Genomic DNA, 131,850 nt, shown 5'->3' on the forward strand with positions numbered 1-131,850 from the left:
CTGTGAGGTCTGGTCTCAGTCTCTCCAAAACAGGCAAAGGTTGGGATAGTAAGTAAGAAGGTGCATGTGAAAATGGTGAAGTTTCATATAAATGCAAAAGCCAATGCCCTTAAAAAAAAAAAAAAAAAAAAAAAAAAGCAAATGCCTTTGTACTCTGTCCCACAGTATGTTAATGGACTTGGTAGCTGTTATTACAGGAAATGGAACAATGAGGTCTAGAGTTTAAAGATCAGAGTGGAGATTTGAATCTGTGCTTCCTGAATGGTCTTGGGCCAACTGTTTGGCCTTTCTGAGTCTACTATACCCATCTCTGAAAACCTGGGATGATGGAGACAATTTTAATCACTGTCCTGTGTCAAAAGATTATTGTGGAAGATGTCTGTCAGGATGGTCTGAAATCTGTAAAGTGCTTTATAAGGTTAATGTTCATTTAGGGCATGAGTGGTCCAAAATGCTGTAATATCTCTGAAGAGCTGGACGCGGGTGGGGACAGAAATAATTCAGGACTACCAACAGGCACTGCCACAAGAAACCTTGGGGTGTATGATGTTCAGGTTGACAAGGACAATTAAGTTCATTTGGTAGACAGCACAGAATAACGGGGGTCCAGGGGCAGACCGGTCTGAAGCCCTGCCAGGGAAAGATTAGGAGGGCAGGAACCACCCTTACAATGGGGATGAGAGTGAGAATCCTTGGTTTTCACCATAAATCTAAACATTCTGCGAAGCTATGTTAGAGTATATGGTGAGGAGCTCAGATGACTCCCCTATGCACTGTGAGCGAGGGGAAAACTGCCCCACGCCATAAAAGCGGGTGCTGCTCTGGGCCTCTCATTAGGGCCGCTGCGTCATCCCCAAGCACAATGCTGCCTGTGTGGGCTGCACCAAGGTCCTAGGCTGCAAACTGAGGAAGGAGCACATTTCCTCTTGAAATGCCCATCTGGGCCAGCTGGCATCCACATTAGTAGAAAGATTATCTTAACAGGGTGTCAGGGGCCAGGGGTTGGACAAGATAACTGGCTATCCTGCTGCTGGAGGTGTGGCAAGAAGACGAAACACTAGCTGTAGAGGAAATACTTTGTTTTTCTACCCTTTTTACTCTTTTCCCTGTAAAGCAAAGGACAAATCTTTCTGGGTTTGGGGTCAGTGACAATATGCACAGCAATGAACTCAGCCTCTCACACCAAGATTCCTTTGACAAAAGCGATCCACCCTTATGAGTGTGAAATTGACCCATTTATTTGACTAAATCACTGTCACCCAGATGCACTCAAAAGATTTTTTTTTCAAAAAACCAATTCATTGCTTTCTGCCTTAGGAATAACGAAAGCAAGAAATGTTGTCAAATCAGGATGCTGAGAGGTAGGCTAGACACTAAAATTGTAAAAATAACACAAATGCAAACTCCAGAGGTTCAATTCAGGCAATTTATTGTAAACAGGATTACCCTAGCACTCCACCATACTGGCTGTGTCACATGCTCTCTCTTCCACATCAACTAGTTGAAAAGAAGACTTTTTTTTTTTTTAAAGTCACAAGTAACTTAGTTTGTTTTCCACAAATCTCATTTGCTAAGCACTGAGAAAAACGCAGTATCCGGGGTAGTCTGTTACTGCTCATGGATTGCAGCCTGGACCCATTTCAGTGAATCCATTAGTATGCCTGAGTGATCCAACAGTAGCTCTAGATCCAATTTGGACACCAGACAATGCTGGAACACACTGAACCCCAATCACAGGTTCCTGGAAGACTACATGAGATTCTGTTCAGATCTCTTCATGTGACTTTCTCATAAAAATGACAGTTACATTTCACCCATTTTTTAAAAAAGAGCTAAAAATTACTCAATAGCACATAATTTCCCACAGAGAAGGTAGGTGGCTTATTTACTCTTACAGTGGTGGATTTAAACACTCAGGGCTAATTGTAGATCCCTCTTGTTTATTTTTGCAGTTTGATGAAAAGCTGCATAGTCTACAAATGCATAAAACCAGAAGGAAGCGATGACTCACGCACCTTCTGATGGACAAAGACAGGCTTCATCACAAGGAAGCTCCTGAAGGTAGGGATAAAAAGACAGTTACAGCACCACATTTATCTGACAGTAGAAATGGAGCCCTGCTTTTGAAAGCAGCCTCCACAGTTGTGATTATATCATTCTTGCCCCAAATGTAGATTATTTGGAAAATGGCAAAAGTGAAAACTTAAGATGTTGTAAGACATGACTCTACAGAAAAAAGTCCTGGCAAATCAACTCCTAGCGAGGTAAAATGTCATTTGAAAATGCCATTCTTTACTTTGCCTGAGTTAGTGAACAGGGCCACTTACGGGTACCAGTGCCTGTATGTGGAAGTATATTCACAATTTCTCTTGAAGCAACTTTTAACAACAGTAAATATTTCAAAACAGCTGTTAAATCTACAGTAACAATTTCATCTAAAATAGTATCTCATGAAAAAAATATTTTTTAAAAGTCCACTCCAGTCGTTATCTGTGTTTGTTATGTTTATATTTATATATTCAAAAAATAACTTAACACTTAAGGCAATATTAGACTGGTAGCAAAAAGGGATTTGAGAGTCTTCTGGAGATCACACTATTTAAGAATCAAGGCTTTATTTTTAATACCTTCAAAAAGGTGGCTTGGTACTTGTCTTTTAAATTCATAATGGGGCAAATATTTTGGTTCATATACTGATTGCAATATCACGGTAGTAAAAAGTTACAAGTGTTTAGAGTAGCTGATGTTGGAAAAGCATGTCACACACTCAGTGGGATCTGAAGTTGACCCTATGTATTAAATAAATACAACAAATGCTGTTGAGCGGAAAAGGTAAAACTGAGGGAACACTGCAAACCGACTATGAACAAGAATGTCAATATAATTCAATCAGAAAGAAACAAATCACAGTAATCCTGAGAAATTCCGTTTGGGACAAAACTGATGTAGGGTAAGTCTATTTCTAGCATTGTAAATAAGTAGGGCGTTCTAGGGTTTTCCAGCATTTTACTAGTTTGAATAAAAAACATGTTCAAATTTTATAAAAAGATTAAAACCATGCCTTATATAATCAGCAATTTCACTAATAAAAGAAAATCATTTTGCTTTTTTCATTATCTGCCAAATGTTAATGTTCTCCATTGATTTACATGAAACCACCAAGTAGAAAGCAAATTTGAGAATCAGTTTTTAAAAAGGTATTACCTTTCTAAAGGTTTTAAAGCCTTTTCTGTCAACCTAGGAGGCTTTTAGAAAAACACAACCAAAAACTAACATATTTTCTTCTGACAAGTGACTATTTTACAGAATATGGAAGGAAGATTCTATAGGAATATCATTCATCATTTTAAGTACTGTTATATAAGGGAAATTTCTCTCAGTAATGAAAAGAAAAATTTTAAAATATTTAAGAGGCATGTATTTAAAAAATATTCTACATCTATAAGATTCTGTAATTTAATTACTTTGGATTTTTAATATTCTACATAATGACATTTGACAACATCTTTTTTTTCTGTCTGTCTGTCTGATAGTGAACCAGAAACTATGAAAGTGGCCAAGGTTGTTTCCCTGGCCCCAGGAAGACCCAGGGATGCATCCACTTGCACTCTCCCACCCTTGGGGAATCTTCAGAGTTTTGCAGCCATGAAGTTAATATGTGGTTTCACAAGGGGAAACAGTGGCAAACCACGCTTGAACTCGGTCATGTTCTGAATCACTTCAGGCTGCAAAGAAGAAAAAGGTTTCTCTCAGTGTTTATGGCCTAAAAAAGCAGACGGAATAAGACATCAACTTTTTTTTTTTTTTTACATACACACTCGTTTCTACCCCACATATTATGATCTGATCTTCCTGGATCATCAGGGCCAGAGGGTCTATGCAAACCTATGGGGAGTGTCCCCAGTGGGACCCAGGACCAGAAAGAAGACCCCTGGCTCTTCTCTGGGCACACAAGGGCTGGGATGCCAGAGCTGGCACACACCAAGACCTCAGCAGAACGGCAGAGGCTGACGTGCCCACTCAGCAAGGGCCTGGTCACACTGCCAGTAAATGCCAACCTCTCCAGAGGATTAAAGACATGCAGGCATTGGGGAAAGGGCAAGGTACAGGCATGGCTGGAGAGGACTCGCTGCAGAGTAACATAACTGCTCAAACTAGAAGCAAAAGCAAACCAGGTCAGAGGCTGAGTCTTTCCGTAGATGACAAAGGCGTGACCCCCCCCCCCCCCTCCTCCCCTGGGAGCTGTCAGATGGCGACCTCACATTTAGGGAGGAATATAAAGTAGAGGCTCAAACACGTGGTGACCTGATACTTCTAGTCTTACGCGTCCTGCTGAACAAGCTCCTTCTATGTGGGAAGTCCTCTAACCATGCAATCTAAAATGACATTTGCATGTCTTACTTGTGGCAAGGCTGGTGCTTGTGACAAATTTATATCATTTTGACATGGGAACTCTCCAACGACAGGACCTATGAGAAAATGAAAGGTTTACTTCTTACCTAATAAACACTGGCATACAAGAGCAATTGAAAAAACAACAACAACAACAACAAACTGAAACCGGACTCAGCTCATTAAGAAACTGTACCAGGCCCATGTCTTCCCAGGCTGCCTGCTCCCCAAGACCTTGACTGCTGGCTCTACGTCTTATCCAGACTCTCCCCAACGATGGCTCATCACATTACCGTGGCTATGAAGTCTCGCCCACAGCAACTTTAGTGCCCACGTCTGCACTCACTGGTCTCTGAGGCTCTGACCACCAGGAAGGATCCAGTAAAACAACCCAGAAGGCCAGGTGAGATATGACTGTGGAGTAAATCTTGGCCATTCAGAGATAGAAGATGGAAAGACTGAGCGAATGAACTATTTGCTCTTCCTCCTCACATGCAGTGGTTCCACACAGCTTCTGTGAAGACGTCCTACCAGCAACTAGCTGTGTTTTCTTGTAAAGCCAGGGCCAGGATGGCATTGTGCCACCTAACGCTGGCTGTTTCCTTCACTGCCTCATTTCCCTTTTCCCCATATTTTTGCTTTGATAGAGTAGACCCTGTCTCCAGTTGGTCCCCTTCTCTACCTATTTACTTTCTGGTGCTCTTTAAGGGATGTGTCTATGGCAAGGGACAGCCATCGTGTGCCCAAAAACATACTTTACAAAAAGACCATATTCAATACTTACAGGAATCCATTTCCCTGGCAAGAACATGGACGGATACTTTATGTCTCCTTGGGGCATCTACTGCCAACATTTCCTAGGAAGAAAGAACAGCAAGGTCACCCTTCTGCCCCACTAAGGAACCTAAAATGAAGTACTCTTTTACCACTATGAAGAATCAGCTCTCACATAGCCAGAAACAGGAAAGATGTTTCCCCTCAGAGTATTTCATTTAAACTCTACGAAAATTAGGTTAGGTAGGCAAGAATTACTACTAGCCCCATTTTACAAATGATAAAATGGAGTCCAAGGATATTATGTGATGTATTCAAACTCCTACAGTTAAGAGGTAGCTGGGCTGGGATTAAAAACCTAGCCTAATACTCATTGGGGTGTGATGCAGGGCCACATCCAGTGATCGCTAATGACTACAGAGGCAAAGGCCTGAGCTCAGTCAAGGGACGAGCACAATGCCTGCTCCTCTAGAACCTTCTTAGATTCTTTTTTTTTTTTTATTAAAAAAATTTTTATTTTTTTTATATTTGAGAGACAGAGCGTACGTGCAAGCAGGAGAGGGGCAGAGAGATGGGAGTCAGAATCTGAAGCAGGCTCCAGGCTCTGAGCTGTGAATACAGAGCCCAATGAGGGGCTCAAACTCATGAGCAGTGAGATCATGACCTGAGCAGCAGTCGGATGCCTAACAGACTGAGCCACCGAGGTGTCCCACACCTTCTTAGATTCTGCACCAGGGCACTTCTATGGATCTTCATCTAACAGAAGAGAAAGGAAGCTAACATTTATTGAGTCCTGTCTTGTGTCAGGCACTCTCCTGCATTAGCTCACTTGACCCTCTATAAGCTAAGTGTTGTGAGGATCCTGTTTTAGAGATACGGAACTCTGAGACACAGGGAAGTATGACGACTTGCTCAAGTCACGTAGTTCACAGTGATGGCATCAGAAAGCAAGGCCTGCTTTCTCTCTCTGCTCCAGCAGGCTGCTCTGAAGGAGTTCCCAGGTCATACCATGAATATCAGGAGTGGTGAGTTGGCAGATCCCATGGAAATGTGTCTCTCGACCTTTTCCTTAATGCTAGACCATTATCTGTCTTTTCCAAAGGGAAAACACAAGGTGTGATGAAACTTCCCCTGGTCATACCCTCAGAGGGAGAGATCATTAGCAAAGCCAAATCAGGTCAATAATGGTTTATGGAATAGTTATTACAAGACTGGTCCTGTGCAGCCGTGATGGAAATCCTGATGAGGTTGGACAACAAACCTGACCATGGCTCCGTCCAGCTGGCAGGACAGCCCAGATTCTCCCACAGGCCTGCCCTGGCCTCTCCAGCCCCTTTCAGGAGCTCAGCACAGGTCCGCCTCCAGTAATATACAGCAGCTCATCTGAGATTGTCTGTCTTATTGAGTAAAAAGTTTGCTTCCAAAGGTCTATTCAGGATCCCTTTTCACCCAAGCCTTCATTGCCCTCTTATCAACCTTTATCAGTAGAAGAGTGTAACACCCTCTTCAGTTTCAGACTATTCTCAATTTCATGAACAATTCTGGACAATCTCCATCTTTCTAAACACAAACCAGCCAATAAGCAAACTGCATTTTTCTTGCAAGCTATATTCTAAGGAACACTGGAGTCCCAGGAAACACTTAATAGGTATTCTGGGGGGGAAAAACAAACAGGTCCATGATGAATCTCTTTAGGGAGTTTTGTTAATCAAAATTAAATGCTGGGCTAAAGAAATCTTTAGTATGGGGCTTCTTAGAACTTTTAAATGTTAACATGCTCTGTAATTCTCCAAAAACAGGAATAAAGAGTGTAGTCTTTCCCACACTTACATGGTCATGAAACCCTTTTTTGTATGTGTCCCTACTAATATCTTGTAGAAAACTAGTGTACCATGGAATACAGCAAGGGAAATGATGTTCTAGACTTAGTTTAAGCTTGGTAACAAAACTCTCATTTTTAAGACAAAACCGACTCAGTCTTATAACTATTCTTACAAATTCAATAATCAGGTACTACTTGTAATTCCAATGAATAACAGACGTTGTGGAGGGAAAGAAAAAATCTTCACTGCTTCTGGAAACCCTAGAGTAAGTTATATCAGGACATCACTCTTTTTAAACACCCACAACTAAGAATGCCTTAAAATGAATCTCTCAGAAACCAAAAAGAGCTAATATGATCACCCTTTCTTGCAAGCAACTGAGAACAGATACCTAACCTCACAAAGCAAATAGTCTTAAGCAATAAATAAACACAACTAAAACTTATAATATCAATGAGGAAACATTAAAGTATTCTGATTAAAACATGTAAAAACTGAAGCTGAGAATTACTAATGAAGAGACCACAGTAATGGAGACCATTTATTAAATTCTGCTAAGTGCCAATCACTTTATGCACCTCATTTCAATTAATACTCCTACTAATCTCTATTTTGTAAGTGAGGAAACTGAGACTTAGAAGCTTAAACCCCCTGGCTGAGGTCACAGGGCTATCTCGCCAGCGATGAGCCCTGGGTCTGCATTCAGAAGCCACACATGCTCCCACTGCTACCTCACATGCAAAAGAACCTTTGGAGAAGGTGACCTGACTAAGGCTGCAGCTCTAAGCAGGGCACTAAGTTCAAAGCAGTAACAAACCACACAGCATATATAATATTTGCTTATGAGTCAAAATCTAAACATACAAATTCAACTTACCTTGTAGAATTTGATGATATCTTCCTTGGTAAGTGTCTTTAAATATGCAACTTCTGTGTTATCTGAAAAAGCAATCAAACAATAATTTACTGGGGCGCCTGGGTGGCGCAGTCGGTTAAGCGTCCGACTTCAGCCAGGTCACGATCTTGCGGTCCGTGAGTTCGAGCCCCGCGTCAGGCTCTGGGCTGATGGCTCAGAGCCTGGAGCCTGTTTCTGATTCTGTGTCTCCCTCTCTCTGCCCTTCCCCCGTTCATCCTCTGTCTCTCTCTGTCCCAAAAATAAATAAACACTGAAAAAAAATTAAAAAAAAAAAAAAAAAAAAAAAAACAATAATTTACTAATATTTCCATCTTAAGTAGCCCAGAATACTACATTAAATGACAATACATTTCACTCCAATGTTCTTAGGTCTCTGTATTTTTAAGTGATCATCTGTTCCTGCAAGTAGTCAGGGAATAAATATCAAGTAAGGAGTAAGAAGATAGCCTGGCTCTCTACTTCTGAACTACTGGATCTTTAGGCTAGTTGTGTCAATTTTTCTGAGCCTCTATTTCCTCCTCCGGAAATTGGGGATAATAACTACTTAATGGGTCTGTAGTGAGAACTAAGGAAAATGATGAATGACAATAACACGATGCTGCACTTACAGCAAATGTTCAATAGATGGTCAGTACGATTACCATTAACAGTGACTCCAACTGCTAAAAAAATTACAGGTAAGAAAACCGAGGCCCTCAAAAAGGTGTCTTGGCCAAAGATCTTCAGGCTGTTGGTGTCAGAATGAGAACACGACCCAACCCCCCCCCCCCCTCCGAACCCCCAACTTCTGGTGCGGCTTAGCGCTCTGCATTGTTGATTTCTGCTCTAGAAGAAATGCCAATGAAGTCAGTAAGCAGGAGACTTCAGGAAGCACAGCTGTCCCCAGTGTAAAAGCCCCGACACATTTTTGGTAATCCCTACAGGCATCTGTTTGAAGCCCTGTGCCTCCAGGGCAGCACTTATCTCTGCAAATTTTCCTTTTTCTTTTTTCGGTGTTATGGGAAATAGATAACCGCATGCCTGTGCTCAGAGCCTCAGGGGCATACTGACTAAACACAAAAAGTGAAATTAGATTTATTCTTACTGTATTATTATGAGATACAGGAAGATCTAGCTCCAATTTTGGAGAAGAAAAAAAGATAAAGTTTCTAATAAAAACTGCTCTTATGTTAAAGCGATGGTTCTTTAGAAGTATGACACTCCACCAAATTAGTAACCGGAACATCACCTACAAAACAACCACCGTTTTGTAGAATAGCCTTGGTGACCTCAAATGTTGCACTTATATGCCATAAATGTTGGGGCCCTAATTGTGCCTTACCTCTGTCGAAATTGTATTGCTGGGAGATGATTTCCCCCCAATATTTAGCACACTCTGCGGACAGTTTCTTTGGTTTGTCTAGTCGACGAATTGCTAATGCTTGAATGTGTTTTTGAAAAGCCTCTTCTGTCATGTCCTCTATGGACTTCTCCATGGTGATTAAGAAAGCTTCCACTCGGCTTTCTAGGTAGTGAGGAGGCTTTTCTGACTGGATGATGAATCGTAAGCCCTGTATGCCGTTGGCTCGACGAGGCCCGCTGAAGACGATATAGCCTGAAACACAAACACCGGCCAGTCAGGACCCTGGCGTTTGAGACTCCGGTCACTTTTAATCCTTCAAAACTTATCTTGTCAGAGCAATAAAATCTACTTTTGGGTTCTATGTTATTCACCTCTGAAGAAACATAAACAATTAGGATATCATAAGTTCCTAAGGGTAGAGCAAAAGGGCTCTCTGAAGAATAGTTAGAAAGTTGGGAGAGAATTCTTTCTCTTGGGGGGGGGAAGGAAAAAATCTTATTCATCACTCAATCTCCCATCCCATAACTCCTCACTGTCTGCTGGTTAATCATCTTCTCTCTGTGTGAAAGTTATTCCCATCCCTAGTATATAATGAACTCATTTTCATCCTCTAACCATTGTTCCAGCTCTGTTTCCTTTCATATCCAAGTTCCTTATGTGAATTCATTCCTGGACCAACTGCATTCAGACTAAAAACTTCTGAAGACCAACAGAAGGTCACGTTTCCATTGTCATCTTGTGAGCTCACGCATTACCACCCTTTGACATCTTTCCTAAACTGAGCTCGTGGCTTGCCTCCTTCAGCTGCTCTGTCCTGAACCACATCCTCAGACCTGTGGAGCCTTGGGGTCCCACCCCACTTCTGAGGAAGTCACTATCTTCGGCATGACCTTTAGAATCTGAAGACTCTCAGTCAACATTTGCCACACTGCACTGTAACTATTCCTTTATAGGTCTGCCCTCCTGATTAGACTGTGAGCTCCTTGAAGGGAAGGACCATCTCTAACTTATCCATTTCCATGTCCAGCATCTACCATGGTGGTTACTTAAAAAATGAAAATACTGGGAAAGACTCACCCAAATCCTTTTTCATTGGTTCCTCCCAGTCATTGCTGGGGTTTCTTTATTTTCTCATTGATTAAACCTGCCAGGATCTCGAGGACTTTTAACAGTGCCTAAAACTGTGCCAGAAACACTTTCTCAACAAACACTTACTGAGTACCTTCTATGGGACCAGGCTTGGGATACAAAGATGATTAAGAGATAATACCTGCCCTCTGGGAACCCAAAGTTTCCCAAATCTAAGCTTCTCTGGATGGCTTGCTTCCCATCTTGCCAGACTAATAAATAGTCTGCCCTAAGCATCTTCCCTTACCCAAAATGTCTTCTTTATGACATGTACATTCTGTAAACACACTGTCTTCGCCTTAAGAACTGCTTTAATGTCCATGACATGTTAAGTGCTTATCTTTTAGGAGTGGATTCCCCACAAACAAGGTTTTCACAAGCCTCTGTCAATACAGCAAGCCTGCACCACCATGCAAGAGGACTATCCACGTGGAGCATATTTTCTGAGGACAACGGTTGTTCAAGGTCTATGGTACTGGGCCAGTCCCCACCTCCCTCTCACCCAGCTGCTCCTTGGTACGCAGGGTGTTGAAGCAAGGCTCAGAGATGATCTGACAGAAGAGCTCTAGAAACATATTCTCTGAGGTGCTCTGCATGTCTGTCTGATAGTATATCTCGATGCCACAGTTATTGTGAACTTCATTCCTCTGCTGATACACAAACCATCCTCCTAGGAAGTTTCAAAAAGAGAAAAAAACGTATTTAGGGTTTAACAAAGTCAATGTTTTATCTGGCTTTTTAAAGCTGTCCAATTTAGTTAGTGTTTTTCAGCAATTCCAAACTGCAATTAAATTATTAAGAATGCGAAATTCTGTTAACTTACCTAAGGGAATCCTAATGCAGCAATCTAAACTTGGCAGGCCCTCAATAAACATTCACTGAATTTAAAGGGCAAAGAACTTACAAAAGACCCATTTTATAGCTAAGTATTAATGCTAAGATCCACAGTTAATACAATGTACAAGTTACTGTATATACTACATCAGAACCAGCTAATACATATAAGAACCTTAATGGCACCACCACTTATGTTTCAATACCATACAAAACCGTTTTTTAAATTAGTAGTTGTGTCTTTATTATCTTGCATTTTCATTTAGCATTTTATTCTGAACACCGTTTACCAACACCTACACTAAAGGTCATTTCACAAATTTACACACATGTGTTCAACACTTAGAGGTAACTTAGTCTAACACCTCACTGTAGAGATGAAGAAGCTAAGCACCTGAGAAGGGGGTGACTTGTCTAAGGACACCAAATTGGAATGGTGAAGACCCAAGACTAAAACTCAGATGTGTTGATCAAATATCTCATCAGAGTTACGACCAGATGATCATGCTTTATGATTTGATAACTTCACTTCATGAGGAATAAATGTTAACCAAGCATATATTGTGTTTAGTATTTAGTGTAAGACTCACAAATAAGGGTTTCTCAGAATAGTAATGATGTGTTTGTTCACCCTCATAGATGATAATTTAGACATCAACTGCGAAGGGAGGTAGACAAGTCTGGAGTCGTATTTCACCTATATTATTTTTCTGAGGAGATAAATCTGACCAACAGTCAAACTTTCTAATCATATACTGGCAGCACTATGTTATTTCTTATCAGAAGAGGAAGGGGAATATGGTCTATAAAGCTACTGCAACCGCCCCCTCCCAACTTCTAGCTTTTTCATGTCTATCCCCAAATGTCTCCTTCACAATGCCTAAACATTGTCTTTTTAAACTGTAAATATTGTCTCATGGAGAGTTAAGTGAAGGACTGTGTGAGACATTCACATCTGGCTTAGAATGATTTCCTAACACCTAACATTTGGAGAATGGGATGTGAACGGAGGTTTTTTTTCTTTTTTTAATTTTTACTTAATTTATTTTTTAAAATTCACATCCAAGTTAGTTAGCATATAGTGCAACAATGATTTCAGGAGTAGATTCCTTAATGCCCCTTACCCATTTAGCCCGTCCCCCTTCCCACAACCCCTCCAGTAACCCTCTGTTTGTTTTCCATATTTAAAGAGTCTCTTATTGAACAGAGTTATTTTTGAGCACGGGACAATTTGTGAGGGCACTTGGAAGGCAAAAGAGGTAAGGCCCTAAGAGAGGAGAGAGGAAGCAGGAAGTGTAGTAAAAAGAGGTGTGAAAGGCGCCTGGGTGGCGCATCAGTTAAGCATCCTACTCCTGATTTTGGCTCAGGTCATGACCTCACAGTTGGTGAGTTCGAGCCCTGCAGAGGGCTCTGTACTGACAGTGCAGAGCCTGCCTGAGATTCTCATTCTCATTCTCTCTCTCTCTCTCTCTCTCTCTCTCTCTCTCTCTCTCTCCCTCCCTCCCTCCCTCCCTCCTTCTGTCCCTCCCCTGCTCATGCTCTCTCTCAAAATGAATTAAAAAAAACAAAAAAAAAAACTTAAAAAAAAAAAAAAGTAGGAAAGACAGATTTCACTTTGAAATTCTGTCTCTGGACTGGCCTCACTTTGCCCAATGCCCAAGTGCTATGGTTTCTGAATGGCAGATTCTGACTGTGCTTCTCTTCCATGCTGTGGTGAGAGAGGAACAAACTAGCATAAGTTTGAAATGAAACGTTACCAGGTCTGTGATGACTGGCTGTGAAGAAGAGAGCTGTGCTCAAGGTATGTTTGAGCATTCAACAACAATATTCTGAGGTAACACCATGCTCAAGCACCTTTAACAGCTTCTCAAAGGAACCAGACACAGCCCCAACCTTAACAAATGTACAGTCTAACAATGGAGATGGAGGGGGACAGACGTCCATAAGGGAGAGAGTGAAGGAAAGGGAGCACTATTTCAGGAGGATACATAGTGGTAGTGGGGGCACAGACCACACATGTGTGGGGAACAGCCAGCAATCAAGTTTAGCTACAAACAAAAACAAAAGAACACACACACAAAAATCAATGCTTTTCATCCCAAGTCTAATTTACTACCCACTACATAATTTTGAACAATAACTGAAAACAATGCTTAATCAAAAGAAACCATGGTTAATACAAAGGCAATCCAACACTGCAAACTCCAATATATTAATTATTATCCATTATTTTATGCTAATTCCTTATAAAATATGCATGTCACAAATACATGCTGTTATTTGCACCTGTGAGTTTCCTAAAACTATTTCTGCCAAAGACTCCTATGGACTTCCCATCAGTATTATGATTCTAGTTTCCAATTTTCATAAACGCATTTTATTTCATGCTTCAGAGTCAACATCTCTTTAGCTTTGTAATTTTTCTTACCTCCTAACTCTTCTATATCCAATTACCAGTCAATTCTAATGTCATTCTCATCAAAATAATCACCTACCTCCAATTTCACCTTTTTGACCTTCCTACAGAAAAATGTTTGGCAGAATTACCTACCTTTAACCATACTTATATAAACAGTAAAGGATCCCAGTAGATCTTTACTGTAAAATTGTGTTCTCATCCAGGTGACTTCAACCCATCTATAATCACCCGCGACATTATGTCAAAGTAGTCCATTACCAAAGTTACAACATTCCAACTTACTGTCAGGAAGCTGAACTTCTCTATACCGAACCAGCTGACTTGGAAGGAGAGGTTTCGTATGAGCATGTTCAATAAGGGTGTCTTCAACCATCTGCATGATTCCTAGTGCAGCCTGTGGAAAAGGACACGGAATAGCACCATACAAAATCACAAATGTATCTTGTTTGTGAAAATAAAAATAGCATATTGGATGGTGGCCAATGCAGTGTGGAAACAACACACTTGTGAAATAAGCTAGTTTATCATAAAGATGGATTCTTAAACCCTAAACACATTTGATCTTATTCAAATGGAAAAAACTGAATTCGTCAATTGGCAATAAACTCGGTATGGGAGAGGTGGAGAAAGAGAGACCAAGACCAGCATCAACAATGATCTTGATGCTGTGGGAAAAGGTACTGCCAAAGTTGGAGAGGCACTGGGGATGGAAAGTTGGTCCCAAGTAACTGACCCTGACCACAGATACTTGGGGTTGCAGCAAAGCAAAAGAACTGAGTATAGGCTTTTTAATAAATAAAACTGACTTTAGTGAAAAATCCTGTCTCTGCCAGTTACTAGCATCTGACCTTGGGCATACTGTTTTGGAGGCAGGATAGCAGAGTAGCAGAGAAGTGTGGGGTCTTGAGAGAGGCTGCCAGAGTTCCAGAATGGGAATTCTAGAGAGTCTTCTATGGGCTACACATTTGGCATGCACCATTTCATTTAATCTTTAAACTCTAATGTACAGATAAGGAAACTGAGTACTGAGAGGTTAACACCTTTTCAGAAGAATAAGCAGCTAGTTTGTGGCAGAGTCAGGATTTAAACCCAGGCTGATTCTACACCACGTGCTCTTATCCACTTCACAGTCCTGCTGTCCTGCACAGAGTAGGGATAATTATTTCCATTTCCTCCTGTGAGTGCACAAGGCAGGCGAGAGCAGAGCAGGCAATTATGAAAATAGGCCCATAGTTAACCACCATCATTCTCTTCCCTTATACCCTCTCCTGTTTTCCTCCACAGAGCTGAGAAGGTTGAGTCAACACTAATGTGCTTATAATCACACTGCGGTGGTGAATACTCTGAAGCCAGGGTAAAAAAAAAATCTCTTACACTGCTCCAGAAAAGACCACTAAACCCTCAACCACCCACCTGCTTTGTTATGTTTCCATGGAGAAGGGCTTCAATGTGCAGCCGTGACAGGAGCTGAGGTATGAAGGCCTTAAGGCGAGGAAGGGTGACATCTGTAGAGGTGTAAAAAATAGTGAGCTCTCCCTATGAGGCTAAAACAAACAACACTCTGAGCTAATTTAATACTTACAGAACAGTTAGAAAAACAGTACAGAGAGTTCCGATATACCTTTTTACCGTTTCCCTTAATGTTAGTATCTCTCATAACCACCATATAGTGATCAAAACTAAGAAATTAGCACTGCTTTAATACTATTAACTAATGCAGTCTTTATTTGATTTCAGTTTCTCCTAATACTCTTTTTCTGTTCCACGATATAATCCATGATTCCACCTTGCATTTAGTTGTGTCTTCAGTGCCTATGTTTCCTCTAGTCTGTGCCAGTTCCTGTCTTTCCTTATCTTTTAAGATCTTAAGATTTCAAAAACAACATTTTTAAATTTTTATTTATTTTTATTTTTGAGAGACAGAAAGAGAGGGAGCATGAGCAGAGGAGGTGCGGTGGTGGTGGTGGGGGGGGGGACAGAGGATCTGAAGCAGGCTCTGCACAGACAGCACAGAACCCATTGCAGGGCTTGAACTCACAAACCATGAGATCATGACCTGAGCTGAGTGCCCCTATAATCTTAAGATTTTTGAAGAATACTGTTCAATTACTTTACAGAGTGCCATTTGAGTTTTTCCAGTGTTTTTCCGTGATTAAACTGAGCTTAACTACCCAACTACTAGGAAGAATACCACAGAGGTAATGTGCCCTTATCAATGCATCACATCAGCAGTACATGATGTTGATATGCTGTCATACTAGTGAACACTAATCATGTGGTTAAGGTGGTCTGCCAGATGTGTTTACTGTAAAAGGACTATTTTCATCTTGCAGTTATAATAGAGTAACTCATGTATGTTCTACAAGCAATTAGGTAATGCCACTTGCCCATCAATGCCTATTTTCTCCACTGTAATGAATAAATATTTATTTTTAGGGAAATATACTTTGAGACTATACACATATCCTGTTTTCCCTTACTCATTAATTTTAGCATCCAACAGTGCATATTGCCTGTATCAATTATGGTATCACAATACTGATTTTCTATTCCCCTCATTCCTTTTACATGTATTGATTCAATTCTTTAATAAGAAAGAGCTGTTCCTTCTCCATTAGGACATCATACTAATAACTGCTGCAATGGCTGCTAAAAATAGAGACTGAAATTCAAAGAGAGACACAGGAAGGGAATTAACAAGTGGTTACTCTGGGTGTATCATTTCATACATGTTATCTTATAAAGTATGTACTACTTATCCCTGTTTTAAAGGTGAGAAAACTGAAGTGAAGAACATTGAAATTTCTTGCCCAAAGGCATCATGCTAGTACGTTGTACAGCTGCATTTGACCAGTGGTCTAATTCTAAAATGCATACTTGTTCTCCAGACCCCTTGACCACTCTCTGCAGACCTCAGCCACAACACTTACTCTCTCTGCCTACACTGAAATGAGCTGAACACATTTATGCTTTGCCACTAGACTGTAACTCCTTGATCCAAGAAACCCCATCTAATTGATCATTTTTTATCTCAAGCCCCTGAAGTCTAGGGCCTGGTGTGTAGCAGGCAGTCAGTAAAAGCTGCTGGACCCACTGAACTCTGAGGTTCCTGCTACTCTGGCACCTGGAGAGTTGATGGAGTGTCAACGAATGTCTCCACATTAAGCCACATTGGGGGTACTGAATCACCATAAGAGTATACATGTTCCAAAACAGAATGATGTCTTATTTGAGCAAAGACTGTCAACCAAAACAGTGCTTTCTCTTTATATAAAAAAAAATTTTAATGTCTTATTTTATCTTTGAGACAGAGAGAGACAGAGCATGAATGGGGGAGGGGCAGAGAGAGAGGGAGACACAGAATCCGAAGCAGGCTCCAGGCTCTGAGCTGTCAGCACAGAGCCCGACGCAGGGCTCGAACTCACAGACCATGAGATCATGACCTGAGCCGAAGTTGGATGCTTAACCGATTGAGCCACCCAGGGGTCCCAGTGCTTTCTCTTTATAAAACGTATCTTAGGTTTCACATCCCTAGGATATATTTTAGAGCTTATTCTGCTTACAATTTACCTACTATCTGACCCACAATCTGACAAAGGGGGGAAAAAACTAAGAACTTTTGCTTTTTGATTATGCTAAATGCAGGTTCAGGTTTTTGGGGTTTTTTTGTTTTTTTGTTTTTATTTTTTTTTAATTTTTTTAATTTTTTTTAATGTTTATTTTTGAGAGACAGAGAGAGAGACAGAGCATGAACGGGGGAGGGTCAGAGAGAGGGAGACACAGAATCTGAAACAGGCTCCAGGCTCTGAGCTGTCAGCACAGAGCTCGAACTCACGGACCGCAAGATCATGACCTGAGCCGAAGTCGGCCGCTTGACCAACTGAGCCACCCAGGCGCCCCGCAGGTTCAGGTTTTTTAAAACAGATTTTAAATCAATTATGTGGGCTTTTTTTTTTTTAAAGGTAAAATTCTCCCCATTAACTAGACATGACTCAAACATTTTGCAAAGAAAAGCATATTAACTGTCCAGATTAAAAATGCATCAGTTCTAGTTAATGAATTTTATAACCTATATGCGTATCCAATACCTGAGGCAACCAATAAAATAATGATTGTCAATACTTTGCTCTTGATTTGTCACTGAAGAAATCAAAAGTATTATACTTACATAGTAAGTATGAGTAAGAACTTGTCATAAAAGGTCATTAAAAATTCAACAGTATTCTTTTCTCTTATTGTTGAGTATTTGGGAAAAAAGATTAGTTGGAAAGTAATGCTGAGAAGTGAAAAAGATAAAACAATAAAGGGTACTATCAGTCTATATTCTTTCTAATAAAACAATCCTGAGGTAATTTCATTCCATTCAATAGGCATTCATTAGACACCTGTTGAGGACATAGTATTGCACTAGATATTAAATAAAGAGGATAAAAAGAAGGCATAACCATGCCTTCAAGGAATTTAGGGCATTGAAACAAAGCCTCTGAAAACTAGATTTACGATTTTAGAAAAAAGGCAACAAAGGATGATTCTTTAGGCTTCACATATTTTCCAGGTTTTTAAATTTTTTTTAATGTTTATTTTTGAGAGAGACAGAGCATGAGACGGGGAGAGGCAGAGAGAGAGGGAGACACAGAATCCCAAGCAGGCTCCAGGCTCTGAGCTGTCAGCACAGAGCCTGATGAGGGGCTTGAAGCCACAAACTGTCAGATCATGACCTGAGCCGAAGTCGGACACTTAACCCACTTAGCCACCCAGGCGCCCCACATTTTCCAGTTTTTAACTGAACAGATCTAAAGATGCCTGAGTACTCTTCCTGTGTGACAAGACTTTCAAGCTCAGCCCTTTTTTCTTCTTCTGAAAACTTCAATATTAACAAGGTAAGTGTTCTGGTCAAAACCTTCAGTCATCTGCAGAAATCTATGAACAGTAATAACTAACTGCTATGGGTCCAGGCTGAAAGCAGCAAATGTGGCTTAACAGCCTGAACACGAAAGCCACTTCAAAGGCCACCACTGTTTTCATTTCGATAAAAAGGATGCACAGCTGGCTTTAATAAAACTACAAGTTATTAGAAATATTAGAAAGCATAAACACTAGATATCGAGATAGATCAAAATGATTTTAGGAAAAAAACGTACAGGGTTATAAGTACAAAAATAGCCTCACCATCCAGGGCTTCTTTTAATTCATCTTTAGTCCAGGCCACTTCAGTCATCAGCAAGCGGAGGTAGTACATGGCATGCTGGTGAGGCTGCTCAGCTCGGAAATTGTTAAGAGATCGCATGTACTAGTAAAGAGAGACATGGGTCCATTCATTTTAGAAGTCCTTTTAAATCATTTAAAAAGATCAACTATAATCAAACTTCATTTTGCATAAATCATGTGTTACTGGGATGCACGAGTATCTGCTGCTTTCTCCTTTTGAAGTGAGGTAATTTATTTTTTATTTTTTAATATTTATTTTTGAAAGAGAGTGAGAGAGCAGGGGAGGGGCAGAGAGAGGGAGAGGATCCGAAGCAGGCTCCACGCTGACAGCACAGAGCCCCATGCGGAGCTCGAACCCATGACCTGCCAGATCACGACCTGAGCCGAAGACACCCAACCGACCGAGCAACCCAGGCTCCCCTTGAAGTGAGGTAATTTAGAATGGGGCTTACTCCTCTCTGATCCTTAAATTAAAGGGCATGTTTTCCTTTCTCCAGGCTGCTGCTTTATCCCAGCATCTGACTTGTGTCCTAAGTGTCTTCACTATGGGACATTTTTTCTCTCTCAGAGAGTCATCCCTAGTATTCAGGGCTTCCAGCTTTTGGTATCCTTTGATTCTGTACCATAAGGCCATTCCAAAAGTCTCCATAAGCAAGCAACATGTCCACTTACATACATAAAATATTGGATCTTCATCTGAAAACTACATTTGAAAACGTTAATTTTTTGGAGGATGTACAATTAAAGTCACAGTTTGGCTTTTAAAATAGCTATCCATCCCTTATTTCCATTATCAGGCTTACTGTGAGTTGAGTTTAAGTGGAAGACACATCAAGCCTAAACAGTCTGCCTTAATGTGACAAGGTTCTCATGGTAGGCAGATCTTAGCCAGCAGAACCATGTGTTCTTCTAAAGTAAAGGCTGGATGAAACTTTCAAGGGGTCCTTCACAGCCCTCAGGCTTCTCTCTGAAAGTCAGTGCTGCAACCTCTCCAGCTCTTGGGGGTCAGGTGTCCCTGAGTCTCCCAGGCTTTCTTTCTGGATAGAGCACAGGCTTTAACAAAGACAGGGTGAGAGGACTGGCACATGGTTAATAGGGCTTTTCCTCCTCTTTTGTGTTTTTTAGAGGAAGAGAGCACACTCAAGTAGGGGAGAGGGGCAGATGGGGGGGGAGGGGTAGGGAGGGAAAGAGGGGGAGAGAGAGAGAGAGGGAAAGAAAGAGAGACAGAGAGAATCTTAAGCAGGCTCCATGCTCAGTGCAGAGCTTGATGCGGGGCTTGATACCACAACCCTGGGATCATGACCTGAGTTGAAATCAAGAGTCTGACACTCAGCCTGCTAAACCACCCAGCCATCCCCTCATTTTTCTTAAAATGTTCATTATGTGGCAAAATTACAAAAATGAGTTCAGAACACTTACCGCCTCTTTGATAATTTCAAATCTTTTTTCATCAATCTCAAAGGTAGCCATTTTCTCAATAATCTTCTTTAGCAAAATCGGCTGCTTGTCATTGTAACCTTTCACCGAGAGCTACAAAAAGAGTTCGGGGGATTAGAAGTCTAAAAACATCACCAAAAAAACTTCCAAATAAACACCATAAGCTTGATTTATAAACATTCAGAAAACCCCAAAGCCCAGCATATTAAAATAAAAATGAAATAAAGTTGACTAATTGATCTTCTCAAATAGTTTAACACTTAGGAAGAGAACATTAACCATCTTTATTTACTAATAATCTAAAAGCCTAATTTTGCTGTTCCTAACCAAAGTCAACAGTAGGAAAACTCACCTGATGCCAAACTAACGCAGAACATATCACATCATTGACATTCAAGCTCCCATTAAATCAAAATTAATTACAGAATGTGTTTCAAGTTTAATCTTCAAAAATAATTTCTAAGGAATAGCAGGCTTAAGGTTTTTGTAGATGTGATAAGAAGGTTAAAAATCACAGGTAGTATTATCTAGCCAACTGTTAGGTATGTCCCCAAATTGTTTATATAAAAATATTTTAATATTTTAAAAATCATTTCTGGAGAAATCAGGCAGCCCTAATTTTGTGCATGTGTATACATTCTTGTGGCATTTTGCCATTTTTGTCATTCAATGTTGCCCAAACAGGATCCACACAGATGCTTGTTTGATGAATTCTGCTGATGTATCAAAAGCCAATGATGCACAGTGAGGACACACTGTACTATCAGGATTTTACCGTGGGACAATATACTCTAATGATCTCCAAAAGCACTGCATTCGAAAAGCAGGGGAGGCCTATTATTTTATTTCCACATGGTGGCATCCACAGCAATAGAGGGCGCACTGCATGTGGAAGGTCTATGAAAGCCTCTGCCTTATACAGAATGACAGGCAAGAACCTCAGCAGGAGAGAAGGTCATCGCGGCCATGGTGAGCACATCACGTACCATGGGAAATAGACTGACAACTAGTAGAAAGCTCATTTTGTCATAAATTAAAAATTATTTATTTTAATGGTAATATGCTACTAAAGGTCAAGAGCAAAAAATAAACAGATTATTACTTTTCTATTTGGAGTTTATTTTGATCTCTGAGCTTCAAATTTCCCTAGACTCTGAAAATGGTTACATACACTCTTATACGTTAAATAAAAGCCACCAGAAAATTTACTTGTGTAAAGAAAGAAAAGCACTGCAAAATACAATTTTAAAACCCTTTTGTATAAGAATTTATATTTAAAACCCTTTTGTATAAGAATTTATAAAGAGGAGTACACAGCACATGCTCTCACTGCAGTTGTTACTAAAACATACAGTATTTTTTCAAGAAAAGTGAAGATGAATGTGTGCCATACAAGGGATATTAATTTGAAAATGAGATAAAGGTTTGGAAACACATCAGAAATAGTTTCAGGAGCAAGGATCTAGTTATTTCTTGGGATGTTTTTAATAATGCTTATTTTAAAACACACTTAAAAGTAGTTAATGGTGCATGCTACAAAATAAACTAAATGAAAACATCAAATGTACTTGGACACAGGAGCTTTCTACTGCTGTCAGCAAAAATAAAGGAAGCTTATATTTGAGTAAAATTCAAGCACCACAACAATAACTACAGATATTTTTCACTTACAGATGTTAATACACTCAAGCACATGGAAAGGACAACATGCTTTCAGAATTAATAGGTTAAACATTTCAAGCAGAGGAACATGCAAATAAATGTAGCACACATACATGTTCACAAGTTGCACTAAACGCTAAGTCATTCATTAGTGAAAGCAATACTAATTTCAGTTCTTCAATCACTAAAAAGGTGCAAGGAAAAAACCATCAACCTTCTTGTTTAAAAATGCAGAAGTTAATAGTTTTCCCAAGCTCAACATAATGCTTAAATGGTGTGGTGCCTTTTCTTTGGTTTTCATTTTACTTACAAGTATTGCATTCATTCCTGATGCAATGCCATAGCTCAAACCTGAGAGGCGTGCTGCATATGTATACTCTTTTAAATCATCCTTCAATAACCTGATAAACAGGTATGTCATGTTGCAATGGAGAGGATCAGCATAAATGTAGCGACTAACAAAAAGAAAAACAAAAGAAATGCTTTGATACCTCAAGCAGTGGCATGGTAATGAAGAAACATGACCGAAGAGTATGGATATGCAGCCTCATGATCTGAATTTCTAGGGAAACAGAATAGGCCAACCTTATGTTTTAACAATGGCAGGAAGACTTCATTCTGTTGTCAAAGACCAAGATTTCACATAGAGAATGGATGAGATCTAAACCTAAGTCAGGGTCCAATTTTGTTTGAGGAGAAAAATGTGACAATCTGATGAAAGATGTTAAAAAAAAACAACAAAAAAAACCAGAACAGAAATCAAGGAGAATTTGCATAATGTGAATGTAATGCTGAATACTTAAAATAAGAGTGAACTTAAAAATTAAATGAGAAAATATGATTAGCCATAAATATTTTTAAAAAGAAATTAAACTCATACCCTCAATCAAAAACGCTTCCATCAAATCAATATAAAAAAATGTTGATGAGTGGAAGGCTCTAAGACGTGGGTACTTACATACATCCCATAGATGGTATTTTGGAGGTCATAGCTCAAGCCTGCTAGCTCTGCTGCATATGCATACTCGTTGAGGGAGTCTTTGAGGAGCTCAAGGTACAAATAGGCCATGTTACAGTGCAAGGGGTCCACATAAGCAAATGGGCTGGAAGAAAATGTTGACAGTAAAATAGCTGATTTATTACTTCCCAATGTGATGTGGCCTTTCGAGATGGATCAAGAAACTGAATTATCGGTTAATACAATTTCCTGAAGATATGGTTTGAATTCTTGAGTCTGTTCTTCTCAGGAGGGGGAAAAAAACAAGATGTCTGAAAAAGAAGCCTGAAATATGCCAAGTGTGCTGGTGGTGGTGAGGAGGGAGAAGCAACTGTTGACCCCAGATGGTGTGGCCAGACTGATGAGTCAGAAATGCAGGGCAGGTAAGGAGTGGGAACAGGCCACGAGGCATGCCTGTGTTGAGGCTCATAGAAGGAGGCATGGTGGGGCCCCTGGCTGGCTCAGCTGGTGGAACATGCAACTCATGATCATGGGGTTGTGAGGTCAAGCCTCACGCTGGCTGAAGAGGTTACTTAAAATGAATAAATAAAAATAAAAAGAAGGAAGGCATGGCCGGACAGAGCTCATCTGGCATTTTCATGTCCTCCTCCAAGAAAGCCATACCCTTGGCGGACAGGAGTATGAGACTGAGAAGTTTGTATGCTGTGAAGTTTCTGAACTTAAAAGAGAAAGTTTATGGACACCTGTGAAATGTTAGCTTATCTGAGTTTCTACCAAAACCAATAAAGCTAGAGCACTGTCAGTAAAATAATTGATAATTCCCACTATATAACTGCAGCCCGAGCTAGGAAAAAATATTAAAATTAAAAAAAACAAAAAACAAAAAAACCCAACTTAGGTGAAGAAGAACAACCAAAAAGAGGAAACAATAAGAGAGTGCAAGAGCTAAACAGGTCACAGAGATCCACCTAACTTAAATCATTTCCCAAATAAGAAACAGTTTTCCTTATGTTGTCACCTGGGCTGGTAGTGGCAGAATTAGGATTCAAATCCAAGTCAAGTGATCTACTCATTTGATTATAGGACACTGCTCACCTTTATGACAAGCAAGCAAGAGTCATTCACTCAACAAATATGTATCACACACTTACTATTATAATACATATAAGCACGTATAGATCAGAAGAGCCCAGTGCTAGGCTCTTCTCTAGGTACTGAGAATAAAGAAGAAACAAATCAGGCAAAGTCTCTGACCTCACAGAGTTTAACAGTCTAATTGGAGGAGAGAATAAATTTTAATATGTCAAGTGGGGATAGTGCTGTGAAGAAAAATTAAGCAGACTAAGAGGAATAGGAATGAAGGGTGATGATGGTAGGATAGGAAGATTGCTAATTTACATATGATAGTTAATCAATGCCTCTCTCATAAGGTGACATGTGGGCCTAGACCCGAAGAAAGCAAAGGAGCGAGCTCTGGGGACATCTGGGTGGGCAAGTTGAGAAAACAGCCAGTGTAAAGGACCCGAGGCCAGGTGCCTGCTTGGCTTGTTTGGCGGCAAATTAGTTTCACTCTATCTGTAGCACAGTAAATATAACCAATGTACTGCTAGCAAAGCCAATGATTTTATCAAGGCTGATAATGAAGCAAAAATAGGAGAAAGAGGCTTAGCCGCTTAGAAAATTAAAAACCAAAGAGATGGGTGCCTGGGTGGCTCAGTCAGTTAAGTGTCTGACTCGGCTCAGGACATGATCTCATAGTTCATGGGTTTGAGCCCTGCGTCCGGCTCTATGCTGACAGTTTGGAGCCTGGAGCCTGCTTCGGATTCCGTATCTCCCTCTCTCTGCCCCTCCTCCACTCACACTCTATCTCTCTCTCTCAAAAATAAATAACCACTAGAAAAAATTATTTTAAAAATCAAAGAGAAAACTCTGTAACTATATAAACTTTCTCCATCTGGGAAATCTAAATTGATGTCCTGTCACCGAACTTTTTTAAGTACTGTATTCTATATGATGACACACTTCCTTCTTTAGGCAAACAGCAGCTCAGAAACGCACAGCACAACTCTGAAAAGCAAAATTATCAAATAAAAGGGACTCTAGAAAGGGCTTAGGCCCACAGGCACCTATATGGCAATCTTAGGTAGAAGTGAAAAGCCAGAAAAAGCCAAATCTGGGAGCTCAAAGCCATATGGCTCAAGCTCTGAATGTAATTCCAAGACATATCCTAAAATGCTACGTGCGCAGCAGCTGTGCTGGTGAGGTGTAAAAGAGAACATGATTCAACTGCAACGTTTAAATTCTGGTTCATTTGTTCATTTAAAAAATATTGTTTTGGGGGCACCTGGGTGGCTCAGTCAGTTAAGCGTCCGACTTCAGCTCAGGTCATGATCTTACGGTTTGTGGGTTCGAGCCCTGTATCAAGCTCTGTGCTGACAGCTCAGAGCCTGGAGCCTGCTTCGAATTTTGTGTCTCCCTCTCTAACTGCCTCTCCCCCTCACACTCCATCAAAAATAAACAAACATTGGGGCGCCTGGGTGGCGCAGTCGGTTGAGCGTCCGACTTCAGCCAGGTCACGGTCTCGCGGTCCGTGAGTTCGAGCCCCGCGTCGGGCTCTGGGCTGATGGCTCAGAGCCTGGAGCCTGTTTCCGATTCTGTGTCCCCCTCTCTCTCTGCCCCTCCCCCGTTCATGCTCTGTCTCTCTCTGTCCCAAAAATAAATAAACGTTGAAAAAAAAAAATTTTTTTTAAAAAAAAAAATAAACAAACATTTAAAAAAATTTTAATAAATATTATATTGTATTCAGGTGCTATATGCTTAAATATGGATCAGAGTTTTTAAAACTGTAACTAAGTACGCATAACATAATCCAATTTCTGAAAAGATTAAAAAGTACACACACATAGAAAATGTCAAGAAACCTAGCAGTGTGACCTCTAGGAAGATCAGAACACAGAGAGAGGGTCTTTTGGGAAGCAGACATTTTTAATTCCAACAACAGTATGGGCCAGTTAGAGAATGCAAAAATATCAAATAGTTTCTCAAAATGTACCGTAAAGAAATTCATAATCACAGAAGTCAAATGGCACAGTGGCGACAAGCTGCTTGGGATGTTACAAACATCACTATGAGTATCAAAAAATAAACAAGCTTTACCAACAATAAGCCATAGCTGGACAATTCATGTTCAGTATAAAAAATAAACAATCTCAGTGCAGCTCCAGACAAGTCTACAAATCTCCAGCTTCTTCAATGTTTACATCCCTGCAATCTCAGCAGTTCATGCTGGCAAAATACCAACTTTCTATTCAGAGATTCTCGCCCCCTTTTCCAAAACATTTAAAACGCATTGCGTTTTAATTTCATGTCAAGTCTTCCAAATAAAATTTAGTGAACATTATTACATGATGATAGGTTTCAAAAATGAACTATTGGGACTTCATCAAAATAAAGAGCCTCTGCACGGCGAAGGAAACAATCAGCAAAACTAAAAGGCAACCGATGGAATGGGAGAAGATATTGGTAAACGACGTATCAGATAAAGGGTTAGTATCTAAAATCTATAAAGAACCTAACAAACTCAACACCCAAAAAACAAATAATCCAGTGAAGAAATGGACATGATGATAGGTTTATTTCATAAACACACACCACTGAATTTTAAATAAAAAATTATGAAGTGTAAACTCACAAAGTAAAATTTGAACTGGGTGATACACTTTACAAATAAATAAAAGGAGACAGAGATGAACTCCAGATTTATACTGAGAAATCATTCCAACAGTAGTATTCATAAATGTTACTAAACATTTTTTTAATGTTTAGTAAAAAACATTCCTTTTTAATTAAATTGTTTTTAAGTAACAAAGCCAGGAATAGAGAAAGCAGTATCTAAGGGCTTCTGACGTTTAAAGGGCTGGAAAAGACTCAAAGTCATTTAGGAACTACTACCTCTTCCTCTGGGGAAATTTCAGGAATACAAAACCAAAACTACAACAGAACACACCCAAATGTGAAATTTCTCAACGAAATTTCTGGGTGAGTCTACAGCCTCCCCAGGCTCCAAAGTCCTGAAAGTTAGGAAGGCCCTTCTAGTGGCTAGCATAAATCATGTCAGTTAAAGGGTGCGTTCATCAATGCAAAGGAAGAATTGACAACCTTGGCTTTCACGATATCCCTTACCAGCAGCAGCCTTCCCTGGCCCCAGCCACAGAACTCGTTTCTTTTACTTCTATACATGGGTCCGTTGACATGAAGAAAACTTTTAGGAATGCGACTGTTGATTTTTATAAGAAACTCTGTAGCTAGATTCATTTTACATACCTGAAAAATTCAAAGTTGAGACAAGCCTTTGGCAAGAAAAACTTATCATCTTGTTTGAACCAGAGTTTGCTCATAGCTGTATCCTGTGATGGAGAAACAATTTGGTTAGGGAAATACGGGCACATTCTGCAAAAAGCTCAATCAAATCATACTTCAAGAGGAGTAGGACAGAGGCACTGCTGAGAATTTTGTTCTGCAGAGGCTGCTGTCTTATGGCCTTGAAACAAACTCAGAGGGTCACCAGGTGGGAAGGTGAAAAGAGAAAACTGCTGATCCTGGTAGCAGAGAGAAATCACCCTTCTGTCTCCCTGGGTGCGGGGGCTGAGGGGATGGGGACACAGTAGAGGAAGGGATAGGCTGGAGAAGCCAATTCCAACTGTCCTGTCCCTGTATTTTTGAACATTGGGAGGCAGACGCAGGGGTCCTTAGGGGGGTATAGCAGCCAGCCTCCAAGGTGAGCTACAGCAATCCTTGCCTGCTGGCATTTACATCTTGTATAGTCCTCTCTCCCACAATGAACCAGGATTGGTCTACGTGACCAACAGACTATGACAGAAGTGATGGCAGGGTAGCTCTGAGATTAGATCCTAAAAGACATTGTAGTTTCCATCTTGATCACCCACTTTCTCTCTTGAATCACTCACTTTGGAGGAAGCCAGCTTCCAAGTCAAACAACTTTATGGAGAGGCCCATGTGAAGAACTAAGGCCTTCCAACAACCACACAACTGAATTTAGAAGAAAATCCTTCAGCCCTAATTGAGCCATCAGATGACTGAAGCCTCACTCAACAGCTGGACTATAACCTAATGAGAGACCCTGAGCCAGAACCACCCAACTGAGCCACTTCCAGATTTCTGATCCTCAGAAATTGCATGCAGATAAAAATAAATATTAAGTTGCTAAAATTTGGAGGAATTTATTATGATGCAGTAGTGGATAACTAACACAGTCAAGAATGAACAAATAACCCACTACCTTAACTCTCTACTTCACTCATACGGTATTAAAAACTCCTGAAACTCTGATGAGAGATGTAAAGGTTCTCCGTAGTTTACTCTGAGAAGACCTATTTAAAACAAAGCTCCTGGGTGGCTCAGCCGGTTAAGTGTCCAACTTCGGCTCAGGTCATGATCTCATAGTTCGTGAGTTGGAGCTCCACATCGGGCTCAAAGCCTGGAGCCTGCTTCAGATTCTGTGTCTCTGTCTCTCTCTGCCCCTCCCCCACTCATACTCTGTTTCTGTCTCTCAAAAAATAAGTGTTAAAAAAATTTTTTTAAGAAAAAATAAAACAACAAATAATAGGAGAGGTAAAAAAGCTTTCTCTTTGAATAACCCAACCTATAACTCATTCAAACGTCATTTTTAAAGAAAAATGGTGGTCTAGTTAATAATCTAGTTGCATGAGATAAATTAAATTTCAAGTTTCTAAACACTCTTGTCTCATTGAGTTCATCTAAATGTTAGGTCCTTTGAAGAAAATAAGAAGAAAGATGTGTGTCTACGGTGGTAAGTTTAGAAAGAGAATTTAGGAAAGAGGATGTGTATTAATAATTTGATCCATTTTTCCACACAATTTGCTCAAGGTGTGAAATAATGACACAAAAAGAACATTCTGAAAAAGGGGGGAAAAAAAGCGCCCCATTTCTCAATCACCCTTTTCAGTGGCTTATTAACTTCCTATATTCCTTGTTCTCATCAATTTCCTAGAGCCATTCTACCAAAATGAGAATTATTTTCAAGGGCAGGAAATCCAACAGCTACCCTTGGATATGCTCTACTCCAGGATTTAGAGATTTTCTTTATCTCTAACTTGCACGATGCAGTTCTCTAACTTCCACTTCCTACTGGGTCTTCAGTGACTATGGAAAGGAGGCCGATAACTTTCAGTAGATTTGTGGTTGTAGCCTAGATTTATCTTTTTTTTTCTGCAAAGAAAACAATACCCCTAGATTCTAAATTCTTTAGTAGTTTGTTTGCTTTAACATTTCTAGCCTTTTAATATTTCTTAACAGTTATTCTCTACAACTTTCCGTTAGCTCTTAGGATGTGAGCCCCCCAAAACAACCTAGTACCAGATGCAAGAAATCATCTCTCTATCCCTTCCGTGTAATAGGTGCATCTCCTAAATTTAAAAATCACTGATTCTAAGGGTGTTTGGGTGGCTTAGTCGATTAAGCATCCGACTCTTGGTTTCGGCTCAGATCATGATCTCACGGTTCATGAGTTTAAGCACTGGATTGGGCTCTGCAGTGACAGTGCAGAGCATGCTTGGGATTCTCTCTCTCTCTACCTCTCTCTGCCCCTCTCCTACACTCTCTTTCTATGACCCCTTCTCTCAAAATAAATAAGCATTAAAAAAAAAAAATCACCAGTTCTAACATGTTACCTTAATAAGAGAAGGGTATGGTGTTGCTTCTTTTTCTAATGATAAAATCTCAAAATTCGTAGGAATAAATTCATTCTTCGTTGGAAGTTTAAATTTTCCATTCAGGTCAGCATTTTGCCATTTCTGGATGAATAATGAAAAACACACACACACAAAAGCAATTAGAGCTGCACTGTAGAGTGTAAAATAGTCCCTTTGCTTAATGTCTAGGCACATATTAAGGGGATACGTCACACAGCTTTCCTTTTCCATTTCCAAATCCACTGATGGCTTTTTGTGAAACTTGAGTTGGTCTCTCTTTTACTAGTCAAGATTTTACACTTACCTGTCTTTCCTCTTTACATATTTCCAAAATGACTAGCTGAGATTAAGGGGCAATCTGAGACTTCAGAACACTGAGAGACTACCTGGTCCATATGAAGATCACGTTTGCTCTAGCTCCCTAAAGAATGGAGAATAATCTGGAAAAGGATATATTCTTGCAATTGATAGATAATAGGTCATTTATAAAAGAATTAAACTTTCAGCTGCACTAAGTTACTTGCATGTATGGCTTGAAAACTAGATTAAAGCGTTTCTTTCAGAGCCTAAATGTCCATCAACTGATGAATGGATAAAGAAATTGTGGTTTATATACAAAATGGAGTACTACGTGCAAATGAGAAAGAATGAAATATGGCCCTTTGTAGCAACGTGGATGGAACCGGAGAGTGTTATGCTAAGTGAAATAAGCCATACAGAGAAAGACAGATACCATATGGTTTCACTCTTATGTGGATCCTGAGAAACTTAACAGAAAACCATGGGGGGGTGGGGGGGGGGGGGAGGAAAAAAAAGAAAAAAAAAGAGGTTAGAGTGGGAGAGAGAGCCAAAGCATAAGAGACTCTTAAAAACTGAGAACTGAGGGTTGATGGGGGGTGGGAGGGAGGGGAGAGGAGGTGATGGGTATTAAAGAGGGCATCTTTTGGGATGAGCACTGGGTGTTGTATGGAAACTAATTTGACAATAAATTTCATATAATAAAAAATAAATGAATAAATAAATAAATAAATCTAATGAGCAAATATTAAAAAAAAAAAAGGGGGGGGGTTTCTTTCACTTTAGTACTGCTTCCTAAGGCCTGCTCCACCACTCTCCCAACGATCATGTGAACTTCTAAGTGAACCAGTAATTCACACACAAAGTTAAGGACAAAGTGGATACTTAAGTCTGGATTGTAGGACAGGGTTGATACAACATGTTGATTGTGCTCCATGGGCTAGTTCCAAAAGCTAAGTGGGACAGATCACAGGTCAATGATTGTTGGACTCTAATTTATAAGACTTCTCATTATGTTAAAAAAAAAAAAAAAAAGGGCCACCACTGCCAGTGATGCTGGGTTCAGCGATTTGGTCTTCAGATGATCCAGCACAGCCTTGCAGCTTCTGCAATTCTATTCTGTTTTGGTTTCTACATTTATGTTTTTTGGCACTGGAATGGTGGGAATGTTGGCCGCATTATGAGTAGCAAGTTTCCCGAATGGCTGAAGAGTAGGGGCTGGGAAACACATAGTAAATAATTTTGCTGCTAAACTCCCAGATAAATTTGGGTTGTTTTGGGTTTTGTTGTTGTTGTTTTTCCTTCTGTTTTTAATTAAGTAAGCTCTACACCCAAGGTGGGGCTTGAACTCACAACTCTGGGATCAAGAGTTGCATGCTCTACCAACTGAGCCAGCCAGATGTCTCCCAGATAAATTTACTTTAAAAAATTCCCATTTGGGGCAGGTTATGAACAGAGCTTGCTGAATAGGGGTTCTCTTTTGCTTTACAATTAATTCATGGGAGATCAGCATTCCTCAGTTTAGCTAGATGGATATTTTCATATACTAAGGGGCGCCAGTGATTTCCTTCTGTATTGTGAATAGGTCAGAGCGATGGTTTTCTTAAACTATCCTTTTTTTCTGTACTGTCATTATACAAGTACATTTAAGAAATGTCCATTATTCAAGTTTAACTAGAACCTAGTCAGAGCAAGGCTTTCTGGTGTTTTCCCACAAATAAAGGACAATATCAAAGCTATAATAACAATGAAAACTAAAAAGTACTAGACAAGTAGGTTAAGACTCATAAACAAAAGCTTCACCACTTATGAATGGGGTAACATACTACCTAAACACAGCTGTTTTGAAACAAATTCTAATTCCCTTACATTGACAAAAAGAGCAATGACACAATATGAGGCATACAATATGGCACTTCCTAAAGTGAAGACTGTGCGAATCCCAGAGACTATTCCCAGCTGTACACCCAGCACGACGGTGAGCCCTCTGGAGCCCTTGTATCTGTTTTTCATGCTACTTCCATCTCTTCTTGCCTGTTTTGGTGCCTTTGCTTCTCTGTGTACTTTGGACTTCAATGATCTTTGACTGCATGAGGCTGAGGGTCTGCTTTCAGCCCTGATGGTCTAACAGACACATGAGAAGGTGGCCATAGTGCCATTTCTTCACACAAAAACCTAAGCTCTAGCTCTCCATCTCCTTGTCCACACTGCTCAGGACAGCACAGACAGCTGTGGGCCGTCACTCTCCACACTGGCCCATGAGTTGATCTAGGGAGCTCATATTCTTGGGTGCCCCTCACAATGCCAAGTTTATTCCCAGATGACTGAACCCTACCTTAATGACTTCGTCTGGTACAGCTTCTTGCTTGTACTGGGTTCCATACCACTCTTCCGTGCGATCAGTTTTTCCTTCAAAAGACTTGGAAACTATCGCAACCCTAAAGATAAATGGAAAAAACAAATAAAAAAACCTTATAAACTCATGTTGTATATATGCATTTCTAGAGCCTGACTCCTGAAAATGTTTTTTTAAATTTTTATCTTAGAGAGAGAGAAACAGAGAGACAGAGAGAGCGCCTAAGTGGGAGAGAGGGGCACAGGGAGAGAGAGGATCTTAAGCAGGCTTCAAGCTCATTGTGGAACCTGACACAGGGCTTGATCCCACAACCCTGGGATCATGACCTGAGCCAAAATCAAGAGTCAGACACTCAACTGACTGAACCACCCAAGTGCCATGAAAATGTAAATAATATCCAAGAATATGGTGGGCCTCTAAGACCCAGTAAGTCCTATAATGTTTAGTCAAAACAAGGAATGAAGTATAGAGGTTTCTGGCCATAGTCTCTGTTATCCTTTGGTTAGAGCCCATCATTTTTAATGTGAAAAACTGTGTGCAGGAGTCTTGTGGGTATGCTACCTACTAAAATTTTAAAAGAAGAGTAGCTAGGGAAAAATACTGAACAAACTCAGTTGGAAAATAGTCTTAAAAAAAGCAAAACAAAGTATTCCTTCCCAGGAACAGCTGAGGCCCAGTGTTAACAAAAATGGCAAAAAACAAACAAACAAACAAAAAAAAACAAAAAAAAACCCCCACCAAACCAAACCAAACGCAAAAACCCACAAAAACAAACAAACAAAAAAAACCCCAAAACCCTTGTTGGCTCATCCAGATATCCAAAAAACCAAAAACACACTCATATTATTATTTGCTAAGTTTGTGCTCTATGTTTTTTCCCTACCACATACTACCATCATATGCATTTAACACATATACATTGCCCTTCCTATTGCTAGAGGTGAAGGAAACAAGACCAAGAAACACCTCTCTATCTTCTGGTTTGTTAAAAGCTTTCATTGATGGGAAAATAGAAACAGCCCAGAAGTCAGAAGGGAAAAAAAAAAAAGTTCAGGGAAAAAAGGTAGAGCTAAGTCAGTCCTGTTACTGGTCCCACTTCTCCTTTACGTCCCAATTTCAATAACAAGGTCTAGGTATGCTCCTACTTGTTCTCACCCATCCTCTCAGAGGTCTGGTTCCAGCCTCTGAATGTCTGCCTCACAGCTGAAAGCCCAGTACTTGCAATGAAAACTCCTCTCTACTGAATACCCAACCATCTTCCAAATCTGTGTGTTCCTGTCCCTCATCACACCTTCCCAACTTCAATGCCTGACTGTCTGAATTACTGTCAACTTCTTATTTATTCTAGATGAAATACTCTACCTGGCTACCTAGACTTGGTCTTTATCACCTGCTTTAGGGTAGATATCATAAGCAATCCGGCTAACCTGTTAGCATGACTGACTAATCTACCAGCTGAAGGTATTCAAGCTGCCATTGACCACTGCCAGTTCTAGAAAACATGCTAAATAAGAATATATTCCACAGAAACAAGTGAGAAATCATAGGGTTTAATGGATGAAAGAGTTCTGTTATCATGTCCAGAAGAAATGATCCATGCTTGGCAGTTTGAGAATTCCTCTTGCAGGGTATATGTAGAGTGTATATAGAACTCACAAGGCCACAATTAGCAACTACGTGGATGGAACTAGAAGGTATCTGAGTGAAATTAGAAGAAATTAGAAACTAGAAGGTATCTAAGCAAAATTAGCCTGTAAGAGAAAGACAAATACCATATGACTTCACTCATATGAGGAATTTAAGATACAAAACAGATGAACTGAAGGGAAGGGAAGCAAAAATAATATAAAAACAGGGAGGGGGACAAAACATAAGAGACTCTTAAATACAGAGAACAAACAGGGTTGCTGGAGGGGTTATGGGTGGGGGGATGGTCTAAATGGGTAAGGGACATTAAGGAGGACAATTGTTGGGGTGTCATACATAGGGGGTGAATCACTGGAATCTACTCCTGAAATCATTAGAGCACTATATGCTACCTAATTGGGATGTAAATTTAAAAATAAATTTAAAAAAAGGAAAAAAATGCAGGCAGAAACCATTAAAAGAAGAAGAAGAAGAAGAAGAAGAAGAAGAAGAGGAGGAGGAGGAGGAGGAGGAGGAGGAGGAGGAAGAAGAAGAAGAAGAAGAAGAAGAACAACAACAACAACAACAACAACAACAACAACAACAACTCCTCCTCCTCCTCCTCTTCCTCCTCCTCCTCACAGGGCCACATTAAGGGTATGTAATGTTTCTTAAGGACATTCATTCAATACATGACAGGGTCTGCTAAGACTCAGTCCTAGAAAATGCTTCCACTCTTGCTCACTTCCTAGAGAATGAATGGACCGATTCTAAAGGAGACTTCTGAAAATTGTGTTAGGAAGTTAAATAACCTGGTAGTGAGGTGGTGTTACCATCTTCTCTTCCATGAGATGCTTGATTTTGGAAAAGCTTGTTACATAGATGGCTTTGGTTTCCCTGAATGACAGCCCATGCATCAGAATAATGAAGTAACTGATTATAACTTGTGAACACTGAAGCATTCATTTGGTAGTGGACATGCCCCCTGAAACAAGAAAACTGTAAACTCTGTTCTGAGGGAGAAAGTGAAAAGGTTCAGGTAAAGCTGCCATATGCTTTGGAGGATGACTATGTGACATAGAGAGAGGCAGAGGCTGGACACTGCTTAGCAACAGGCAAGTTAAAAGAGGGAGAAGAAGGGAGATCGGTCAGCTGCAATCCTAAGGGACTGAGACAGCTGCATACCCAGGTAAAGCGTATGGGTAACATTTCAAATGTTACAAGGAAGCAAATATGAAATAGATAAACAAAGTTCCCCAAACAAGGCAAACTTCAAATACTGGCCTGATAGAGATACCTTTGCAAAACAAGAATTGGTGTGCCACTGAGGAATTTAAAACTGAAATATACAGTGAAAGGCTATGTATCTAAAAATAAATTATAAGAGGTAGGCAAGGGGAATGATAGCAGAGACAGAGTACATACACATCAAATCTACTTAGAAATGCAGAGTGTTGAAGCACAAGAACACTTGAGTTATGGGAAAAAGAGAGAAGTTACAATAATCTAAGAATGCCACGGACAGCTGCAATATATTTAACTGCAGACAATTCAGAAAAACTAGCACAGATACTATAGCATCCTTAGACTATCTGCTGGAAATCTAATTATACTAAAAAATAGTCTTGAGTTTTTTAAGTGTGTGTCTGTGGTGGTGGGAGCAATGCTATTCTTTAACTCTATCCACCGAGAGCTGGTTGTTGATACGGTACTGACATGGTCCTTAGAAATAAGAGAGAGGGGGGGGCCTGGGTGGCTCAGTTAGGTAAGTGTCTGACCCTTGATTTCAGCTCAGGTCATGATTTCACAGTTCGTGAGTTCAAGCCTGGCATCAAGCTCTGTGCTGACAGATTCTGTCCGGCTCTGCTTGGGATTCTGTCTCCTCTCTCTGCCCCTCCCCCATCTGCTCTTGGTATCTTTCTCAAAAATATTTATCTTTCTCAAAAACAAATAAAAATAAAACTTAAAAAAAGCCCCAAAAGAATAGCGACAGGAAGGCCAAAGTGCTGAAGAAATTGAGGTTCATGAAAAATGCTAAAAGACACTTTTTAAAAGGGTTTCTTAAGAAAGAAGGAATCAAAGAAAGTTTAGGCTAAATGCTTAGAGAATTCAACCTTTATTGAGCCCTGACAGCCTGAATCCGAGAAAAACAGGTTTTTTAAAAAAATGTTTATTTATTTTTTAGACAGAGAGAGAGAGAGAGAGAGAGAGAGAGAGAGAGAGTCCACGCGTGTGTGCTACCAGGAGAGGGGCAAAGAGACACAGAGTACGAAGCAGGCTCCAGGCTGAGCTGTTAGCACGGAGCCTGACACAGGGCTGGAACTCATGAACCCCGAGACTATGACCTGAGCTGAAGTTGGATGCTTACCCGACTGAGCCACCCAGGCACTCCAAGAAAAACACAGTTTTTACCTGGGAAGAACTCATAAAGCAAAATGACCTAAAGCAAAATGCGATACACTGGTCTCAGGATAGCAGATGACAAGACTACTGAATTAGAATTTGAATACTGATTTAGAATTTATGGGTCTTTAAACTGCAAAGGTGGACCAATCCCCTGGCTGAAACCCAGGCCAGGGTTAGTGAGTGAATCAGCCAAAGTGGCTCAAATGAATTCACATCTCCAATGCAGATCATACTCTCTGATGCTTAGGCAACTAATAAATCCCAGTAGGATCAATGCCCAACACCCTTTAGAAATACTGGAAGACAGGAGAAAAGGCAGCAAAGATGGAGATGGATAAATGCTCTGACTTTCAGAAAGGGAAAGGAGTGGAGCCTAAAAAAAGCCTAGGCCAGCGGTTTAGATTCTAGTCAGCTGTCAGTCTACCAAACATTTATACAAGACAGTTATCACTAGGACCTGCATACATTCAGAAAGAACAACTCCTCCCAAAGACTTCTTTATGACTTAAGCAAGGCATGTGGCAAAGACTATAGCTTTATTTGTAGGTTTAATATGGCAAAGTGGAAATCCCATCTCACACTACCACATAGATGAACCTTAGGCATTATGCTAAGTGAAATAAAGATATGTTGTATGATTCCAGTTATTCTAGGTATGTTAGCAGTCAAATTCATTGAAACAGAAAGTGGAACGGGGGTTACCAGGGGATGGTAGGAGGGAGAAAAGAGGAGTTGTTTAATGGGTACAGTTTCAGTTTTACAAGGTAAAAAAGTGCTGGAGATCTCTTTTACCACAATATGAATATACTACTGAATTGGACACTTAAAAATGGTTAAGACTATAAATTTTATGTTATGTGTTTTTTACCATAATAAAAATGATGTCCACTGAACATATATGTGTGGTTCTATTTCTGGACTCTGTTTTATTCTAATGATTTCTCTTGGATCTTTAGGCCAATGCACAATGTCTTAACTAACGTAGCTTTAGTTAGTCTTCAAATCTGGTAGTTCAAGTCCTCCAACTTTTGTTTTTATGTTCAAGAGTATTATAGCTAATCTAGGTCCTTTGTATACCCATATGTATTTTGAAATCAGCTTACCAATTTCTAAAAGAAAAAAAGGCTATTAGGACTTTAGTTGTGATTACATGCAGTCTGTGTTATTTTATTTTTTTAAATGTTTATCTCTGAGAGAGAGAGAGAGAGAGAGAGAGAGGCAGACAGCAAGGGTGACACAGAATCTGAAGCAGGATCCAGGCTCTGAGCTGTCAGAACAGAGCATGACTCAGGGCTCACACTCGTGAACCTCGAGATCGTAACCTGAGCCAAAGTCGGAAGCGTAACCAACTGAGCCACCCAGGTGCCCCAGACAGGAAAAAATTTAATAGCAAGTCTCCTAATCTACAAACAAGGTCTTTAATTTCTTTTGGCACTGTTTTGTAGTTTTATATATGGATGTGTTGCTTATCTTTAAATTCATTCCTAATTATTTTATATTTTTGTTGTTATTGTAAATATTTTTTATTTTGAAATAATTACAAATCCATAGAAAAATGCAAAAATAGTATAGGGAGATCCCATGTACTCTTCACCCAGATCCTTCAGTGGTTATATCTTAATGATAGTACAATATCCAAATAAGGAAGTTGATATTGATAGAATGTGTGTGTATTGTTAGTTCTATATCATTTTATCACTTTTATCAAACTGTGTAACTACCAGTAATATTTTTAATTTTCTCATCGTTTGTTGTTAGCACATGTCAGAAAAGCGCAAACAACGGTAACTAGGAAAGACTGATGGAATAGTTCTGTCAGAAGGATTTTTCTTCTTCAAAAAGTTCTACCAGATTGTTGATTTTATTAATAAAATGACTGTTGCAAAAAACATACTTACTCAATTTCCAGATCTTCAGGAGAATTTTAGAAATATGTGCTTGACACCAGGGAAAAATTAAAAATGCAAAATATGTGTCAGTTAAGTATATTCTTTGTATTATTTGACTTTGGAAAACACGGGTGAAATTCAATTTTGAGGCAGAAATATCATGGGATAGTTCATAAGCTCTTTAGGGCTGAACCTCCTCTAGAAAGAATATCTTTGTTACTGTAAAAGCTCCTCCAATTTTTGATCTCCTGGTTAATCACTGGTCAATGAGAGGATTCTGAGATTGTAATGCTTCCCTCCACTTACAAAAGAGGGTGTCCTAGCCTGGGTGGCTCAGTTGGTTCAGCGGCTGACTTCAGCTCAGGTCATGATCTCATGGTTTGTGAGTTTGAGCCCCGTGTTGGACTCTGTGCTGACAGCCTGGACCCTTGAGCCTGCTTCGGATTCTGTGTCTCCCTCTCTCTCTGCCCCTCCCCCATTCATGCTCTGTCTCTCTCTCTCTCAAAAATAAACAAACATTAAAAATTAAAAAAAAAAAAAAGAGGAGGGTGTACTCATTTGTTTATGAAGCCAGACATGTAAGCTGATAGTTTGGGCATCTGAGTTAGGATGAAACCAGGTTAAGATGATCTATTATTATATTTCATTCATGATAACGACATTATGACTACATTTTCTTTTTTTTTTTTTTCAACGTTTATTTATTTTTGGGACAGAGAGAGACAGAGCATGAACGGGGGAGGGGCAGAGAGAGAGGGAGGCACAGAATCGGAAACAGGCTCCAGGCTCTGAGCCATCAGCCCAGAGCCTGACGCGGGGCTCGAACTCCCGGACCGCGAGATCGTGACCTGGCTGAAGTCGGACGCTTAACCGACTGCGCCACCCAGGCGCCCCTACATTTTCTTTTTTTTAAAGGTCTTCATGTTGGGGTGCCTGGGCGGCTCAGTCGGTTGAATATCCGACTTTGGCTCAGGTCGTGATCTCGCGGTTCGTGGCTTTGAGCCCCGTGTCAGGTTCTGTGCTGGCAGCTTGGAGCCTAGAGCCTGCTTCAGATTCTGTGTCTCCTTCTCTCTCTGCCCCTCCCTGACTTGCATTCTGTCTCTCTCTGCCTCTCTCTCTCAAACATGAATAAACATTAAAAAAAAAAAAACCAAAAAACTAAAGGTCTTCATATTTTAGAGATACTGCCTCAAAATCATCTACAGTGGAGAGAGGATGAGTGAAGGGGGTGAGTAAAGATAACAAAGGTTGGTCACGTAGTGACTCGTAGTAACTCGCTCAAGTTTAGTATTGCTTCAATGTACTATTTTTTTTTTTTTTTAAACATTTACTCATTTTTGAGAGACAGAGAGAGAGAGACAGTGTGTGAGCAGGGGAGGAAGAGGGAGAGAGGGAGGGAGGGAAACACAGAATCCAAAGCAGGCTCCAGGCTCTGAGCTGTCAGCACAGAGCTCAAAGCAAGACTTGAAATCATGAACCATTAGATTATGACCTGAGCCGAAGTCAGATGCCCAACTGACTGAGCCACCCAAGCGCCCCTTCATTATACTCTTCTTTCTACTCTAATCATGCTTCATAAAAAGTTTAAAATCATTTTATTCACAATTCCAAATTTTCAGGTTCTAATCATTATTGAAAACTTAGTATGCAACAGTAAAATATGTAGAGTGACTCACCGGACATTTTCTGGTCTGAGTTTATCAAGAACCATCTCTATTAAGTCAGGTCTAAATTCTTCCAGTAAATATTCAGCTGTAAGCACTTCTTCTAGGGGATAATACTTATTAAAAGAAAAACAAACAGATAAGTTAAATGTGCAAGGCAACTATAGAGTCTAATTTATTAAAGCAAACAAATCTCTAACACATTAAATCCATTATTTTATACCCCTCACATCCTCCTTTAACTAAATTTTACTCCACTAGAAACATTTTTCTCTTACCACACCTGAAGCAGTTTCCTGTTGTAGGATAATTTTGTAGTTAATCCCCAAATAGATTTACATTATAGAGAGCAAAATCACATTTTTTTTTTCAGGGAGAAAATGTATTTCTGGCTAGAAATTGAATACTTGTTAATGAAGAAAATTTGACAGTGAAATGCTGACATCTATAGGATTCTTAATATAAAGTACATTTTTATGAACAGAATTTCCTCTCAAATTTCTATGAATGAAATCAGAAAAACATTTAGAAAGTTTTTGTGGGGGGGAGATGGCTTATACTTTGGGCTAGTGAAGAAAAATAATGTAGAAGATGCTTTTTTTAGTAAGAGCAACTTCCAATATACTGAGACAGCCTGTTTCATTCATTCAACAAGTATTTAACAAACATCTACTCTGTGCCAGGTAAGACAGATGATGTCCCTGTTCCCTAAGGAGTTTATATTCTTTTTTTTTTTTGCATACAATAATAAGTTAAATAATAACAATAATAATTCATTTGGGGATTAAGACTCAAGTTTGAACTAAAATACAAAACAACAATTAACATGTAAGTCAGGAGAGGGAGTGATCAGAGTTTTAAAGTTTTGTTTTTTAATTCCAGTATGGTTAACATACAGTGTTCTATTAGTTTCAGGTGGACAATGTAATGATTCAACAATTCTGTATATTTCTCAGTGCTCATCAAGATAAGTGCACTCTTAATCTCCTTCACCTATTTTAGCCAAGGAGCTTATATTCTGATTGGGAGGGAGAAAGACAATAAACGAATACTATCATTATAGTGATAGGGACTATGAATAAGAAAGGGGCAGAGCCACGACTGGGAGGTCAGGGAAGGTCTCTGTGAGGAAGAGACACCTACCCAAATGATAAGAACCCAGCCATGCAAAGACAAGAGACAAGAGTGTTCCAGGTAGAGAAAATGGCAAATACACAAGACCCCAAAAGGGAATAATAAACTGAATGCTTGAAGATTAGGCAGGAAGCAGGCAGCCAGTACAGCCAGAGAGGATTGTGAATGGGGAAAGGTGGGTTGGGGAGTGATACAGAATATGGTCAGAGAGACAGGTTGGGGCCAAATCACCTTGTAGGCCAAGGTGACATTTTAGATTTTATTCCAATTCTGATGGGAAACTACTGAAGGACTTGACACAGAGAGGTGAAACAATCTGATTTTGGTTTTCAAAAGATTATTGGGACTGGAAAAATAAACAGTAGCGGGGGACAAGCGGGAAAACAGAGATAAGGAGATCCCAGGTAAGAGACCATGATACAGTCAAGGCCAAGACATGACGGTAGCTCAGACTAGGTGGTAGCAATGGTAGCTCAGACTAGGTGGTAGCAATGGAAATGGAGAAAAGCAGATGATCTATACAACTTTCACATAATTAGCAACTGACACATTGTAGAACTGAAAAATATTTAAATCCAATAAGCAGAATGCCTATGTAATGAAAAATACTATAGATAATTTTTAGGATGATGAAAATCATGATTTTAAGCATGTTTTGACATCAAAGTTTGCCTGGTTGCTACAAAGTCTAAAGTTTTCTCCTGCAGCTTCAATTTTTATCATTCATGTAGTACTGAAGATAATATATGCAGGATCACAAAAATACTCTACATACCAATGTATATGTAAAATAACAAACTTACATGCAATATTCCTGCAATCTTAGAGGTATAGCCCCGTGGCCTCTCTTTATCTTTAAACCGGAATGCAACAGCATTCAAGTCCTAAAAAGAAAAATTAACCCAATTACACATAAGTCACCCATCATTTAGAAATACTTTCTTAAAAAAAAAATTCTTTAGTATTTAGTTTGCACTATAGAGTTTCTACTCCATATTTAACTTTATCATAGTTTCTGAAAAACTGGCTATGCTTGATTTAGAAATGTATAAAATATGAATGAAAATAAGCAATATAGAGGTGTCTGGGTGGCTCAACAGTTGAGCGTCCAACCGCAGCTCAGGTCACGCTCTCACAGTTTGTGGGTTCAAGCTCTGCATTGGGCTCACTGCTGTCAGCACAAAGACTGCTTAGGATCCTGTCCTACCTCCCGCTCTGCCCTCCCCCACTGGTGTGCACACATGCACTCTTTCTCTCAAAAATAAACCAACATTAGAAAAAGGAGGGGGGGCACCTGGGTGGCTCAGTTGGTTAAGTGTCCGACTCGTGATTCCATCTCAGGTTACGATCTCATGGTTTGTGGGTTCAAGCCCCACATCAGGCTTTAGGCTGACAGCACTTGGAGCCTGCTTGGAATTCTCTCTCCTCTCTCTCTGCCCCTCCTCCCGCTTGCACACGCGCTTTCTTTCTTTCAAAATAAACTTAAAAAAATTTTTTTTAAATAAATAAAAAATAAAAAAGTAATTTAAAAATAACCAATACAGACTATGATTTCTTTAACCTAAATTGTTAAACTATTAGAGAATTAGGAAAACTGTGGAAGAACCTTGCAAGATCAACAGTTGCACAGATGATGATTTTGTTGATCCATTCAGAGAAATGCATCCAGGTTAGAAGTTACTGTCCACACAGCAAGTATTCCTTTAAACTTTTATCTAAGTAAAAAGGATTTCTCTTATCCTAAAATACATTTCAGAATCTCAATAGGTCTTAAATATAAAGTACATATTTTTAAAAATAAATAAAAGACAGCGAGGCCTTTCCATACCTACAACAATAAAATCACTTTTAAGAACACAATTACACAGGGGCACCTGTGTGGCCCACTTCGTATCGTGTGTCCCCCTCTCTCTGCCCCTCCCCTGCTTGTGCGCTCTCAAAAACAAACAACAACAAAAAAAGAACATAATCATACATAAAACAATTCACTATTTCCTTTTTAAGTTTATATATTTTGAGAGAGAGAGAGAAGGGGGATGGAAGGGAGAGAGAGGGAGAGAGAGGGAGGGAGAGAGAGACAGGAAGGGAGAAGGGGAAGGGGAAGGGGGAGGGGAGACGAAGAGAATCCCAAGCTGACTCCATGCTCAGCAGGGAGCCCAATGTGGGGCTTGATCTGGTAACCCTGGGATCATGACCTGAGCTGAAATTGAGAGTTCGACGCTCAAATGACTGAGCCAACCATCCAGGCGCCCACAATTCACTATTTTTTTGAAAGTATGCTAGAGATTTTTGTCACCAGATCTGAAAACGACAGAGGCTCATGAAGCTTCAGGCAAACAGTAATGTAAGCCCTTACAGATACAAGCTCAAGAAACGGCTGGCTTTCTTCTGAGGGATAGAAAGGCAGTTTCTTTTCTCCTGCAAAGAAAGGTTATGTGATGCCTTAGCCCTTAATTGTGCCCCAGGTAGCCAATCAGAGTAGTATAAGCATTAACTAAAGCTACTATGCACTGCCAGATTTTTTAGAGTTTAAATAACAACAAAACCCCCCAAAACTTTACAAGTTTCACTAGGCTTTAAACTTAATTCACATATCTATGTTTTCTGAAATTTTTCCTTAAGAAAAATTTTGGTGAAACAAAATTACCTTGCACTCTTGGAAAACCCATTCTTGAGGTCCTTCTGCACGTAACTTCTGAATGTATTGAAACATGTGCAAAATTATATCTTCAACATGTACTGAAAAAAAGGGGCACACTTAAAAATCATTCAGTCCTTGAATGCTTCAAAGTACTGAGCTCACTCCTAAGGTACAGTCAGGTAAGTAGAAATGGAATCCTCACTTCCCTGAAACTGATTTTAAGGTGTCAGACACATGGCCCTTCAGACCAGGGTATATGACAGAAGGAACTTTGGGGAAGTTAATGAGCCAATGAAAAGCCAAGTACACATTTCACAAGTACAACATAATGATCAGTTGTTAAGGAGGAAAAATAATCCATGAAATGAAGGCCAAGTTGCACATGAAAAATACAAAGGATGAATTGCATGAATTAAAGGTTCCATGGCTTTACAACATAAAACAGATCCACAGCATATAGAAGTTAAAAATATATATATATAATAAGAAGTCAATTTCATTCAAAATCAAAAAGGTCAATACTTACATAATCCTTCCTCAGTCAAGTCCACATTAATGATAAAAAACATAAAACCTCGGGCTCCTTCCTTTTGCCCACCAACAAGAGTATTTACCCAGCCTGTAACATTCAAAGGAAATCAAAACAGGATTGTATGTGTGGGTTCTTTTAAGGCAAAGAATGTTATTTTTAGTCCATACTATATGTCTGCAAGATATCAGAATGGACCACTTACAGAAAAGATCAGAAAAACTTTAGAAAACCCGTTTCAGGCACTGTAAAGACTCAAGGGATTTTTTGGGTTGGGAGCTTTCCTCAGGACTCTTCAAATCAGTTCTCCAGGCAAGAGTAGACTATTGTGCTTAAGTGTTATGTAAAATCAGAGCCTAAGTTGAGAGGGGTCTTGGAAATCATCTAATGACTAAATTTCAGTACACCCTCTGGTGTGATGGATAAGAGCAGGCAAGTACATAATGTGTACTGTCACTTCACATAGATGGTAAAGAATATCCAAACTGAGCTTTTACTTTTTAACCTCTCTGTTCTTTAAAACATGTACCACAATATCTTTTCAAATATCTAACTTTCACTGCTCAATACTGAAGGGTAAAACAAATTCAGCGGGGGGGAAAAAAACCCAGGAGTGCCTGGGTGGCTCTGTCGGTTAAGCATCTGACTCCTGATTTCAGCTCAGGTGATGATCTCACGGTGCTGAGATTGAGCCCAGCATTGGACTCTGCGCTGGCACGGAATCTGCTTAAGATTCCCCCCCTCCTAGGGGCGGCTGGGTGGCTCAGTCGGTTGAGCGTCCGACTTCGGCTCAGGTTATGATCTCACAGCTAGTGAGTTCGAGCCCTGCGTCAGGCTCTGTGCTGACAGCTCGGAGCCTGGAGTCTGCTTCAGATTCTGTGCCTCCCTCTCTCTCTGCCCCAACCCACTTGCATTCTGTCTCTGTCTCTCTCAAAAATAAATAAACATTAAAAAATTATAAAAAAAAAAAAAAAAGATTCCCGCTCTCCTTCTCTCTCTGCCCCACCTCCACTCGCGTGCATGCACACACGTGTGCTCTGTCAAAACTAAAAATAAGTTAAAAAATAAAAATAAAAGCAAAAAAACAAAAGCACACTAAACCACCATCTCACTCTCCCATAAACCCCAAACAGTCTCATCCAAAAACGTTCTTTCACACAAAAATATTCAGGAGAAAATGAGAGCCATAGTAAAAAGATGTGGAGCAGTACACCAGTGGCCAAAGACTTACCCTTTGATTTAAGTTCTGATAACAGACTTCCAGGACCTTCATGCCCAATGAGATGACCAAGATAATGGCCAGGATTTGACTTGTAGTATTTCTGAAGGTCAGGTATGGGAAATGTCACATAAAGATTCCTAATATCCTTAATGGGTACTATTTTGTAAAGTTGCTAGAAAAAAAAGACCACAAAAGATTAGCTATACACAACTCCCACTGAATAAAATATTTACAAACTATAAGAATACAGATTTTCATGGAAGAATCCCAAATCCAAAAGAGAATCAATTGCCAGAGTAAACTGTATTGACCACAAAGAAATAAATGGCCTGGGCCCCTTCTTCTTCTTCTTTTTTTAATATAAATTTTAATTTTTAAAATTTATTTATTTATTTTGAGAGAGAGAGAGAGGAGGAGAGACAGAGGGGAAGAGAGAGACTCCCACATAGGCTCCGCGCTGTCAGTGAAGAGCTTGATGTAGGGCTCGAACTCACAAACCATGAGATCATGACCTGAGCCAAAACCAAGAGTCGGATGCTTAACGACTGAGCCACCCAGGCGCCCCTGGCCTAGGTTCCTTCTAAGTGGAATTTCATTACAGTTGGTGTGCAGCCCATGTCCAGTCCCCTACACCATGCAGCTCAATATGCTTGCCTTCTGACCGTGGATAACAGTTTCTACAGTTTGTCAAAGCTATAACTACCAAAATTACTTTTAGCATGTAAAGATCAGATATATATTGGTATCTTTTTGGTGATTCATATCCCTGTAAATGTGAAATTGATTTGATTATCCAAACAGATGTTAAATAAACTATATAAATAAAACTTTCAAAATTATTCACTTACTGTTTGGTAAAGTAGGCATATATTATGTCCATAAAGTAAAACTATATATATATATATACACATATATATATACATGTATATATATATGTGTGTGTATATATATCAGAAATACATTAATTTATATATATACATCAGAATATATATATATTATCTCTCTATATATATATCAGAATATATATATATTCTATATATATATCACAAATACATTCTGATACATTCATATATATATATATCAGAAATACATTCACTTACTTTAAGATGTTCTTCTTGGAAAGGGTGTTCAGGAAATTCTGGCAATGGGACATTTTTGTTCTCTACTTCAGAAAATAACTTTACCACCAGATTAGTCAGGTCATCTAAAGATTCTATAAGAAAACAGACAATGAAAATAGAACTTCAAATAATCATAACTTGACAGGTAGTATTTAAAACCTTAAGATCATATATACATACATAAAATCACTACATCAAAATTCTTTAAACTTACACAATGTTATATGTCAATTACATCTCAATGAACCTGGGGGGAGAAACAGAACAAAACCCTAAGACCTCCTGAAAAATCTTTAGGACTATTAAGAAGAAAACCTACATTTTTTTTTTAAAACTGCATCTGATAAAGTTAAAGCACTCTGTTAAATCTTGCCAGAGCCTATATAACTTCTAGAGCTAAGTAATATGGATAATATCTCACACATGTCTAATAGCTCTTTATAGTTTAAAAAAACTGCTTCACAAATGTTATCTTGCAATAAATTTAAAACAAGTATTAAAAACGATAATAATTGGTTACATTTGGAAAACTATTTGATCTACAATTGCCAAAAGGCACATACTAAACCATCAGCTGATAAGATTATAACATTTACTTCATAAATAGACACAATCTAAGCCCATTGTTAACAGTCAAATGTAAGTGATTTTGTGGGGAAAGAGTATAAAATGGTGAAAAGAATCCTGGGTGGGGAGATTAGAGGACTTGGATCCTGACCCCAGCTTCACCAACCATGTCAACGAACTACTCGGACAAATTGGTTAACTATTTCAGGTTCTGTAAAATGAGAACACTGGGTAAGAGGATCACAAGTCTCTTCCAAGGTCTAACATTACATGATTCTGTATCATAATGTGCCAAATTCACTCAAACACTTGCTAACTGTCGGTAAAATTCCATGGCTACTTAAGTTATTCTTTATCAGCTACCTATATTCTTTTATAAAGAGTCATGACTGAAAGGCTTATAAAGCTGTATGTATAATATGTTCACTGCAGCACTGTTTATAACGAAAACTGGAAATGACCTAAACATCCCTGAGCATGTGAATGTTATGACATGTCTATACATTAGAATTTTATGGGATCATTAATAAGAGAGAGAAGTCTATGCACTCATATGAAAATATCTCAAATCTCTATTAAGTGAAAACTGCAGGCAATCTCGTTTTTTTTTTTTTTTAAGATTTTATCTTTAAGTAATCTCTATACCCAACGTGGGGCTCAAGCTCACAACCCTGAGATCAAGAGTCACATGCTCTACCTACTGAGTGAGCCAGGCGGCCCTCAGTTATTTTTTTAACAGGCATATATATATAAGTAAGTATATTAACAAAATTCCACTTTTGAAAGTATAACAAGAAATGACTTAAGGTGAGATCTTTGAGGAGAGGATATTGTCATCACAGGACGGGAGGGAAAAAAAAACCCTGATTTCCATTTTATACCCATGTGGGATAAAATTTTTCCCCTGTACACTTATTTCTATTATTCAGAAAATTAAAGGGCACCTGACTGGCTCAGTCCATTGAATAAGAGGCTCTTGATCTCAGGGTTGTGAGTTTGAGCCCCAAGTTGGCTATAAAGATAACATCTTAAAAAAAAAAAATCAAAACGTGAAAAAAGGTTATCTTTTTATAAACAGGATAACCAACTACTCACCTTGATTCTGTCTCCTCAAGAATAGGTTATTTATAAATGGTATAAACATTCATCACTTGTTACTGTCAGGAAGCATTTGGATCAAGTAAGAAATTTCCCTTGATATTCTATGACCCATTTTGAACTTTTTCCATGAACTCTTTAGAGAGCACTTAACCACTATTTGAGATTTGCCTTTCTATAGTACAAAATTGTCTTTGAAACTTATGAATGCGGGCATTTGCACTTTATTTATAAAATGTACATATTTTTGCTTCAAAATTTTTGACATGTATGCAGGACCTCGAAATGTCCAGAGCCAAATAAAAGGCAGACCAGTGGCTGCTTGTTACTTGACATGTGAAGTCAGGAATGGAATGCATATATTTAGGGCAAGAGATGTAAGAGATCTCTTTATCCACAGATGGAACATGGGACTTGAAACACGGTGGGCAGTAAGCAAAGGTTTATCAACCTGAAGTGCTGAGAACAGCAAGGCCCTTTACAACAAGGTCCTACCAGGTGTGCCCTTGAAGTATTTCTACCCTAAAAGCATAAGTTCACAATGTAGCTTTATAAAGGTAAAGCAGCCATACAATACTGCAGTCTGTCTTCTCCACTAAGCAGTGAGCTACCAGACAGGGAACAGAGTCCCTTCTGTCTTTACATCATGGGGACTTGGCAATCCCAGTGTTTGTTCTTGATAGTTACCTATTTGCCAAGTTTCCAGGTAATTAGTGCTGCCACAACTAGAGGGATGGTCCCATGGGAGAACAGAGAAAAACTTTTTTGTCCCTTTGTGACAGAGATCCTTCCACATGGTTACTCTTTCTCTCCCCTCATCCTAGAAGAAGGAGCGGATTTTCTATTAATCCTCTGAGAGATACTGTTTCCTCCTCAAATCTTTTACACTGCAAGGACACTTCTCCCAGGGCCCTTGATCAAGTCCACTGAACTGAGCACAAGTCAGTCACTCTAGGAGAGTGATGTGTGTGCAATCGAGGAACTGAAATGTCTGTTTCTCTTAGACACTCTTTCACTAAACAGAGAACACTGAAGGCAGGCTTCCCGCCTGATTCATCTGTTGTCATTATTACTTGTCCAATTAAGTGCTTACTGAAATCAAGTACTTTTTGTCTCAATACAACATAGACAAAAATACTCCCAGGACTAGGCTCTAAATACCAAGTGATATTTAACACTCTAGACCTAGTTACCGTCAGCAAGCACACAGAATTATAGATATACTTTTTTTTTTAATTGGCTTTACTTCTTGGACCCATTTTATATCTTGGTTCTTATTACCAACTTAAAGTGTATTTGGTTGTTTATTTCCTACCTACAAAAAGTCACATTTGCCAAAAGTAGAAAACTTACCACAAATACAAAAAGAAGAAAACAAAAGTCGCTCATAATCTCATGATTATGGGAAGCTAAAAATAGCTACCATTTATGGAGCATTTGCTGTGTCAAGCATTATGCTAAACACTTTTTCTGCATTATCTTGATTAAACCTCACAATAGGTATGAGGTAGCACAACTCCATTTTAAAAAAGCAAAAACTAAAGGTCAGAGATCTGAGGTAACTTTGTTAGCTCACAGCCACATGGCTAAGTAGGTGGTATATCTGGAATTCAAACCCAAGTTGTCAGAGTCTAGAGTGTCAGTTCTAAACTGCGATATCACATTAAATTTCTAGTATATTGTTTTTCTATTTTGTCTTATGTATATACCACATATGTCTATTAAAAATAATTTTTTATAAATCCCCAAATGGGATCATACAGCACATAGTTTATTTTATAGAGTGTTTTCGTTTTCTACTGGACATACATATTTACCATGTGCATATGATGTGTCAAACACTAACTCAGGCACTGGTGGCAAAGAGTGAACAAAACAGTTTCTATTCTCAAGTAAATTACTTTCTCGTGCGGTGGGCAATGAAAATGAATAGTATTTCAGGTGGTAATAAATGTAAAGAAAAATAAAGCAGGTAGGAGAAGAGAAAGTGGGAAAAGAGATGCTATTTTCTAGAAGATGACCTATTACATAGCTATAACATCATTATTTAACCTATCTTCAATTCATGAACAATCAGATTGTTTCTAACTTTTTGCTAATAAACACTATACTGACAGAAACATCCTAGTGCATCACCTTTTTGGACAACTCTAGTTATTTCCTCAGATTGCATTTCTAGAAGTAAAAATAAACTTTTTAAGGATGATGCATCTTGTTAAACTGTCCTCCAGTAAGTCTAGAGGAACTGCATAAATTGTATACACTACCACCAATACAAAAGGGCACTGCTCCTCCATAATGAGTGTTACTTGAAAACAAAAACAAAATTATGGTAATTTAACAGAAAGAAACACTTTATTATCTTTAGTTAATCTGCATTAAAATTTTTTTAATGTTTATTTATTTTTGAGAGAGAGGGAGACAGAGTGTGAATGGGGGAGTGTCAGAGAAAGAGGGAGACACAGAATTCAAGGCAGGCTCCAGGCTCAGCTGTCAGCACAGAGCTTTACGCAGGGCTCAAACTCACAAACTGTGAGATCATAACCTGAGCTGAAGTCAGATGCTCAACCGAATGAGCCACCCAGGCACCCCTAGTTAATCTGCATTTAAAAAGTCAAATCTTTGGGGTGCCTGAGTGACTCAGTCAGTTAAGCGTCCAACTTTAGCTCAGGTCATGATCTGAGTTCGAGCCCGCGTTGGACTCTGTGCTGACAGCTCAGAGTATAAAACCTGCTTTGGATTCTGTATATCCCTCTCTCTCTGCCCCTCCCCACTCATGTTCTGTCTTTCTCTCTCTCATTCAAAAATAAATAAAAACATAAAAAAATTAAAAAAAAAGTCAAACCTTTATATGGACGCAGCCCAAGTGTCCATCGACAGATGAACAGATAAAGAAGATACAGTACAAATATACAACGGATTACTCAGCCATGAAAGAGAGTGAAATCTTGCAATTTGCAACATGGGTTGAGCTAGAGAGTATTATGTTAAGTGAAATAAGTCAGTCAGAGAAAGACAAATGCCGTATGATTTCACTCATATGTAGAATTTAAGAAATAAAACAAACAAGCAAAGGGGGGAGAAAAAGGTAGAGAGAGACACAAATCAAGAAAAAGACTTTTAACTATAGAGACCACACTGATGGAGCTAGGGAGGTGGGGGGTGGGGTGAGAAATGGGTGAAACAGGTGATAGGGATTAAGGAGTGTACTTTTGTTGTGATGAACACCATGTGATATATGGAACTGTTAAGTCACTGTATTGTACACCTGAAATTAATATAATACTATATATTAACCAACTGGAATTAAAATAAAAACTTAAAAAAAAAAAAAACTTTAGGGGCGCCCAGGTGGCTCAGTCGGTTAAGCGTCCAACTTCGGCTCGGTCACGATCTCACAGTTCGTGGGTTCGAGCCCCACGTTGGGCTCTATGCCCATGGCTCAGAGCCTGGAGCCTGTTTCAGATTCTGTGTCTCCCTCTCTCTCTGCCCCTCCCCTGTTCATCCTCTGTCTCTGTCTCAAAAATAAATAAACATTAAGAAAAAATTTTTAATAAGTAAATAACTTTAAAAAATAAAATTAAAAAATAATTAAGTAAATATAAAGTCAAACCTTTGTTGTACATATTTCAAATTGTTTTCCCAGTGTACCGTCATCTGCCTCTTTTTTTTCCCATCTGGCTTTTAATCTCGTTTCTAGTTTTCTGAATTGTTATAAGATCAAATCTGTTCATCTTTTCCTTTATACTACCTTTCTTTGCTTTTATATGTAATTTATATTTCCCTCAGGTCTCCATTTTAAATCATCTGTACTTCTTCTTAGAATATAGAGTTAAAAACAAAATTCCTCTCCACATATTCTCCAACAAGGAGATCATTTTCTAAAGCCTCTCAGCAGATAAAAGGCCGTATCTTATATCCTTTCAAAGTATATTCTTTTTTTTTTTTAATTTTTTTTAACGTTTATTTATTTTTGAGACAGAGAGAGACACAGCATGAACGGGGGAGGGACAGAGAGAGAGGGAGACACAGAATCGGAAGCAGGCTCCAGGCTCTGAGCCATCAGCCCAGAGCCCGACGCGGGGCTCGAACTCGCGGACCGTGAGATCGTGACCTGAGCTGAAGTCGGACGCTTAACCGACTGAGCCACCCAGGTGCCCCCAAAGTATATTCTTATATACAAATGGAAAACTTAGATTATCCAATTCTATGAAAAATTTCAAGGATTCTTACCTCGACCTAACACACAAATTGCCATCAAGTTTGATGAATAATAAGTAGAATGGAATTTCAGTAGTTCTTGCCTTACATCAATGCCTTCTTGGTTTGGTCTAGTCTCCAAAGTATATTTGTTTCCTGAAAAGGAAGAAAAACATTTCTTAGAAAAAGAAAAATACATGGACTTTAAAGTTATATTACTCACATTGCTGTAAAGTAAACTTAAAAAACAAGAGTTCAAACTAACAGACATAATGATTAGTTAATATGCCTGAAAGTAAGCTGGATAAACAGGATAGAATAGTACAAATTAGTAACATTTTAAACTATAGAGAGTTTTCCCTCAGGAACTTAAAGTGCTTTATGAAAATTATACACCTTAAAATCCCTATGAGATAGCAGATATTATGAGCACTCATAAGACAAAATGAGATCTACATGGCCTCCATTCACACTTACTTTAATTTTGAATTCCCTATGTACTCCATAATTAATTGAAGAGAGTCCTTGAGGGATCTTTTCGGAACTTACCAAGTTACTTGTGGAAAGAAATGTACTATTCTTGGCTGAAGCATTAAATTTGTGATGCGAATTCTCATGGATTTGATCTAGACTGGTAAAAATAGGATGCAATGCTATTTTTGTAAGTCTCAAGCAATGTATATAGTGTACCACTATGAGATCTCATGAAATTTAATAACTAACTCAATTAGGGTGAAGCATGCAAGTCAAAAGCAAATGGTCACAATCTGTAAGCACTACCTTTCTAACAAAAATCTTGCAATTCAGGGAGAGAGAAACAGAATTCCAATGACTGCTGTCTCCCCCAAAATGGCACCTTGACTAGAAATATCCTCAAATCCTAAAATACCCTAAAAATCCTAAATAGCTTTTATTTATTTTCATCTGCAGAGATGAAACTATGGCAGAACACATTCTTTATATGTCCCCTCCCCCCAATTGGGTCATTAGAATGGCTGCTGAATTGGCATCTGAAGAGTCCCTCTCCTCCTGAATCTGGGTATCTAGAGAGAGCCACCAGATGGCGTTCCTAAATCCATTGTTTAGCACTGTACAGCTGCATAGTCCTGAGCCAAGATTCATGCCTGAATGCTTGAATCAACAGATCTAGTGGAGAGTGTGTGCAAACAACAGCCTAGCAAGAGTTCATTAACCTTTTTCTAGTCACAAAAGGATCAGATATGCTCATATTCACTAGCAGTAGCTTGCTAGTCAAGTTTTCAGGTTCTTAACAAATCCTCTCAAGTTCACACTAAAGATGTGTTCTACTTGGGGTCCTGAGACATCCCTTCACTTTACCTGAGGGATTCAGGTGTTTTTAAAAGTATTCAGAAGAAAAAGCACTTTTTCCTGGGTAATGGTTTGAAGTTCTCTCATATTAAGATAAAACTAGATGGTGCCTTTCTTTTATACTAATAGAAGATTCCAACAGCCTCAATTCCAGAGGGACTACTCCATACAGCTTCTTTAGTCATTTACTCTGCCAAGCTCAGATTCCTACAATATGTGAACTAAGAATGACAAACTGAGAGACTCAAATCTGGAGAAATTTAGTTTTATTTTAACAGGCTATAAATGTGATAGTGTGAGACCAAAACCAGATTTTTGTCTAAATGTGATCTGATTTGCCTATTCACAATCAGGTCAATATTCTGGGTTAAAAAAAACAAAACAAAAACCCTCAAATCAAAGCTTATGAAGACCAAGATCATGGCCCCATTTAGAACTGAAAAGTTCCTTCAGGTTGACCAGCTCTAACACATTCTGCTTGGATTTTAATATACCTGAATATCCTACCATTCTAGTTCCTATCCTTTATCTTTAGACCCACTTTAAAAATAGAGGTAAAGTAGGAACATACCCCAAACATAATAAAACACAGATCATGGCAAAACACTGGCAATGCTATATTAAAACGAGCCAAAGAACCACGACAGAATACTAGACAGCAAAGAGAATGAACAATCTACTGTTTATACACAACAGTATGGATTAAGTTCACAACCTTAAGGTTGAATGAAAGAAGCCAGACACAAAGAGGATACACTTTTTCATTTCATTTATACAAAGCAAAAAAACAGACAAAACTAATCTGGGTTATGAGAAGCCAGACAGAGGTTACCCTTAAGGGATGGACAGTGACTACAAAGAGGCAGAAAGACGGCCAGTGAGGTGCAGTTAATGTTCTGTTTCTTCACTGCCTGCTGGTTCCATATTGTGCTCAGTTTTTGAAAATTCAAGGGTTCATACATAAGTAATAGCAGTACATTAATTTAACTGATTCTTCAAATAGCAGCAAAGGTAAAAACAGCAATAATTTATCAGAACCACACACACTTTCCTGCAAATTTACTTCAACAAAAGGTTAAAAGAAAAAAAAAGAGCCAAAGAAGCCATTATCAACAACAGTCTAGCTCACCTGAGGTCCAAAATCTTAATGATACAGGATCTCTGACCAAACTGCTAAACAGAAGCTCAATCACATTTGCTCAATCTATTTGCTATAAAGAGATACCATTCTATGAATCTACATACTCATTTCTTTGCTGCCTACACGTTTTCAGTTTTTCTAATATGTGATGACAGTAGGAAATTATGGTCCATTTGGGAACACAGCCCAGATGGCTGTTTCATATCCTTAGAGGTACCTGAATTAGAAACAGGAAGAGGTTCTCCACTATGACTCTCTTGGGATCAGGATAATCAGCTCTCAATCCATTGACAGAGAAACATGGATACCAGGTACACATGAGCCAACCAAATATTTTTCTTAATAATTTTTAAGAATACATACATACATACAAAGCATTTTATTTGGCAAGTGGCTGAAGAAGATGTCAAAGATTCAAAGCATAAGAAAGAACTGACTGGCATACCATCACTGGCTTGAAGAGAGAGGGGACTACATAGCAGGGAATGCAGGTGATATTCAGGAGCTCGGAGCAGCTGAGCATGGAAATGGTGATCTCAGTCTTATGGCCAAAAGGAACTGAATTTTGCCAATGGTTAAGAATGATGTTGAAAGATGTTTTTCCCCAGAGCCTTCAGAAGGAAACTTTATGTGGTCAGTATCTTGGTTACAGCCTTGTGATGCCCTGAGCAGGGAATCCCATGCCATGTCAGACTTCTGACCTACAAAACTGTGAGCTAATAAATGGGCGCTGTTTAAACACACACACACACATACACACACACACACACACCTCAAAAACAAATGGGCCGAAGACTCCATCTTGCTATTAAGTTTATTAACCCTTTTATAACAAATCCTTTAAAAGAGTTAACTAAAAACAGGAAGGCTAGCTGGTAGAATTTCTCAAGAAATAGACGACGAAATGACAGGAAAAGCAGGGCATAATGTACAGAACTTTGGAATCAGTCCTTGAATCACCAGGTGAACTCTGTCGGTGTTGGGGCCATGACCCTTAGGTAGGGAGGAACAGGCACTGGCTTTGGTGTTCACAGAGCTCTCATCTAATCCAGCTTCAGCCATCTTCTGGTTGCATGACCTTAAACAAGTCACTTTACTTCTCTTAGGTTCAGTATCAATTCTGACATTGCTAGGTTTACACCAAATTAGAAAAAAAAAAATGCATGTAGACAAGCTTAAGAGTAATATTTCACATTCAATAAATAGCAAAAATACGAAAGCCTGATGATGTCAAGTGCTGTTTAGGGATGTGGAGAAATGAGAACTCAGCCACTACAAGAGAAAGTGTGTTTTAAATCAACCACTATAAGCAACAACTTGACAATATTTATTGAATGTGAAGATGTACATATCCTACTACACAGTAATTCCACTGCTGGACACGTGTACCCTAAAGAACTGTGTGCAAGGACATATGTACAAGAATGCTTATAGTAGCACTATTCCATTAACAGGAAGATAGATAAAAGAGTGACATATTCAGCGAATTTTTCAAATAGCAGCAATAAAAATTTAAAAACTTAACCAGAGGCACATTCACCAATATGGAGAACTCTTACAAATATAATGGTGAATGAAAAAATACAAGTGGCAGAGATTACTCACAATAAAATACCATTTTTGTAAAACTAAAAACTATACAACATATTGCTTAGAGATAAATACATGACTAGAGATATTAAACAAAAAAACAAACAAACAAACATGGTAATAGTAGTCACGAAACAAACTTAAGACAGTAGTTACCTCCCAGAAGCAGGGGGGAAAATGCAAATGAAGAAGGGCACATCAGATGCCCAAACTGTATTTGTAACACTCTGCGTCTTTAAGTAGTATGTAGGAATGATCTGGTAAATGGTTTTGAACCTACCTCTTTTATGACAGTTAATGAATCTGTAAAAAGTTTAAAGTACTTAATACTTCATGTATAACAAAATAAACACACAATAAACAACAGCTACTGCTGTTATGATGTGAATTGTAGGAGAGACTCCTGGCTTCTGAGAATATCATAGAAATGGTAGCACCGAAGTAGAGAAGAAAGCTCAGTAAATGGTCTAGATAACTTTCTTCTACCTAAGAATCCATGGTGGAGAACACTGTGAATATGGCTGGGAAAACAAATACCAGTTCAGTCTCTAGACACATACTGTCCTAATTTAGCGCTAACTCAGCTAGGTCATTTGTATCAAACTGAAATGCTGCTACCAAAATCCTGAATCTTACCTTTCTGGCTCTGTTACCATTACAGTGAGCTCCAGCAGTGGACTGAGGATATCAGGGTTGCTGACTGGAACCCTTCTACTCTGGGCCTGCTGGAGAGAGCACTGGCTTGGCAGCTGGAAGATTCAGGGTTTCTTGTCCTGACTCCATCACATATCAATTAAACAACCTTGGAAAAGTCTCCCAACATCTCCAAGGGGTCATTTATTTGGTCGGCAAAATAGGGCCAACAGGGATACAGGCCCAGTTGTTAAGAGCTAGGGCTCAACACCCGCCACCTGCATTTCCTAGCTGTGAGATACAGGCAAGTTTCTCAACCTTGCTAGGCCCCAGTTTCCTTATTTGTAACATAGAATAATAAAAGCACCAACCTCAGAGGATTGCTAGGAGGATTATTTGAATAATAAAGGCTCAGCATAGTGCCTGTCAGACAATAATTATTTAATATTAACTTGGGTTGTTATGAAGCTTATGAAAAGTGATAATGGATATGAAAAAGGTTTTGTAAATTATAAAGCTCAGTAAATGCTAGCCTACATTTTCACTGCAACAACTACTTTAAATACTATTAAAAAGAAAAAAGCTTACAAACTCAGTACTAATGTATACAAATACCAAATTTCAAGAAAAAGAATTTATTTTCCTGGAAAATTCTGAAGCCAAGCATATATATCTTATCATGTACGAAAGACTGAGTTGGAAGTTTTAGAAATCTGTTTTAGAAACCAGAGCCGTCTTGGAGCGCCTGGGTGGCTCAGTCAGTTGAGCGTCTGACTTCGGCTCAGGTCATGATCTCACAGCTCATCAGTTCTAGCCCCGCGTCGGGCTCTGTGCTGACAGCTTGGAGCCTGGATCCTGCTTCAGATCTGTGTCTCCCTTTCTCTCTGCCCCTAACCCACTCACGTTCTGTCTCTGTCTCTCTCAAAGTACATAAACATTAAAAAAAATTTTTAAGTAGAAACTAGAGCCATCTCCAACTGTATGTGTGATAAAGCTTTCATGGAAGGTCAACTTGCTAGTTAAAACCATGAAAATCTTAAGTGTTTTCTGAAAACCCAAGATTCTAAAAGTCATGTTAATGTATCTATAGCTAATTACTTGGAAGTACAGTTGACCCATGAACAACATGGGTTTGAATTCATGGGTCCACTCACCTGTGGATTTTTTCCAATAAATACAGTACTTGTATAAATAAATACAATTCAATAAATACTATAAATGTATTTTCTCTTATGATTTTAACATTTTCTTTTCTCTAGCTTACTTTATTGTAAGAATACAGTATACAATACATAAAACATACAAAATATGGGTTGTTTACATTATTGGTAAGGCTTCTGGTCAACATAAGCTATTAGTAGTAAAGTTTTGGGGGGATTCAAAAGTTATACATGGGGGGGGCGCCTGGCTGGCTCAGTCATGGGAGTGTGTAATTCTTGATCTCAGGGTCATGAGTTTGAGTCCTATGTTGGGTCTACAGATTACTTAAAAATAAATAGAGAAAAATAGTTACACATGGATTTTCAGCTATGGGAAGAGTCAGCACTCTTAACTCCCACACTATTCAAGGGTCAACTGTATTATACATTTAAAAAAAAAAAAAAAAAAAAGCTCTTTCTTGGGGATCCTGGTTGGCTTAGTCAGTTAAGTGTCTGACTCTTGATTTCTGCTCAAGTCATGATCTCAAGTTCGTGAGATGGAGCCCCACACTATCAGCACAAGCCTGCTTGGGATTCTCTGTCTCTGTCTCTCTCTTTCTCTCTCTCTCAATAAGTAAAAATAAATAAATAAAAATTAGGGACACCTGGGTGACTCCATCGGTTGCGTGTCTGACTTTGGCTCAGGTCATGATCTCGCAGTTTGTGGATTCAAGCCCCACACTGGGCTCTGCACTTAGAGCTCAGAGTCTGGAGCCTGCTTTGGATTCTGTCTCCCTCTCTCTATCCCCTATCCCACACACTGTCTTTCTCTCTCCCAAAAATAAACAAACACAAAAAAATTAAAAATAAACAAAAATTAAAAAGCTCTTTGTTCCTGCTATGGCATTCTTCTAAAAATCCTGGAAGGGACTAAAGCCTTTTGAGACATACAAATTTTCCCATAAAATTCTAAAGGGCAATTCTCCTGCACCTGGGTTAGGACATGCAAGGATAAGATGTAAGTTATGAGATGGGACTAGAGATGAAAACCTCGTAAATGCCTCAATAAAGCACCTGTATACTTGGTTAATCCAGTTCTAGGTTTCTGTAAATTTCTAATTTTCCATAGACACATATGCTAGCAAGGAAAAAAAAAGACAATAACAATGAAAAACAGTATCCGTGGAAAAACTTAGGGAATATTAAATGAGTAAGTGGGCTGAAACAATTCAAATATTTGTATAACCAAACAAATGAGTCATCATTCAAGGATGCTAGGGAACCAATTCATTATTTTGAAAACTGTAAATGAAGGGAACGAATCAAGCATTTGTATTGCTTTTCCTATAACAACTGTACCACTGGGTGGTCAAATAGTAGGAGAAATAACAGAATTAGAATTAGGGAAGTGACGCACTGAAGATGAATGGTTGCAACACTAGACATTATATGACCCTGACAGAAGACCACATCACCACCTAGGAAGTCTTGTCCAAAAACCCCATGAATCTGATCAAGCCTCTATACTCACTGCCAATTTGTGGAAATACAGAGGTCAGAGATAGGAATATGTTAAAATATATTGTTGGGGATGCAAGCAGGAAAATCTAGGCTATGAAAAGCTCTATGCAGCAACCAACCTCATCCTTCAATAAATAAATTCCAGGGTGGGGAGGGGAGGGAGATAAGGATGAACCTATACCTACAGAGTAAAAGATATTTAAGGACCTATCACTCACTAACATTTGAACATCATGTGGACCCTACTCCAAATAAACTTTTAAAATTACAGGTTTTTATGAGACAACTAGAAATATGAAAACTAGATTGGCTATCAGTGATAATATTGTTTTTAAAAGAGTCCTCATCTTTGAGAGGTATATACTGAAATCTTTGTGAGTGAAGGGATATGCGATCTAGGATTTCTTCAAAACAATACAAGGGGGTGAATGGGAATGTGGATCAGTCTGGACGGACCAGAAGCAGGGCGATGCATACACGAGATTCATTACAGTATTTGCTTATTTTTGTGTTTTAAATTCTTCATTTAAGAAGGAGGGAGAGGGGCACCTGGGTGGCTCAGTCGGTTAAGCGTCCAACTTTGGCTCAGGTCATGACCTCATGGTTTGTGAGTTCAAGCCACAAGTCAGGCTCTGTGCTGACAGCTCAGAGCCTGGAGCCTGCTTCAGATTTTGGGTCTCCCTCTTGCTCTCTGCCCTGCCCCCACTCATGCTCTATCTCTAAAAAATAAACATTAAAAAAATTTAAAAAAAAATAAAAGGAAGGAGACAAAGAGAAGAAGGTAAGGGAGGAAAAGTAAATGATTAAGTTTTATCAGGATCTGATTTTGTATCATTACCATCATCTCAAGATCAGGAGTCCTTCAGTTATCTTGTTTGCATTTCCTATTTTTCATTTCCAGTCCATTTTCTTGCTCTGTTCCTTCCTTTTCCTATGCAAAGTGTCCTTTGTTATAACTATTCTAACTTGTTTTCTCCAAAAGACACTGGGCTCACTCCTTGGTCCTTTCTTTTTGTCATAGTTCTGGGGGCCAACCTAACATTATGGTAAAGCACACAGGCTTTGAGTTCAGACTGACGTGATATCAAATCCCCGAACCCACAAAGTAAGTTCCACCACCACCCCACCTCCCTCTCCCTGCATGCCCCTCAAGGCCATTCTCTCTCAGTATTCATTTCAACATCTGTCACAGGGCATGATGAAATTTCAGTACTGTGGTAAACATTAAGTGAAATCATATTAGGTAGAATACCTACTCAGTGTGTGGCATCTAATACTCATACAATAAATATTAGTTCCTTTTCCTCTTAAATGGCTCTTCCTTTCTTCTGCTTAAGAAAATCCTACCTACCCTTCAGGAGAATTCAGTTTGCATATCCTCTGAGGTCCTGGAGAATTCAATTCCAGGCAACCCTGAGCAGGCAGAATAGAATAGTGATTAAAAGTAACAGATCTGGGTTTAGAGCATGCCCCAGCACTTAAAGCTGAGTGATCACAAGCAATTTATCTTCTCTCAAGTCTTAGTTTACTCATCTATAAAATGGAAATAATAAGGGTATATACCTACTGGGAATACTGTAAGAATTAAACAATCCAGGTAAATTACTTAGCACAGCAGTCAATAAAAATTAGTGAGGAGGAGGACAAAGAAGAGATAATGATCCCAGAAAACTAAACCCAAGGTTATACTCCAGTGAAATCCTGGGTGTGTCTTAACTTTCCAACACAATTATAAGCACTTTGAATGTAAAGATCCTGGTTACATTTCTTTGCATATTCTAATGTACTTTACATGTAGGGGGGTTAAAAGAAGAATTACTTGTCAACTAAGAGAGAAAGACTCATCTGGGCCAACTTGTAAGACCCTGCTCAAATTCTTATCCTATAGTTATTCACTCTACTATGTTTTGTAGTTTGTACTAAGTAACAAACCCCCCTTCTTCCACACGCCCTTCCACTTCACCTTTCATTCCACTTATAAAAGGAGTGCCTGCTGTTTCCCCTACCTACTTGACTTCCTTCTTTTATTTTCTTTCCAGCTGCTCCCATCATGTCTGTGGTGTTAGGTTAGAGAAACAGATCACTAAAAAATAACCAGAACTAAGATTTTCTCTTTTCTTTTTCCTTTTGCAAAGTATTTTTTAAAATCCAACTTATTAAACGTTATTATAGACCCCAGACTTTTCTCCAACCACTTCACACGGACAACCTCACTTAATTCTCATGTCAACCTGATATGGGAGGAAACTGAGGCCTACAGAAGTTAAGCAACTTGCCCAGTGTCCCTGAGCTAGCCAGTGGTAGAGCAAATATTTAAATAGAGTGCTGCCCAACTTAGGAGGCCAAACTTTAAATCACCTAGAATATACTAGTTAGAGGTGGGAATCCTGGCTGAAGTTTGAGGGTAGGAGAGCCATAAAGGGATTCAATGAAGACATGTGTGGAGACAGATTTAACACAAAATATCTAGGAAAACAACTTTCAAACAGAGTAACTAACTTGAAACAGAAAAATACTTGCCAGATGTCAGTTTGAGAATGTGAGAACTCTCAGCATGGGAACGAAGATACAAGAAAAAGAATAGTAATTTAAGGGCTTGTCCCACTTGGTTAGACAAAGGTTTGCAAAACCAAACGCTTACCAGAACAAGACAGGTAACCTGCAGCTATCTTTTGACACAGATGTGCTTATGTAGTAAACATACAAACAGTCCCCACACACAAAAGGAGGCCTTCTTCTGCTCATCCTGAAAAGTGTCACCCTCTCAGCCTTTCGTTTTTCCATTTGTGATAAATGGGTAAAAGAAATATTTCATTTATCTGTAAATTTTAAAACTGTGGAATATTTATAAATGTTTAAACATACAGACTTACACCATGTACACCTATGTACTCACCACCCAGTTTTACCACGCTTCACATTTTGCCACATTTTGTTACAAATCTTTCTCCTCCTAGAGATACAGTCTCTCCTGCCTGTCTCTGTCTCCCCACTCGCAGACATACTAAAGGGAAGTTGGTGTTTAAGCATTCTCATGCACATTTTATACTAGATCATATACACATACAGACATTATGAGATGCAGTATTGGTTTGCCTGTCTTCAAATTTTATAGAAAGCTATCACACAAAACACATTCTGCAACTTGCATTTTGCTCAAAATATTTTGCTCTTTACCTGGTTTCATACATGAGTTCTAGCTCACTCATTTTAACTTTTATAGAATACTCTACTGTATGCATAGACCAAAATGTATTAATTTATTCAACTGTCGCTGGACATTTAAGTCATTTCCTACTTTTCACTAGTTCAAAAAATGCTTCATGAGAATTCTTGTGTATGTTCCCTGTGCACAATAACTAAAGTTGTTTCTCTCTAGAGTACTTGTGAAGAAATGAATTCCTTGGGTCAAAGGGAGTAGGCGTCACTTTATTAGACATTGCCAAATTGTTTTACAAGGTGGATGAACCAATTTATTTTCCCATCAACAACATGTGAGTTTCTGTTTTCCTGCATCCTCACCATAATCCTCAGTTCCGCCTGACTTTGTTGCCGCCAACCAGATAGGTGTGAAATGAATATCTCAGTGTTTTTATTTTTTAATTATTTATTTTAATTTCCCCCTGATTTTAATGATTTGAGCATCTTTTTTATGTTTACCCAAATACCCTCTTCTGTAAACTCCATATTCATATCCTTTGCCTATTTTTTCTAACGAGCTGTTTTATCTTTTACTTATTTACTTATACAACTTTTTATGTTACATGCTTTGTAAATACCTTCAATGAGTGTATGGATTATCTTTTGCTTTTATGTCTATTGAACAGAAATTTTAAATTTTGATGAAATCAAATTTATCTTTAAACCTATGATTTATCTTTATCTCTAAAAGATACGGTTTGTGATATTAGTATCAGATGTACAATCCAGTGACTCAACAATTCTATACTTCACTCAGTGTTCGTGTAAGTGTACTCTTAATCCCCTTCACCTATTTCACCCATCCCTCTACCCACCTCTCTTTTGGTAACCATCAGTTTCAGTTTGTCCTCTATAGTTAAGAGTCTGTTTTTTAGTTTATCTCTTTTTTTCTTTTAAGAATGCTTTCCTTAAGATGAAAAAAATCTGTGTTTTCTTCTACAAGTTGTAAAGTTTCCTTCCCATAATTAGGTCTAACTGACCTGGAATTTATTTTTATGCATGGTATGACATAAGCATCTAATTTTACTTATTTCTACACAGATAACTAGTTTCTCCTCTCCTCATCTATTTGTAATGTACCTCTGTCTTAGGTCAAATTTCTATGTACGTGTGCTATGTTTCTAGGGTCCATAATCTCTTATCTTCCTGTATTCTTGCAATAGTTCCGCTACTGTAACAACTAGAACAGGAAGTCTTGGTCTCTGGGAGAATTAGTCCCTTCTTTGTTGTTCTTAGTATCTTAGTTATTCTTGGCCCTTTACTCTTTCTTATTAATTTTATAATCAGATTATCAGGTTCTTCAAACAAACAAAACAAAACTAGGGCTTTCAATTGGCACTGCATTGAATTTAGATAAATTTGGGGTGAACTTACATTTGTGTGATACTGAGGTTACCCATTCATGAACATGGTTTATCTCCCCATTTACTCAGGTATTCTTTTATATCCACTATATGTTTCTCACACCTCTTGTTAGATTCATTTCTAAACACCTTAAAGCTACTTTTATACTGTAAATGAAATTTTTTTTCCTGTAATGTTTTTCTAAATTAATTACTATGGATACAAAAATACAATTTTGGTGTTTCTTGTCTTTAGGCAACCTGGGTGAATTATCTCAGTGTTCAGGAATAAGTTTTGCTTCCTTTTCTACCTCTTTTTCTTTTTTTTCTTTTGCTTCCTTTCTACCTCTTATATAGCACATTGCCTTCTCTTGTTTTACTGCAATGATACAGCTGAATAAAAAAGTTATTACAGGGTATTCCTGTTTTGTTTTCACCTTTCAATGGAAATCCTTTTGAAACCTCATCAATAATTTTCATGTTTGATGCAGGTTTTTATCAGCTCCAGAGTTTTTTGTGGTTTTTGTTCATGAACAAGTGCTGAGCTTTATCAAATGTCTTTTCTGAGCCTACTAAAATGACTGCCTAACACTATGGACTATTTACACTGTGGGTTGGAACCCATTTGATTGTAATGAAATAAATTTAATGTATTGACAGACCAGAATTTTTTTTTTTTTTTTTTTAAAGAAACAGAATATAACAAGGTATACCAAGATATTAGGCAGATACTGTTTGGTAAAAATGTTTGTTTTAGCTGCTTACACAAACACACGTATATGTGCTCTGAGTTGCTAAGTAAAACGTGCTTCTTACAGTGGGTTGTATACAAAAGAGTTTGAAAGCAACTGATCTATACTATTTTGAAGCATGAAAAACCCACTAGAAAGGACAAACATCTTATCGCAAGGTTTTCTTAAAAATAAATAATGCTTGGCTTTTGTTCATTTAAAAATAGCCAGCTTGGGCGCCTGGGTGGCTCAGTCAGTTAAGAATCCGACTTTGGCTCAGATCATGATCTCACAGTTTGTGGGTTTGAGGCCTGCCTTGGGCTCTGTGCTGACAGCTCAGAGCCTGGAGCCTGCTTCAGATTCTGTGTCTCTCTTTCTCTCTGCCCCTCCCCAGCTCACATTCTGTCTCTCTCTCAAAAAAAAAATAAAATAAAATAAAATAAAAACATTTAAAAAAATAAAAATAGGGGCACCTGGGTGGCTCAGTTGGTTAAGCATCCGACTTTGGCTCAGGTCATGATCTTGTGGTTTCTGAGTTCGAGCCCCAATTCAGGCTCTGTGCTGACAGCTCAGAGCCTGGAGCCTGCTTCAGATTCTGTGTCTTCCTCTCTCTCTGCCCCTTCCCTGCTCGTGCTCTCTCTCTCAAAAATAAATAAACATTAAAAAATAATAAAATAATAAATAAAATAAATAAAAATACCCAGCTTTTCCTGATACTTTTATTTTAAAAATGTTTTAAATATATTTTTAATATTTTAAATATTATTATTATTAACATAAGTCATACTCTCTTGATGGAGAAAATGACCTACATTCACAGAAACATCTTAAGTCACTCAAAAGTAACAGAAGTAAATTAAGTATGAATTTTTGACAAGGATTCTTCTTCAAGGATCATTTCTGTAAAATGTTATATGTATAATTTCCAGGGTGAGGGTATACAGCTTCCATCATATTTTCAAACATATCTGTGACCTTAAAAACAGACAGAACCTCTCCTCCAAAAAGTTTAAAGTTAGTTTATACTTCTAAAATCAGAAGGTAACCTGGCATTTGCACATTTTCTATACTTTTCTATGGAGTCTGGCTCAGTCATCTTTTAGCTGTTTATATTACCTCATACTTTGCTGACTAACTGGTTGGCCTTGTCAGTGGTTTATAAAAACAAGCCTGCCCTCAGAATCCATCCATACATATATGACCATTCAATGTTTCTCTTTGCCCATGCCTCCCAAAACCTTCCTCTAGAACACTTTAAGGCTGTTCCTTGTTTGTGACCAGAAGTAATATTACCCACCTTATTCACTGTATTTATTTTTGGAAGATCTGTGGCTGCTTCCTGATTATGCTGATTACAATTTGTCACCAGTGAGGCTGTTTAAAAGAAAGCAACTCCCAAAGAGGAGCTCCAACACGTTCTACACAATAGCAGCATTGTTGGTGTAAGTAATCTAACCTACCAGAGGGACTACTTAAAGGACAACTACCATTTGGATGTAATGATTTTGAAATTTGTTTTTTTTAAACTCACATCCCCTTCTTAGGGTGCCTGGGTGGCTCAGTGGGTGTTAAGAGTCTGACTCATGGTTTCCACCCAGGTCATGATCTCACAGTTCATGGGTTCGCGCCCTGCGTAGGGCTCCACGCTAACAGCGTGGGGCCTGCTTGGGATTCTCTCTCTTTTCACCCCCCCCAAAGGAAATAAATAAACTTTAAAAAATAAATCTCACCTCCCCTTTTTGACATGCCATGCATGCTGATGTTCTCCACAAAGGCTACCTTTCAAACAACTCAGCATTACATAGACATTTTAGGGACCACAGTATTCATCTTAACAATGACATCGATATTGAGTGCCAAGTACTAGAAGTCTAAAGAATATCATTGTTTCTAATCACAATGTATAAAAACTCCTAATTTGGGGCATCTGGCTGGCCCAGTCGGAAGAGCATGTGACCCTTAATATTGGGGTTATGAGTCTGAGCCCCACATAGGGTGCAGAGACTAGTAAAAAAAGAAAGAAAAAGAAAAAAAAAAGATAAATAAACTGAAAAAAAGAAACAAAAACAAAAACAAAAAACTCCTTTTAATTCTGCAATGCTATGCTAATTTCCTGGCTGCTGTTGGATATATTGGAATGGTATCCAAACTGAAAGAAAGCTGTCTTTATAGTCTTAAAAAACGTTCTCCAAATTAAGTTATATAATATGCATAAATTTGTAAGTACACTAAGCAATCTATTATTTTTATGCCATTTTATAATCCCCAAAGCAGTATTTTAATCATAGCAACCTGTTAACAACGATTACATCTGGTGAGTGGGATTGGCAGGAGATGAGGAAAAGAGAGAGTTTTTGTGTTTGCTTCTTGAATACTTTTGCACTATTTAAATATTTAAATTAAACATGTACTTCTTTCCTAATGTTTATTTATTTATTTTGAGAGAGAGAGTGTGTGTGGGGGGGGGGGGGGGGCGGGAGGGACAGAAAGAGAAGGAGAGAGGATCCCAAGCAGGCTCCACACTGTCAGCACAGAGCCTGCCACTGGACTCGAACCCATGAACGGTGAGATCATGACCTGAGCCAAAAACCTGGAGTTGGACACTTAACCAACTGAGCCACCCAGACACCCCTAAATATGTATTTTTTAATTAAAATCTGAATAATGAAAAAGGGTACAATTTTGAAGTCAAGAATCTCCACATTTATTTTATTCTACTCCCTGTCATCCCACCCCTAGTCTCCTTCCAGGAGACTGTAGCACTCTATGTAGAACTCTTCAACTTTCCAGCTCCCACACAGCCAGCCCCATGAAGGACAGTATGCATGTGTAGGGAGTACAAGCGGAGGTCATGGGAGCCAGAGGATTCAAGGAGCCTAGAAATGAGCACTTAAAAAGCACTTCTCTTTGGAAGGTAGATTTCAGAATACAAGGATCTATTCTCTTCTCTCTTTGAAATGCTAGTTAACATCTATTCACACCTTTAACAGCTCTATTCCTTAAACATTTAGACCCCTGTTTAAATGAGGGCCGAGGCACCTGGGTGGTTCAATCCCTTAAGTGACCAACTTCAGCTTAGGTCATGATCTCACAGCTTGTGAGTTCAAGCCCTGCATCAGGTTCTGTGCTGACAGCTCAGAGCCTGGAGCTGCTTCGTATTCTGTCTCCCTTTCTCTCTGCCCCTCCCCCACTTGCACTCTGTCTCTTGTCTCTCTCTCAAAAGTAAATAAACATTGGGGCACCTGGGTGGCGCAGTCGGTTAAGCGTCCAATTTCAGCCAGGTCACGATCTCGCGGTCCGTGAGTTCGAGCCCCGTGTCAGGCTCTGGGCTGATGGCTCGGAGCCTGGAGCCTGTTTCCGATTCTGTGTCTCCCTCTCTCTCTGCCCCTCCCCCGTTCATGCTCTCTCTCTGTCCCAAAAATAAATAAACATTGAAAAAAAAATTAAAAAAAAAAAAAGTAAATAAACATTAAAAAAATATTTTTTTTTTTAAATGAGGGCCAGAGTAACCCCTCTGGAGGGCTAAATAATTGCTTAGGTCACTACTACTGCAATTTTAAGAATATCATCCCAAGTTTTATGTATGAAGTCCACTGTCAAGAGCCTATTTGACATCTTTCTTTTTGAACTACTAGCCAAAATGCTAGTCACCTGTTAAAGGGATTATAACCACTTCATTCTTACTGTTTCTGAACTCTGAATTCCATCCTATACCTTGTTATCCAACAAACTTGCTTCATATTTGATCACTCTTCTTTTTTTTTTTTTTTTTAATTTTTTTTTTTTTCAACGTTTATTTATTTTTGGGACAGAGAGAGACAGAGCATGAACGGGGGAGGGGCAGAGAGAGAGGGAGACACAGAATCGGAAACAGGCTCCAGGCTCTGAGCCATCAGCCCAGAGCCCGACTCGGGGCTCGAACTCACGGACCGCGAGATCGTGACCTGGCTGAAGTCGGACGCTTAACCGACTGCGCCACCCAGGCGCCCCTTGATCACTCTTCTTAATAACCCATCACTTTTTCCATGAAACTCACATACCTAAGCTTCAGCCTCATCTCAGATCACAAGTCACAAATATAAATGCTGACACAGAGACCAAGCAGACGACCTAAGTGTAGTGGTATGGTAAGAAATAACAGGGAGTAGCAATGATGTAACAACCTTTCCTCAGGATTGGGAGTTTATAAAGAACAGCATAGATAGGAATGGGAGTTCCAAAATCCTCTAACCTGAACTATAAAATACAATACTGTAAAAAGAGGCCAGGGGTTTAAATGAGGTCAGAGAGAACTAATGCATGAAAGCCGCTGTTGACAAACCTGTCCCGAATTTGCTGAAGGGGTGTTTGGGATTCCCCGTAGCTTTTTCCAACTGAAAGAGTCTCCAGGCATCGTTCATCACATTCTTCTCATGTTCTGAATCAACTGCATTCACCTCTCTGTCTTTGCAACTCTCATCAAACAAGGGGCACAGGAAAAACTGTGCAAACCTAAGGGTAGGAAACACAATTAACAATTTGAAAGCTGTTATTTTAAAAGAGTAGCCTTTAAAAATATATTTGAAACTCAACAGACAGGAAGTATGAATTCTACAGAACCAAAAACACTACCACTGCAACCAAGAAAAAGAAATGCAAAATAAGTTTTAAAAAAGTAACAAAAGAAAAATATTGGACATGTATAAATTCAGAGAAGTCGATCTACCCCAGAGATATTAGTGAAAATATACTCAGATCTACCAGACTGCCCCCGACCCCAACACACACTTCAGAGGCTGGACTTGTGCTTCTAAGTGGCTACAGATCAGAGGTTCCCATCACCTCCTCTGGTTCAATAAATTTGCTACAACAGCTCACCTGACTCACAGAAACATTTTACTCACTAGATCACCAGTTTATTATAATTCAGGAAGGGCCAGATAGAAAGGATGCACAGGGATGTACATGGGAAGAGGCACAGAAGCTACTCTCCCCAAACCTCCATGCTTTCACCAACCTGGAAGTTGTACAAACCCTGTCCTTTTGGGTTTTTATGCACACTTCATTACGTAAGCATGATTGATTAAATCATAAGCTACTGGTAACTGAACTCAATCTCCAGCCCCACTTGGAAGGTCTGGGATTTGGAGAGAAAGTTCCAACCTTTCTATAGCAGGGCTGGTTGCCCTGGAAACAAACTGTCAGGTTACCTACGGGCTTTCCAAAGTCACCTTATTAACATGCCAAAAGACACCTTTAATACTCTCATCACTGAGGAAATTCCATGGGTTTTAGGAGCTATGGGCCACGAACAGGAAGAAAAACCAAATATAGATTTCTTATTATAAATCAAAATACCACAACAGCAAAAAGTCAAGGCAGACTTATAAAGACAGTAGCAATCTATTTAAGATTTGCAATTTGGCAAGTCATGAAAATCCCTGTTATATATTGCTAATTCTCCAAAAAAGGAAAAGGCAGGTGACAGTTCTTGGGCAAAAAAATCTTAAACTTACAGTCTGAGGTGCAACTGCACTTAAGACTCAGACATTTTAGGACAAACTAAGTGACCTACTTTTTAAAGGCTCTATTTGAATATTTTTCTTCCTCTAGAGAAAAACAAACAAACTTTATTAGTGGGGAAAAAATGATGGAATAAAAAAATCTATGACACAGTAGTTTGACTAAGACACAATTATGAGCTTTTATAAAATATTAACAGAATTTTAAAATTTTAATAAGCAGTGATTCAACAAATAACTTGTCATGTAACTCTGACATAAGTAACCAAATGCTTTTCTTGAGGTTATTCTTTAGTAGTAGTAGTACTAAAGTTTAACTAAAATGACTTTAGTTATAAGTTAACTCTCCTATATCAGGTTACAATTTAAAGTATGATTTCATATAATAAATCTTAAGCTTTAGATTCCATTTTATAAAAATTAAGATCCAGAATTCAGATGAAGCCACAAGCAGAGTCTGAATGGGGTCTTAAGAGACTCCTGAGTCTATGGACATTTCAGCAACTGTATTTCACAGTTCAGCTGTCAAAGAGACTGTTATCACTACCTGATATTTATTTTATGCACACAGTAAATACGATACTGTGCTAAGCACTTCACACAAACCAATCCAAAGGGAAACTCCACCTCTCTACACGCGGGAACAGCTATTTATGGATAGGTAACCTCTTTTACCTATCTCAATACATTTAAGCTGGTAAAAGCGCCTAATAGCTACATACCATAGCTGGATAGGTCCACGTAAAGGGTCATGATAATGACACAGTAGAATCAATATTTTAAAAACATGCTCTTATGTAAGAGGTTTTTTTTCCCCCCTCTGAGTCAAGTAACAGACATCCTCCATCATACAGAGATTATATGAACATCTGCTGTAGCATTTGTAAAGCAGGAAATTAAATTCAGTGTATGATCCCAGGGAACTCATTAATGGTAGTCTTCTGGGAATACATATAAAAGATGATTACACTTCAAAGCTGCTGCCTAAAGACCGAAACATAATCTAGAATAAGTAAGAAACAGACCACTATGACCTAGCCATGTATCCTGAACCCATGCCTCTGCCTTGTTAATGTTCTTTGCACTAAGGAATAAATTCAAACTATTAGGTTTTCAAAAAATATGTAATGACTATTATCAATATAAGCAAATAAAGCTATCACTAAAACTGCTAAGTCAACGTTAATTATAGACCCACAAAAAAGCTGCAGAATTACACCTTCTTGGCAATATAGAAAACTGTAAAAAGTTACCAAGGAAAAATTACTTTGGATAATTAATCAAATCACTAATATGACAAAAAATTAGAAACTGTTAGCTGTGTAGAAAACTAAGAAATTAAATTGACCTAATGGAGCTTGCTCCAGGAAATACTTTCACAAAATGTCCCCAGGGTTGAAACAGCAGGTCAAAACATTTTGTGTCACCACAATGAGACATCACCTCACACCAGTCAGAATGGCTATTATCAAAAAGGCAAGAAATAACAAGTGTTGACCAAGGATGTGGAGAGAAGGGAGCCCTTGTGTCGGTGGGAATGTAAACTAGTGTAGCCACTGTGGAAAACAGTATGGAGGTTTCTCAAAAAGTTAACAATAGAATGACCATGTGATTCAGCAATTCCACTTCTGGGTATTTACCCCCAAAAAACCAAGAAACAAAAAACACTAATTTGAAAAGATTTACGCATCCTTATGTTCACTGTGGCATTATTTATAATAGCCAAGATATGGAAACAACCTAAATGTCCATGGATGGATAAATGGATAAAGAAGATATAGTACATATATGCAATGGAATACTACTCAGTCATTAAAAAAAAAATGAAATCTTACCATTTACAACAAGATGGATGGACCTAGGGGCTATTATACTAAGTGAAATAAGTCAGAGAAAGACAAATACCGTATGATCTCACATATATGTGGAATGTAAGAAACAAAAGTCACAGACACAGAGAACAGACTGATGGTTGTCAGAAGAAAGGAGGTTTGCGGGTTCGGTGAAAGGAGTCAAAAGATACACACTTCCAGTTATAAAATATTAAGTCACAGGAATATAATGTACACCATGGTAACTATAGCGAATAATATTGTATTGCATACTCAAAAGTTGCAAAAGAGTAAATGTTAAAAGTTTTCATAGTAAGAGAAAAAAATTTTTGTAACTTTGTATGATGACATATGGTAACTAGACTTACACAGTGGGGATCATTTTGCAATGTATACAAATACTGAATCATTATGGTGTACATCTGAAACTGATATAATGTCAATTATACTTCAATTAAAAAAAAATTCTATATCCACTAAGCATAGACTGGAGTAACTAAAGGAGAACAGAATGTTTAAGTTCTACATTCTGGAATAGGAGCATATTTGAAAAGAAATCCATGACACTGTAACAGTTTATTCTTCATCACGTGCTTCAGATATAATACCAATTAGAATGGGAAGGGCTGGGGAGAATTTTATAAGTCCATAAAATACTGTGTAGGGCTGAAGACTGGTTTAAAGTCATGCCATTATTTTTCCTCTACCACAAAATAAATAGACAGTATCACTCATTTTCTTTTTTTTTTTTTTTTCATAAAACGCGTTGAAAAATACTGGTTAAAATACTTTTTGTTAAGCTAGAAAGCTGTGAAGACATCTTTGTAAAAATAATAATTATTACTACTTAGTGTAATAAAGTGCACAAAGTTGAATAATCTATAAGATATCAGCATTACCTGTCTAGGGCACCTTCTAGATGTTCATGGGAAACATCAAAATAGTAATTGGTATGTTCTCCACTAGTAAAGGCATTTGAACTTCCTGCATGCTCACTAAGAAACTGGCTGTATTCATTTTCTTTAGGGTATTTCTTTGTTCCCAAAAATAGCATATGTTCACAAAAATGACTTAAGCCAGCAATATTTGGAGGATCTGACAATGAACCTGAAAGACAAGAGAAAAACACATACAACAAAAGTTTTTTTTTGTTTTTGTTTTTTGTTTTGCAGATGATCTGCAAGTTCTGTTAACATGACAACTCCAACCATACAATGAGAGAAAGTTAAGCACAGGCTGCTCTAAAATGGTACTGTTTAGGTTATAGCCTCAGCTTGTGATATTAGTTAGCAACTTTGGGCAGATTACTTAGCCTCTCTGGACATTACCTTTCTCACACATCACAATGGAGGGAAGGTAAGACTTGAATTCATTGTTTTATAAGAGCAAGAGCTCCTAGTTCTTACATTTTATTGCAGGAGATAATACAATGTAGTGGTAAGAACACAGATTTAGGGTTACCAGCTCTGCTGACTGTGAAATTCTGAGCGCAATACTTTATCTTGACTCACTTTATATATATATATACACACATACGTATATATGATCTAGGGAGTTGTGTGAACACAAATTAGATGATATTTGCAAACCACACTACGTTGTACTTGGCAATAATTATTTGTTCAACCCTCGATGGTTATTACCTTATTTCCTCAATTTTAAAATGTCATTGAGTTAAAGTTTTTCAGAGAGGAAAATAAGAAAAATACTTATGTACGTATAGACAAGAATCTACTTGATTAAGGCCACATTAAACATGGAGGAAATATCCACACAAGAATCTAGAAAATATGGTATTTCCTAGTATACCAAAACTGTACAAAAGTAAAAGCATCATCACTGTTACTGTAAAGGATGGGAATTAATTTGCCTGCTGCTAAGTCACCTTAGCTGAGAACCTAACAAAATGACTTGGTAAATAAATGTAAGATTATTTGATTTTGACAAATGTAGATTGCTAATTGGACTATTGTACAAGGTAAGGTACATCAAACTGATAATCATGAGGTCTTTACTTGCACACACATGGCAAGTTCTAATAAATGTCAACATTAGATCAAGAAAACAGAACAAAGCTTAATTCACAATTTTAAATTGTACCTATGTGTACATCAAGTGCTGCCGATGACTTATCCGTGGTCGGATCACTGATAAGAAGTACTTTGATACCATTGGCCAGCTCTAATCCACGGTATTCTCGCTTGTCTTCAGGAGATTTGATAATGTGATTTCCTAGTCTCTTGATAGCTGGATTATTCATCTTGCTGTAAGTCTTTTCTTGGAAGCTGAAAATAAAACATTAGTAATTGTTACATTGTAGCTTTTTCTTTTTTTAAGAATAAAGAATAGGGGCGCCTGGGTGGCTCAGTTGGTTTAAGCATCCCATTCTTGATTTTGGCTAAGGTCATGATCTCACGGTTCGTGGGATCAAGCCCCACAACAGGCTCTGCGCTTCATAGCATGAAGCCTGCTTGGGATTCTCTCTTTCTCTCTGCCCCTTCCCCAGTTGCATGTGCATGCATGCACTCTCAAAATAAGTAAGTAAACATTTTTTAAAAAAGGTTAAAAAAAAGAATACAGAATAATATCAAGCAAACCCATATAATACATCATCAGATAAAAAAATATATCTGGAGGAAACTTTTTTTTATAGCTTATCTACTGGGGATAATCATTCCTCTCCTCCCTTTTACCCCTCATTGTTTTGTTAGAGAAATACTAACAATATTGTTTTTGTGGAGTCATATTTGATCTAGGAGAGCACTTGGATGGGGATTTGAGACAGGATAGGTTGGGCGATGAGCTGGTCAGTATGCTGACCTAGAATAGAGTTTTAATTACCAATAACTGCTTTCCCACATGTTTTGGAAATATTTACTAAAGTAAGATGAGAGGTTGTGTAAGGATTATTACTGGATCAACCAAAAACATTGCTCAACCTGATGACATTCAAAGATACGGCAGATCTAGAATTCATGGGTCTGATATGCACATGCTCAGAACATAGGGGGCAATCTCCAATGAGAAAAAAAAGTCCTGTAAAGTCCTATACAAAATAAGAGATATGGGCTTCACTATGATGATGGCAAAAAAGGGGCACCCGGGTGGCTCAGTTGGTTAAGCATCCGACTTCAGCTCAGGTCATGATCTTGTGGTTTTTGAGTCAGAGCTCCGCATCAGGCTCTGTGCTGACAGCTTAGAGCCTGGAGCCTGCTTCGAATTCTGGATCTCCCTCTCTCTCTCTGCCCCTCCCCCACTGGCAGCGCATGCTCTCTCTAAGATAAACAATAAAAAATGTTTTTAAAAAAAGAAAGCAGAGAAAAAACAAAACTACAAACAAAAAGTGGGAAGGACCCAAGTAATTTTTATAATATGGTGAAGAATTGAATGCCAGAGCAACAACAGTCCAGTGATCTTAACAAGAATGCAAGATAAGTTCTCTTACAAAGGACTTCCCATCCTCTGATAGTCCTCTCCTTCCCTCTCTAGGAAAGCTGAGTTACAGGATGTGCTATTAGCACACAGAATTCTGTGGGAGTGTTTGGTATTAGTGTAGAAGGGATTTTCCAGAATCTGAAATATGCATGTTTTTGAGACTAAGAGTAGATGCTATTTGTGTCTATGTTGGGGATCATTTAAGAGACAAAAATCAGCCTGTTATTATCGGTAGGCCAATAAACTAATCAGGTAAAGCCCCAAACATCCGAGACTACAGAGGAAAAATGACCCTATGCTAGCATATTTTCTTTTTACCTGGAAGACAAAATAAGTAGATCTGACTGCTTCTTAAAGACAGATAGACATCCAGATTTAAAGGTAAATCAGAAGGGGCTAAGTAGGCATTCAATTATTTTCAAGAATTTTTTTGCGCATTAAAATATCTGGAAACTAAGGAAGGGAAAAATCCAGTTTGCTTTTAGCAGAATACCTTCCTCTCTGAAATTATCTAACTATTCTCCTGGGTAACAATTGATAAACCAAAGAGGTTTGTTCCTATTAAGATTGTCCCCTAGATCTCCCTTTAAGAAGACTATTTGAAATTTTAAAAATCAATACTATAGGCCATACTAAATGTATAATACTGGTTAAAAATCACATAGTACTTGGGTACTATGGCTGGCTCAGAAGAGCATACCAACTTTTTTTTTTTTAATTTTAATTTTTTTTAACATTTATTTTTGACAGAGAGAGAGAGAGAGAGAGCTCGCATAAGTGGGGAGGGGCAGAGAGAGAGGGAGACACAAAATCCAAAGCAGGCTCCAGGCTCCGAGCTGTCAGCACACAGCCCAATGCGGGGCTCGAACCCACGGATCACAAGATCATGACCTGAGCCGACGTCGGACGCTCAACCGACTGAGCCACCCAGGCACCCCTACCAACCCTTGATTTCAGGGTTGTAAGTTTGAGCCCCACGTTGGGTATAGAGATTACTTTAAAAAAAAAATAATAATAATCACATAGTACTTTACACAGATAGTGCTAACAGTCTTGCTTTATTTACAGTAAAAAAAAAAGTTCTTGAAAAACAGAGCATAAAAATAATACTAACATTTTTGGGTATATAAGGTCACTAACTGGAAATTTTAAGAGTAATCTGGACACTATAAAGTATTATTAACTACTCTTTTCTACTTCATTAGCCATAAGCCACTTATGTCAAAGACAGATGAAAATATCTGAGTGCTAAGTATTAAAAAAGGTGTTTTATGGTTAAAAGAATCTCAGGGTAACAGAAAATGTTCCACCTAAGCCTTCAAAGAGGGACACGAGAATAATAATCCTGGTTAAGGTACTTCCCAAAGGACAATATGTTTGAACTGCAACAAACGTCTTAGTACAGAGCTGATTTCGAAGACTTTAATTTGGGTTAAGATTAAATAAGGCATGAGACAGCCTCCATTAAGACTCCCAAGAAGAGCAGCAGACAGTAAGAAAGCTTAGTGTGCACCACAGAGAATAGCCTCTGCTCCCTCCCGTAAGGCTCTATCTACTAGAGGGAGGGAGGGTTTGGGATTTCACTAAGTGGGAGCAAAACCCAAAGGCTATTTATTGATTCCATTGCCATTGTGTTCACCTAGCTTCCCCTCCAGTGCTTGCCCCAGTTAGTCTGACCTAGGGGAAGCTAGGGCCACATATGACTAAAATGTGATGATGATGATGATGATGATGGAGCTCTAAAAAGTCTGTCCAACCCACAGCTGTGATGGGGAGATGAAATACATCTCACTTTGGTAGGACAAGTTGTCTTTTTCTGTGGGAGGTGAAAAATCCATCAGAAGTAAGATAACCACCCTCGACTACAGGCTACATTCTGTACCTTTTTTCAGGGCTCAATTTCCCTTGTCCAGATTTCCTTTTTTTTTTTTTTTTTTTTTTTTTTTTTGAGGAGAAAAGTATGTACCACCGAGTTCCTCACAGGCATGTACAGAACTTATTTAGATACTGAAGCCACGCCTGATTGATATCCCTAGTATGGTTGAGAGCAAAGAGATGGATTTATTCTCTAGGTCAAATATAAAAATTACTCCAACTACTTTTACACATTTGAACAAGAGATCAAAGACAACTATAAATTTCTATGCTGGCACTGTTACCCAATCAAATATCATGATTTTTTGAGGAAGTAAAAGCCAAAAGAAACAGTAGCAACATTTTCAAACAAGATCCATCCCCAGCAACCCATATTCAGTAGGCATAGTCTGGACTCCTACAGCATATCTATCAGCACGTCCCACAACAATTTGATTCTCACCTTCTGGAGAACTGAAGGAAATGATCGGGAACTCCTCTGATGATGAATTCATCAACAGCTTGCCTGTCTCTGTATTTATACTCATGAGATCACATCCCAGCTCCCTCATTAGCATAAAGCCTTCACGAGTAATTCTGACTTTCAGATGACAGGCTAGTGCTAACTCAAATGCTTCCCCAGACACTTGATATTTTTAACCTAAGTCAAAATCTTAGGAGCAATAAAATTACTTTCAATTTTAGTGACATTATCATACATTGGAAACTTCATAAGGCACAACATTGTCAGTGTGCAGCATTCTAATAAACTGGAGAGAGATTTAATAGCTACAGCATCTTTTGTAATTTTGCTCAGAATTTAAAACAATGACTAAAATCACAATAGGTAAAAGCTGGAAGAACCATTACATGTTATCTGGTCCTTTGTAGTTCATGGCCTAGCAGCACCAGTTCTTCCTGAGAGCTTGTTAATGCAAAACATCAGAAACCACCAGAGACCCACTGAGCCAGAATCGGCATTTGAACAAGATCCCTAGGTGGACCAGTCCCCTCATTTTACTTAAAAGGAAACTGAAGCTCAGGGAACTTAAATCACTTGTCCAAGATCATACAGCAAAAAGTTACAATTAAAACTCAACTCTTCCAGGGGCGCCTGGGTGGCGCAGTCGGTTAAGCGTCCGACTTCAGCCAGGTCACGATCTCTCGGTCCGGGAGTTCGAGCCCCGCGTCCGGCTCTGGGCTGATGGCTCGGAGCCTGGAGCCTGTTTCCGATTCTGTGTCTCCCTCTCTCTCTGCCCCTCCCCCGTTCATGCTCTGTCTCTCTCTGTCCCAAAAATAAATAAACGTTGAAAAAAAAAATTAAAAAAAAAAAAAAAACTCAACTCTTCCAGTCCTGTGTCCACCCCAGCTGCCCCACAGCCACACGAACATTTAAGGAGGCCTATTTAGGTGCAGACACTACATCATGTATGTTAGCTCTAACAACCAATACCCCAAAGCCCAAGGGCTTTCTGAAGGAACCCAGACTAGTCATAAGAAAACAGGTCATCAGCTTTAAAGTGTGGTGACAAGGTTGTTCCTGGGGTACTATGGGAGCCAAGAAATGGGCACCCAAGTCTATCTAGGAGGGGAGAAGGGAAAAGAGAGGAGGTAAGTGGAAGCATGCCAAATAAAAGGAAGGACACACCTGAGCAAAGGATGCATCGTGAGAAAAAAAACAGGCACAGAGCAGAAAAACAAGCAGTTGGTGTTAAAGAACTACAACCAGAACTTCCCCTGAAAGAGTATGGATTTTTATCTAGCCGTGTAAAGACCTAAACTGCATGCTTGCAAAATCAAATTCCCAAACAGGTCATTTCCAAATTCCCATACCAAGAGGAAATTTTTAATGCAAATAATCTTTTACTCCAATGACCTTTTGCAGTCTTTTTTCTCACATCTCTTTAAGGGTTTCACAGCCTATTTAACAGGAGACTGAAAATGTTTACTGTGCCTTTTGCTCTCTACCCACTTCCACAGCCCCAGACATATTTAAAGTTAGATCTCATCTATTTCTAATTTCTAAACGGATGACCTATAAAACCAAACAGGTGAGTGACCAGGCTAATAGCAAAATTATGAATCAAAACCTCCCTTCTGTGGAATCCATCCACCCACTCCCAAAATCATAAGCAGAAGTGGAGCTTGCCTATGGTGCTTCTCAATGGGGAGAAGGCACCCAGAGAGAAAATGCCTGAAATCAAAACTATACCATAAACATCCTTTCTGGGGCGCCTGGGTGGCGCAGTCGGTCAAGCGTCCGACTTCAGCCAGGTCACGATCTCGCGGTCCGTGAGTTCGAGCCCCGCGTCGGGCTCTGGGCTGATGGCTCAGAGCCAGGAGCCTGTTTCCGATTCTGTGTCTCCCTCTCTCTCTGCCCCTCCCCGTTCATGCTCTGTCTCTCTCTGTCCCAAAAATAAATAAACATTGAAAAAAAAAATTAAAAAAAAAAAAAAAAAAAACATCCTTTCTTCCCTGAGAAGGGCAGAGGTAAGACAGAATATCAAAGTAGTGATGGTATGAGCCCTAGGATGCTTCCATATAAGACCACATATTCTCAAATACTATTCATGATACTTGACCTAAAAAATCACAACATATCTCAGGGAAGCATGTACCTATGGCTCTCCAGTTATAGAGACCAGTATACCTAAATCATATACCAGCTAGATCATAAAGGTGGGTATAAACTAAAATCCTGTCAATTAAATCTTACTTTCCTGTGATGAGATGCTTTGCCTTTGTTCCAGGCAGAATGTCATCTGTTCTAACTCTGTGCCCTCTGGAAAGAAGTTTGCTATGAAGAAATAAACCCTTAAATGGATTAAGGGTGGTTGCAATTGAAAGGAATCCTACAGCAGCATCATTTTAGAGATAAGTCTTTCGCAAATTTTTAGTTTTGATGCATCCATATCAATGGCTGTTCATTTTAAAAGTGACAAACTTGGGGCACCTTGGTGGCTCAGTTGGTTAAGCGTCCGACTTCAGCTCAGGTCATGATCTCACAGTTCGTGAGTTCGAGCCCTGCATCGGGCTCTGTACTGATAGCTCAGAGCCTGGAGCCTGCTTGGGGTATTGTGTCTCCCTCTCTCTCCACCTCTCCCCAGCTTGCACTCTGTCTCTCTCTCTCAAAAATAAACATTAAAAAAAATTTTTTTTAAAAGTCACAAGCTTAACATGGAACACTTTATAGAGGCTTTATGGAGGTTGAAGCAAATGAACAAAACCTCCATTTTATACCTCTTACCATAGCTACTTAACTACAGGTTTCTTACAGTTGTAGTATGGGGACTAGAGTGTCTCACACCTTCTTCCTTCTTCCATAGGTAGCCTTTAGGCTGTCAAAAAATTTAAGATGCCACAGTACAAAACCCAAACTAGCGATTACTCTCATTTTTTAAAGTGGCATATGCTTAATAAACTGGTCATTTAATTTTCCCAGTCTCCCTAAGTGACAGGCCACAGGGCTGTTGATGGTCATCCTCCTCAACCTCAGAAGAGGAAACAAAAGCTCAGTGATTAAGTGACTTGCCCAAGGGCATTCACATAATTGATTTGTGGCACAGCTGGAACTATAGAAAGAGGAAGCGTGGGAAGGAGGAGCTGAAGGTGGTACTTAAGGAAACATATATCTGGCTTTCTTCCTCAGCTCCCAATTACCACCCCCACAGCCCTGCCCTGACCCCATTCCCCTCCCTGACAATCCCAAATAACAAAAACAAGGAAACAAAAATTAAAATAGGTCAAAATAAATGCTCCCAGGAGAGTCTTCAGTTCTTTTACTTTTTTCTCCCCATAGAAAACAGAGATAGGTAGTGGAAGGAGCCTGGAAGAATGCTTCTAATCTGCCAAAGGAGTCCCTGTACTGAGAACCATATTACCTCGTGATACTTTGATAATAAAAAATAAATAGGAAAAGGTATGGCAGGATTAAACGTATAGCAGGTTTAAAGAGAAAGAAGAGTGTGTATAATTGTCTCAAGCATGAAAGAAGATATGATAATAGTTACTACAGTAGATATGGTGGGGTTAAAGCTATTTTTCAGAAGCATACATTAAGCCACGGGAATGGAAAAAAGGAGAAAAATCATAATCATCTTGGTAGATGCAGAAAAAGCATTTAACAAAATTCAACAACGTGTCTTTTTTAAAAAGTCTGCAAAATGGGGTACCTAGGTGGCTCAGTTGGTTGTGTATCCGACTCTTGATTTCAGCTCAGGTCATGATCCCAAGGCCGTGGAATGAAGTCCCTGCTTAGGATTCTCTCTCTCTCCCTCTGCCCCTCTCCCTGCTTGCACACACTCTCTCTCTAAAATAAATTTAAAAATTAAAACTAAAAAAAGTCTGCAAACTAGAAATAGGAGGGAGAAAATTCCCTCATCTGAAAAAATATCCACAAAAACTACAGCAATTATCATACTCAGTGGTAACATAATGCAGATACCCCCAACCCCCTTCCTCACAAACAGGAGGTCACTATCCTCTTCTATTCAACAATGGACTACCAATTCTGACCAGTCCAATAATACAAGAAAAAGAAAACACATAAAGATGATAAAGGGGAAAAACAACATTATTCATAGATGACACGACTATGTATGAAGGGGTTCAGAGCAAGTCTCCCCAAAATGTGCCACTTTGGCATGTGGACTATTTTGAGCTGAAGGCTCAAGAGAAACTTTGGCCCCTCATGTACCTACAAGAATCTAAATTGGAGTTCCTTCCCAGAAGTAGAGTTATTATCAGAGATAAATTTTATCTGAGTGACTCATGTATATAGGGGGCAAACATCTAATTATCAAATATCTGTTCTTTCTCCTGCCCTGTGAACTTCCCTCCTCCTCTTTAAGGCCCCAGACCCTATTCCATTCCCTAGCTCAGGATGGCATATATACCTCATTTTACCTTTCTGTCTTTGAACCTCTCATCCATGCAGGATGCAGAACTCACAAAATTAAACTGGACTTTCTTCATGTCAATTTAAATCTTAGACCAGCCAAAAGAACCTTTGATGGTAGAGGAAAACTTTTCCTCCCTATGTCAATAGAAAACCCCAAGAATATACTAACAGCTTCAATTTTTGGATAGGATAATAACAGGTCATAACCAGATTCACCTTCAATAAATAGGAAAAGCCATGATAAATTAGAAAATCGTATTTTCAAAGATGTTGGAGAGTTGTGGAAGAAATGAGAATTGGATGAAGTACAAATCCCAGATGGGAGAGCCCTCTGAGATGAGCTGATGATCATCACCTGTCTTCTTCTCTGGGGCTATTTGCCAATTTTGAATGTAGACTGAAGATCACACTAGGCCCAAGCAGAAGAACTCTACTCAGAGAAGATAGAGGCTTTGGGGGATGCATGAGTTTGGTGTGACAGATTAAAGGCCCAAGATGCCCCAAATCCACAGCTGATTTTTGCCACAGGACATTTTCTGAGCTATCACTACATACCCACCAGAATGGCTAAAATGAAAACGATGGAAAACACCAAGTGATAGAGAAGTTATAGGGTAACCCAAACTCTCATACACTCGTAGTGATAAAGCAAACTGGTAAAACCATTTTTTAAAAACTGGCAGTCTATATTAAAGCAGACAGTATGACATAACAATTCATACATTAGATATATACCTGAAACAAATGCATTTATATGTTCATAGCAATACTATTCATAATAGCCCAAACTAGAAATGATCAAATGTCAATTAACAGTGAAAAGATAGACTGTGATATATTCACACAATGGAATAGTATGCAACAGTGAAAATGAAAAGCCTAGAACAAGGCACAAGGAGGATAAATCTCACTAACATAAGGCAGAGTGAAAGAAGCTGTATGCAAAGACTACTGTATACTTCCATTTACATAAAGTGCAAGAACAGGTAAAATCAAGCTAACAAGACTTTTATCAAGATACTGGTTACCCTTGGGGGCAGGGAGCAATCATCAGAAGGAAGTATGAGGGAGGCTTCTAGGATGCTGGTCACACACCATTATAGAGATATACCCAGTTTGTGAAAAGTCATCCACCTGAACACTTATGATATATTTTAAGTTATTTAATAGAATTTTTGAAAATACCACAAATACAGTAAAATAAAGGAGGAAGGGGATACATGAATTACTCAAGGCTATAATTATCATGCACAAAAAAGTCATCTTGGAAATGGTGCCACAAAGATCCTGAGAGGTAGCTGTCTAAATCTAACAAGTGCTGGGGCGCCTGGGTGGCGCAGTCGGTTAAGCGTCCGACTTCAGCCAGGTCACGATCTCGCGGTCCGTGAGTTCGAGCCCCGCGTCAGGCTCTGGGCTGATGGCTCGGAGCCTGGAGCCTGTTTCCGATTCTGTGTCTCCCTCTCTCTCTGCCCCTCCCCCATTCATGCTCTGTCTCTCTCTGTCCCAAAAATAAATAAACGTTGAAAAAAAAAATAATAATAATAATAATAATAAATCTAACAAGTGCTAAACCAGGAAGGCTAAGAAACAATAGTCCAATTAACATGATTATCTAACCCTTCTCAGGTGTGTCCTGAGACAATTATTTCTGTTGATGTCATCTTAGCCACAAGAAATAGGAGGCCCATATAAGTACAGCATGAGTCAATTTAACTAAGTCAATAATAAATTATGATGTTAAATATTTTAACTCAAGTCTTTACTCATTATGTATGATCTGAAAACCAGTTTTGAGTACTTTATTTTTATTTATTTTTTTGAGTAATTAAACCTCAGTTAGAATTTAAAAATAAAACACTCCAAAAAAAAATAAGTAAATAAAATAAATAAAAATAAAAATTAATAAAAATAAAAATTAAACACTCCCAGGGGCACCTGGGTGGCTCAGTCAGTTAGTGTCCAACTTAGGCTCAGGTCATGATCTCACAGTTGGTGGGTTTAAGCCCCATGTTGGGCCCTGTGCTGACAGCTCAGAGCCTGGAGCCTGCTTCGGATTCGGTGTCTCCCTCTCTCTCTCTGCCCCTCCCCCACTCGTGTTCCATCTCTCTCTCTCAAATATATATATATATATATAAAATAAAATAAAAAATAAAGCACAGCAACCAAGAGTGACAATAAATGCAACCCAAATAAAAGCAAAATGATCAAACTTTAAATTCTCCCCTCAACAATTTTCAACATTTACATCAAACAGCTTTTTTGTTTATTTTTGAGAGAGACTATGAGCAGGAGAGGTACAGACAGAGGGACAGAGGATCCAAATCAGGCTCTGTGCTGAGCAGCAAGCCTGGTGTGGGGCTTAAACTCACGAACCACAAGATCATGACCTGAGCCACGCCAACTGAGCCACCCAAGCGCCCCTACGTCAAACAACTTCTAACCCAGGATTTGAATTAGGTTCTTTATTTTAATCCTTTTTAATGTTTATTTATTTTGAGAGAGAGCACACACACACACACGTGTGTGTGTGTATGTGTGTGTGTGTGTGAGAGAGACAGAGACAGAGAGAGAGACAGAGGGAGAGTATCCCAAGTAGGCCCTCCTGTACTATTAGCACAGAGCCCGATGAGGGGCTTGAACTCATGAATCATGAGATAACAACCTGAGCCAAAATCAAGACTCAGACATTCAACCGAGCCACCCAGGCAGAGGGGTCTCATCTAGCCTTGCCAATCAAGAGTCATGTGCAGTGTTCATATGAGTCTGTTAAACTGACAGAGGTAACAAAAATTGCATCAGACTTGAACAGCCTTTACAGCATTTCTCCTCTAAAATAGGTATAAAAAAAATCAAGAAAAAAAAACTTCATCAAGGCACAGTGTCTGGTACATAGTAGGCACCCACAAATGTAACCTTATATTATAATCATCATTACTACGGTCCCACAGGGATGAGATGCAAATAGAACCAGCTCAACAACCACCATATTATTACTAGCGTTCTTATCACATACTCATGCAAATTCCAGTTGTATGTTGTCATCTCTAGAGGTCAAAAACATTCACTGGACAGGCTGGTAATAGCATGGTACTTTATAAGATTATCAGAAAAACAGGTATATAATTATCCCTTTATAGATGCCATAGGCAAGCCAGCGTTTTTGTCAGTGGTTCTCAACAGGTGACAATTTTGTGGGACCTTTGACAATGTGTCCCAATTGAATTGCTGCAACTAAAAGGTCAAACTGGTAACTAGTGAGTAGAGGCCAGGGATGCTGCTAAGCATGTTACAATGCACAGAATAGCCCCTACCCCACAACAAAGAATTATCTGGCCCAAAATGTCAGTAGGGTAAAGGGTAGAAGACCCTAGTTTATAGTTCTAACATTGTCATCCAAAAATAATGGATGAGAATCACTGCGACCAATTTAATCCACTTAAAATAAAACCAGGAGATAGCCTCATCAAAACAAAGAAAGCTATCTGTATTAAACTCCCATCTACTGGTTTGTTTATTTTAAAAATCTAAACCAGGGGCCACCTGGGTGGCTCAGTCAGTTGAGCATCCGACTTTGGCTCAGGTCATGATCTCACAGTTCATGGGTTCAAGCCCTGCATCAGGCTCTGTGCTGACAGCTTGGAGTCTGGAGCCTACTTTGGATTCTGTGTCTCCTCTGCCCCTTCCCTGCTCGCGCAGTCTCTCTCTCTCAAAAAAATAAGTATTAAGAAAAAATTTTTAAATAAAAAAATAAAAATCTAAACCAGAAAAGGATTAAAGACAGGGAAAAACTGATAAGGAAGGAGAGAGAGGAAAGGTTTGCAGAAACCCTCTGAGTAAGCAATCTTGTGCATAAAGGGATCTGCCTCAAAAAAGGAGCATAGCAAGGGCACAGAGACAGATCCTTACTAAATGCTCAGTTAGCATTTTACACAGCACACGCTCTTCATAGGGATTATACTCTCAATGAACCCGATATCTCAAAGGTTATCTCAGGATCTATCATCCTATGCCCATTTTTCCTGAAGGGGGAAATTAAACCTCATAAAAGTAATTTGGTTAGGGCCACACAGGCATCAAAGAACTAGGATTCAAACCCAAGTCTTTAGACACCAAGGAACCATGCTCTTTACTTCTACCAAATTAAAAAATGTATCTTCTGTACTGAGATTACACTCTGAAAGGATACTCACAGAATTGTTGAGTATGGTTAGCTATAGATAGTAGACTATTAGCTGATCTTTATTATTTGTACTTTTCAGAACAGTACAGGAAGAATCCTTGAAAAGATAAAACTTAATGATCTTGAATGCGCTAGGCTGTGTTTACTAAGTATATAACCCAAAGTGAACTTTTTGTTGTTACTTGGAACAGCTACATCACAATATAACAGGACTAATTAATAAGGAAAACATCTGGACCCCATATCCATTCATTGTCATTGCTGACAAATTAGTTCCCTTAAGAAACTAGTTTGTTGGCTCACAACTGGAACAATTTCCAAAAGAATTTTTTAAACAGTTTGTGATGAGAGGTGAAGGCTTTAAGCAGACAATGGAACAGAACCCACAGCCTAATTCCAGAATCTACTTTTCACTCAATTGCTGACCTAATGTGGTCTGGCCTAATGTTGCTGTCAATCTGAGGCTTCATTTTCTTTCTTTCTACACGTAGGTTAAGAATTTCAGGGAATTTAGAAAGTAACAGCCTAGACTGTCTCGTTTTTTCATTTTAATTTTTAACAAATGTTTTAAAAAGTTTTATTTATTTTGAGAGAGAGAGAGAGAGAGAGAGCGAGAGAGAATGCGTATGCATGTATGTGGGGGAGGGACAGAGAGAGAGAGAATCCTAAGCAGGCTCTGCTTGGGGCTTGAGCTCTGCTCGGGGCTTGAACTCACTACCGGTGAGATCATGACCTGAGATGAAATGAAGAGTCAGACGCTCAACTGACTGAGCTACCAAGGCACCCCACTTTTTTTTTTTAAACCACAGATGTTATTTATTTATTACGATACAGACTTTGATTTAAGAAAACTCACCCCCCTGGGGCATGTGGGTGGTTCAGCTGGTTGAGCTCAGGTCACGATCTCATAGTTCGTGGGTTCGAGCCTCGAGTTGGGCTGTGTGCTGACAGCTTGGAGCCTGGAGCCTGCTTCAGATTCTGTGTCTCCTGTTCTCTCTGCCCCTCCCCCACTCGTGCACTTGCTTGCGCGTGCACGCACTCTCTCTCTCTCTCTCTCAAAAGTAAATAGACTCTGTGCTGTCAGCACAGAGCCCAACAAGGGGCTCAATCCCACAAATAATGAGATCATGACCTGAGCCGAAACCAAGAGTCTAATGCTTAACTGACTTAGCCACCCAGGCGCCTGATATTAAACTTTAAAAAAAAAAATTTTAATGTTCATTTATTTTTTAGAGAGAGAGAGAGAGAGAGAGAATACATGTGGGAGGAGCAGGGAGAGAGGGAGACAGAGGATCCCAACGATCTCTGTGCTGATGGCAGAGAGCATAATGCAGGACTTGAACCCACGAACTGCAAGATCATGACCTGGGCTGAAGTTGGACATTTAACCCACTGAGCCACCCAGGTGTCCCCCACCATTAAACTTTATACAGAAAACAAATATTAAGAATACCGCCTGGGTGGCTCAGTCAGGTAAGCATCCGACTTCAGCTCAGGTCGTGATCTCACGGCTGGTGGGTTCAAGCCCCCGAAAGGGGCCCTGTGCTGACAGCTCAGAGCCTAGAGCTGCTTCGGATTCTGTGTCTCCCTCTCTCTCTGCTCCCCCTCCCCGTTCTCTCTCTCTCAAAAATAAACAAACATTAAAAATAATAATAATAAGGGGCGTCTGGGTGGTTCAGTCAGTTAAGTGTCCCACTTCAGCTCAGATCATGACCTTGCAGTTCGTGGGTTTGAGCCCCATATCTGGCTCATGCTGACAGCTCAGAGCCTGAGCCTGCTTCAGATTCTGTCTCCCTTTCTGCCCCTCCCTGGTTCACACTCTGTCTCTCTCTCTCTCTCTCAAAAATAAACACTGAAGAAGAAGAAGAATAGCTAGGAAAACACTGAGAAGAATAACTTTAAGTGGGATACTAGACTTTCCAGACATTAAAATATACTATAAAGTCTCTATGAAAACAGTACGGTACTGGCTCATCACAAAGACAAATTAGTAGCAAAGACTAGAAAGAACAGAAGTAGGCCCAAATATATATAGAAATTTAGTATTTGACAAAAGTAGCATTTCAAGTGGGTAAAAAAACAAACTCTTTAACAAATGGTGTTTGGAACACTGAGTAGCCTTTGGAAAAAAATAAAAGATCCATATCTAACACCACTCAAAATTAAATTCCCAATGGATAAGGAAACTAAATACAAAAAATGAAACTGTTTAAGTACTAGGAGAAAAAATAGTGGAATTCTTCTTTAACCTTGGTATAGGGAAAGGCTTTCTCTTTTTTTTTTTTTTTTTGAGATAGAGCAGGAGCAGGGGAGAGGCAGAGAGAGAGAGAGAATCCCAAGCAGGCTCTGCACCAGCATTGCAGAGCCCAGAGCAGGGCTCGAACTCACAAACCCATGAGATCATGACCCGACATGAAATCAAGGGTCTAAGGCCTTACCAACTGAGCCACCCAGGCGCCCCAAGGCCTTCTAACTTTCTGATTAAAAAATTCCAAGGGTATGAATTAAAGATATAAACTACAGAGGGGTGCCTGGGTGGCTCAGTCAGTTAAGCATCTGACTTTGGCTCAGGTCATGATATCAAGGTCTGTGAGTTCAGAGTCTGGAGCCTGCTTTGGATTCGGTGTCTTCCTCCCTCTCTGCCCCTCCCCCATTCATGCTCTGTCTCTCTCTGTCTCTCAAAAATAAACATTAAAAAAAACAGATATAAACTAAAGATCTCATAGATAAAACTAAAAACTCTGAAGAGAACACAGAGCTTCACAACACTGGATCTGGCAATGATTCTTTGGATATACCAAAAGCACAGGCAATAAAAGAAAAAAATGGCCATCAAAAAAAAAAAAATGTACCAACCATAAGCAACAGAGCAAAAGGCAACCTGTGGATGGGAAAAAAAAAATATTTGCAAATCATATTGATAAGAGTTAATATCCAGAATATACAAAGAACTCCTATAATGCAACAACTGGACAAAGGTTGAGGCATCTGGCTGGCTCAGTTGGTGAATCGTGGGACTCTTGAGCTCAGTGTGGTGGGTTTGAGCCCCACATTGGGTGTAGAGATTACTAAAAAATAAAATCTTAAAAGAAAGAGAGAGGTGGGGGAGCACCTGAGTGGCTTAGTCGGTTGAGCTTCTGACTCTTGGTTTCAGCTCAGATCACAATCTCACAGTTTGTGAGTTCGAGCCCTACACAGGGCTCTGTGCTGACAGTGTGGAGCCAGCTTGGGATGCTCTCTTGCTCTCTCTCTCTCTCTCTCTCTCTCTCCCCCTTTGGGATTCTCTCTTTCTTCTCCCCCCCTGCCCCTCCCCCACTTGTGCTGCCTTCCTCTCTCTCTCTCTCTCTCTCAGAATGAATAAACTTAAAAGGGGGGGGGGGGCAAAAGGAGTTAAATGAACATTTCTCCAAAGAAAATATATGTAACAACATCGCTCATCATTAGAGATACGCAAATCAAAACCACGAAGAATTACCAATGGATGACTATTATCAGAATTTAAGTATTGGCAAGAATGTAGAACAAATGGGAGTGCTTGGCTGGCTGAGCCAGTAAGGTGTGCGACTCCTGATCTCAAGGTTGTGGGTGTGAGTCCCACACTGGGTGTAGAGATTACCTAAAAGAATAATTTAAAAATATATATATTAGAGGGCGCCTGGGTGGCTCAGTCGGTTGGGCATCCGACTTCGGCTCAGGTCACAATCTCGCGGTCCGTGAGTTCGAGCCCCGCGTCGGGCTCTGGGCTGATGGCTCAGAGCCTGGAGCCTGCTTCTGATTCTGTGTCTCCCTCTCTCTCTGCCCCTCCCCAGTTCATGCTCTGTCTCTCTCTGTCTCAAAAATAAATAAACGTTAAAAAAAAAATTTAAAAAAATATATATATATATTAGAAAAAGAATGTGGAGGAAATGAAACCCTTGTGCACTTTTAGAATGTAAAATGCTACAGCAATATGAAAAACAGTATGGCAGTGCCTCAGAAAATTAAAACTACTATATAATCCAGCAAATCCACTTCTGGGTATATGCCCCGAGAAATGAAAGGACTCAAACAGATATCTGTACCATGTTAACGGCAGCATTATTTATAATAGCCAAAAGATGGAAGAAGCCCAAGAATCTATTGATGGATGAAAACAAAATGTGGCACATACAATGGAATATTATTCAGCTTTAAAAAGGAAATTCTGATACATGCTACAATATGGATTAACCATGAAGACATTACACTAAGCCAATAACAAGGGGACAAAGACTGTAAAGTCCACTTATATGTGGTACCTTAGTAGTCAGATTCAGAGACAAAGTAAAACGATAGTTGCCAGGGGCTGAGAGAGGAGACTGGGGAGTTACTGTTTGCTGGGTACAGAGTTTCAGTTTGGGAAAATAATAAAGTTCTGGAGATGGATGGTGGTGATAGCTGCCCCAAGATGTGATGTACTCAGTACCACTGAACTATACATTTAAAATCAATCAGGATGAGGAGTGTGCAAAATAAAATAAAAACACTGAAAGGGCACCTGGGTGGCTCAGTTGGTTAAGCATCGATTCTTAAGGTCGGCTCAGGTCATAATCTCATGGTCGTGAGACTGAGCCCCCATGTTGGGCTCTGTGCTGGGTGTGGAGCCTGCTTAAGATTCTCTCTCCCTCTCCCCTCTGCCCCTCTCCCCCCACTGCCTCTTTCTGTCTCAAAAACAAAAACACTAACAAACCTAACTGTATTATAAACGAATATAATCATACTAAAGGAGCTAAGAAAGAAATGAACTAACCTAACTGTGGAAAATAGTATTCTGAATGGATACAGTTTCTAGGCTAAGGACAAAAAGAACTGTACATAAATGTTATAATTTAGTTATCAAAAGTGTTCCTTAACAGAGGTTTAGGTTAACAATCATGAAATTAGAATTAAGTAAATAAATATGTGTATGTATGCTAGAATCAATCAAATAAATTATGGGTGATGAAATCCAGTGTACTCATGGTTAGAGAAAAAAGTTTTAAAGGAAAAAGACTCAAATAAATTTTGTAGTACCAAATTTCAATCAGCAGTATTAATACAAACTCCTGACTGTGAATATATACAGATACAGAAATAAATATGTGTATGTGTACGAGCAGCTACACTGCCCACTAAAAGCAATGACACCTCGCACAGCAAAGGAAACAACCAACAAAACTAAAAGGCAACCAACGGAATGGGAAAAGATATTCGCAAATGACATATCGGACAAAGGGCTAGTATCCAAAATCTATAAAGAGCTCACCAAACTCCACACCCGAAAAACAAATAACCCAGTGAAGAAATGGGCAGAAAACATGAATAGACACTTCTCTAAAGAAGACATCCGGATGGCCAACAGGCACATGAAAAGATGTTCAGCGTCGCTCCTTATCAGGGAAATACAAATCAAAACCACACTCAGGTATCACCTCACGCCAGTCAGAGTGGCCAAAATGAACAAATCAGGAGACTATAGATGCTGGAGAGGATGTGGAGAAACGGGAACCCTCTTGCACTGTTGGTGGGAATGCAAATTGGTGCAGCCGCTCTGGAAAGCAGTGTGGAGGTTCCTCAGAAAATTAAAAATAGACCTACCCTATGACCCAGCAATAGCACTGCTAGGAATTTATCCAAGGGATACAGGAGCACTGATGCATAGGGCCACTTGTACCCCAATGTTCATAGCAGCACTCTCAACAATAGCCAAATTATGGAAAGAGCCTAAATGTCCATCAACTGATGAATGGATAAAGAAATTGTGGTTTATATACACAATGGAATATTACATGGCAATGAGAAAAAATGAAATATGGCCTTTTGTAGCAACGTGGATGGAACTGGAGAGTGTGATGCTAAGTGAAATAAGCCATACAGAGAAAGACAGATACCATATGGTTTCACTCTTATGTGGATCCTGAGAAACTTAACAGGAACCCATGGGGGAGGGGAAGGAAAAAAAAAAAAAAAAAAGAGGTTAGAATGGGAGAGAGCCAAAGCATAAGAGACTGTTAAAAACTGAGAACAAACTGAGGGTTGATGGGGGGTGGGAGGGAGGAGAGGGTGGGTGATGGGTATTGAGGAGGGCACCTTTTGGGATGAGCACTGGGTGTTGTATGGAAACCAATTTGTCAATAAATTTCAGAAAAAAAAAATAAAATAAAAGGGAATCAAATCTAAAAAAAAAAAAAAAAAAAAAAAAGCAATGACACCTCAGTCACAGTGAGTACATCTAGGGCCCAGATCTCGGTCCCTAAACATCATTTTCCAATAAGAGGAATCAAGTGGTTGACTCTAGAGCTAGGGCAAAGAAAATACAAGTTAAGCCTGAAACACCATACAATGTCAAAAGTAAAGATATTCTCTAAAAAAGATGGGGGCTCACCCAAAGGAGCTCCTAATGACCAAAGCTAGAACACTCTGAGTGATAAAATGACAGCAATGAATTTTAATCGACAGAATAAAATAAATACTGAGTCCGTATTGCTACAAATAAGTAAATAAACGAGACAGAAAAAGTCTACCTCACAGAATTTCAATTAGTAATAAAGAAGGAAAGAGGGAAATAATCAGTAGGTGCAATAATAAATGCACAGACAAGATCTACCTACAAGTGGATGCTAAAAGGTTTGAGGTAAAAAAGGATTTGCATAGTCCCAAAGTATCTCCCTCAAGATATTTATTAACTACAAAGGTAAAGACACTATTTTCTTATTCTTGATAATTATACTATGATGATATATAGGGTAAGTGTATTATTTTTGCAACTTTTCTGTAAGTCTAAATTAGTTCAAAATTTAAAGTTTTTTTAAATTAATAGAAATATATCTGTATCCAGATATATCTGCACCTACCCACTACCTCCTCAAAAAAAAATTAATGCAGAAGGATTTCTACATTAGATTAGAGAAGATGTTAGAGCCAGGATTCTATGCTACTAGAAGGCCAAAGCTAGAAAAAAACTAAATGTTTATTAAAGGTTTTCCTAAGATACGGACAAATAAGCACTGGTATATGCTACAACATGGATAAACTCTGAAAACACTATACCAAGCAAAAGCAGACCAAAGAACACATACTGTATCATTATATTTATTTTTTAAATTTTTTATTAAAAAAATTTTTTTAATGTTTATTTATTTTTGAGAGAGAGACGGAGTGCCAGCTGGGGAGGGGCGGAGAGAGAGGGAGACACAGAACCTGAAGCAGGCTCCAGGCTCCAAGCTGTCAGCACAGAGCCTGACGCAGGGCTCAAACTCATGAACCACGAGATCATGACCTGAGCTGAAGCTGGACATTTTTAAAAAAATTTTTTTTTCAACATTTATTTATTTTGGGGACAGAGAGAGACAGAGCATGAACGGGGGAGGGGCAGAGAGAGAGGGAGACACAGAATCGGAAGCAGGCTCCAGGCTCTGAGCCATCAGCCCAGAGCCTGACGCGGGGCTCGAACTCACGGACCGTGAGATCGTGACCTGGCTGAAGTCGGACGCTTAACCGACTGCGCCACCCAGGCGCCCCTGAAGCTGGACATTTAACTGACTGAGCCACCCAGACGCCCCAGTATCATTCTATTTATATGAAATATCCAGAATATGTAAATCCATAGAGACAAAAAGTATGTAAATCCATAGAGACAAAAAGATGGTTGCTTGGGGCTGGAAAAAGAGGAAAATAGGGAGTCCCTGCTAAGGGATACAAGATTTCTTTCTGAGGTGATGAAAATGTTTAAAATTGTTTGTGGTGACAGCTGCACAGATCTTTGAATATAGTGAAAACCACCAAGTGGTATACTTTATTATTTTTTGTGTGTGACCCTACCACACTCCTGAATGGTGTACTTTAAGAGGATGAATTGTTCAGTATCAATAAAGCTGTTACAAATTACGTGTGTGTGTATATGTATGTGTGGTATTCACATATTATATGCATATATATATAAAACATTTATGTATATACACATTTGTATGTGTATATATATATATAAAACATTACATACGTTACTACAACCCCTGGCTTATTCATTACTCTAATATTCACAGAAAGATGTTTTCTATTTTGCTGAATCGTGACAATGTTAGTACTAGTTTGGCCTGTTGGTTTTAAGCACAAATATTCATTTTACCTTAAAAAAAAAAAAGTCTGTTTTAACCATGTATCTAACTGGCCAGATAGTCTTATCTATTCAGCTTCTAGGAATGGAATCTTCCCAGTGTGAGGGTCCCCATCTGCATTATTTATATGACCTGACCTACAGGTAATATAAAAATATATATATATATATGTACACACACACATACGTATATGTATATGTATACGTATATGTATATGTATATATACACACACGTACATATAATACATATATATACACATATGTACTATAATAAGTATATGCATATAATGCCATCTTCTTGCTTCTCAATCTTCCTCGCACTGTTAAACTCATCATCTTCTTGAAAGACTGTACACTAATTTTTCTCCTTTCCTGCTCTCTTCTTGTTGGGCATGTGTAGAGGCACCTCAAAGGCGGGAGAAGTGACCTGCTACATCTCTTACGCGTGTCCACCTAGCTCAGGCCAACAGTTTTCACTTTCCCAGAAGCAAATTTAACATGCTCTTCTATACCCACCCACTCTCACCCCATCCTCTCGCCTAGGTTCCAGACAAAGGTGAATTTGGAGGCAGCAGAGCTGTCTGAATTAAACTTCTTAAGAGCTGTGGGAATTTTTATGTCTCTGTTAACCATGTACAGTTGCTATAAGGATCAAATAAAATGATGTGATAATTCTTTAAAAACCATAAACAAGGCAGGGGTAGTCCTGATCACACAATCATTTCTGTATCTTCACAGCAATTTATACACACACACACACACACGTACATATACACATATGTATACATATATGTACATATGTGTGTGTGTGTATATATATTTTTTCCCCTCCTCATTTCCACTACAACCAAAAACCTCCAGTATGACTAAAAACTAATAAGACTGATTTCCTTCAGTCACTTTATAGCAAGAGTCACAAATTTAAATGCTTACAAGGCCAAAAAGGTAACATAAGTGAGCAAAGCAAGAGAAGTGGAATTGTGATGAGAAGGAATACTAGCCCCATCAGAAAGGAAGCAAATCTCAGCTCAGGCCAAGTGCTGCCAGGCAGCAATGTGGGCCCAAGTGTCACCAGGTCTCCTCATTTTCCCTAAAGGAACTGAACTCTCGGGATTTTTAAGTGTTGATACACATTTAAAAGACAACTGCAAAAATATGTGCATGCCACATCTTAGCCTACTGATCCAAAGACACCTGCTTTGCAGGTGAGGCGACCAGACTCTACAATAAAAACAACACAAAGTGAGAAGGTATTGACATTTTAGCACAAGGAAAGAAAAGGAACTGTACACTAGTAGAAGCCAATGTTGCTCAGAAATCAAAACTTATTAGAACAGGGATTTTGAAGCTACTTAATTTGATGTCTAGTAAAAAGAAGCCCATGCAAAGTAACCCATTCAAGATAACAAAGCCAGTCTGTGCCAAAGAGGGCTTGAACTCAAATCTTTTGACCACTAGACAGAGTGACTTTTCCACTACATCACGCTAGCTCCCAAGAGAACAGAATTATAGAGCAAATAAGACATTCTGTCACCGGATGGCAGGATGGAATACAAACTCCGAACCAGGAGTCAAGCTCACTGATCCTGACTGTCCTTCCCAGGACAGATTCTGAGCTTGCGAATGTCACCCTGGGACTCCATGATGCATGATATTCCCAACCTCTTCAGATGGTGGCTAATGATTTATACATGGCGATTTGTATTAGGCATCAGCAGAGCACACAAAAACAGAGTAGCCTAAGGGGAAAAGGGAAGATAGGAATTTTCACCAACTGAAGAAAGAAGGAAGAAAACAGAGCTAATGTTTCTCTTCATTTTCAAATAGACTTCTTCCATAAAAGCAAATCTTTAGACACAATTAAGAACAAAGGAAAGAAAGAAAAGAGAGGCCATAGGTCTTGTGTTTTTTTTGTTTGTTTTTTTTTTTGTCAAAGTCCTACAAAGAGTCCCTTTGAAAGTCTGTGGCTTTAACCATTTGCTGGATTATCTGTAAAATCATTTAATTCTCAAGCATTCAGAACCCTAGAATTCTATAGCTGGATGGAAGATTGGAAGCCATGTAGGTCATCTCTCTCAATTCTGTAGACTTATTCTACAAATGTGTAGATTCACACTAAAACTCAGATCTATACTTTTCTGTTTAGGAAATCATTATAAGATCTTTTAAAAAGTTTAAAAAGCTATCTCCCAGGGCACCTGGGTGGCTCAGTTGGTTAAGTGTTCAACTCTTGAATTCAGCTCAGGTTATGATCTCCTGATTCATGAGTTCGAGCCCAGCACTGGGCTCTGTGCTGACAGTGCAGAGCCTGCCTAGAATGCTCTCTTTCTCAAATATATATAAAATAAACTTAAAAAAAAAAGTTATTTCTCATGTGTTCTTTCTCAAGAAGCTACTGGAGGACATGTATCTCTTGAATGAAGGGACAAACCCAGACAGAACAAAATATGAGATCCAGGATATAGATCCAGTAGAGAAGTAAAGAGAAATTCCAGGCAACCACTTTGCAGCAGACCTGGAGCAAAACAAGTCCAGACTACAGCTGGGGTGGGGAGGGCAATTGTCCAGAAAAAATGTCTCTAAGAAAAAAATATGACACAACTATTTTGGTAAGATGGGGGAAGAAGGAAGGATAAGGAAAGAGTTACATCTTTACCTACTATGAAAGCAAGTCAACATGACAACTCCAAAAATTAAGAAATCAAGGAATAGCAGTATATTACTTGGAAATATTAAAATAAATTTCAAAATAAATAGCTTAAAGACTCAAATGTGCTTGCCTCTATGGAGCAGGAAGTAAGGATGGAGTAAGGGTAGGGAACTGCTATTTTTTTTGCTATAAACCTTTTAGTACTATTTGACTCTTAAAACCCTCCCTGTATTACTTTGATATTAAAAATTAATTTTAAAAATCAAGCATATATTAAATAAATTCATTTCAGTTTTCTTAAGGGGCAGGATGTTTGATTTCTAGTGAATATGTGATAAGTTATTTTTTCTTCCAAAAAAAAAATTAAAGAGCACAAGTACTGAATTCAGAATCTCATTCCTTAAGAAAGTCAATTATGACTTAAGTTTGCCCCACAGCCATTTCCTTTTGCAGATAGAAGGGGAAAAAAATTATGAGTTGCAAGGTTCATTCTGTTAGTCACTGAATCGTTAGGTATTTTTTTAACCAGTTATTATTGCAAGAATTTGGATCCTTCATGACAAAAAGCTCCACAATAGGCAGTATTATCATCTTCATAAACTTATCTTGACTGAGACTGTTGTTACACTACAAAAGAAACTACACTATTTAAAAAATTATAACTGTTAAGAGCACCAACTGATTTATAAACACTGACATGTATTAGATGAGCAATCAAAAGAATATTCTTTATTATACATCATTTCACGAAACAATTAAATGATCTCTATTGTCAGAAACTCAATTATACTAGTATCATGACCTTAACTGATTACAAGAAACTGCCTATTTTCGAAGCCACGACACAACTAAGAACAAGGTGACATTCCTTTTGCGGTTCCAAAAGAAATCAGAGTTTTTAAAAACAAAGTCTCAGATTCATGGAGGTAGTAGAAAATTTAAAGATGATCAGGCCCAGCACCCACAACTAACAGCAAAACCAAGACTAGAATCCAAAAACAAAAGGGAAGAAATAACAACCAACACCACAGAAATATAAAGGATTTAGAAAGAATTCCATGAAAGATTACATGCCAACAAATCTGACAACCTGGAAGAAACAGACAGATTCCTAAAAACATACAATCTTCCAAAACTGAATCAGAAAGAAATAGAAAATCTGAACAGACCAGTTACTAGTGATCAATCTGAACCAGTAATCAAAAGACTCCCAGCAAACAAAAGTCCAGGACCAGATGGATTCACAGGTGAATTCTACCAAACATTTAAAGAAGGGGCACCTGGGTGGCTCAGTTGGTTGAGTGTCTGACTCTTGATTTTGACTCAGGTCATGATATCACAGTTTGTGAGATCAAGCCCTACATTAGGCTCTGCTCTGACAGCAGGGAGCCTCCTTGAGGTTCTCCCTCCGTCTCGGTCCTTCCCCCAGTCGTACATGTGCACTAAATAAATTTAAAAATAAAATAAAAGGGTTAATACCTATTCTCCTCAAACTATTCCAAAGAATAGAAGAGACAGAAAAGCCTCAAAATACATTCTATGAAGCCAGAGGTTACCCTGATACCAAACCCAAAGACACTACAAAAAAAAAAAAAAAGCAACTTACAGGCCAATATCCCTGATGTATACAGATGAAAAAGCTTCAACAAAATTTTAGCAAATTGCTTTCAACAATACATTAAAAGGATCATTCACCATGATCAAGTGGGATTTATTCCAGGAATGCAAGGATGGTTTGATATTTGCAAATCAATCACCACGATACACATCAACAAAGCAAAGAATAAAAACCATACAATCATCGCAATCAACAGATGCAGAAAAAGCACTGGACAAAGATCCAACACCTGTTTATGATAAAAACTCTCAACAAAGTGGGTTTAGCAGGAATATACATCAACATAATAAAGGTCATATATGAAAAACCCACAGTTAACATCATACACAATGGTGAAAAACTGAAAGCGTTTCTTCTAAGGGCAGGAACAAGACTAAGGTGTCCACTCTTGCCTCTTTTATCCAACATAGTACTGGAAGACCTAGCCACAGCAACATAAATAATGAAATAACAAAGAGAAACAATCCATAAGTTCAATGATGCAGTCCCTATGAAAATATCAATGGTATTTTTCACAGAATCAGAACAAATAATATTAAAATTTGTATGGAAGCACAGAAGACCCCAAACAGCCAAAGCAATCTTGAGAAAGAAGAACAAAGCTGGAGTTATCACAATTCCAGATTTTAAGATATACTACAAAGCTATTGTAATCCAAACAGCATGGTACCAGCACAAAACAGACACACAGATCAACGGAACAGAATAGAGAGCCCAGAAATAAACCCATGCTTATGTGGTCAAGTAATCTATAACAAAGGAAGCAAGAATATACAGTGGGGAAAAGATAGCCTCTACAACAAATAGTGTTCAGGAAACTGGACAGCTACATGCAAAAGAATGAAAGTGGGCTACATTCTTACACCATACACAAAAATAAACTCAAAATAGGTTAAGAACCTAAATGTGAGACCTGAAACCATAAAACTCCTACAAGAAAACGTAGGCAGTAATCTCTTGAACATCAGCCTCAGCAATATTTTTCTAGATATGTCTCCTCAAGCAAGGGACATAAAAGCAAAAATAAACTATTGGGATTATGCCAAAATAAAAAGCTTTTGCACAGCAAAGGAAACTATCAACAAAATGGAAAGGTAACCTACTGAATGGGAGAAGACATTTGTAAGTGATATGTCCAATAAAGAGTTATTATCCAAAATGTATAAAGAACTTAACTCAACACCCAAAAAATAATCAATTTAAAAATGGGCAGAGACCTAAACAGACATTTTTCCAAAGGAGATGTATAGATAAAAAGATACTCAACGTTAACAACCATGAGGGAAATGCAAATCCAAACTACACTGAGATAGGATCTCACACCTGTCAGAATGGCTAGAATCAAACAGAAATAAGTGTTGGCAAAGATGTGGAGAAAAAGGAACCCTCACGCACTGTTGGTGGGAATGTAAACTGGTGCAGCCACTGTGGAAAACAATATGGAAGTTCCTCAAAAAATTAAAAATAGAGGGGCGCCTGGGTGGCTCAGTCAGTTAAGTGTCCAACTTCAACTCAGGTCATGATCTCATGGTACATGAGTTCAAGCCAGCATTAGGCTCTCTGCTGTCAGCACTGAGTCCGCTTCAGATCCTCTACCCCCGCCCTCTGTCCTTCCCCCACTCATGCGTGTGATCTCTCTCAAAAATAAATAAACATTAAAAAAAAATAAAAATAGAAATACTATATGATCCAGTAATTCCACTACTGGGTAGTTACCCAAAGAAAATGGTAAAAAGATATATGCACCCCCCCCCCAAAAAAAAGATATACACACCCGATGTTCATTGCAGCATTATTTATAATATCCAAGATACAGAAATGACCAAAATATCCACTGATAGATGAATGGATAAAGAAGACGTGGTGTGTATATACACGTGGAATATAACAGAATATTACTTGGCCATAGAAAAGAATGAGATCTTGCCATATGCAACAACATGGATGGACCTAGAGGATATTATGCTAAGTGAAATAAGTAGAGAAAGACAAATACCATATGATTTCATTTATATGTGGAATTCAAAAAACAAAAACAAAAAAAAACAACCCACAAAGAAATGAACAGCAGAATCAGACCCATAAATACACAGAACTGATGCATGCCAGAAGGGAAGCATGCTGGGGGATGGGCAAAATGGGTGAAGGAGAGCAGGGAATACAGACTTCGAGCTGTGGAATGATTCTTTTGATTCAAGGGAATGAAAGGTACAGCATAGGGAGTATACTCAATGGTATAGCGTTGCATGGTGACAGATGGTAGCTACACTTGTGGTCAGCACAGCATAAACTATAGATCTGTCCAATCACTATGTTGCACAACTGAAACTAATGTAACACTGTATCTCAACTATACCTAAAAAAACAGATGTGAATAATCAAATGTTAAATTATGCTTATTATACTCTGTAAAAATATCGATATCAAATTTCAAAAGTTTACCTCAAACATTTAAAAAATGTAGAACATACAACGAGTAACTTTTACAGGACAAGGTCTCACTTACGTGAAATGCTTTATTTCTTTATAATGGCAGGCATAAGCTTCTGTTTTACTCTAGAGCTGACTAGATTCTTCAATTCTATAAAATTAACCATCAGGATTTTTTTTTTATTTTATTTTTTATGAAATTTATTGACAAATTGGTTTCCATACAACACCCAGTGCTCATCCCAATAGGTGCCCTCCTCAATACCCATCACCCACCCTCTCCTCCCTCCCACCCCCCATCAACCCTCAGTTTGTTCTCAGTTTTTAACAGTCTCTTATGCTTTGGCTCTCTCCCAACCATCAGGATTTTAAATGCACTCAATTCCAAGTGGCTTTAAGACAAATAAACATTTGCTTTACTTATCTGATCATCTGTCTTCCCCACTAGAAGGATGGGTATTTTTGTCTCTATTGCTTATTGTTATATCCACAACACCTAAAATAATTCTGGCACATACTGGTTATACTAATTTTTACTTTTGATTTATAATTCATGAAAAATAAAGGAGGATTAAAAGCAGATCTTGTAACACCAACCTGCAAAACTGGTATTAACCCTACAACACCTTTACTATTTAAGCCTCTATCTTCCCTCTAGCCTTTCACTGGGACCAAACTTCCTCAATTGAAAATCTATTCCTGGGGCGCCTGGGTGGCGCAGTCGGTTAAGCGTCCGACTTCAGCCAGGTCACGATCTCGCAGTCCGGGAGTTTGAGCCCCGCGTCAGGCTCTGGGCTGATGGCTCAGAGCCTGGAGCCTGTTTCCGATTCTGTGTCTCCCTCTCTCTCTGCCCCTCCCCCGTTCATGCTCTGTCTCTCTCTGTCCCAAAAACGTTGAAAAAAAAAATTAAAAAAAAAAAAAAAAAAAAAGAAAATCTATTCCTAATAAAACACAAATAAAATGATAACTAATGCTAATAGAACAGTAATAGAACTAATCATGGTGGAATTTCTAAAACATTAAATAAAAACGATTCATCTCCGTGAAAACAAAAACAAGTCTAGAATCCAGTGGACTTCAGCCTTTGTGTGTAGAGTTATTTTCCATAGCACTGTCCTGTCCCTTACGTCCCCTTACGTCCTATGCCTTTTCAAACCACCTTAGTTCCTATGAATAACTCAGAAACACAAGAAATCTTGGAAATACACTCCAACCCCTAATTTCTTTATAATAAGAAAACACACACAAATACTATTTACTGGCTACACTGACATTTAGAACAAGGAAATGGCAAACTAAGCAAAAACTAAATCGAGTTTATGATTAGGGATCCCCACTTCCAGGAGCCCATGTCCCTGGACAAATTCATCCAACAAACACTAAACTCGTACTATATGCCAGACACTGTCCCCAGTGCCAGGGATACCATTATAGGGAATCTTTGCTTCTTCAGAGCTCCTGGCTCCAAATATAACTCTACATATCCTAAAATAGCCTGTAAAGTTGGGCAAAGGATCACCATGTTAACTGAACTGGAACCCATTCTCCCTACTAGACCCTGGGAGCATTCCTAAAAATCCAGACATTTTTTTAGCTGCTGGTGTTAACAGCATAGAGAAAAATGGCAAGGGTTAGAAATAGAAGGATTCTTTCTTCAAATAAGGAAACTGAGGCCCAGAAGTGTAAAGATCACCTACCTTTTAAAATTCTTTATAAGCAACTACCCTTTTAAATCAAGACCTCCTTGAACAAATCTTTATTTTTCCAATGTTACCCTCTTCACCTGTATCTGCACTTTTTCCACCCCTCCCTTAGGCATTATTCTCCTACACAAGCTTCTTCTCTCAGCCACCAACACCAATTCCCTATTTCTGCTACCACACTTCTGTTCAAGTCTGCTCTTCCCAACTACTATCTAAATTCTCCAAATTCAATATGTTTTTTCCAAAGTCACCCTGTAGGGTCCCATGAAACTTGGCTTCTAGTCCCTCCCCTTTATTTGCAGGTTACCAGTGAAATGGTCTGGTCTTTTCCCAAGGCCCTAGTCTGCTTAAAACCTCTTTGGCTGGTCCGGACGGGGCGCCTGGGTGGCTCAGTCGGTTAAGCGGCCGACTTCGGCTCAGGTCATGATCTCCAGGTCCGTGAGTTCGAGCCCCGCGTCAGGCTCTGTGCTGACAGCTCAGAGCCTGAAGCCCGTTTCGGATTCTGTGTCTCCCTCTCTCTGACCCTCCCCCGTTCATGCTCTGTCTCTCTCTGTCTCAAAAATAAATAAACGTTAAAAAAAAAAAATTAAAAAAAAACACAAAACCTCTTTGGCTGGACACTTCTAACCATTCTGCTTCTGGTATCTTCTGCCTCTGTAACCTCCAGCCTCTCCAACTGTTTCCTCATCCCTAAACGTCAGCATTCCTTAGGATGTAGCTTGGGCCCTCTGTATCTCTACACAGATCTTTCCTATATACCCATCTGTGTCAGTGTCTTCAACCATCATCTCTACAAAGAACTATCAGATGTAGGAAATCAGCTCAGACTTTCTTAGGAAGGTCCAATCAAATTTCAAATATTTCAAACCTCTCCTTCACTATTCAGCAATAGCTCCGGACTCAATATCTGCCAACTCACCATATACCATGTTTATCCCTTCCAAAACCATCTCCTTGTCCTGACTCCCCCATCTCTACTACAGATACCAAGCTACCTCTAGGGAGGGAGATAATATAATGGCCAACCCCGTGATTCTTGACTGAGCCCATCTGGCTTCTGGCTAGGCCACTTATTAGCAGTGTATCCTTGAGCAAGTTAACCTCTTTGAGCCTCAATATCCGTATTTGAAAAAAAGAAAAGAACCACAATACCTCTCTCACAGAACTACTGTGGCCATTAAACATATGGGAAGCTCCAAATAGAAGGCGAAACACATAAGAGGCACTCAATAAATATTAGCTACTAAATCTTCTATGGTTCACATTAACAGCAGTATTGAGAGCTTCACAACTAAGCCTACTTAGCTTCCACCGCAGCTTAGTCTTGTTCTAGGCTCTGGACCTATTTCTTATCCTTAAACAGGAAATTTAAGTCACTCCAGTTCAGGACTTATCAACCTGGTTCTGATCTTCAAACTGAACTCTTTCCTTAACTACCAATCTACAACCTAGATCACCATTTTGGTTCTGGGTATTTAAGGACTACTCAGTCTTGTCCACTGCCCTGAGGGGCTCTGAGTCACCTAACTTCCTGATGGTTAACAGCTAGCTCTGAAATGTTAGCCCCACCACTGCAGCTGAACAGCCTGTCCTCTTGGCATGCCTTTAGAACACCAGCCACCCACCATGCAGTATCAACCTTTCACCTAACTGGACTTCTTCCCACTGCCTGGAGGTGAATGTCTCCCGCAAGAGCTTCCCTCCCCTGGTGGCCCCTCCTACTCAAGCCTCATCTCAGCACTAATCTCAAAGTCATTCAGGCCCAACACCTTAGGCCTCTTGGGTTCCTCCGTTTCCCCCATACCCAATCAAAGCTGCTAAAATCTTTCACACAATCCTCTGCACTCTCCTTTCCTTGTTTGGACATCTTTATCCTTTATCAGTCTCTGACTGCATTTCAACTGTGCTTCCAAAAAACAGCCAGATTAATCATCAGAAAAACATAGCTTTCATATGTGACTGCACTTCTTAAAAGCATTTGAGACTCTCCACTTCCTATAGGATAAAATCTACTGTCCTTTGATTATATTGTGAATTTTCCTACTTCTAAGCTTTTACTAACACTATTCCTTCTAAAATATCCTCTCTTCCCCTTCTCTGTTCACCCAAATTTTACTATTTCCTTCAAACACATTTACCCAAACCCTATGTTCTCTGTAAAACCCTTTGTGATATCCCTTTGTGAGCAGAGGGGAAGCAGTGCAAATAATCTAAGACCAAGTCAAGTAAACAAACCAGTGTGACTTGGAATGGGGCGAGAGTGATTATTTTGGAAACAAGATCAGAGAAGTGATGGGAGGCCAGGTCCCATGGGGCCTTCTTGGCTATTATAAGGATGTTTTCTTTAAATATGAGCAAAATTGGGGTGTCTGGGTGGCTCAGTCGGTTAAGTATTCGTCTTTGGCTCAGGTCATGAACTCGTGGTTCATGAGTTCGAGCCCTGCATCAGGCTCTGTGATGACAGCTCAGAGCCTGGAACCTGCATCAGATTCTGTGTCTTCCTCTCTCTCTCTGCCCCTTTCCCCCTCATGCTCTTTCTCTCAAAAATAAATTTAAAATTTTTTTTAAAAATTAAAAAAATACATATAAGCAAAATGGAGATCAACTGCAAGGTTTTAAGCATTTACTAGCAAAGATATAGAACTTGGATTTCAAAAAGATCATGCTACCTGTGGCGAAAAGAACAAGCCATACATAGGAAAGTGAAGAAGCAAGGAAACTGATTAAGAGGCTATTACAGTATCTGGGTAAAAGAGTGTGATTAGAACCAGGGTGGTGGCAATCAGAAGTGGTCTGAATCCAGATGTATATGCTGACTGATGAGGGATATGAAAACAAGAAAGGAGTTAAGGATGACTCCAAGTTGTTAGCCTAAACAAGTGGAAGAACAGAGGTGTTACTGATATGAGGGAGAAGATGGTGGGAGGAGCAGGTTTTGAATGTGGTAAGTTTAAGACATATATTGGCCATTGAAGGGAAATGTTGAATTGGAAGATTATTACCTAAATCTGAAATTCAGGGGAAAGAGATACATTTGGGAACTCTCAGAATACAGATCAGGCGGGTTTCACAAAATATCTGTGATGTTAATCGTTCTGTAACTGCTCTGCCCCATACAGTAGCCAAGAGCCACATACGATTTGAAATGCAGCTAGGATGACTGAAAAACTGAATTGTTAATTTTCATTGATTTGCATTTAAAAGCACACGTGGCTCATGGCTGCACAGTGAACAAAGCATATATAAATAATATTTAAAACAAAGTGACTGAATGAGAACCCTAATTGAGTAGGTAGAGATGTCCAAAGATTGGGTACTGGGCACACCAACGACACAGATTATTTGTGATAGAAAAAAATCAATAAATCAAAACAACCCAAATCTCCATAAACAACAGAACAGAAAAATAATTACTGGCATAGTCACATAAGACTGCCATTCAGCAGTGAATGTATACATCTACATGGATCTCGAAACAATGTTAAATGAAAAAAAAAACCTCACAGAAGAAAATGTTCTATTAAGGTCAAATGCAGAAAAAACTAAAAAGTATACTGTTTAAGACTATATTCAGATTAATAAAGTATAAAGAAAATCAAGGGTATTATTATCTAAATGCAGGATAACATCACCTCTCCAAGGGAGGGAAAAGGTTGCAACCAGGGAGGTGAGCACAGAGAACTTCAAAGTTACTGGAAATGTTCTATTTCCTAAACTAGATGGTAGGTACACAGATGTTTATTTTGTTATTCTTCTTTATCCTATGTGGGGAATAAGCTTACCAATTCCCTGAGCCTGCACTGAGGGATTAACAAAACACAAAGAATTAGAAAGCCATAGGATGTTCACACCCAAGTTTGGGTAAACAAGATCAGGTAAATAGGTATAGGTAAGGCGAGGCAAAGGCCCCAGCATAGAACAAAGGTATATGAGATAAACAAGATTACGTATTCAGGGCAGAAATGCCCCCCAACTTAGTACTATAGCAGAAAGCTTTCACAGGAAGGAAGGACCAAATTAGGTAAACAGGTAAATAGGGCTATAGACCACTGTGGAGAAGTTGCCCAGAGTGGAGCTAATTAGCAAAAGAAAAGTGCCTTGTTGACCCTGAGGGAGCATGCTCTTTCTTGTCCCCTAGACCAGTTCAGGTAAACAGAGGTGGTGCCTCACATCTGCTGTAAACAACCTTCCCCCTGGCTGCCCACTGCCCAGCGCCAAGATTTTGTTTTGTATTAACCCAAACCCCTAACACCACATATCTTCAAAACCTCCTTTCCCTCACGCCCATGAGTTAATGTTCACAGTTTCATTGTCTCTTTATGCACATTCATCACCGTGTTTGTAAGCCTTCTGATCCTAATAAAAATGGAGCAAGGACCCTTAATCGGGTTGTCTTCCCCCCAACATTGGCCATCTCTCGCATTTTTAATCCTGTGTACTGCTTTCCTGCGGGACAAAAAAGAATTCCAGACCCAGAGTCTACAACAATCCTATATACTCTTCCATGTATGATATTAATTAAAAGTAAAAATATATATATAAGGTAGTATATGGTTAAGTGTCAAATAAATGTTTCAAAATCTTGAATAAATCATTAAGTTTAGAAAAAGGAAAGACAATGGTGTGACCTTAATAAGGTCTAAAAAAGAATGACGGAAAAGAAAGAAAAGAGAGGGGTGCGTGGGTGGCTCAGGTGGTTAAGTGTCCAGCTCTTGGACAGTGCTCTTGACAGTCACAAAGCCTATTTGGAATATTCTCTCTCTCTCTCTCTCTTTCTCTCTCTCTCTCTCCACCCCCCCCCCAGTCTGCCCCTCCCCCATGCACTGTCTCTCTCAAAATATATTAAAAAAAGAGAAAGAGAGAGAAGGCCATTCTAGAATTGAGAATGAACAGCTCATGTACAAGACACAGTAAATTGGTGGGTCTGACTAGAGAAGAGGAAATTTAGGTTGAAAAGTTAGGCTAGGGTCTGCCTATGAGATGCTTAAATGCTGGGTCAAGAAGTTTGGACTTGATCTTGAAATAGCGCAGAACGACTGGTGGTGTCCAAGCAAGACAATGGCATGGGGAAAGTGGTAGGTTAGAATGAATCAGATAAGGATCAACTAGTAGGGAGACAGGAGCCTGGAAAAAATCAGTTATAGAGCTATATGCACCCCTATGTTTATTTATTGCAGCAGTGATTACAACAGTCAAGATATGGAAGCAACCCAAGTATCCATCCACAGATGAAAGGATTAAGAAGACACACACACACACACACACATATATGTACATACAATGGAATATTACTCAGCCATAAAAAAAGAATGAAATCCTGCCATATGCAAAAACAGATGGATCTAGAGGGTATAATACTAAATGAAATAAGAGAAAGACAAATACCATATGATTTCACTCATATGTGGAATTTAAGAAAACAAAGGAAAAAAAAGACAAAAAACCCAACTCTTAAAAATAGAGAACTGGTGGTTGCCAGAGGGGAGGTAAAAGAGGTGAAATAGGTGAAGGGGATTAAGAGTACATTTATCATGATGAGCTCTGACTAATGTATAGAATTGTTGAATCACTATACTGTACAACTGAAATATAACCCTGTATGTTAACTATACTGGAATTAAAAAAATACGTATCTAGAATTTGTAGATGTGAGATGTCAAGGAAGATAGTCATGGCCTTAACTAGCATGGTGGTTGGAAGATTAAGTGTACTCCAAGAAACTTGAGGATGAAAGACTCAAAAGAGTTTGGTCTTCAGAACAGACAGTGAGAGAAAAATAGATGCAAAGACTACTCCAATTTTCAAGCTAAACTAAGAAAATGATTAACATCAGGGTGCCTGGGTGACTCAGTAAGTTGAGCAGTCAACTCTCAATTTTGGCTCGAGTCACAATCCCAGGGTCCTGAGATCCAGCCCCAAGTCGGGCTCCACGCTGAGTGTGAGACTGCTTAGGATTCTCATTCATTCTCTCTCTCTCTCTCTCTCTCTCTCGCTCGCTCTCGCTCTCGCTCTCTCTCTCCCCCGCCCCGACTCATGCTCTCTAAAAAGAAATTTAAAAAAAAGTTTTTAAATGATTAACCTCAATATTTGCAAAACTAGGGAAATCAACAGAGAAAACTGGTTTTCAAAAAAGACCATTCATTCATTCATATAATAAATATGTCAAGCAAAGTATGATACCTTCCCCTCAGGGAGCAGCTTGTGAGTGCCATTTTTTTTTTTTTTTAACAGTTACACACTTTTTAATGGGCAAAGAGAAACTATACAGCTCTTTGGGAGTCATAAAAGCTTTTATAGCTTTTAATGGTACAAGAGTTTCTTAAGTCCCACTTTTATTTTTTTTTTTTAAGAGAGAGAAAGAGAGAGTGCACACAGGAGAGAGGAAGAGGAAGAGGAGGAGGGGAAGGGGAAAGGGGGAAAGGCGGAGAGGGGGAGAGGGAGAGGGGGGAGGAGAGGGAGAGAGGGAGGGGGGGAGGGAGAAAGAGAGAGAGAGAGAGAGAGAGAGAGAGAGAGAGAGAATCTTAAGCAGGCTCCACACTCCACACAGAGTCCAACTCGGGGCTCGATTCCACAACGCTGGGATCATGACCCCAACAGAAATCAAGAGACAGAGGCCCAACTGACTGAGCCACCCAGATGCCTCTCTAAGTCCCACTTTTAAAAGAAAGAGTACTGTAATAAAAATATTGAGCTGCTTTTCAAAACGAATTGAAAGAGGCAATAGAAAACAAGAGTGGACATGTATAGTAAAAGGTCATAAGAAGTGGAATTATTTGACTGAAAGTTTCTTGAGGACAGAATTTATCACTGACTTGCTTTGCAAAGCCCCCCCCCCCCCCCCCAGTGCTGAGCACACTGTAGTGAATGATCACTACAAAATAGATACTCAAATAATGCTAAAGGAAAAGAGAAGAGTGAGGGCTGACTCAAGAAAAACTTAGTAATGCCTGCCAAGCCTCCAGAACCCAGCATACCTGAAGGATCTACTCCTTCAGGTATCTACCCCTATAAAAGGAAAATGCTTTAGCCTTGTCACCCTGACTGAAAGGTAGGTTGATCATCTAGGGACCTCTTTAGGAGATCTAAAATACCAATATAAAAATAGAAAGGAGGGGGCGCCCAGGTGGCTCAGTCAAGCATCCGACTTTGGCTCAGGTCATGATCTCACTGCTCATGATCCTGCGGTTCGTGAGTTCGAGCCCCGCATAGGGCTCTGTGCTGACAGCTCAAAGCCTGGAGCTTGCTTCAGATTGTTTCCATCTCTCTGCCCCTCCCCTGTTCACACTCTGTCTCTCTCTCAAATATTAAAATAAAACGTTAAAAAAAATTTTTAAAGAAAAATAGAAAGGAAATCAATTGTTTTAAAAAACATATGTTGAGGGGCGCCTGGGTGGCGCAGTCGGTTAAGCGTCCGACTTCAGCCAGGTCACGATCTCGCAGTCTGTGAGTTCGAGCCCCGCGTCGGGCTCTGGGCTGATGGCTCAGAGCCTGGAGCCTGTTTCTGATTCTGTGTCCCCCTCTCTCTCTGCCCCTCCCCCCGTTCATGCTCTGTCTCTCTGTCCCAAAAATAAATAAACGTTGAAAAAAAAAATAAAAATAAAAAACATATGTTGAATTTCTGCTCCCCACACTACTTACTCCCTGGTAAGATTATCCCTAACCTTAAAGGCAGATAGACAGAATGTAACATTTTACTGTCTACGGTTTGGGCTAATGTTAATTAAAGATACTCAAAGGCATCTTTTCCTTTTAGACCATTAAAAAACATTTTTCTGGTTAAAAGTAAAATAAAAGCCTGGGGGCACCTGGCTGGCTCAGACAGTAGAGCCTTCAACTCTTGATCTCAGAGTTCTGAGTTCAAGCCTCATGGTGGGCGGAGAGCTAGTTTGCTTGCTTACATACATACATACACACACAGTGGTTGTACCACTTAAAAAAAAAAAAGTAAAAGCCAGGATCTTAACAGCTAGTCCCATATGGCACACTGTTACCTATGCCCACAGAACAGAGAAATGCAAAGTAGAGCAGCCTGCAAAGTGAGATGACCAATGTACAGGTGTTTCAAGTAGCTGCCAGGCACTGGCCTATTACCTCCAGGTTCCCCGAGATAATCACAACTCCAAGTTATCCAATATGGCTAAACAGGGGACAATGAGACTGCTTTTTAAATGAATTGATCTTACAAATGCTTTCAGACCATCTCTTTCTCAAGAGGTTAGAACAGGGAATGAATTCCTCAACACTGGCAAAGGCAGTATAACATAACAGTTAAGAACTCAGGCTCTGGCACCAGACAGAAATGGGTTAAATCCCATGTCTCTTGCAGTAAACAGCCCTGTAACCATCTCTGTTAATACATCTCCCTACTATGTACAGATTCGATTACCTTAAGATTTTGAATATGTGGCAGCTTCAGATGTTAGTACTTTCCTTCTTATAACTACACCCCAATCCCTTTGATTTTCCTGTATTTTCCTTACTAGTCTCAACTGCTAATTTTTACTGTAGAGCTGTCTAGATGTTGATCTCATTCATTATCTTTGAATCTCCTGAATTTCCTTCTCTGAGAACAACCTTATCTTGAAGCTCTGGCAGTTCAACCCATGCCCTGAATTTCATCAATGAAACTGAAGAGCAGTCGGAGAAAACCACAAGGAAAACTGGATTGTAAATAGAACATACAAACCTCTTTGTTATATAAAACTTCAAATTGATGATTTCTTTAAAATCCCAAATTCTGGGTGCCCGGCTGGCTCAGTCGGTAGAGCATGTGACCCCTGACTCAGGTCTGTGAGTTCAAGACCCACTGCTGGGTGTACAGATTAGTTTAAAATAAATCTTTAAGGGGCACTTGGGTGGCTCAGTCGGTTGAACATCTGACTCTTGATTTCTGCTCAGGTCATGATCCCAAGGTTGTGGGATTGAGCTCCACGTCGGGCTCTGTGTGCTGAGCATGGAGCCTGCTTAAGATTCTCTCTCTCCTCCCCTCCCCCCCTCCCCGGCTTACTCTCTAAAAAACAAAATACTTGGGGCGCCTGGGTGGCTCTGTTGGTTGGGCAGCCAACTTCGGCTCAGGTCATGATCTTGCGGTCCATGAGTTCGAGCCCCGCATCAGGCTCTGTGCTGACAGCTCAGAGCCTGGAGCCTGCTTCAGATTCTCTGCCCCCCACTCTCTCTCTCTGCCCCTCCCCCACTTGTGCTCTGTCTCACTCTCTCAAAAATATTTAAAAAAAAATTAAAAATAAAAATAAAGACAGGAACGGACCAAAAATGAATTCATTAAAAAATAATAATAAAAAATAAAAAATAAAATACTTAAAAAAAAATTTTTTTATCCCAAATTCTGTACACTGGAGAATATGGAGCTAAACATAGCCTATTAGCAACAAATTAGATACCGAAAAAAATCCTGACCTGAAGAAAGCCTGTGGAAGTACTCTGCCTCTGCTCACCACTCCCACTTCTTTCTCTAAACTCAGGGATCTGGGGCGCCTGGGTGGCGCAGTCGGTTGAGCGTCCGACTTCAGCCAGGTCACGATCTCGCGGCCCGTGAGTTCGAGCCCCGCGTCGGGCTCTGGGCTGATGGCTCAGAGCCTGGAGCCTGTTTCCGATTCTGTGACTCCCTCTCTCTCTGCCCCTCCCCCGTTCATGCTCTGTCTCTCTCTGTCCCAAAAATAAATAAACGTTAAACCCAGGGATCTAATTTATGCTTGTTGTAATGGATTTTGCAAATAGTGGGGAAAAAGAGGAGGGAAAACAGGTTTCACAGATTTTTCATTTGCATCGGGCACTATTACTACCATCCTACTTCAGTAGGGAAAGACTAAGTCCCAACCAGTTTCTCTGCTTCAGGTCTCTCCACTCACTTACAGCCTGCACACAGCCACCAAACTAATTTCCTAAATTAGCAGTTTCATTAGATCACTCCCCACCTCAAAAACTCTTAGCGGCTCCCTAAACTATGCACTGAAAAAGCCCAACTAAAATTCAAAGCCCAGGCTAGCATTATCCCACTTTTATAATACAAGACTTGTCTCCTAATTGCCCCACAGAAATTCTCTAAGGCTCCAACTAGCCCCCACCCCCAACCCCTGCACGCCTAGGCTGATTACACCCACCACCGTCCACCCTCCACACTTTCTGCTTTTCCTTCAAAGGCCAGACCCCCTCCTCTATCTCTGCCCTGCACTATGCTCCCAAAGCACGCACTGTCCGTATTGCCCATCTTCTGACCCTAGCCAAACATATGCTTTTTAGCTGGCTTTATATTCTCTTGGCATCTCAATCCGCTCAAACGAAGTCAAAGTTCCTTGGAAAGCAGACTACATACTTACACAAGTCTATCACAGTGCCTCGCACTTAGTAGGTCCTAGATATTTTTTAAAAAAACAGAGGAGCTCAAATGATACATCTAAGTAGGGCAAGACAATACTGCCCATCTTTGCCGATTCCCCTCTGTTCACAGTAAAAGGGATTCAGCGTTCGCGACAGGGCTATGTATTTCTAGTATACACGGAGCAGCGAAGTGGAGAGAGCACGCCACCGGATGGCAAAAAAACACCCGCGTCCCCATCCTGGTTTTTGCCACAAGCCCTGCAATTGGGAAATCACACAATCTCTCTGGGCCTCGGTTGTCTCAGGTGTAAAACAATGGAGCTGTTTTGATGGATCCCTAGGTATCCTTCGGCTCCCGAATTCCCCGGGACTGGAAATCCAACACCCATCTACTCACTAAGGCGCAGGCAGGCAAACTTTTACGGTGCCCGACGCAGGCATTTCCATATAGTAGTGGAAACTCCGTTCTCATGGAAAAAAAGCAGGGCTGAGAGGAGGGTAAGAAGCGGTCTCCCTGGACTCGGATTCCTTTACCCCATGGCCAGGGGCAGTCGGACTCGGCTTCCTGCCTCTCACAGGCAGACTCCCCGGAGAGTGGCGCGGCACCGCACGGCTCCGGGAGTGGGCCGGGGTGACTCCGTCCGCGCCCCGCGCCCCCCGCACTTGTGACACACGCCCCGTGACCCCGGGTCACAGCCCCCGTCCGCCCTCACCCGCCCCAGGGGCGCCCTCCTCTCCCGGGAAGGCCCCTCTCTCCCGCCCGGCCGGCCGCCCTTCCGGGCCCCGGAGCGGCCTCTGCGCGGGCGTCCGGGCCCCAGGCCGGCGGGACTGGCGGCGTGAGGGGCGGCGGCGGCGGCTTTAAGTGCTGAATCACCACTTTGCAACCCGAGCTCCAAACCACCGTGACCCGCGGGCCCCGGGGGCCCGGTCGCTCCGCTCCGCTTACCCACAGAGGCGCTCCGGGGGCGGCAGGCGGGCGCCGACGACAGAGCGGAAGGTGCTGGGCCGCGCGGAGTGCAGCAGCCACGCTAACCGGTACCGCATACCCCAGCGCAGCCGCCGGGAGCACCGCGGACGCTTCCTTCTGGCGCCGGGAGCCGGCCCTGCCCACTGCGCATGCTCAGTCCGCCGCGCCGCGCCGCTTCCCGGGAGCCGCCGAGCGGCCGGCGCTCCGGGTTTTGCCTGGAACCCGGCAGGGCGGGGGCGGCGGCGGGGACGGCAGGCGTCCCCGGCCCGAGCCAGCGGGCGGGACGGAGTCTAGGCGGGGAGCTGCGGGAGCCCGGCAACCAGGCTTTCCCAGGCCGGGGGTGTCCCGGCTGGGTCACACAGGGACGAGATGGGAGGGCGGCGAGGTGTATCTGGCTTAGGTGTTTGTAAGGGGCAGGGTCTCACGAGTACCGTGGGAGCACAACGAGCCATGTTTGCGGAGTCGCCCCCATTGGCTTTCGCCCTGGGCAGTGCAGGTGTTAGAAAGAAGCCCGCGGACCAGGCGGCGCGCGGCCCGCGGGCTCCCTCTAGAGCGCGATGCGGACCCTCAGGGGGAGTTAGCAGCTCCTCCAAGAGCCAGGGAGAGATGGGACCCGCAACAGCGAAAAAAGGTTTCCGTGGCCTTTCAAATCCGGAGTAGAAACTCCTACTCTGCATTACTGCTGTATTAACACAACACTACACGTATATATAGTAGTACTACCATTGCCAGTGTACTTTAGTCATTATTTATAACACAAGACTTTTTTCCCTGATGGCTTTACGGAGCTGTGCATCCAAGAACGATCTAATAGTTGTTATGGATCTGACTTTCCATTACATTTCCATTTTACAAGGGTCTTTAAGGCAGAGTGCAATTAGGGACAGTGACTCCCAAGCTTAAGTACCTTTAGGTCTCTGATGTGGCAGATGGAAGTCTGCTGCCAAAAACAGTGCTTTCAATCCTATTATTGTTTCAAATGGGAATTCGGGAGGAGGTTCCCTTAATTAAGCGGATGCTTCGTTAAGGAGGCACAGGGATCTTTTTTTTAAATCGTTTCAGCTAAAGGCAAACGTTGGATGGATGGAAACTGAGGTATCAGAGATGAGGAAGTGCAAAATAGGGTAAAATTCCACAATATTACATTCTAGCCTCACCCCACCTGTATTAGTGTCCTGTGGCTGCGATAACAAATTATCACAAAGTTAGTGGCTTAAAACAACAGAAATGTATTCTCTCACAGTCTGCAGGCCAGAAGTCCAAAATCAAGATATTGTCAGGACTGCACTCCCTACAAAGGATATTAGGGGAGAATCCATTCTTTGCCTCTTCCAGCTTCTTGTGGATGCCAGTTTCCTTGACTTATGGCCACATCACTTTAATCTCTGCTTCCATCTTCACATTGCTTTCTCCTCTGTGTGTCTTTTCTTCTGTCTTTTATAAGGACACTTGTCTTTGGATTTAGGGCACAATCACGTAATCCAGGATTATCTCATCTCATCCCTAACTTGATTACATCTGCAAAGATACTTTTTTTCCATATAATGTAACACAGTTTCCTGGGATGAAGACATGGACACATATTTTGGGGGCCACCACTCAACTGAGTACCCCACCTTTCCAGCTTCTATCCCCGCCCTCTACTAACTGCAATTCACACAGCTATCACAGCTAATTAATGCTTACAACAATACTAACTTGTCAGTTGTCTGGCAACTTCCAAGCCCAGTTGAAATAGTGTTGCCTTTACAAAACTTTCCCTCATTTCCATTCCTCACATACCCTATTGAAAGTAACCACTCTGATCTGAGCTGCCACAGTAGATCACCTTTCTCTAAAGGCACTTATTTGAATTTTAACTTTCCACGCTTGTAAGAAGTAGACTTGGAATGATGTCTTAGCCATTTTTGTATCTCACCTGGCAGCCAGCATAGTGCTTAGTTAGCACTCGTCAATTGCATGTTTCCTGAATCTGATTAAGCCTCTAGATATAACTACCTTTCATAGGAAATACAGGGAATAGACATGTTAAATCACACCATACGGATACTATCAGCAAAATTTAGAATGTTTGGAACACTACAGGAAAAATGACCTGAATTGCAAAATAAGAGAGAAAGGAGAAACCTATGAATTAAAGGGGACTTAGAATTGACAAGTTATGATAAGCTGTTTATTAACTTTTATATGAAAATGAAAAGGGTCGGGAAGACCCAAGCTAATGGAAGAAGAATCCGGAACACTTACAGTAGCAAGTATTAAGAGTTATTATTAAGCTATAGTAATTGACATGACAATGGCATGAGGACAAATAGGCCATGGAAAACTATTTGGTAGTATCTATTAAAGCTGCATATATGCATATGCTATGATCTAGCAATTCAACTTCTAGCTATATAGGCAACAGAAATGTGAACATGCATCCATAAAAATACATGTTCTAGAATGTTCACAGTAGCACAATCAATAATAGTCCCAAACTGGAAACAGTCCAAATGCCCATCAACAGTAAAATGCACAGGAAAAATAAATTGGGGGATAATCACACAATGGAATACTATACAGCAATGAAAGTGAACAAACAAAAACTAAAAATATGGCTGAATCTCACAAACATGGTGAAAGAAGACAGATCCAAAAGAGTATTTACTATATAAGTCCATTTATATAAAATTGAAAATCAGGCAAAACTAATCCACAGTATAGTACTAGAAGTCAGGCTAGTGGTTAGGGAGAATAAAGGGGGCTTCTCAAATATGTTTCTAAGTGGGTGTATTCAGTTTTTGAAAATAAATTGAGCTGTATACTTATGATTTATTCACTTTTCTGTTTGTAGCACTTCAAAAAAACCTTCAAAGGATAATACTTAAATGTTTTTATTTTTATGTTTTTTATTGTTTGAATTTTTAAAATATAATTTATTGTCAAATTGGCTAACATGCAGTGTGTACAGTGTGCTCTTGGTTTTGGGGGTAGATTCCCATGGTTCATCACTTACATACAACACCCAGTGCTCATCCCAACAAGTGCCCTCCTCAATGCCCATCATATTTAAATGTTTTTAATGTTCATTTTTGAGAGAGAGAGAGAGAGAGAGAGAAAGCACAAGTGGGGGAGGGGCAGAGAGAGACACATACACACAGAATCCAAACCAGGCTCCAGGCTCTGAGCTGTCAGTACAGAGCCTGACATAGGGCTCGAACCCACGAACTGTGAGATCATGACCTGAGTCAAAGTCAGACACGTAACTGACTGAGCCACCCAGATGTCCCTCAAAAGATAATATTTAGAGGCACGTGAGTGGCTCAGTCGGTTAAGCCTCCAGCTCTTGGTTTCAGCTTGGGCCCTGATCTCACAGTTTGTGAGATCAAGCCCTAAGTCAGGCTCTGGGCTGACAGTGTGAAGCCTGCTTGGAATACTCTCTCTCTCTCTCTCTGCCTCCTCCCCACTCGGCTCCCTCTGTCTTTCTCTCTCAAACAATAAATAAACATTTCCAAAATGCGCTAACATAGGGGTGCCTGGGTGCCTCAGTCGGTTAAGTGTCCTACTTCAGCTCAGGTCATGATCTCGCGGTCCGTGAGTTCAAGCCCCGCATCAGGCTCTGTGCTGACAGCTCAGAGCCTGGAGCCTGTTTCGGATTGTGTCTCCCTCTCTCACTGACCCTGCCCCGTTCATGCTCTGTCTGTCTCTGTCTCAAAAATAAATAAATGTTAAAAAAAAATTTTTTTAATAAATAAAATGGACTAACATAATTTAAAAAAATGTTTATTTATGTTTGAGAAAGAGAGAAAGAGAGTACAAATAGGGGAGGGACAGAGAGAGAGAGGGACACACAGAATCCAAAGCAGGCTCCAGGCTCTGAGCTGTCAGCACAGAGCCCAAATCCAGGCTTGAACTCCTGAACCACAAGATCGTGACCTGTGCTGAAGTTGGATGCTTAACCAGGTACCCAGGTACCCCAACAAATATTTTAAGATATATACATAATATTTAAAAATGCAAAACAAAAAAAAAGACATATTAACCAAATGATATATTTGGTTTTTATTTGACTCCTGAACAAACCTATTATGAAAAAGAAACATTTATGAGACAATCAGTAAAAGTAAGAATAGTGTGTAGATATTTGATATTAAATGATTACGTTACTTCTGGTGGTATGTTAATGGCTGTGGGGTTTTTTTGGGTTTTTTTTTGTTTTTTTTTTTTTTAGAGTTGAGATATACACTGAAATAATACAATGCCTGGGAGTCAGTTCAGATAATTCAGTAGACAATGAGGGGGAGAGGAAACAATAGATTCAACAATATTATTGGCCATGAACTGATGATTATTGAAGTTGGATAATGAAAGCTGGGTTGGGAAGGTTATTATGCTATTCTATTTGCTTTTGTGTATGTTTGAAGTTTTCTATGATAAAAAGTTTTAGGGGTTCCTGCCTGGCTCAGTCAGTGACTCTTAATCTCAGGGTTGTGAGTTCAAACCCCACATTGGGCATGGAGCCTACTTAAAAAAAAAGTTTTATAATGTATGTTAGTTTTAAATAAAGGACTATGGTAATAAAACACCTAAAAGCAACATGAATTTTTTGTAATGTTTATTTATTTAGGGGCGTCTAGGTGGCTCAGTTGATTAAGTGTCCGACTCTTGATTTGGGCTCAGGTCATGATCTCATGGTTTGTGGGTCTGAGCCCTGTGTCGGGCTCTGCACTGACAGCATACAGCCTGCTTGGGATTCTCTTTCTCCCTCTCTCTTCCCCTACCCCCCCTCGCATGCAGGAGCATGCAGGCACATACGATTTCTCACTTTCAAAATAAATAAATAAAATTAAAAAAATTTAAATGTTTATTTATTTATTTTGAGAGACAGATAGAGCACAAGGAGGGGAGGGGCAGAGAGAGAAGGAGACAGAATCCCAAGCAGGCTCTGCACTGTCAGCACAGAGCTGCATTCAGGGCTTGAATTCACAAACCCTGAGATCATGATCTGAGCCAAAATCAGGACTTAACTGACTAAGCCACCCAACCACCCCCAACATGAATTTTTTAAATAAAATGTTTATATATAAGTGATTTACTTTTTTTTTTTACATTTATTTATTTTTGAGAGACAGACAGAACACAAGTGGGGGAGGGGCAGAGAGAGAATGAGACAGAATCTGAAGCAGGCTCCAGGCTCTGAGCTGTCAGCACAGAGCCCGACGTGGGCTCGAATTCACAAACCATGAGATCATGACCTGAGCCAAAGTCAGATGCTTAACCAACTGAGCCACTCAGGCACCCCTATTAGTGATTTATTAATTATAAATTTGTTCTTTAGAACTTTTTCTAAATAATGTATTTGCTAGTCCTTGAAGGTAAGTTTAAGTAACTTTGTGGATAGTGTTTGAAATATTAATGTAAAAATCTATAATTCATATTTTCCACAACTACTACTGTAGTATTTTCTACAACTACTCTTGATTTATCCACTCAACAAATATGGGACCATACCTTGATTTTTTAAAAATTTTTTTTAATGTTTATTTATTTTTGAGAGACAGAGAGACAGAACATGAGTGGGGGAGGGGCAGAGAGAGAGGGAGGCACAGAATCCAAAGCAGGCTCCAGACTCTGAGCTGTCAGCACAGACCCCGACGCGGGGCTTGAACTCACAGACCATGAGATCACGACCTGAGCTGAAGCTGGACCCTTAACCAACTGAGCCACCCAGACACCCCCATACCTTGATTTATATTTTTTAAGTTTACTTATTTATTTTAAGAGAGAGAGAGAGAGAAAATGCTCGCAAGTGGGGGAAGGGCAGAGAGAGAGGGAGACAGAGGATCCCAAGCAGGTTCTGCACTGTCAGCACAAAGTCGGACATGGGGTTCGATCCCACGAACTGTGAGATCATGACCTGAGCAGAAATAATGAGTAGGATGCTTAACTGAGTGAGCCCCCAGGCACCCCCCCCCTCACCTTGCTTTATATGTTAAGGATACATGAGGAAAGAGCAACCAATTTTCTAGTGGAGTTTACATTACAGTGAAAGAAAGAAACAAGTAAACTAATACTTATATAAAATAATTACACAATATGATCAAAATAAAATTAGGGTAAACAGAGTGGGTTTTCCTGCTGTCTAGCTGTACCCAAGTAATAGTTCTGTGACTTTCCCTTCATCATCACTACTGCCCATGGGTGGGGGGAGGTGGCAAAGATCTCACCAGCTGTATTAAGGGGTTAATTTGTGTCCTGAGCTGTTGACAATAGGAGTGTGCACATGGGACAGTTTAGGTGGGAGATCGGCAAAAACTCAGAGCATAGGGTTTGGTGTTTGGGCTGCATAGGCAGCTGTCAACAAAGAGACAGCTTCTGTGGCCCTTCTCATGGCCTAACTCTCCACCAGAACCTCTCCTAGAATTTCCTCTCTCTCTCTCTCTCTCTCTCTCTCTCTCTCTGTCTCTCTCCCCTAACCTCCATCAGCTCCTTCCTAATTCCCTTTAATGTTCCAGCCAGGAGTTTCTCAACTAGAATTTGAAAGTCATGAAGGGGCAGTCATCTCTTCTCCTTATGTCATTGTCTTGCTTCAGACTCTTCTCATGGCTTTCCCTTAAAAGCCTCGTTTGAAAGTTACAAACACTGAATATTCCCTTTTCTCTTTGCTTTCCTGCTGTAAGAACCCTAATTCTCCTGGACGTCTTTGGTCTCTAGGGAAGGGTTCTGAAGGTTCAGCCAAGAAATAGTAAAACCTGGAGAGTAAAATGTCAACATCTTCTTTTGTTATGTGCGGAAAGAAAGAAATTGAGTTTTATGAAAGAGTTTGGGGGGCTACCTCAGATAGAGTGGTTGGGGAAAGGGGATATTTCCTCTGAGGAAGTGACATTTAAGTTGTAACTTGAAAGGTAAGAGGGAGCAAGCTATAGGAACAGGTGAGGGAAAAGACTCCACACAGTGGAAATATCAGTTGCAAAGGGTTGGGAGAGGAGAGTCTGGCGTTATCTGAGATCTACCAGAAGGCCAGAGAACTGGAACCCTCTTCTTTCCTGTTCTCTTGTAACTAACCTTTGCTACTGAGACTCTACTATTAGAACACTACAGCAAACCAAATTTGGATTTGGGGAACTCTGTACCTAAACGTTTTGGGATTTTTTTAATAGGCTTATGAGCAGCTCACGGACTGTTTTTCCCCTCAGTTTATAAGGACATGCAGATACACCATTTGTTCTCTCTGGCATTCATAACCACAGCCAGAACCTGACATGATTCTGGCAACTATGAAAAAGATAGCTAAAGTAAAGTGCTCCTCAACTGTTTAGCAGAGATTTGCATAGATGTTGTTCCAGAGCCTTAAAATATCACACAAATAAAAATGTGTATGAGGGGCTTGGAATAATGCTTAGGTTAAATAAAAATTCAGGGCGCAAAATTATACATTGAATTATGATCTCAATGATTAAAAATATGCTTGTATATAATTGGAAAGAAGTACATCAAAACATTAATAGTGGTAATGATTAGGTTGTGGAAATCTATTATCCACACACAGGAATTCCAGAAAGGAAGAACAGAGACAACAAGTAGAAATGTTCAATGAGTAATTTAAAAATACTTCCCACAACTAAAGGAAAGGAATGGCAAGATTGAAAGAATTCATCAAATGCTCACCCCAATAGGTGAAAATAGACATACACCAAGGCATGTCATTGCAGAATTTCAGCACACTGAAGGGAAAGAGGAGATTGCTTAAGGTTCCAGAAAGAAAAAAAAAAAAAAAAAAAAGAGGCCACATACAAATGATCGGGAATCAGAATGGCTTTGGACTTCTCAGCAGCAGAAACTAGAAAACACCGTTTTTAAAAACTCTGGGGCATGGGGTGCCTGGGTGGCTCAGTCAGTTAAGCATCTGATGCTTGATTTCGGCCCAGGTCATGCTCAATGTGTTCGAGCCCCCCAGTCACGTTCTGTGCTGACACCAAGGAGCTTGCTTGGGATTCTTTCTCTCTCCCCCTCCCCTCCCTGCTCATGTTCTCACTCTCTCTCTCTCTCTGTCTCTCTCTCTCTCTCTCTCAAAATAAATACGTAAACATATAAACATTAAAAAAATTCTGGGACTGGGGCGCCTGGGTGGCTCAGTCGGTTAAGTGGCTGACTTCGGACCAGGTCATGATCTCACGGTCCGTGAGTTCGAGCCCCGAGTCACGCTCTGGGCTGATGGCTCGGAGCCTGGAGCCTGTTTCAGATTCTGTGTCTCCCTCTCTCTGACCCTCCCCTGTTCATGCTCTGTCTCTCTCTGTCTCAAAAATAAATAAACGCTAAAAAAAAAAAAAATTAAAAAAAAAAAAATTCTGGGACAGAAATGCCCTCGCCCTAATGGTGGCACAGAGGCTACAGAGCTCCCGGTCTTCAGGGAATACTTATAGCTGTACACAAATTGGCAGCTCGAAAGTAACCTGTATAAATCAAAGCCTGGAAGGTTCTCCCCACGCGTTTTTCTCTGTGTGAAACCCTTGGACCCCTTTATATCCCAGAGTGTGAATGTATGAAGGATTGGCAATAGTAATCAAGACTGAAGCTTCCAGGTGGAAGAACTCAGAGTCACATTTAATATGTTTTATTTCTTATACAAACCACCCATGTTTTTGGTTGCAAAATCACATCTGCTATAATAATTATTAGGGTAAGTTTTAAAGATATAAAATTTTAGTAATAATCATACATATAAACTAATACTTTTGAAAATAAAAATGCTATGGAGCTGGTGGGTTATATAAAACACTAATTTCTCCAAATGACTAATATTTTCCAAAAGGCTTCAAATAGAAAGTCCGGCAGTAATCCTTCAATTATTCAAAAGTGCCTACCTACCTGCTTGGAAGGAAATACAGGGAGAACAAAACACAAATTTACATTTCAATAAAATACAGTTCTGCACTAAGAGAGTAGGATGCTTATTAAAAATGCTTTTCTTTGTTATCAAAGTAAGAATAAAGCTCTGTGAGGGGCACCTAGGTGGCTCAGTAGGTTGAGCGTCCAACTTCGGCTCAGATCATGATCTCGCGGTCTGTGAGTTCCAGCCCCGCATCGGGCTCTGTGCTGACAGCTCAGAGCCTGGAGCCTGCTTCGGATTCTGTGTTTCCCTTTCTCTCTGCCCCTCCCCCACTCATGCTCTGTCTCTCTCTCTCTCTCTCTCTCTCTCTCTCTCCCTCTGTCAAAAATAAACATTTTTAAAAAATTTAAAAAAAGAATAAAGCTCTGTGAAATAATTAGAATAATTTTCCCCAGGGGTTTATTTATATTTATTTTAATTTTTTATAAAGATTTTATTTTTTTAAATTTTTTTTTTCAACGTTTATTTATTTTTGGGACAGAGAGAGACAGAGCATGAACGGGGGAGGGGCAGAGAGAGAGAGGGAGACACAGAATCGGAAACAGGCTCCAGGCTCTGAGCCATCAGCCCCAGAGCCTGACGCGGGGCTCGAACTCACGGACCGCAAGATCGTGACCTGGCTGAAGTCGGACGCTTAACCGACTGCGCCACCCAGGCGCCCCAAGATTTTATTTTTTTAATACTTATGTACTTATTTTGAGAGAGAGAGAGAGAGAGTAGGAGTGGGGAGGGGCAGAGAGAGGGAGAGAGAGAATCCCAAGCAGGCTTCACGCTGTCAGCACAGAGCCTGACATGGGGCTCAGTCTCACGAACTGAGAGATCATGACCTGAACCAAAGTTAAGAGGCAGCCCCTTAACCCACTGAGCCACCCATGTGCCCCATAAAGATTTTATTTTATTTATTTAAATGTTTGATTTATTTTTGAGATAGAATGTGCACACGCAGTGGGGATGGGCAGAGAGAGAAAGGGGGACGGATGATCCAAAGAGGGCTCTGTGCTAACACTGGTGAGCCCGAGGTGGGGCTCGAACTCACAAACTGTGAGATCATGACCTGAGCCAAAGGCGGATGCTCAACCGGCTGAGCCACCCAGGGGCACCTGTGTATACTGCTGCTACCACACATGCACACCCTCCCAAAATTATCAATATTCCCCCACCATCAATTTATTACAATTGATGAACCTACATCATTATTACCCAAGTTGTTAGTTTACATTAGGGCTCACTCTTGGTAGTGTACATTCTATGGGTTTGGACAAATGTATAATGACATATATCCACCATTATATTATAGTACACAGTGTTTTCACTGCCCTAAAAATCCTCTGTGCTCTGCCTATTCATACCTCCTTTCCCCAACCCCTGGCAGCCACCGATCTTTTTTACTGTCTCCATAATTTTGCTTTTTCCAGAATATCATATAGTTAGTATCATATAGTATATAGCCTTTTCAGATTGGCTTCTTTCATTTAATAATATGCATTTCAGTTTCTTCCATGTCTTTTCACAGCCTAATTGTTCATTTATTGTTAGTGCTGATAAATATTCTATTGTTTGGAGGTACTACACATTGTTTATTCCTTCACCTGCTGAAGGATATAATGGTAGCTTCCATAATTTTGGCAATTATGAAGAAAGTTGCTCAACATTGTGTGCAGGTTTTTGTGTGAACATAAAATTTCAACTCCTTTGGGTAAATACCAGGGAGCATAATTGCTGGATTGTTTGGTAAGAGTATCTTTAGTTTTGTAGGAAACAACCAAAGTGGTTGTATAATTTTGCATTCCCACCAGCAATGAATGAAAGTTCCAATTGCTCCACATTCTTACTAGCATTTGGTGTTGTCGGTGTTTTGGATTTTGGTCATTCTAATAGGTGTGTAGGGTATCTCATTGTTGTTTCAATTTGCATTTACCTGATGACGTGATGTTGAACATCTTTTCACATGCTTATTTGCCATCTGTATATCTTCTTTCGTCAGGTCTCTGTTAAGGTCTTTGACCCACTTGTACCCCCACCCCAGATTTATTGAGGTATAATTGACAAATAAAATTAGAATATATTGAAGGTGTATAATGGGGGGGGGGGCACCTGGCTGGCTCAGTCAGTGGAGCAGGTGACTCTTGATCTCAGGGTTGTGAGTTTAAGCCCCACATTGGGTGTAGATTACTTAAAAAGAAAATCTTTATAAAAAAGTGTGCAATGTGATGATTTGATATATGTATACATTGTGAAAAGAGTCCTATTGGTGTGGGCCCATTTTATAATCAGGTTGTTTTCTTATTTTTGAGTTTTAAATGTTCTTTGCATCTTTTGTATAATAGTCCAAAAATGTCTTTTGCTAATATTTTCTCCCAATCTGTGGCTTATCTTTTCATTATCTTGACAGTGTCTTTCACAGAGCAGATACTTTTAGTTTTAATGAAGTCCAGCTTACTGATTATTTCTTTCATTGATTGTGCCTTTGGTGTTGTACCTAAAAAGTCATCACCAAATCTAGAGTCATCTAGATTTTTTCCTGTGTAGCCTTCTAGGAGTTTTGTAGTTTTATGTTTTACCTTTACATCTACAGTCCATTTTGAGTTCATTTTTGTGAAGGGTTTGTGTCTATATTAATTTTTTTTTTTGCCAAAAGCACTGAAATGCATATTATTAAATGAAAGAAGCCAATCTGAAAAGGGTAGTATCTCCACATCAAGATTTTAGCAGTATTTTTGGAATGATTACTGATTATAGATCAAATTATAGATTGTAGAATAAATATTAATTGTGGAATGAATAATGATTAATCAGTAAAATTTTTCAAAGCTCAAAATTCAGTGATTTCTGAAGTGATTAATAAGTGCAATTAATGAATAATCACTATCTCCTACTCTAGTTTTGTTTTATGACTTCCCACAAGTATCTAAATCAATTATATAACCCTGACAATTATACAAATATTGGACAATTGTGTTTCTGATGGATAAAAACAGGATCTGCGATAAAACCACTGACAGCTAGACATGGCAGCACACAGGAAGAAAAATCTTCACTTTTGATAGAGAACAAAATATAGCTACATTTAGTCTTACTTGGGGTTTTTGCTTTAGTGTTTTTTTTTTTTTTAATGTTTATTTATTTTTGAGAGAGAGAGAAACAGAGTGTGAGCAAGGGAGGGGCAGAGAGAGGGAGACACAGAATCTGAAGCAGGCTCCAGGCTCTAAGCTGTCAGCACAGAGCTGATGTGGGGCTCGAATCCACGAACCATGAGATCGTGGTCTGAGCTGAAGTCAGATGCTTAACCAACTGAGCCACCTAGGCGCCCCTTGCTTTAGTTTTTTTAATCGCTAATGAAAGCTCTTTTTTAATCCACTAGAATATAAATAAATCCAGGGTCTTTACCAGCACAGACTAAGACACTTAACAGCACAGTGTCAGAATAAATATTTTTATGACCTCTTTCCTGTAGTAGGTTGAATGACTCCCTAAAAGACATCGCTTCCTAATCCTTGTGAATGTTACCTTATACAGCAAAAAAGGACTTTGCAAGTGTGATTAAGAATCTTGATGTGGGAAGACTATCCCTGATTACCCAGGTAAGCCCTAAATGTAATCACATGTATTCTTACAAGAGAGAGTCAGAAGGAGATTTGACACAGAAGAGAAAAAAGGCACTGAGGCAGAGATTGGAGTGATATGCCATAAGCCAAGGAATGCTAGCAGCCACCAGAAGCTGGAAGGCACAAGGAACAGATTCTCCTCTAGAACTTCCAGAGGAGCTGGCCTTGCAGACACTTGATTTTGACCCCGTGAATTTGACTTCAGACTTCTGGCCTCCAGAACTGTGAAAGAATGGACATTTGGGTTGTATCTATTTTTTGGCTATTATGAATAATACTGCGATTGAACGTTTGTGTACCAATTTTTATGTAGATTTTTTTTCATTTCTACTGAGTATATATGCCTAGGAGCAGAATTGCTGGGTCACGTGGTAAGTCTAGGAACTGCCAGACTGTTTTGTGGGTGATTTTAGACTTCTGGCCTCTAGAACTGTGAAAGAATAAATTTCTGTTGTTTTAAACCACCAAGTTTGCAGTGATTTATTATATCAGCCATAGGAAACCAATATACCCCCTGAAATAAATCTGAAATAAAAATGCTTAGATTCTGGGGGCCCCTGGGTAGCTCAGCCAGTTAAGTGTCCAACTTCAGCTCAGGTTATGATCTTGTGGTTTGTAAGTTCAAGCCCTGCAAGGGGCTCTCTGCTGTTAGCATGCAGCCCACTTTTGAACCTCTGTCTCCCTCTCTCACTGCCCCTCCCCTGCTCGCTCGTTCTCTCTCTCAAAAATAAATAAACATAAAAAAATACTTAGATTCTGGAATTCTACATGTAACGTGCCTACAATCAAATGTCAGGGTAGAATAAAAACAAATTTTCAAGCAATTTACTTCCTCTGCACTCTTTTTTAGGATGTGCTCCACCTAAATAATGAAGTAAACCAAGAAAAAGTACACAAATGAGATCCAGAAAACATATCCAACCCAAGAAATAGGCAAAGGCAATTCCTGGGATAAAAAAGGAGGAAACACTGGGATGGCAGCTGGACTGCAGGTCTAGAGAGTAAGCAGTTCAATTAGAAACAACTTGAAACTGATAGATTTTTGATGTGTTGAGATGGGGGAAAACTTTACCAATAGGCTACTGAGTGCTGAAGGAAGAATTTGGAAAAGTACAAGGAAAAGTAAGCAAACAGAACCAGGCAGTTATTAACTTTAGGGCAGACAGAGAACACAATCTCACTAGACTGAAATGCTCAGCTATGAATAGGCATAACAACCTAAATATATTTTGATTTAACAAATATTATAATATTGAATGCATGGGGGAGAGAAAGCAGAGGGGATCCTAACATTTCATAACTAAATCCTTATCTTCCATAACAGGAAGTCAATAAATAAAGTCTGAAGTTGAGTAATCAAACGATAACATTAGATACAAATTCCTTACAAAAATGGAAATGTGTAAGTGCTAGGAAAAATAGCTAAAACAAATTGAAAGTGGTTGCTTCTGGAGTAGAGGTTTGGAGGGACAGGGGAAGGGAAATACCTTTTTGTTATAAGCCACTTATGACTACTTAACTCTCAAAACAATGTCTATGTTTTATTTTAAGACAAATAAAAATCAATGAACTTATATAAGAAGTATACACTTTTGAAAGGGAAATGCCAGACCAAACACATGGGCAGTGATGTTGCATTGGTAGAATCCAGGTTAACTATTATTAGAGTATTAAAAATAAGTTCTAATCATAGACAGACTTTCAAAAGAGAAGTACTGATTAGTCTGAGAGGTTTGGGCTCTATTGGGGCAGTGCAAAATAACATACCAGGAAGAGCCACCTGCCTGATGTAACTCTTACAAATGTCCATAAGACCCTGGCTGTCTCCATTAGACTTAGTCTTGAGGACAGGCACTATAATATGGCCTATCTTTTCACCGCCTGGACCAGAGTTAAATACCCAAGAAGGGTGTGATGAAAGTGGATGCATGTGCACTGAGAACAAGAGATAGGTGGGGGAGATCACAGTTAATAATCTGTGATTTGGAATCAGAAATAATTCCCAGTTCTTTCTCTGTCACTCATTAGCTGGATGAGTACAGACAATACACTTATTTGCCCTGAAAATAGTGAGAAATAATAGTCCCTACTTCAGAGAATTGTTCTGAGGATTAAATGAGATAATGCATACACAACCTTTCATAGAATCTGACACATTGTAGCTCTAGATAAATGGAAGCTGTAACTATTACCAAATGGAGACCCTTGAATTTCTTACCTCAACCCAAATAACTGTTAATGTAAATATTTAGATATTTCCTGAGAAAAAGAGATTAACTTTTTTTTTTTTTGTCTACTATGTGCCAGGCACTTTATACATATATTATTTTAATCCTTAAAATAATAGTAATCATTGGGGCGCCTGGGTGGCTCAGTCGATTGAGCATACAGCTTCAGCTCAGGTCATGATCTCATGGTTTGTGAGTTGGAGCCCCGCGTAGGACTATGTGCTGACAGCTCAGAGCCTGGAGCCTGCAGGTTCTGGGTCTCCCTCTCTCTCTGCCCCTCTCTGTTCACACTTTCTCTGTCTATCTGTCTTAAAAATAAACATTTAAAAATTAAAAAACAAAAAACAGTAGTCATTATTGTCTCCATTTTACAGATAAGGAAACCAAGGTTGAGAAAAGATTAAGTAATTTCCTTCCAGTACTTATTTATTTATTTTTTAACATTTAATTATTTTTGAGAGACAGAGAGTGCGAGTGAGGAAGGGGTAGAGAGACACAAACAGAATCCAAAGCAGGCTCCAGGCTCTGAGCTGTCAGCACAGCGCCGAATGTACGACTCGAAATCATGAACCGTGAGATCATGACCTGAGCTGAAGTAGGATGCTTAGTGGACTGAGCCACCCAGGAGCCCCTACATATATGCACATACATATACACATATATACATATTATATATATACACACACACACACACACACATATATATATATATATATATATATATACACATATAAACATTTATTTATTTTGAGAGAGAGACAGCATGCAATGGGGGGGGGGGGGGGGGTCAGAGAGAGACAGAGGGAGAGATAGAATCCCAAGCAGGCTCTGCAGTGTCAGCGCAAAACCCCACGCGGGGCTTGATCTCACCAACTGTGAGATCATGACCAGAGCAGAAATCAAGAGTGGGACACTTAACCAACTGAGCCACCCAGGCGCCCCTAGTACTCATATATCTATTGAGTGACTACTTTGTATAAGGCTCTGTTCAAGAACATTAAGAAAACAACATTGAATAAGACAATCCATAGTCCCTGATGAAACCTATATTCCAGCAGGGTAGAGAGATAATACCCTGACAATGTAATCACAGACTGCAATACGTGATATGAAGGAAATAAGTAAGGTCTTGAAATGAGGCCTATGCTTTAGACAGGGTGGCCAGGAAAAGCCTTTTAAAAGAGAAAGTGGAGCTTAGATCTGAAGAATAAGAATGAGTCAATCATGCAAAGAACCAAACTAAAAGGCAGAGTGTACAGCAAATGCAAAGGCCTGGAGACAAGAAAGCTTAGAAGCTCTGGAGCATGGTAGTGAGCTACGTGATTAGTAGCTGGAGTTGATGTTGGTATAGGCAATGTGTCATGAAGGCCTCACAGGATATGGTAAGGAGTTTGGATTTTATTGTAAGTTCATTGAGAAGCTATTGAAAGATTTAAGAGTAAATGAAGGGCGTGATCTGGTTTTGGTTTTTTTGAGAGAGAGAGAGATGGGGGAGGGGCAGAGAGAGAGAGAGGGAGGGGAGAGAGAGAATCCCAAGTAGGCTCTGCACTGCCAGTGCAGAGCCCCACATGGGGCTGGGTTCCCCCTCCCTGAGATCATGACCTGAGCTAAAATCAACAGTCAGACGCCCGACTGAGCCACCCAGGCACCCTGATCGAATTATTTTAAAGGATCCTTCCCGTTGCTGACTGAATGCAGTGGGTAGAGGAGAAAACAGCAGAAGTAGGAAGACGTGTCAAGGGCAGTGGTTCAGATTAGAGATAAAAGAGACTTGGCCTGGAGTGGTGGCGGAGGTGATAAAACTAACAGAAGTCCACTGGACAAGGTAGAATATGAAGGAATCAAAGATCTGGTTAGTGCCATGGGTCCAGATGAGAAAGATTAGGGTGGCTTTAAGGAGCATAACGAGTTCTGTTTTCAGCAGGTCCATTTTGAGATGCTGAGCTATGCATAAAGGTGACCAGAGATCCGAGCTGTATATATAATTGTCTCCTTGGGGGAATGCAGGAGGTTAATAAGTGGAGGAACACAAAGGCGCCTGAGAGTTTTCCATCTGGCCCTTACTTAAAAAGCTAAAACGATACCCAGTTTCCTGTGGGCTAAGTGTGGCCCACAACCGCAGCTCCTTAAGCCGACTATAGCACAGGCCCACGACAGTTTTTCCCGGGCCTGGGTGCCACACCTGAAGCGGTCGAGTCTCCTCAAGCACCGCAAGGACGCTTGTAGGACGCCTACCGAAAGTCACAGGTTACCGATCGGGGGCGGGGCCCAGCGAGCGCGGCCTGCTGGGATTTGTAGGCTGACCGCGGCGGGCGCCTCCTTGAGCCGCCCGCGGACTGCGGCACCACGTAGAGGGAAGCGCGCCTTGAGCCTGCGTCAGTCCTTCCGGAAGAGTTGTCTGAAAGGGCGAGTACTGTACTGCCTTTTGCTTGGAATCACTTAACAATGACATTTCTCATCAGTTAAAGGATACACTCAGAGTTCTGAAAATGACACTTAACGCCCTTTTCATCGCAATTTGGTTACCCATGTAGCCTTATTTCTTAACACTTCCTAATTATTCAAGGCTACTCTAGACGCTGCCTCCGAGAAAGGGGCTCGCATTTGATCTCTGCCCTGTGCTTCCAC

General features: G+C 39.7%; 1 protein-coding gene across 4 annotated transcripts; it reads right to left on the minus strand.

Moving 5' to 3' along the window:
- Window positions 1-1,412: 1,412 nt before the first annotated feature.
- Window positions 1,413-114,648, minus strand: IDE (insulin degrading enzyme). 4 transcript variants are annotated; one of them, XM_047825555.1, is made up of 25 exons: window positions 114,497-114,648; window positions 74,436-74,620; window positions 73,235-73,442; window positions 69,324-69,493; window positions 52,408-52,530; window positions 46,489-46,601; window positions 45,398-45,560; window positions 44,164-44,256; window positions 43,644-43,735; window positions 41,800-41,880; window positions 39,875-39,978; window positions 32,257-32,359; window positions 29,604-29,726; window positions 27,217-27,299; window positions 22,246-22,390; window positions 20,256-20,366; window positions 18,798-18,918; window positions 15,042-15,133; window positions 13,911-14,022; window positions 10,878-11,045; window positions 9,227-9,499; window positions 7,867-7,928; window positions 5,177-5,249; window positions 4,402-4,469; window positions 1,413-3,725 (listed from the first exon to the last, which is right to left on the minus strand). In XM_047825555.1, the coding sequence occupies exons 1-25, from the start codon at window positions 114,592-114,594 to the stop codon at window positions 3,630-3,632; spliced, it is 3,060 nt and encodes a 1,019-aa protein (XP_047681511.1). In that variant the 5' UTR covers window positions 114,595-114,648; the 3' UTR covers window positions 1,413-3,629. The 4 variants fall into 4 exon arrangements, with proteins under 4 accessions (XP_047681511.1, XP_047681510.1, XP_047681512.1 ...); XM_047825554.1 differs by lacking the exon at window positions 22,246-22,390 and adding an exon at window positions 22,894-23,038; XM_047825556.1 differs by lacking the exons at window positions 22,246-22,390; window positions 114,497-114,648 and adding exons at window positions 22,894-23,038; window positions 113,948-114,161.
- Window positions 114,649-131,850: the final 17,202 nt, after the last annotated feature.

The sequence above is a fragment of the Prionailurus viverrinus genome, chromosome D2 (assembly GCF_022837055.1).
Source record: "Prionailurus viverrinus isolate Anna chromosome D2, UM_Priviv_1.0, whole genome shotgun sequence".
Taxonomy (NCBI): Eukaryota; Metazoa; Chordata; class Mammalia; order Carnivora; family Felidae; genus Prionailurus; species Prionailurus viverrinus.

Excerpts from the sequence above, each read along its gene's own strand:
- IDE (XM_047825555.1), bottom strand. The coding sequence starts at position 114,594 with ATGCGGTACCGGTTAGCGTGGCTGCTGCACTCCGCGCGGCCCAGCACC. Across the intron at positions 32,360-39,874 it reads CTCAGACCAGAAAATGTCCG|GGTTGCGATAGTTTCCAAGT; the intron begins GTGAGTCACTCT and ends ATTTATCTTTAG. Across the intron at positions 9,500-10,877 it reads GCGTACCAAGGAGCAGCTGG|GCTATATCGTCTTCAGCGGG; the intron begins GTGAGAGGGAGG and ends TTTGTGTTTCAG.